General features: G+C 32.5%; 11 protein-coding genes and 4 non-coding genes across 19 annotated transcripts; 4 read left to right on the top strand and 11 right to left on the bottom strand.

Moving 5' to 3' along the window:
• Positions 1-12,782: 12,782 nt before the first annotated feature.
• Positions 12,783-21,374, bottom strand: LOC109813248 (uncharacterized). 4 transcript variants are annotated; one of them, XM_083068921.1, is made up of 6 exons: positions 20,862-21,374; positions 20,598-20,744; positions 19,085-19,180; positions 15,242-15,328; positions 13,104-13,182; positions 12,783-13,003 (listed from the first exon to the last, which is right to left on the bottom strand). In XM_083068921.1, exons 1-6 carry the CDS (start codon positions 21,318-21,320, stop codon positions 12,975-12,977), a joined length of 897 nt encoding a protein of 298 aa, XP_082925047.1. In that variant the 5' UTR covers positions 21,321-21,374; the 3' UTR covers positions 12,783-12,974. The 4 variants fall into 4 exon arrangements, with proteins under 4 accessions (XP_082925047.1, XP_020233001.1, XP_020233000.1 ...); XM_020377412.3 differs by lacking the exon at positions 13,104-13,182 and having other exon boundaries at positions 15,242-15,325; positions 20,862-21,371; XM_020377411.3 differs by lacking the exon at positions 13,104-13,182 and having other exon boundaries at positions 20,862-21,370.
• Positions 21,375-27,643: 6,269 nt separating this feature from the next.
• LOC145955178 (uncharacterized) lies at positions 27,644-33,445 on the top strand. Its single transcript, XM_083069886.1, has 5 exons — positions 27,644-27,887; positions 27,997-28,178; positions 28,329-28,750; positions 33,250-33,307; positions 33,392-33,445. Exons 1-5 carry the CDS (start codon positions 27,644-27,646, stop codon positions 33,443-33,445), a joined length of 960 nt encoding a protein of 319 aa, XP_082926012.1.
• Positions 33,446-34,797: 1,352 nt separating this feature from the next.
• On the bottom strand, positions 34,798-34,870 carry TRNAF-GAA (transfer RNA phenylalanine (anticodon GAA)). The gene has a single exon. It is a non-coding gene; the product is annotated as a tRNA-Phe (tRNA).
• An 850-nt stretch (positions 34,871-35,720) lies between these two features.
• Positions 35,721-38,707, bottom strand: LOC109813244 (cytochrome b561 domain-containing protein At4g18260). The gene is made up of 4 exons (XM_020377405.3): positions 38,352-38,707; positions 37,986-38,150; positions 36,939-37,087; positions 35,721-36,450 (listed from the first exon to the last, which is right to left on the bottom strand). Exons 1-4 carry the CDS (start codon positions 38,487-38,489, stop codon positions 36,105-36,107), a joined length of 798 nt encoding a protein of 265 aa, XP_020232994.1. The 5' UTR covers positions 38,490-38,707; the 3' UTR covers positions 35,721-36,104.
• Positions 38,708-50,168: 11,461 nt separating this feature from the next.
• Positions 50,169-54,835, bottom strand: UREG (urease accessory protein G). Its single transcript, XM_020377403.3, has 6 exons — positions 54,446-54,835; positions 54,309-54,369; positions 54,036-54,237; positions 53,227-53,348; positions 53,013-53,117; positions 50,169-50,429 (listed from the first exon to the last, which is right to left on the bottom strand). The coding sequence occupies exons 1-6, from the start codon at positions 54,724-54,726 to the stop codon at positions 50,346-50,348; spliced, it is 855 nt and encodes a 284-aa protein (XP_020232992.2). The 5' UTR covers positions 54,727-54,835; the 3' UTR covers positions 50,169-50,345.
• A 2,706-nt stretch (positions 54,836-57,541) lies between these two features.
• TRNAF-GAA (transfer RNA phenylalanine (anticodon GAA)) lies at positions 57,542-57,614 on the top strand. The gene has a single exon. It is a non-coding gene; the product is annotated as a tRNA-Phe (tRNA).
• Positions 57,615-60,679: 3,065 nt separating this feature from the next.
• TRNAL-CAA (transfer RNA leucine (anticodon CAA)) lies at positions 60,680-60,763 on the bottom strand. The gene has a single exon. It is a non-coding gene; the product is annotated as a tRNA-Leu (tRNA).
• Positions 60,764-60,951: 188 nt separating this feature from the next.
• Positions 60,952-61,024, bottom strand: TRNAR-ACG (transfer RNA arginine (anticodon ACG)). Its single transcript has one exon. It is a non-coding gene; the product is annotated as a tRNA-Arg (tRNA).
• Positions 61,025-62,979: 1,955 nt separating this feature from the next.
• On the bottom strand, positions 62,980-65,431 carry LOC109813234 (NAD(P)-binding Rossmann-fold superfamily protein). Its single transcript, XM_020377395.3, has 5 exons — positions 65,233-65,431; positions 64,921-65,121; positions 64,662-64,781; positions 63,406-63,678; positions 62,980-63,299 (listed from the first exon to the last, which is right to left on the bottom strand). Exons 1-5 carry the CDS (start codon positions 65,344-65,346, stop codon positions 63,135-63,137), a joined length of 873 nt encoding a protein of 290 aa, XP_020232984.1. The 5' UTR covers positions 65,347-65,431; the 3' UTR covers positions 62,980-63,134.
• A 39-nt stretch (positions 65,432-65,470) lies between these two features.
• On the top strand, positions 65,471-67,609 carry LOC109813235 (krueppel-like factor). Of its 2 annotated transcripts, XM_020377396.3 has the most exons (3): positions 65,471-65,595; positions 65,714-66,073; positions 67,239-67,609. In XM_020377396.3, the coding sequence occupies exons 2-3, from the start codon at positions 65,821-65,823 to the stop codon at positions 67,271-67,273; spliced, it is 288 nt and encodes a 95-aa protein (XP_020232985.1). In that variant the 5' UTR covers positions 65,471-65,595; positions 65,714-65,820; the 3' UTR covers positions 67,274-67,609. The 2 variants fall into 2 exon arrangements, with proteins under 2 accessions (XP_020232985.1, XP_029130192.1); XM_029274359.2 differs by lacking the exon at positions 65,471-65,595 and having other exon boundaries at positions 65,605-66,073.
• Positions 67,610-68,800: 1,191 nt separating this feature from the next.
• Positions 68,801-74,599, bottom strand: MCM3 (Minichromosome maintenance (MCM2/3/5) family protein). The gene is made up of 17 exons (XM_020377344.3): positions 74,441-74,599; positions 74,248-74,357; positions 73,892-74,100; positions 73,075-73,205; positions 72,759-72,997; positions 72,433-72,669; positions 72,144-72,298; positions 71,855-72,063; positions 71,599-71,764; positions 71,317-71,519; positions 71,014-71,073; positions 70,835-70,924; positions 70,125-70,300; positions 69,788-69,859; positions 69,546-69,687; positions 69,359-69,459; positions 68,801-69,117 (listed from the first exon to the last, which is right to left on the bottom strand). The coding sequence occupies exons 1-16, from the start codon at positions 74,504-74,506 to the stop codon at positions 69,400-69,402; spliced, it is 2,325 nt and encodes a 774-aa protein (XP_020232933.1). The 5' UTR covers positions 74,507-74,599; the 3' UTR covers positions 68,801-69,117; positions 69,359-69,399.
• A 1,575-nt stretch (positions 74,600-76,174) lies between these two features.
• KASI (3-ketoacyl-acyl carrier protein synthase I) lies at positions 76,175-87,064 on the bottom strand. The gene is made up of 8 exons (XM_020377369.3): positions 86,928-87,064; positions 86,211-86,685; positions 85,699-86,130; positions 84,943-85,116; positions 77,559-77,672; positions 77,344-77,445; positions 76,721-76,787; positions 76,175-76,624 (listed from the first exon to the last, which is right to left on the bottom strand). Exons 2-8 carry the CDS (start codon positions 86,646-86,648, stop codon positions 76,557-76,559), a joined length of 1,395 nt encoding a protein of 464 aa, XP_020232958.1. The 5' UTR covers positions 86,649-86,685; positions 86,928-87,064; the 3' UTR covers positions 76,175-76,556.
• LOC145954522 (uncharacterized) lies at positions 81,207-84,934 on the bottom strand. The gene is made up of 2 exons (XM_083068923.1): positions 81,566-84,934; positions 81,207-81,377 (listed from the first exon to the last, which is right to left on the bottom strand). Exons 1-2 carry the CDS (start codon positions 82,977-82,979, stop codon positions 81,355-81,357), a joined length of 1,437 nt encoding a protein of 478 aa, XP_082925049.1. The 5' UTR covers positions 82,980-84,934; the 3' UTR covers positions 81,207-81,354.
• A 13,981-nt stretch (positions 87,065-101,045) lies between the features above and the next one.
• LOC109813231 (basic helix-loop-helix (bHLH) DNA-binding superfamily protein) lies at positions 101,046-104,076 on the top strand. The gene is given in 4 exon segments (XM_083068924.1): positions 101,046-101,203; positions 101,757-101,902; positions 102,282-102,477; positions 102,992-104,076. Coding segments are annotated over 2 exon segments (876 nt in total). The 5' UTR covers positions 101,046-101,203; positions 101,757-101,902; positions 102,282-102,369; the 3' UTR covers positions 103,760-104,076.
• Positions 104,077-105,452: 1,376 nt separating this feature from the next.
• On the bottom strand, positions 105,453-114,079 carry CAND3 (tobamovirus multiplication protein). The gene is made up of 13 exons (XM_029274355.2): positions 113,678-114,079; positions 113,169-113,219; positions 112,479-112,512; positions 111,469-111,555; positions 111,329-111,380; positions 109,928-110,102; positions 109,736-109,831; positions 108,821-108,881; positions 107,494-107,558; positions 106,883-106,957; positions 106,706-106,781; positions 106,326-106,492; positions 105,453-105,763 (listed from the first exon to the last, which is right to left on the bottom strand). The coding sequence occupies exons 1-13, from the start codon at positions 113,780-113,782 to the stop codon at positions 105,740-105,742; spliced, it is 1,068 nt and encodes a 355-aa protein (XP_029130188.1). The 5' UTR covers positions 113,783-114,079; the 3' UTR covers positions 105,453-105,739.
• Between the last annotated feature and the right edge of the window lie 7,817 nt (positions 114,080-121,896).

Here is a 121,896-nt window from a genome sequence, read left to right on the forward strand (position 1 = left end):
TGGGAGATGAAACCTCTAGTAGGTACGAGAAACTTGTAATGTTATATTGTATGTAATTTTATGATAAACAATATTTAAACAGTTGTTTTACCATATATTAGGTATGTTATGCTAATAAATTATTAATGATGGAGGCTATCTGATCTTGACTTCTCTGGCCCTCCTCCAAACACCAAGAATGCTAATAATAAATTAGTATTCCGTGGTTTTGCTTCCCCGACATGAATAGGTAGAGATTGATGGTGTTTGTGAATGAAAGTGACACCAAAATGGCCATGCATCACTTCCTAGGTAATGTAATTCAAAGAGATGTAATAGGTCTCAGTTTTGACCTGATATGATAATAATGCTCCATTTGGCTGACAACATAATTTCAGAAGCCTTTCGGCCTAAGTCAAGTTGATCATTTATATAATACAATCGAGCTAGAAATTTTCAAAGACAACGTCTTTCCTGCATTTGTTGTCACTCACTCAATAGCTAGCTAATCACTTCAGTTTCACCAAGAAAGTTTTAAATTGCGGTTACAAAATTCTCAAAAACCTTGATGTTATGACCGTAATTTCATGTTGAAACTGCAATTTAATAAAGAGAATTTTTACCCTAACCATTTTATCAGATTATGTCATGTTATCAATTTTAATTTAAGTCAATTTTTTCATATAAATTATTCATGTCTATCTCTTTATCTATAGTAAAGAAGATATCGTCCCTTTATTCATTATTTTCGTTTATGATATTCATTTTAACATCCGATAATTCCTCTTTTTCTCTCTCTTGGATTTAAGTGGAGAGAATGTTCAATTTGTACTAAGATAAGAAAGGCATCATCACTCATTCATGGTTGCTTCCAATATCCATTTCAACATTTGGGATCTATCTTTTTCTCTCTCTCATGTGAAGAGAATGTTCAATTCATGTCAAAATTATTTACATTATTTGATTTTAATTGTATTCGGCACGTGAGAAAATTATATTAGAAATTCTAAGGTTATTTATGCATAATTTAACTAATCACTCATTTGTTTTTAGATATGCTTATATGACGTTTTTAATCGAGCACTTTGATTGAAAATTGCACCCTCAACAACAAATGACAAGTCTAATAATTATTATTTTTTATTTTAAAAATATTAAATAAGGACTCAAAGATAAATAATATAAAAATTTTAAATATAACTTAAAATTTATTTAAAAGATTGGCTTGACTTCATTAAATAATTTGTATCTATTTTATTGGTATATATCATAGACATTACCAAAATCCCTCAAATTTTGAAGATACAGTATCAACTCCCTTTAATAAAATCCTAGTTCGTGTAAAGACCTAATCATATAAGTTGGTCACTTGATATTAATTAACGAAATTGTTCATTCCTTGTCTGCAATTTTATATACATAACTGATAGCCATGGACCATGGTGATTAGGATAATTTCCGAATCGTTGAAAAATATCATTTTGCTTTTTACATTGTTTGCCATGTTCATTGAACTCACTCCATTCCTATGAGGACAAACAAGCTATCGAGCAATTCAACAGTTTATAATGCAATCGCATATCATTTCACAGACAAAAATGTTATCATCAAATTGCATTCTAAACTTTACAGTAGGGTCATTTTATTTGGATTTGTCGATATATAATTCCTCCTTCCCCAGTCCTCCGCCCCAAAAAGATAAAAGAGCAAATTTAAAAATAAAAAAAAAAGAGATTGAGAGACAGAAATGATTATTTAGAATCCCAAGGCTGGTTAGCTAGATCAATGTCAATTTGCTCAAAGTTATACAAATTATTATTTGACATTTGAATTTCTTAATTAATGTATCACAACAATAAGTATTACATTATTCTTAAAATTAATGACTCGATAGAAAAGAGTTATACTTTATAATTAAATAAAAAATATATTGATATCAATCATATGACAATTTAATTAATATGACTTTTTAATATACTTTACAAGATTTAATAAATGTGTCATAATTAGGATTAGTCCTACTAATAAGTATCTTATACCGGATAAGACAATAAATTCAATGATTTTATTAGAAATTAGGATGAAATTGTATTAATAATAGCACTTTTTTCATAAAAAAAAACAACCTACTTTGATTCCTTGACTGTACTATAAAGACATTAGTTAACATTGTCCTTAGAAAAATAGAAATGTAAAAATATATAAGTAACACACTTGCTTCACGGGGTCCAGCTAGAATGAGAAAAAACGAAATGTATTTTAATGTCTGTCAGTTGACATATTGTTATTGCATTAATTGGAAGTTTACATAACTGAGCATTTATTTAAATCTGACAGAATCAATAATTTCATAAGATTTAGGGTCATTTGGTCCATGAGAAAGTTCTAATTTTTTCTATGGGTCCATTTTGTAGTTAGGTAACCGTCAAAGACGATAATGCTTTTGGTGCAACTCTAATCAAAGTTCTTATGATATTATACAATGAAGTATAGGTTCCGTGAGTGCTAACTGTTCTTTGGTGATCGAGTTATACTTTCATTTGCCGAGTGGACAATCGAGTAGACATTTTATCGGACTATTGCAAGAGCTAGCCATCACAATTACATTGGACAAAATAGGTTTTCTTTCCAACCATATACTTCATGTCCCTTTTTTTCTTAAGATTGAACTAAACGGGACGTAAAGAGAAAAACGGGGGATAATTATTGAAAATTTTATGCATATAGATAATTCATGTGAAAATGAATGGATACAAAAGAATCATTGGCAAGTATTTGTAGCAACCTCGGTCGCGACGGGACGGCGAAAAATAAGTTGAAAAAGAGGAGTCGCCACCAATGTTATTTTTTTACGGAAAAACATTGGAAAAACCATAAAATAGAAAATAGTCTACAAAAACCAAATTTTTGAATTCGGGAGTCGATTACGTGTGAGGAAGGTATTAGCACCTCACAACGTTCGTCCTAAGACGATTACCTTTTAATTAATTAAACTAATTATTCATAATTTATAAAATATTTATCTCACTAAAATTATCAAATATATTTTATTTAATTAATTTAAATTATGCGTTGAAAAAAGGTTAAAATTATTAGTTATATAAAAAGGAGGATAATATATTTTTTAATTTTTTGGCTCGACAAGATTTAGTTCTTGCTCCTACGTATCTTCATGTGTAATGAAGAATCAGAGTCACGTAGTTCTTTGATAGAAAATATTTGTGTGTTGACATTTTTTATTAAATTTTATTTTTGTTAAATATAGGATTCTTGAACTGTCTCAGCTCATTCACCTAAAAATATAATATTGACTAAGGTGTACACCAAAGTCAATTCAATAAAATTTTAATTATAATTATTGCTAGAGATGTTATGATGTTAAAAAATTTCTTGGTTGAACATTTTTGTTTTTGGAGGAAAAATTTAAAGATAAGTTGTCACAACTTGTACTTTAAATTCAAAAGTTAAAAAGATGTCACATCTAATTAACCATTTCTCCAATAAAATTTTTGATACAATAATTTCATATATTTACATTAAATATTGTAAAACTATATTATGATATTTAATCAAATTTTGAATTTAAATAAGGACTAAAAGCAGATATTACTAATATAAAAATAAAAAAATAAAAAAAATGAGTTTAATATACTCACAATTCTTCGCTACAGAAGTGGGTCTCCTTCTCTGGGTTCCCTCTGGTCCAAGGTGGAGATGTGTGTGGGAAGGGTGTGTGTGGGTGTCCTTTGGGAAGGCCAAGGGGGGAGAGATGTGTGTGTGGGAAGGGGAAGGGCGCTATTTATAGACTTTCTGGAGGGACCGGAACGGCCCGTTCTGAATCCGGAACGGGCCGTTCCGAGGTGGCAATTTTACTCACAACGGCCATTTTTGGAACGGGCTGTTCCAATTTCGGAACGGCCCATTCTGGACTAGAATTTATGGGTTTTTTGATAGTTTGAGAACGACCCGTTCTGGACTAAAAAAATTATAGGTCTTTTTGAAGGTTGGAACGGCCCGTTCCAGTTTGGGAACGGGCCGTTCCAGTTTTTGGGAACAGCCCGTTTTGGGCAGGAAATATTAGGCTTTTTGGAAGGCTGGAACGGCCCGTTCTAGTTTTGGAACGGCCCGTTCCGTGCTAGAATTTATAGGTGTTTTTGGAAGGTTGGAACGGCACGTTCTGAATCCAGAACGGCCCGTTCCGAGCTAGAAATTTAGCACTTATTTGGAAGATTGGAACGGCCCGTTCTGAAACCAGAACGACCCGTTCCGGGCTAGAAATTTTAGGACTTTTTTGAAAGGTTGGAACGGCCCGTTCCAGTTTTGGAACGGCACGTTCCGGGATAGAAATTTTAAGGCATTTTGGAAAGTTAGAACGGCCCGTTCCAGATTGGGAACGGCCCGTTCTAGGCTAGGAATTTTATAAAAAAATACTAAATTACCCTCCATAAAAGTATAAACAATGAGGTGTTACATTTGACTTACGTATTTTTGTCTTTTTTATTCTTTTTTGAATATACCTTTTTTCTATTTTTTTTAAACAAAAATTGACATTTCCCGGATGAAATTGGGTTACTACAGTTGCCCCTCTTTACTTAATTTTACTAGATAATATAAACAACTCTTGTTTCCATATTATCGTAGTAAAATATGAGTAAAGAAAACACAAATTTCGTCCCTGAGCTTGAAACATTAAGGAACATGAGCACGAGGGACACGAAACATTAAAAAACATGAGCGCGAAAGCTCGAAACATTAAAAGACATGAGCGCGGGGACTCAAAACATTAAAAGAGTGAGCATGAAGGCGCGAAACATTAAACAACATGGGTGCAGGGGCTCAAAACATTAAAAAGGTGAGCGCAAGAGCTCAAAACATTAAAAAAGTGAGCGTGAGGGCTCGAAAGATTGATAGAGTGAGCATAGAGGCTTGAAAATTAAAAGAATGAGCACGAGACTCAAAAGATTGATAGAGTGAGCATAGAGGTTTGAAAATTAAAAGAGTGAGCACGGGGGCTCGAAAAATTGATATGTGAGCATAGAGGCTTGAAAATTAAAAGAGTGAGCATAGAGGCTTGAAAATTAATAGAGGCATGAAACATTAAAAGAGTGAGCACGGGGGCTCGAAAGATTGATAGAGGCTTGAAAATTAAAAGAGTGAGCGCGGGGGCTCGAAAGATTGATAGAGGCTTGAAGATTAAAAGAGTGAGCACGGGGCTCGAAAGATTGATAGAGGCTTGAAAATTAAAAGAGTGAGCACAGGGGCTCAAAAATTAAAAGAGTGGACATAGAGGCTTGAAAATTAAAAGAGTGGACATACAGGCTTGAAAAGTAAAATAGTGGTCATAGAGGCTTGAAAAATTAAAAGAGTGGACATAGAGGCTTGAAAATTAAAAGAGTGAACATAGAGGCTTGAAAAGTAAAAGAGTGAACATGGAGGCTTGAAAATTAAAAGAGTGAACATAGAGGCTTGAAAATTAATAGAGGCATGAAACATTAAAAGAGTGAGCATAGATGCTTGAAAATTAAAAACATGGGCACGGGGACCCGAAAGATTGATAGAAGCTTGAAAATTGAAAGAGTGAGCACGGGGGCTCGAAAGATTGATAGAGGCTTGAAAATTAAAAACATGGGCGCGGGGACCCGAAAGATTAAAAAAGTGGGCGCGGGGACCCGAAACATTGATAGAGGCTTGAAAATTAAAAACATGGGCGCGAGGACCCGAAAGATTGATAGAAGCTTGAAAATTAAAAGAGTGAGCACGGGGGCTCGAAAGATTGATAGAGACTTGAAAATTAAAAACATGGGCGCGGGGACCCGAAAGGTTGATAGAGGCTTGAAAATTAAAAGAGTGAGCACGGGGGCTCGAAAGATTGATAACATGGGCGCAGGGACCCAAAATATTAAAAACATGGGCGCGAGGACCCGAAACATAAAAGTGTGAATTCTGATGGAAACAATGTTAATGCCAAGTAGATATTAAACTTCAATGAATGTGTTATGCAAGTACATTACTTGATTATATGTGCATGATAAGTACCAAACTTTGGTACAAATGTTGTGGATGCTAAGCATGTATTGTACTTGAATGCATGAGTTAGGGATGGACCAAACTTTTGGTGATGCAAATGAAAAATATGCATTGGGCTTGAATGAATGTGTTAAACAAAGTATTAGACATTAATGTGAACAATGTGGGTGTTGGACAAGTATTGGATTTGAATGGATGTATCAAACTATGATGTAATGAATGTCAAACATGTGTTAAACTCAAACGTAGATGATATAGATGTCAGACAAGTGCGAGACTTTATATGCAAGTGATGAATTTGAATGCATGTATTAGGAAAGTACCAAACTTTGATGCAAACAAAGTGGAGGCCAAGTGAGCATTGGACATGAACGAACACTTCAAACATATTAATACAAATGATGTAATGCTTGATTCGGTGTTAGGATACTTATGAGGTGTTATAGACAAGTTTCATTTTTTTTCTCCTTTTTTTTGTTTTTTTTTTGTTTGTTTTTTTTTTGTTTTTGTTTTTGTTTTTGTTTTTGTTTTTGTTTTTGTTTTTTTTTTAGAAAATCATAAAAATGATTATTTTCTTTAGAGAAAGCAAATCCATGCAAAGCCCTTTTTGTGCCTCAATTATTCACCTTTTTTTTATCATTTTTTCAAATCCATGAAATCCTATTCTTTTCTTCTTTGAAAAATAATCTCACAATTTATCATTTCAAGCTTATCCCACCTAGAATCAAGTGAGACTCATTTGACCTAACTTGTCAATCAAGTGATTATCACCACCTTGTCATTTCTTTTGAAACATCATTTAACCAACATGCATAACAATGACAGATAATTTTTTTTGGAATGCTATTCAAAAGAGATATTTGAACGTGAATTTGTTTTGATGTAGAGAAAATAGAGCAAACGGTCCCAAGATATGACAAAAATTGAGAACCTGATGGAAACAAGAGATTGAGCAATTGTCCCAGTTTGATGTCAAATTAATGGAGTGAAAACTGGAAGAATTTGGACTAACTTGGATTTTGAACAAGTGAGACAAATGATTTACATCACTTTAGACTTGAGTGGATAGAATCAAACAGTGACACATATGGGAAGGATCACCCGTATTTAGAATGGTGGAATATGGATGATACAGACATTGACTTGATTAAACTTAAGACACATGGATCATATGGTTGGAATGAAAATGTGATGATAGTTGACAACTTGTCCCGGTATAAATGGAGTACTTTGAGTTGCCCTAATTTATGAAGAAATAGGGAACAAAGTTGGATTAGACAATTATTCCAATGGCGATGAGATCCCATGCCCTAGTGTGAAGTGGTTGTTCCAATTTAGTCTTAAAAGGCAGGGGTAGAATAGGAGACAATGATGAATGTGGTTGCCTTGTTTTCTGACTCAAGGAAATAATATTGATGTATGAATTGATGGAGGAATGGGACAAAAAACAAATGTCTCATTTAATTGGGTAAGGTGGAATCAAAGGAAGGCATGACTTGTGATTTGTTCCCAATCTATCCTTTTGAATGATTCTCATAATTATTGAGCATAGTAATCAATGAACATTGATGAATAGAAGATTTTGCACTGGATGTTTGTTTCTCTTCATGATATAATGGATGTGCAAGTCTTACGAGCATTTGTATTTTTTTTGGAGCAATCATTTTAACAGTGATAGATGGATTCAATTGTTTTGTCTTAAGGCTAAACTTAAAAAAAAAAAACAACCAATTTTTGATCTGTATGAACTTTATCGGGTTGTAAGACTGGTCGGTGAGATGGACATGAAAGAAAGGATACAAAGGCTCAAATGTGTTTGAAGGTTATTTGGAACAAGGATCTTTGCCATAGTGTATTTGGTTTCTTTTTTCGCCCCTCCTTTTCTTTCACCCTGATTTTTGTCTAGACTTCTCTTTTGGAGTTTGCGGCCTACCAGGTTGCTCTAACTTTTGCCAAGGCCGCCTTTTTGAGGTTTTCAGCCTAGCGAGCTCTTTTATTTGTTTTCATTTTTCTTTTTAGATCTTAACTTTTGCCTAGACTGCCCTTTTCGAGTTTTCAGCCTAGCAGGTCGCTCTAAATTTTGCCTAAGCTGCCTTTTCAGGTTTTCAGCCTAGCGAGCTTTTTATTTTTGTTATTATTTTGCATAGAAGTTCTTGACTGCATCAAGGTTTATTGGGTTCAATAGATCTTCCCGTCCACTTCCCTTTATGATCTTTTTGAGGTGGTAAGATCTTTTTCAATACCAAATCTTTTTCTTGAAACTCTTGTGGGCGGACCTTTTTGGCAAAAGCTCTCTTGATCCTTTTTGATATAATTGACCATGACACAAGGTATTCAATCTCTTCTCTTCAATTAGGTTTAACTGATCATAGCGAGCCTAAACCCATTATGCTTCCTCAAGTTTGGTTTCGGCCATTACTCTTAGAGAAGGTACCTCAACATCAATGGGAATGACTGCTTCCATACCATAAACCAGAGAATACGGAGTTGCCCCAGTAGAGGTGCAAACAAAAATGTGATATCCCTGTAGAGCAAAAAAAGTTTTTCGTGTCAATCCTTATAGGTGACCATCATCTTTTGAATAATCTTTTTAATATTCTTGTTTGCTGCTTCTACTGCCCCATTCATCTTAAGACAACATGGTGAAGAATTATGACGTTGAATCTTGAAATATTCACGCAACTCTTTCATCATCTTGTTGTTCAGGTTGGTCCCATTGTCAGTAATGATGTGAATTGATAGATCATCATAATGACAAATTAAATCTCTTTTGATGAACTTGACCACCACATTGCTTGTCACACTAGCATAAGAAGCTACCTCAAGGATAAAACAATGGCCTTTTTGATGCCTTTTGTTCATTTCTCTTCTTTTTCATCTTCATTGTTTTGATGGTATCATAAACAAGCTGAATTAAATTGTGTTGCCCCTGTTTTGAGGGTGAGCCTTGTTTAAGGTAATTGAAGAAAATTTTCACTTTTAGGCTCAAATTTGGGTGGCAAGTGATATATATATTTTGGAGATAGAGAAACATGGTCAGATATCATTTCAAATCTTGACTGCTTATTTTTTAAAGGTTGATCCTAAGACAAAACTTAATGGACTCCATGTTACTCTTTCTTTCTTTTTTTTTATCCTCTTTTTTTGTTTGTCCTAACTTTTGCTTAGACCGCCCTTTTGGGTTTTCAGTCTAACGGACTTTACATTTTTTCATTTTTTTTTTTTGCTCATAAGACTTGTCTCCATTAAATGTGATAGTTGGTGGGACAAATACTCATAAAATGATAAATTTTCCCCAATAAGAAATCTTCAAATTTCTATTGTCAAACTTTTTAATTGAGAATCATCCAACAGATTTGACTTTTTATGAGGACAAACTCTTTATTTTTGGAAGAATAATGAGGAAACTATGAGATATAATGAGACAAAGACAATTTATGACAATGAAGATGACAATTTTGTTATGCAAATTAATGAAATAATTACTTCAAAGGGTTAACAATGGCTTTCAAACCACGCCAATTGACAAGTTAAATTGTCAAATAGCTCATCTTCTCGATTAAAAATTAAATGTAAGTGAGAATAATAATTTCATGTTATTCCCCATTTTCTCTGTTTCCTGTTTTTTCTTTTTCTTTTGAGACATTGCATAAATTTTTTTTTGCTCGACATTCTCTTTAAAAGAAAATAATCAAATTAGATAGTTATTTTTTAAAAAATGACATGAGTGAGCAATCAGTTAAACCTTTATTTTACTATGAAATGCATCTATTAAGGAAAAATGTTGAAATGAAAGAATTTTTTTTTTTTATAGAAACAAATGCATTTGACTTGCGATGATTAAGTGAGAATAAATGCAATTATGACGAGAAAAGATGATCGATATGCCTAATGGATATACGTAACATGATTACTTAATCTAAATAATGTTTATGCATGAATGTCATGAAAAATTATGAAAATATTGAATGTTATGAGATACATTTTAGACTAAATGCTCAAATGGAATAATGATCTTACTTTGAATTATGCAAGAGAGAACTGTATTCATTTTCTTTAAGAAACAAGTGTCAAAGATGATGACAATTGTAATCTTTTAGAGTTGTATGAATGATTTCATAAAGTATTATTTTTTTTATGCAAAGATGTAAAATGTATATCATGAATGAATTATGAAATGTAGATGAATGCATGCATGCATGAATAATTTTTTTGTGATGAGTGTTATATTGAAGGAGCGTGAGATATGATAAAAGTTAAAAGATAAATGTATGATTATGAAATGGAATAAAAGTTTTTTTTTTTGCGTCATTCGAACATAGAGGTAGAATTTGCTCGCGTGATACTTAATAAGGGTATCCATAAGTTGAAAAACTCTACGGACTACTAATATGTGTTCCTCTCAAAAGGGTGGAACTATAGTTCTAACACAGGTTCCTAGAGCCAATAACCCTTCTTAGGATATTAGTCACAATAATAGGTAAACTATTAGAGGCGATAATACCTTTGAAAGGATCAAACTCTAAGTGAGGCCTTCATAATAACCAAACAAGATGTTCATCAAGAAGGTTACTACTACTCAACCTCTTACTATCCTAAGTTGCACTCAAGTCCGGGCATAGGACCCCACTCATAAACGTGTGTGAAATTGTGCAAGTGAAGTGTGTGAAAGGAGCAATCCTACACTATCCAATCTACAAAACACAGCACATATGTTATAGAAAATAAAATTCTTTTACCCTAAAGTTCACAACACATATTTATATAATTCATGCAAATAAGACAAACAAACAAAAAATAAGAGATATAAACAAAAAATAATAATAATAATAATAATAAAATAAAATAAAAGTGAGATAAACATTTTTAAAAATTATTAATTAGTTTAACTAATTATTATAGGCTTGCCTCTCAAAAATGTCCCCAGTGGAGTCGCCATCTGTAGCAACCTCGGTCGCGACGGGACGGCAAAAAATAAGTTGAAAAAGAGGAGTCGCCACCAATGTTATTTTTTTACGGAAAAACATTGGAAAAACCATAAAATAGAAAATAGTTTACAAAAACCAAATTTTTGAATTCGGGAGTCGATTACGTGTGAGGAAGGTATTAGCACCTCACAACGTTCGTCCTAAGACGATTACCTTTTAATTAATTAAACTAATTATTCATAATTTATAAAATATTTATCTCACTAAAATTATCAAATATATTTTATTTAATTAATTTAAATTATGCGTTGAAAAAAGGTTAAAATTATTAGTTATATAAAAAGGAGGATAATATATTTTTTAATTTTTTGGCTCGACAAGATTTAGTTCTTGCTCCTACGTATCTTCATGTGTAATGAAGAATCAGAGTCACGTAGTTCTTTGATAGAAAATATTTGTGTGTTGACATTTTTTATTAAATTTTATTTTTGTTAAATATAGGATTCTTGAACTGTCTCAGCTCATTCACCTAAAAATATAATATTGACTAAGGTGTACACCAAAGTCAATTCAATAAAATTTTAATTATAATTATTGCTAGAGATGTTATGTTGTTAAAAAATTTCTTGGTTGAACATTTTTGTTTTTGGAGGAAAAATTTAAAGATAAGCTGTCACAACTTGTACTTTAAATTCAAAAGTTAAAAAGATGTCACATCTAATTAACCATTCCTCCAATAAAATTTTTGATACAATAATTTCATATATTTACATTAAATATTGTAAAACTATATTATGATATTTAATCAAATTTTGAATTTAAATAAGGACTAAAAGCAGATATTACTAATATAAAAATAAAAAAATAAAAAAAATGAGTTTAATATACTCACAATTCTTCGCTACAGAAGTGGGTCTCCTTCTCTGGGTTCCCTCTGGTCCAAGGTGGAGATGTGTGTGGGAAAGGTGTGTGTGGGTGTCCTTTGGGAAGGCCAAGGGGGGAGAGATGTGTGTGTGGGAAGGGGAAGGGCGCTATTTATAGACTTTCTGGAGGGACCGGAACGGCCCGTTCCGGGGTGGCAATTTTACTCACAACGGCCATTTTTGGAACGGGCTGTTCCAATTTCGGAACGGCCCGTTCTGGACTAGAATTTATGGGTTTTTTGATAGTTTGAGAACGACCCGTTCTGGACTAAAAAAATTATAGGTCTTTTTAAGGTTGGAACGGCCCGTTCCAGTTTGGGAACGGGCCGTTCCAGTTTTTGGGAACAGCCCGTTTTGGGCAGGAAATATTAGGCTTTTTGGAAGGCTGGAACGGCCCGTTCTATTTTTGGAACGGCCCGTTCCGTGCTAGAATTTATAGGTGTTTTTGGAAGGTTGGAACGGCCCGTTCTGAATCCGGAACGGCCCGTTCCGAGCTAGAAATTTAGCTCTTATTTGGAAGATTGGAACGGCCCGTTCTGAAACCAGAACGGCCCGTTCCGGGCTAGAAATTTTAGGACTTTTTTGGAAGGTTGGAACGGCCCGTTCCAGTTTTGGAACGGCCCGTTCCAGGATAGAAATTTTAAGGCATTTTAGAAAGTTAGAACGGCCCGTTCCAGATTGGGAACGGCCCGTTCTGGGCTAGGAATTTTATGAAAAATACTAAATTACCCTCCATAAAAGTATAAACAATGAGGTGTTACATTTGACTTACGTATTTTTGTCTTTTTTATTCTTTTTTGAATATACCTTTTTTTCTATTTTTTTTAAACAAAAATTGACATTTCCCGGACGAAATTGGGTTACTACAGTATTTATACAATATGATTTCTACAACTAACTAAAAGAAAATATAAGAAGTTACGAATGAATGAAATGGTTCTGTGTTGTATTATTCTCTTAGGTAGCAACATGACCCTCACAAGTCACACCCTAATTATCAATTTTATTGAATGTTGTCCTCCATTCCACTGCTTCCTTTTCTTTCGGCCATGCTTTATTATCCAACATGGATTGTGCAATGGCCTGCACACGGATTTCACCTTTCCTCCAGCCTTTCTTATTTTCCAATGCGGTGTGTACAATGGCCTGCACATGGAGTTCACACCTTAGGGTTTCAAAACCTATTAGCATCACTATAAATGAGAGTTCATAATTTGGGTCTAGATCAATTGGTTAAGCAATATACATGAATATGAATGTTGTGAACTTTCTTGATACTCGTATCCAGTCCCCATAGATAAAAAATTACTTTCCAAAGCATGAAACTGAAATAAAAATTTCTGTCTTTTAAGATCAACGGTTGTTTAAATTAATGTAAATAATAATAAAAATACACTTATAATCATGTTTTGGGACTTTGATTTAGATCAGATAAAATTAATTTTAAAAAATTAATGTTTTAAAAAATTAAATTTGAAGGATAATTTCAATTAGATATTGATGTTTAAGGAAATTAAAAAAAAAAATGCTATTGTAATTGAAAGTGATATTTAAGTGTTAGTTTTGAAAATTTAACTTCAATTAGATAGATAAATTAAATCACTTTTATAAGTATATATTGGTAAATTAAAATATATAATTTACTAATGATTTTTACAATAAAAGACATATTTTTTTTATAAACATGTTTCTCCTTATGAATATGTTTTTGTTTATATATTTGAAACATTTTTTCTATTAATAAAAATTCGAAAAAAATATGTAATAATTTTTCCCCTATCCTACTCAATTTCATTCATTCATTCTATTCGTTAAAATATTCAAGCAAACACTTGACGAATCGAGAAGGATTGGATATAAGAATAAAATTTATAATTTTATTGGAGTATAGCGACAATGTAATAACTTTTTATATTGTTATACAATCATGGATAATTAAATAATTAAAAAATTATTGTCTTTTGTAATATTAATTATTTTAAAAGTCATTTAAAATAATTTGTAATTGATTAGCAATGTAAAAAAAATAGATTATCAATATATCAAAATAAAAAGATAAACTTTAATGTCAAAAAAAATGAATTGAAATGATACTCTAAATGATTAATATTTGAAATGGAAAAAAAAAATTAATGTCAAAATTGAAATTTATAATTTTAAAAGGAAAACACACTCTTAGTGTTACGTCCTCAAATTTAATGTTGTTGTATTTAAAATTATCAGCAATAAAAAAAAATAGTTATAAAAACAAAAATTACTAGTACAGAATACACATTTTACGTCGGTTATTTTAGGAGTTTTACGTCGGTAAAAGCTCCGACGTTGAAGTGGGAGAAGTAAATTTACGTCGGGGTGCAAAAACCGACGTAGATTTACGTCGGACATTACAAGGTCCGACGTAAAAAGTTGTAAAAAAATTTATTAAAAAAAAAAAGGAAAAACAACTTCAATCAGAACGGGCAGTTCTGGTTGGAGAACGGTCTGTTCTCCAAGCAGAACGGCCCGTTCTGCAACCTGGACTTGGCCACTTCCTTCTCCAGCTTCAAAAACTCAGAATACAACGCAAACAGCCACATAAAAAATCCTTAATTACTAAAAGATCTGCCAAAATACTTCCACAAATACACCCGTAATTAAGTGAACCTAGGAACAACTATTTTAAACAGAACCTTTTAATCAAGGGCAATAACTCCATTTCCTATTTCGTAACATGACTACACCAAAAAATTACAAGGTTCAAAATGCAAGAAGAAGTAAAACAACCAAACATCACCAACAACCCTAGAATATCACAAGCAACAAAAACATAGTGCAAATCAAGAAAGAAGCATATGCTATGACGCTGTCGCTATCGCTCCAAAAATCAGTACGAATATAATTTTGCTCCAGTTTTGCTCTGGGTGGATCCCAAGCTTATCCAGGAGCAGCCACGATTTAAGGAAGAGACGCGAGAGATGAGTTTGGGTTTAAATTTTTGAAATCACCATCGCGCGACCCTCCTTTTAATTGATGAACCATGATTATTTACGTCGGTCCTAGTAGGGTCCGACGTAAATTTTATCATCTACGTCAGACACAATGCATAACCGACGGAGATGTTAAAATTTACGGCAGATCCTAGGAGGTCCGACGTAAATAATTTAACTAAAATTACTAACCATGCCACTATATTTTTATTACGTCAGATATTTGTATGTCCGACGTAAAATGGTAGTATCCTAATTTTTCACTAGGGAATCAGCTATGAAACCTTTAGCTTATTAAAAAATTCAATAAAAAATTATGAAGGAAAAAAGCCATGGCACCAAAAGATTTTCTACTTCTTCGTTCATCTTTTCTTGTAAATATTTAATGTTAATATGTGTGATCAGATAGATGACTAACCTTGTAAAGTATCAGTTTAGCTATCCGGACTTTCTCATAACCATTAGGTTCAGCCTCTTCGTAAAGATTCAATAGTATGTCTGACTTCTAAGGGCAAAAATATAAAATCGCATTTAGTCACCTTATCAATCTTCATTGTCATGCTTTTAATTAATTTACAAATTACAACATGAGGCGAGTACAACCATGTATAAATAAATAGTCAATATTATATATATATATATATATATATATATATATATATATATATATATATATATATATATATGTATATTGAGCATTCAACTACAATTTAGTAATTTAATTATATTTATGGTTCTCAATTTTCACACTAATCAATTGTTCTTATTAGAGGGAAATTTTTACGAGGATACGAGGGGTAAATCCATATATAAGTATAAGAAATATTATATACAAAATAAATGAGATATAAAAAGTGTAATTACAAGTATAATATATATATATATATATATATATATATATATATATATATAGAGGTTTATATTTATTTAATATATAATTATATATAATTTTAGTGTTGATTTTAAATGAGATTTAATAATATATTTTGTGTGTTATTATAACTTATATCTATACTTTTTTAATAATATATTAACATATATATTGTGTGAGTAAAGATAATTTTTAATAATAAGTATTATGTCATTATAAAATGTGTGTTATTATATGATAATTTTCTTATTTTATATATATATATATATATATATATATATATATATAGGAGAGATTCGTTTACTTTAGGAGTAAATTTACTTAGACTTACTCCGTTCAATAACTACATCAAATCTCAATGATCTAACAGTTGAATTTAAAGTTCTTAATTCATAAATCAAATATGCAATTTTTTTAAAAATTTGAAAACATTTTGATACTTCGATTCATTAATTTAAATTGACAGATAATCATAAAGATATTTAATACGATGACTTGATTTAATAAAAAGAAGTACCAAATGGTTTTTAATTATTTTTAAAAATTTATAGATTTGATCTATATATTAAAAACTTTAAATTTAACAATTAGATCATTAAAATTTGATATAAAACATGAATTGAATGAAATAAATCTATATAGACTCATTCATGTAATAAACAGATCATTCTTCATACACACACACACACACACATATATATATATATATATATATATATATATATATATATATGATTTACCAGGATTTAATATCATAAGAACACTTAAAGAAGTTATGACTTTTTTTATTAAAAAAAAAACTTAAATGACATTCATACGGATAAAAAAATATGAAAATGAAAAAGAATACATATTATTAGATCATGAATGGTTGATAATTGGCATTTTGACTCACCTTTTATATGCATATTTAAGCAATGTTACTTTTTTCCTGACTTGAGACATTTAATTTGGCCCTTTTACGTGTTTATGTAATTATATATTTAGGATTAGGTACCTTATTACTAGTATATGAGGTTTTTGTTAATTTTATCTTGTTTTGTGTAGGAATTTTGAGGAAGATAAATAATAAAAAAAAATTTAAAAAAAAAACAACCAAATTTTTAAGCCCACTTTAAGGCCCAATTTTGCATGTCATGTTGAGCAAAGTTTGATTAGCACTTAACACCAAGGTTTCAAACAATACAGCTTTTGGTATATCCCGTGCCAATCTTTACCTCCTCCAGTATCGAGTATAAAAATAAAAATTAAAAAATTAAAAAAAAATCTTTACTTATTGGCTTTAAATATAAGTCAAATTAACTTAATTTTATTCTATTTAATATTATCATTACTAAATACTCTCTCATTGAATTAATATTATTTTTTTTAATGTTTTTCTATTTATTTTCAGTATCAGATTTTAAGGAAAGATAATTTAGAAAAATAAATTATTTTTAATTGAAATTAATTAATTAGCACAATTAAATGATGTAAACTAAATTTTTGATTTAGCATATTCAATTTTTTTGTCTATATTCAGAATCGAAGATTATGTTTCTCGCACTTGGTTCGAGATCATTAGAAAACAAATTGTTGATTCATGCATCCACATTTAATTAATGTAACAAAGTTTAAGTGTAGAGATGTTATTGTTCATGATTGGCAAAATAGAATCTGTCTTGATTCTTGTGCCCTAATTAACTTTTGTGCTTAACGCACCTTATCTTTTTTTACATATAAATTAACATTTGATTTTGATTGAAAAATCATTTTTTAAGTCTTAGAATTGAAGTTAATCAATATTTCTTTCATTTTTTATTCATAATTATTTTTTATTATTATTTTCTCTTATTACTATTTTTTTAAAATTAATAATTTTTTTATTAATTATCTTATCTATTTCTTCTTTAATTACCTAAAGGGTATAACAGAAAAATAAGTAATAAATATTTTGAAAAACTAAAATATGAATTATTTTTTTAATTCTTGTACATAACCTTAAACGTCAAATAAAAAAAATCGGAGGAAGTAGAACTTAGTTTTCTAGTCATCTTGCGATAGTTACTCTTGATTCAAGCTCACTAGTTAAGCTATCTAAGGAGTTAAGATTTGAATAAGGAACTTAGATATTTGTTATCAAAGAAATTATGGTTTAAGTAACTTTGTACATTGATGATAATATTTGGACTATAAAAATAAATTAAATGTCTAAGAGTTGCATGAGAATATATAGGATTTAGTAAAGTACAATCTCACCTTCATTCATATTATTGCAATAAACCTATTTTCAAATTTCCAAAATAAAATACAATACACACACAAATATATATATATATATATATATATATATATAATTCAAACAACATCGATATAATTTTTATCAACTATTACACCAATTAATAATTTTTTATAAAATGTAAATTTTGTCAATCCAATCGTTAAATAATGACTTCATATGATCTTGTATATGTATATCAAATTTTGTTAAAATAAAATAACAATTTTAATATAATCAAAATGTTGATATTTTAATAGAGAAGGGTTATAATTACACCGATATAACTTTTACTAAGTATTACACCACTTAATAACTTTATATTTATTATGAATTTTGTAAATTCAACCGTTAGATTGAAAGTTCATATCATTTTATATGTGTATATCAAATTTTGTTAAAATTGAATAACAACTTGAAGGTAATCAAATTGTTCGTATTTTTATATATTTTGAAATGAATATATTACTTTAATTTTGTTTTATAAGAATAAAGTATCAAAATTATCTTGGATTAATATAAAATATTATATATATGATCAAAGAGTAAAAAACTTTCAATCTAATGATTGGACTTACAAAATTCACATTTAATATAAAATTATTAAGCGATATAATACTTAGTAAAAGTTACACCGATAATTATAACCCTCCTCAGTTTAACATATATATGTGTGTGTGTGTTTTTGTTTATTTATTGGAAGTGACTCTTGTGAAAGCATGTTAAAAGAATATAAGAATAATTTATAATAATCATTGGATCAAAATCATTAAAATCAAAACTCAATTATAATTAAACAATTTTTATGAAATCACTAATATTATTATTATCATCACTACTATCATATTTGAATTACCATCACTGTTATCATGTGTTAGTGATATTAATAACAATAACAATAATAATGATAATAACATCATTAATAATGATAAAAATAATAATTAAAAATATAAAAATTGACTTGACTTAATTACTCGAAAATAACAATGACTAGAAATATAAAAAATGACCCGACTTAATGGCTCAACGAGGCAGGACAAGTCGGGTTCCCAAAATATAGACCTAAAAGAATTGGGCCAGGATGAAAACATGAATCTAGCTATACATATCTAATAAGGTTGAAAATCACTAACCTGATTAGTGGTTGACGTTATGTGATCCCTCTTCTCTACTGCGAATAGTTGATCAATTTGCTTATCAAGCAATTTACGGGCTTCCTCATAGTTTTCCTACATAATAAAGCAAGTCTTTAACTTTCACCTAAGTATTAAAAATGTCATATTAATTTGTACAAACAGAGTTCAAAAATTGTTAACACTAAAACATATCCTCACCTTTCTATAACAGGTCTAAATATATTACTAAATGTGCCTGTAGTTGTTTTGTTTTTGATGTAAAATGACACCATTGAAGTTAGAAACTATGACTTAATCTAATTTTTCTACGGCTGCTTTGTGTAGTTATTTTGTTAAAGTTATACTATATTCATCTTTTGCTCAAAAAAGATTATTTTCTTATTCATTACGCTTAGAGTTGGGGATAGATTAGGTTTGAATAAGACTTTACTTAAATAGAGTAGACAAATATTTATAGACCTTACCAAATTCTGTCCATAATTATACTTTTATATACACAAATTATTGAGCTAAGTTTTTCAACAAGATTTTCAATAACAAAAAAATTGACAAATATATTTTAATGTCTTCATGGATTGTCATTTAAAACAAAAAAAAAATCATTTTAGTTACTAATAATAAAAATGGTCTTTCAACTCTTAAATTAAAATAAATATTTTAGATTAAAAATTTTACTTAAAACCAAAAACAGAATTACCATTTTAATTGTTATTATTATTATTGTTGTTGTTACTATCACCATTATCATTGTCACTTTCATCATCATTGCTATCGTCATACCATCAATGTTATGATTGTTATCATTGTTACTATTGTCACTTTCTTCATTATTGTCACTATTTCACACCACTATTATTATCATTATTGTTAATACCATTATTGTTGTGATCACCATTGTTGTACCATTATTATGTAGTATCATTATTGTTGTTATCATTATCACAATCAATGATAATGACATATTAGCAAATGGTGGTGACAACGACAAAAATAATGATGTCAATGGTGGTAGTATAGTATTGATAAAAATTGTAGTAACGGTGGCAACTATGACAACTGTAGTAACAATTACCATAATAATTTTGCTTTTAATTTTAAGTTTTTTTATTTAAACATTATTTTAATTTAAGAGTTGAAATTGATGATAATTTTTATTTTCGTAAAAATTATTAATATCATAATATACCTCCCTAGTCCCTATATATATAATATTGATTGTATAAATATAATTTAATGGTCTGTATATTTAAAATTTCATTTCATACGATAAAAAATGTTTTCTTTAATCCTCTAATTATAGGAGACCAAAAAATATAATTTAGAAGATATGTTATATATTTATAATTTATGGATAGGAACCAAAAAGTTGAACATCAGTAATTTATGTACTGAATCAAAAGTTTATCATTTGGATAATGTTCAAATTTGAACATTATCAAAAATAATTTTTCACGAGACAGTCTCATGAGAAAAAAAAAATAATTAAGGATAGGAAGTGAATCCTATGTACCTGAAACATAAGAAGTTCTACAAGAGCCATTCCCAGACTGTCAAGTGAGTCTGGGCTATTAATCTTCTTGCAGTATTCATATTGTTCTTTCATTAGTTCCAGTGCTTTCGGTACAATCCCGGATTTGCAATGACGGAGAGCAAGCATCTGAAAATGACCAAGAAGCAACACGCGTTGAATGAAAAGAGATTAATAATCATCAAATGCAGCAAGCAACCTTTGATGTATCAGTTCGTTCTCAAAGTAGTGGCAAAAGAAGAAAACCTTGAGGGTGTTAACTTCATCCGGGCTGGGTCCAAAATCTTTACTTGAGGCTCCTGCTTCTCTCATTGTTTGCAACAGTGACTCCAGAACAAACCTTCCTGTGTTCTCCAACATAGATGTATTATATTTAGTACCAGATTCACAAGCATAAGCTATGGTGAGTTTAGGATTCATCTTGCCACTAAAGTTTAACAATCCAAGAACACATGCCAGAACCAGAGAAGCTCCTGTCATTCCTCTCAAAATTTTGTTGCCACCACTTCCCTTGTTATGGGAGGACTCAGAGAATCTTTCAACCATGCAAGTTGCATGGCTCAATGAACGTGTAACTGGGCTTCTGGAGGTGGAAAAGTGAGGGAGACAAAGAGGAGTGGCATGGTTAAACCTGAGGCTAGGCCTTGCACTTTGAAATCCTTTGGAAACATAGGGAAACGGGTGGCAAATAATAGCAGATTCCATATCTGATGGAGACTATGGGGTGACAAATTATGCATAACTATCTCAACAAGTATGGTACTAGTATTTATGAACCAAAATCCAAATGCGTGAGAATAAAAAAATGCATCTTTGTGGAAGGAAAGTTGGAAGTTAGGTATCTATTTTATTTCTTGCAAAAGTTTCACTATAATACAAAAAATATTACATATAATAACATACAAAAAAAATATCACTATAAATATAACATATGTAAAAATAAATTTATTTAATATATAATTACACATAATTTTAATATTTATTTTGAATGAAATTTAATAATATATTATGTATCACTATAATTTATATTTATAATTTTTATCAATATATCAATATATATTATAATTATAATATAGATAAAAATAATTTTTAATAATAAATAATGTATTATTATAGAATATATGTCTTATTTTTATTTTTTTTAAGATAAAGTTGTTGTAATTGGCTGGGCATAGCTGCTTTGCTTCTTTTTACACATTAACCAAGAGAATGAAATATGGTCTCTTTTACTAGCCCCACCTTGTGTTAGTAATCATATGTAGGAATAAATCTTTGCTTAAAACAAGGGAATGAGGAATACCTTAAAGTTACTGAGTTGGGTTCCTGACAAAAGTTTGAATTTCTTTGCCTAACTATCAGGACTAGAATATCAGAATGTTTGTGTCACTTCACAAACTTTATATTATTATGTAGATAATATTGCTTTTAACTTTGATTTTCTTCTGATGATCGCATTGTGTCTATGAACATCATTTAAATAGTTGTTCTTCTTTGTGAGGGAAAAGGAAAAGGCTCGATATGGACGCAACTATTAGAAAAGCTAGCTTCTATATGCACAATTAATTTGATGAAATTGGTAAAAAAAAGCTTGTAGGACTATGGATCTACGTGAAGGTTGTGTAAATGTAAAAGGCCTACTCATACTAGATCCATGTCTCTTAAAAATGTTGGGGTGACAAATCGTATTTCAATGAAATCTTCAACAAATGTTTTTAAATAAAGAGAAAAGTAAATAAATTAAATTTTCCTTAAGTTAAAATCAGTTTATAGAAAATTAGTTGAGAGTTTTTAAAAGTTAACTTATCCAGAAATTTATTTTAACTAACATTAGATGAGGGGTTGTTTTAAAAAAAAAAATTAACTTAATGTGTAAGTTTAGTTCGACTAATAAAAGAAGTTTAATTTGTTTTATTTTTCCAGAAGTGCTTATTAACATGGAGGTTTTTTCAGGTTTTCTATAAATATAAACTAATTACAGCAACACTATATAATGTTGAGATTCTTCTTAAGGCTTAACTTGGATAGGAACATATCTTGATTTAAAAAAATTCAGGCTCTGTGCAAAATGCTAAGAAGCTAAACAATGCTGAGAAGGATTCATGTATATCGAGAGAAAAATCTTGGAATCGAATTCCCACCTTCTTTGCAAAAGAGATCTGTAAAAGAATATATATTAGGTGCAAAAGGATTGGCAATACTATATAGCAAAAGCAACAGCCCTCACGAGAAAATCATGGCAATTTGGTATACAACTTTGTTTTATTAGCAATAATCTTATAATTTTAACCAAAACATGCTCAAACAAAAGACTAAAAACAAAAAGGTTACAAAGACCAATGCACCAATTACAATAGAGATGAAATTCATTAGTTAATCTAAAAACTCTCCAAATCTGGAAGAAAAATACTAAATATCTATATTTGTCATCATATTGCCTAGTAACTTTAATTCTCATTCATGTACTTATAGGGTACCTACATGATTTTACTTATGTGTAAATCAATAAACAATATTATTTTAAAAGTTGTTATAATTAATTGAAAATTTACTCTTAAATTATTCAAACATAATATTAAATTATTCAAATCTAAAATAAAGAACATTCAAATATAACCTTAAATCATTTAAACATATGCCACTAATCTTAACCAAACAACATTGAAAACATATATAACTCGATTAAAACAAGAGTTCTAACAGCAATCATAGTTAGTGGAACCCTTGAATTGATTAAAATCTTTAGCTTTTCATGGTCATCTCCTTTCCGTAAAGATTAAAAAAGAACGTAGTAATGTGTAAAGATAATAGAGGGAGCCAGAGATAGGAAGAGATGGATTGCATAAAATTGTGAGAATCAAAGTATATAATTCGTAGGTTTATTTTTTCCATGTGTATTACAAAATTAATCTTACATAAATCCTATTTCATTTTTGAATAAAATTAAAGCCAATCAAATTATGTTTCAAAAGAGATATGATATGATTGAATCGAGCTTTGAGATAGGAGACTTGTGTTCAAAAATAGTGTGAAACATTCATGATGAGCAGGAATGCTACATTTGAAACTTTAAAGCGAGTTTTTGGTCCTGATACGTCCAAATTGGGACAAAAGAATAAACTTGTGAGATTTGTAAATGTAGGTTTTTTTTTTTTTTTGTGGGGTACCTAGATTGTCTAAATTAAATTGATGTAACTCCAAATATCCTTAAATAAGATAGAAAAGGTTAAACACAAAATCGAATAATTAATAATGATTGAATATCAAGCCCAATAAAATACCACTAAATTAAATATAAATAAAATATTAAAATTAAACACAAAAAAGTTAATTGGACCAAGTATAAAACACAAATAAAAGTTTCAAGATTAATTTATATCATAAAGTCGTAAATAGAAAATTGAGAAAGAGTTGCCAATTTATAATTTTATATTAATATTTATATTATAATATAAAATATTCATTTAAATAATTATATATAATTAAAGTTGTAGGGTGGCGGAGTGTGTGTTGTAGGACTTGTGTCCATATCTATCCCCATTAAATTTTGCTAATAAATCTTTGTCTTGTCTCCAACCCTATCTAAATGAGTTTTTAATCTTGCCATTGAAGATATATATTATGGGTACCCGTAGAATTCGATGCATTCTATCATCCTCACTCATGACTTTAAACAAATGATTGTTTAATTTCAAGCGTGTGGTTCAGCGGTAGGGATTGATCTGCACTTAAGTAAAGTTAAGGGTTCGAATTTTATTTTGTGTATATAACTAGATACTCTAGGAACGAATATTATATATATAAGTTTTTATAGCCAGTCCTATTGTTAGGATAGGATGGTTGAGTGGTTTAAGGGTGCCAAACTCAAGTTTTAGCCTTCGTGAGAAGGCATGGGTTCAAATCCCACTTCTGACAACTTTTATTATTATAAATATATAGTAATCAGAATATTTTACTTTTTCTTTTCATTTTATACTTTATAAAATTCCAACATACAACATCCAAACTCCACTTTTATTAATTAAATATATTTTAGGATTGTATTTGAATATATATAATTTTTATTTTTTATGAACGTATCTCAAAAATATTAATATTAATTTAGGATTTATGGCTTCAATGGTACAATCCATTAATCATTCTTCATACTTAATTTTAACATTTCTTTTCATTCTTATGATATACAAGTAAAAGTGTTTGGTGATTTTGATTAATACATTTTTCTTATTTTCATAAATTTATTGCTAATAATTGGGTTTTTTTTTCTTATTTTGATTAATACATCTCATGAATTTTTATTAAAGGTTCAAAACATATATTCATCCAAGATATTGAGTTCTTTATTGTGAGAACCCTACCTTTCTTTTCTCATTTTACCCTCACCCACTCTAACTCTCATTTCTCTTTACTCACTCTCACCCTCTCAAGACTCTCACTCACTCTAATTTCTCACTCCCGCATTTCTTCTTTGGTGAGCTTAGGTGCTGATCCAGCCTAGACTGAATTAGCTGAGCTGTGCGAAGCTTCTTCTCCTCCGCCATTTCTTCATCTCCGTCCGTTTTCTTCTTCTCCGTTGAGTTTGCCTTTTTCCCGAAGCTCGGAGCCATTGAACCGAGGTAAGGAAAGCTAGAATTTTGTTGTTTTTGGTTGGGAATGAGTCTTAGATACTCATTTGCTGCTTGTTGATGGATGATCTTCGGTTGAGATTGATGAGAAACTTAGTTTCGGGTTTTCGGGTTTTTGAAGAAAATTTGGGTTTTTCTTGATTTGAGGTTGCATGTTGAAAATGAGAGGTTTTTCTTGATGTTTGATGAAAATGGGGACTTTTGGGTGGATTGCATGTTGTTTTTCTGATTGATTTTTGCAGGAGTTGATGAAATTTGCGAACTTGGTGAGTTGCTGCTAAGCTTCGCGCTGGGCGCTGTTCTTCGCGTCGGGCGCGTGGCCACCTGGAGGCTTCATTTAAGCAAGCTCGTCAGGCACAAGGATGTGTGCGTCGGGCGTGTTTGAGAATGAAAGCCTCTGGATGGCCCACGCCGAGCGCGGCTTGGACTGCGTCGGGCGCGATACCAGTAGGTGACAAGATTTTGGGTTTCTGGCATGGCGCCGGGCGCGACCCTGTCGCGCTGGGCGTGAAGACTCCTTGGGAGTCTCTGCCAAGGGGGCGCTGGGCGCAATTCAAATTGCGTCGGGCGCGAGACCTTAGTAGGTATCTGCCTTCTCCACGCTGGGCGCAGGTTAGGCCACGCCGGGCGCGTGAGACTCCTTAGAGTCTCTGCCTGGGCTTGCGCTGGGCGCAATTGTTATTGCGCTAGGCATGAGAGAGCCTTGGGCTCTCTGACTGAGTCACGCCGGACGCAAGCACTCTTGCGCCGGGCGCGCTGGCCCCTGGTACTCTCTAGTTGTGCCACGTCGGGCACAACCTTGAGTGCGCCAGGCGCGTATGCTGAAGATGACTTATATACAGATAGTTGTTAAATTTTGTTGAAATTGTTGATATACGTTATTTTATGCTGAACTAAGCTGTAATTGATGAATATGCTGTGCTTACTAGATGATAGTGCTGAAAAATGTTGTTAAGCTGTAATAAGATGTATATTGTTGTGCTGAGCTGGGCTGTGATTGATGATTTTAAAATGCTGAATTATAGTATTGCTATACTATAGAATGTTAAGTTGAGTTGTGAGTAGTAAGCAGTGTTGAATACTATTTGGCTGTGCTGTATGCTGATTTGTTGTGCTGTGCTGTGAGTTGTGTTAGCTGAGTTGTATGTTGATCATTTGCCACTATTGTGGTGTTGTTCTAGCCGCTATGTCGGTGCTGTTATTAGCCACTATTGTGGTGCTGTTATAGCCACTAAGTTAGTGTTGTTATTTCCGCTACACGGTGCTGTTATAGCCACTTGAGTGGTGTTGTTATTGCTGCTAAGCAGTGCTGATATTGCCGCTTTGCGGTGCTGATATTGTCGAATGATGTGGTGTAGTATAAGCTGTGCTGGTGTGCTGATAGTTGTAGCTGTTTACTATCATATTGTTATATATGTATGTTGAATTCTTTTCACTAGCTTACCCTTTGTTGTCTCCATGATGTTTGGACTGCAATGATCATATTATGTATGAGAGCAGAGCAGGGATAGGTTGGTGGCTGGCGGTAGGTCTGTAGCTGACAAACGGAGCTGATCTTTTAGGATGTTTTGTTGTCTTAGCTATTGGGTGTAGTAGCACTTGATGTATTTTGTACACTTTAACTCTATCCAGACTTGGACCTTGTATATGTATATATTCTAGACCCTATATGTATACACTTGTTCCTTTCTGTGTGGTGTTTCTAGTGTGCTGTGCAGTGTGTAGTGACCAGCTGGATCGTTACACTTTAGTGGTATCAGAGCAGTTCGAGTCTAGTGGACACTCTTTGGGGGTGGTTCCTTTAGGCTTTTATTATGTTGAGCTCTGTGTTGTGCTGTTTTGCTGTGTTGTTTGTTGTGCTGATTGCTGTGATGTTTTGTTGTATTGTTGATTGTTGTTTGGTTTAGTTATTGTATACTAAAGATGTTGTTACTTTTGTAGACAATAACTAGAACCAATGAGCAGATAGCCCGTGCCATGGAGATGATGGTTATGGCTATGCAGTAGCAAAATGCTTATTTTGCTAGGGCGGAGGTTGATAGAGCTGCAGCTAGTGCAACAAGGCCCACAGGGTCACAAGAGAGCCAGGATCTAGCTGAGTTCTGGAAATGCCATCCTCCACAGTTCAAGGGAGATGCAGATCCAGAGGTAGCTGACCACTGGATTTGTGAGCTGGAGAAAATCTTTACAGTGCTGGGATGTTCTCAAGAGAGGAGGCTGGCATATGCTGTGTACATGCTGGTTGGGGAGGCTGAGCATTGGTGGAGAGGTACCCATCACATACTGACCACCAGAGGGGTGGTTGTTGACTAGGAGTGCTTCAGGAGGATGTTCCTGGAGAAGTACTTCCCTGAGAGCGTGAGACACGCCAAGGAGGCTGAGTTTATGCGGTTACACTAGGGAGGGATGACAGTTTCTGAGTATGTGATGGGATTTGAGCACCTGGCTCGTTTTTATTCGCAAGATATAGCTGAGGCTTGGAAATGCAAGAAGTTTGCTGAGCGTTTGAAATATGAGCTAAAGAGGGTGGTGGTGCCTATGACCATCACTGAGTTTCCGGCCTTAGTGGAGAAGGCGAAGGTTGTTGAGCGGTTGGAAGGTGGTAACCGTGTTGTGAAGACTGCTGAGAGACCAGCTAGGTCAAAGAAATGTGGGAATTAGAGGAAGCCATATGATAGGCCCCAACCACAACAAGGGGGTCCTGTCATTAGGCAACCTTCTGGTGCTGCTGGTGGAGGTGCCACTCTGAGATGTTACAGGTGTGTTGGACCCCATTTTGTCAGGGATTGTCCACACACGGAAAACCGGTGCTTCAAGTGCCATCAGATGGGTCATGAGTTGGCTAACTGTCCTACTAGAAGCAGACCAGAGAGGGATGATGCTCAGAGGGGTGGTACCTAGAGAGGTGATGCTTAGAGGGGAGACAGACCCACTACAGCTGGTAGGGTATTCGCTTTGACTAGTGCTGAAGCTTCTACTTCCTCAGATCTTGTAAAGGGGAAGGGTAGAGCTGCTGGTAAGGATGTGACGATCCTTTTTGATTCTGGTGCTTCTCATTCATTTATATCTTATGCTTGTGCTGCTATGCTAGGTGTGCCTGTGTGATTTGGGGTTGAGACTGCTAGTGTCGACGCCCGCTTCTGCTTCGATAGTTGCTTCTGAGCTGTGTGCTGGCTGTCCGATTGTGGTGAATGGGAAGAAGTATAAGGTGAACTTGATTTGTTTACCTTTGGTGGATATAGACATAATCTTAAGGATGGATTGGTTGTCTGCCAATCGCATTCTTATAGATTGTGTCAATAAGAGACTGATCTTTCCTCAAGAAGAAGAAGAGCTGTTGATTTCAGCTGGCCAAGTTGAATCATTACTGAGAGATGGAGCAAATTTTTGTCTTCTGCTTGCTGCTTTGAGTGTGGAGACCGAGAGGGTCATTGCTGAAATAGATGTGGTGAGAGATTTTGCTGAAGTATTTCCTGATGAGGTGTCGGGGTTGCCTCCTTTTAGGGAGATGGAGTTTAGCATTGACTTGGTTCCAGGTGCAAGGCCAGTGTCGGTGGCTCCCTATAGGATGGCTCCTGCTGAGCTGGTTGAGCTGAAAGGTCAGTTGGAGGACCTGTTGGAAAAATAGTTGGTGCGGCCGAGTGTATCGTCATGGGGTGCCCCTGTGTTGTTGGTGAAGAAGAAGGATGGAGGTAGTCGACTGTGTGTTGATTACCGACAGTTGAACAAGTTGACTATTAAGAACAAATAACCACTTCCCAAGATAGATGACTTGATGGATCAACTGAGGGGAGCATCTGTGTTTTCCAAAATTGACTTGAGGTCAGGCTATCACCATATTAGGGTGAAGGAGGGTGACATACCGAAGACTGCTTTCAGGACTAGGTATGGTCACTATGAATATGTTGTGATGTCGTTCGGTGTGACCAACGCCCCTGCAGTGTTCATGGATTGCATGAACAGGATCTTCTGACCGTTCCTGGATAAGTTTGTTGTGGTGTTCATTGATGATATTTTGATCTATTCAAGGGCCCCGGAAGAGCATGGTGAGCACTTGAGGTTAGTGCTAGAGATTTTAAAGGCGAAGTAGCTGTATGCTAAGCTTTCAAAATGTGAGTTCTGGTTGGATGAAGTGAAGTTCTTGGGCCATGTGATTTCAGCTAAGGGGATTGCTGTTGATCCGGCTAAGGTGGAGTCGGTGTTGTAGTGGGAACGTCTAAGGACTGTCACTGATATTCAAAGCTTTGTGGGTTTAGCGGGTTACTATCGAAGGTTCATTGAAGGATTCTCTAAGATAGTAGCGCCTCTGACCCAGCTTACGAGGAAGGAGCAGCCATTCATTTGGACAGATGCCTATGAGCGGAGCTTTGATGAGCTGAAAAGCAGGTTGACTACTTCTCCTGTGCTGGTGTTGCTGGATTCTGGTGAGCCCTTTGATGTGTATTGTGATGCTTCTCACCAGGGTCTGGGGTGTGTGCTGATGCAAAACAGGAAAGTAGTGGCATATGCTTCAAGGCAACTGAAGAATCATGAGAGGAATTATCCCACTCATGACTTGGAGTTGGCAGTTGTGGTGTTTGCCTTGAAGATTTGGAGGCATTACTTGTATGGTGCTCGGTTCAGTGTCTTCAGTGATCACAAGAGTCTGAGGTACTTGTTTGATCAGAAGGAGCTGAACATGAGGCAAAGGCGGTGGATGGAGTTTCTGAAGGATTATGACTTCCAGTTGATGTATCATCCTGGCAAGGCCAATGTTGTGGCAGATGCGTTGAGTAAGAAATTCATCCACATGTCTGGTATGATGGTGAGGGAGCTGGAGCTGGTTGAGGAGTTCAGAGATCTGAATCTCTGTGTGGAGTTAGCTCAGGATCACATTAGTTGTGGGATGATTACCATAACTAATGAGTTCTTGAGGCAGGTTGGACTCAAGCAGTTGCAAGACGTTGAGCTGGTGAAGCTTCTTGGTTTGCTGGGTACCGAGAAGGCTGTCGGTTTTGAGCTGGGAGAAGATGGAATCTTGAGGTTCAAGGGTAGAATTTGCCTACCTTAGGATGCTGAGCTGAAGAGAGCTGTGTTGGAGGAAGGCCACAAGAGCAGGCTTAGCATACATCCTAGTATGACTAAGATGTACCAAGAACTCAAGAAGACTTTCTGGTGGTCTGGTATGAAGAGGGAGATAGCTGAATATGTGGCGGCCTATCTGACCTGTCAGAAGGCGAAGGTTGAGCATCAGAAACCGAGTGGGTTGATGCAGCAGATTGAGATTCCAGAGTGGAAGTGGGATAACATTACTATGGATTTCATTGTGGGGTTACCTAGGTCAGCTAGGAATAGTGATGTTATCTAGGTGATTGTTGATCGGTTGACCAAGTGTGCGCATTTCTTGCCTGTCAACATCAAGTGGTCCTTGGAGAAGCTGACACTGTTGTATGTGAGGGAGATAGTACGGTTTCACGGGGTGCCTTCCAGTATTATTTCTGACAGAGATCCGAGGTTCACTTCCATATTTTGGCAGAGTCTACATCAAGCCTTAGGCACGAAGCTGAAGCTGAGTTCTGCTTATCATCCGCAGACAGATGGTCAGTCAGAGAGGACAATCCAGTCCTTGGAGGATTTGCTGAGGGCTTGTGTGTTAGACCACTTGGGTAGCTGGGAGGAGGTCCTACCGCTGGTGGAGTTTACTTACAATAATAGTTTTCATGCTAGTATTGGGATGGTGTCGTTTGAAGCCTTGTATGGTAGGAGATGTAGGACTCCTCTATGCTGATATCAAGATGGTGAGTCAGTGGTTGTGGGGCCAGAGTTGATCCTACAGACTACTGAGAAGGTGAAGCTGATTCAGGAGAGGATGAAGACTGCTCAGAGTAGGCAGAAGTCGTATGCTGATAAAAGGCGTAAGCCTTTGGAGTTTGTCGAAGGGGAGCATGTGTTTCTGAAGGTGACCCTGACTTCTGGTGTGGGTAGAGCAGTGAAGGCTAGAAAGTTGACACCGAGGTTTGTTGGTCCCTATCAGATAACACAGCGTATGGGTCCGGTTGCTTATCGGTTGGCTTTGCTACCGTCTCTTTCAAACCTACACGATGTATTTCATGTGTCCCAGTTGAGGAAGTATGTTCATGACCCGAGTCATGTGGTGGAGCTGGACGATGTGCAAGTGAAGGAGAACCTGACTTTTGAGAAGTTGCCAGTAGCTGTGGTCGATCATAAGCTTAAGGAGTTGAGGGCAAGTCCATTGCTCTGGTGAAGGTGTTGTGGGATGCAGCTACTAGTGAGGCTACTTGGGAGGTGGAGCAGCAGTGCAAGGAGAGGTACCCGTTTCTTTTCCCAAGTAAGTCTATTTTTGTGGGACAAAAACTCCTGTTGTTGGGGAGGTTGTGAGAACCCTACCTTTCTCTTCCCATTTTACCCTCACCCACTCTAACTCTCATTTCTCTTTACTCACTCTCACCCTCTCAAGACTCTCACTCACTCTAATTTCTCACTCGCAGATTTCTTCTTTGGTGAGCTTAGGTGTTGATCCATCCTAGACTGAATTAGCTGAGTCGTACGAAGCTTCTTCTCCTCCGCCATTTCTTCCTCTCCGTCCATTTTCTTCTTCTCCGTTGAGTTTGCCTTTTTTCCGAAGCTCGGAGCCGTTGAACCGAGGTAAGGGAAGCTAGAATTTTGCTATTTTTGGTTGGGAATGAGTCTTAGATACTCATTTGCTGCTTGTTGATGAATGATCTTCGGCTGAGATTGATGAGAAACTTAGTTTCGGGTTTTCGAGTTTTTGAAGAAAATTTGGGTTTTTCTTGATTTGAGGTTGCATGCTGAAAAAGAGGGGGTTTTCTTGATGTTTGATGAAAATGGGGACTTTTGGGTGGATTGCATGTTGTTTTTTTGATTGATTTTTGCAGGAGTTGATGAAATTTGCGAACTTGGTGAGTTGCTGCTGAGCTTCGCGCTGGGCGCTATTCTTCGCGCCAGGCGCGTGGCCACCTGGAGGCTTCATTTAGGCAAGCTCGTCGGGCGCAAGGATGTGTGCGCCGGGCGTGTTTGAGAATGAAAGCCTCTGGATGGCCCACGCCGAGCGCGGCTTGGACTGCGCCGGGCGCGATACTAGTAGGTGACAAGATTTTGGGTTTCTGGCATGGTGCCAGGCGCGACCCTGTCGCGCTAGGCGTGGAGACTCCTTGAAAGTCTCTGCCAAGGGGGCGCTGGGCGCAATTTGAATTGCACCGAGCGCGAGACCTTAGTAGGTCTCTACCTTCCCCACGCTGGGCACGGGTTAGGCCACGCCGGGCGTGTGAGACTCCTTAGAGTCTCTGCCTGGGCTTGCGCTGGGCGCAATTGTTATTGCGCTAGGCGCGGGAGAGCCTTGGGCTCTCTAGCTGAGTCACGCTAGGCGCGAGCACTCTTGCACCGGGCGCGCTGGCCCCTGGTACTCTCTGGTTGTGCCACGCTGGGCGCAACCATGAGTGCGCCGGGCGCGTATGATGAAGATGACTTATATGCAGATAGCTGTTAAATTTTGCTGAAATTATTGATAGACGTTATTTTATGCTGAACTAAGCTGTAATTGATGAATATGTTGTGCTGACTAGATGATAATGCTGAAAAATGTTGTTAAGCTGTAATAAGATGTATATTGTTGTGCTGAGCTGGGCTGTGATTGATGATTTTAAAATGTTGAATTATAGTATTGTTGTACTATAGAATATTAAGCTGAGTTGTGAGTAGTAAGTTGTGTTGAATACTACTTGGCTGTGTTGTATGCTGATTTGTTGTGCTGTGCTGTGAGTTGTGTTAGCTGAGCTGTATGTTGATCATTTGCCACTATTGTGGTGCTATTCTAGTCGCTATGTCGGTGCTGTTATTAGCCATTATTGTGGTGCTATTATAGCCGCTAAGTGGGTGCTGTTATTGCCACTACGCGGTGCTGTTATAGCCACTTGAGTGGTGTTGTTATTGCTGCTAAGCAATGCTGATATTTCCGCTTTGCGGTGCTGATATTGTTGAATGCTGTGGTGTAGTATAAGCTGTGCTGGTGTGCTGATAGCTGTAGCTGTTTACTATCATATTGCTATATGTGTATGTTGAATTCTTTTCACTAGGTTACCCTTTGTTGTCTCCATGATGTTTGGACTGCAATGATCATACTATGTATGGGAGCAGAGCAGGGATAAGTTGGTGGCTGGTGGTAGGTCTGTAGCTGACAGACGGAGCTGATCTTTTAGGATGTTTTGTTGTCTTAGCTACTGGGTGTAGTAGCACTTGATGTATTTTGTACACTTTAACTCTATCCAGACTTGGACCTTGTATATGTATATATTCTAGACCCTATATGTATACATTTGTTCCTTTTTGTGTGGTGTTTCTAGTGTGTTGTGCAGTGTGTAGTGACCAGCTAGGTCGTTACATTTATCATTATTTAAATGCAGCAATACACTTATTTGTTTCATAAGATTTATTCTCCTTTTCAATTTTATGTTGTTATAATGTTAGTTTTCACATGCATATAAAGTAAATCGTTGATTACATGCATGTTTATGAGAAACTTCAAAATAAATTGCTTTGTGTATATAAAATGATGACAATAAAGTTATAACCAAGATCTTCATACTACTCAATTCTCTCCTATCACTAGTTGATTTTAGAGGTCTCAATTGTTTTAGGTATTACCAATTAGTACTATAGCTTACTTATTTGACATGTTGAACAAATGATTGAATCCTTGTAATTTTATATTTTTTTTCTATGTTAGAAATGATTGACTTTCATTCTTTAGCTTATGGGTATATAGTAAAATGTTAAATGGTCCTTTGAAATGTCATCTACATTGATTAAGTATGCCATAAATTGTACGTAGACATAAATTTGGATTTCACTCATCAAGTTAGACCTTATTAATAAGACTAAATATAATTAATAGTGTTATGTTTGTGACTCATGTTTAGCAATGTAGCTTAATCATGATGACTCACATTAATCAAACCACAATAAAAACAATGGAGGTAAGCCTAATAGAATGATAAACCAAAATCTGAAAATAGTGATCGAAGCATAATGGGCCCATTAGCATGTTAATAAACTAAAACACAGTAACAAGGAGATAAACAAAAGAAGAAGAAAAAGCCCAACAAACAATTGATTGGGGCATAAAATGGGGTGGCAACTCAAGGAAACTTTAAGTATAACATTGTAGGGTATAGACGAGGGGTATTTATTGATTTAGGATTTTCAAATGGTAAATGGCAAGGTACAACAATATTATGGCAAATGCATGGTGGTGGAGGTCCAAAACAGAAATAGACTCGTGTAATGCAACTGATAATGGAGCTTTATAGTTGTTAAATAGATGGTACATGGTATGGTCATGGAGGAGAAGGTTAGATTTGATGTGCTAGCAATGGATATTAACGGATTCACATGTTGTTAGAAGGGTGAATGACAAAGAAGGTGTTGCAATTTTGGTGGTTTCCTTGGAGGATGTAAATATAATCTTTGTTACTCATTTTATTGATAAAAGAAAATACAAAAAACAAACAAAACAAAACAAAAATACTGAAAATGCCAAAATGTGCGGTGAGCGTGGATCGAACACGCGACCTTCAGATCTTCAGTCTGACGCTCTCCCAACTGAGCTATCCCCGCTTGTTGTTTTTTGCTGTTCTGAATATTGTTTATAAAAAAAACAAAAAATAGGAATGAATGATTGAAAGTTGGAAACTTAAAAGGGCAAGTGTAAATGGGGACAATTGTTAGCGGTAACGAAATTGGACGGTGCCTTAGGATATCGTATTATTGAAGATTGGAATTGCAAGCAGAACTCAACTATGCACTGTAACATGGACAATCACTTTAGTGTTTTTCAACATTTTCATAGTTGCTGCTTGTGCCTGCCACTATTTATTTTAGTGTGGCTTTCTAAGGAACGGGTTCAAATGTGTGAATGCTCAAAATAAGTTAACAAAGTGAATGATGAAATATGTACATTAATTGTTATCGCTCAACTTTACATAATAGGTTCTCTTATTTCTACCCGTAACTCCAAAAAAGTAATGACATTGATATACCTTGATTTGTGAAGTTTCAGTACGTAAGACTACCCTTGTGGATTTAACTTTTATTTTCCTTTGTCGTAAAATTCTTTTCATATACTGTAGGGACAAGTTTCAGAGGAAAAATGACATGTTTTGCTTAATAAACTTCATCTTATCTTCCTTGTATGATTGTAGTTTCTTAGCAAAATTACCAATCCTATCTTTCTTGTTCTTAAATACATAAATGAAAAAAGTAGCCCCTCTAATATAAAATTATAGACTGCTTGAGATGAAAGTATTCATGCATGATTGCTAATTCGTGAATATGCGAAGGAAGTAAATCAACAACACCATAGGCTTTTGTTTTAAGTATTGCGATTCTGTCACCCCTTAAGATATGCCTCAATCTCAATATTTGTGTAACAAAATCTAATCAGAAAAAAAGAAAAACTAATCATACATAATATATAAACATACTTATATATACTTATTTATTTATTTGCGGCTAATCATGCATTCCAAAATCATACTTTCAATAAAAATTACAAGTTCAAAGACTGATGCCACAATTGTCTATACATTCTGTGGTCAGTATCCACACGCACACTTATAATATTCGTAATACATGTGAAAGAATATGCATAAAAAAATTAAGGAAAAAAGAAAAGAGATAACATAAACCAATCAAACTTCACCTTTTGATGAATGCACTCTATGAGCCTACCTTTCATAAAATCACCTCCCACTTGCATAAAGTGCAGGCACCAAAAACGAAAGTGAAAACAAGCCAGTACCCTTAACTAACAAAGCTCTAGAAAAATGAAAGCTAAAGAGAGATCCACATATTAGTCAAACAAATTCTCAAGTGCATTTCTCTTTCCACATGCAACTGGCAACAACTCTTTTTGGGTTTGCCTTTGAGGAATATCTTGGTTAGATGACACGATTGAGGACTCGCTTCCTACAATCACTCCTTGCTTTTTCATATATTCCAATTTGTCTTGGAAGAGGTAAACTAATCCAATGAAAGAGACTTCCATAGTGAAAAGGATAGTCCAAAGTGTTGTGCTTTTTAAGGTTCTCTCATGGTAGGCTTTCAAACCGGTGTAAATGTTGATGATCCCCACTAGAGAAACTATAGTCCCAAGTATCCAATGTAGTAAGTACCAATAACTCCTCTCTTTCTTTCCCCTGCAAATTCAATTACAACCTATACTAAGATGAAAACAATATAAGGCATCCATTGAAAATTAAAGTGCATTTAAGGAAGTATATTTAGATAAACTTCTCCAAAAGTACTTCTAGGAGGAAAAAAAATAGGAAGGAAAAAAAATCATAAACTAAAATTAGCTTATAAACAAACTATTTTTTAATTTTTTTGGAAAGTCTATTTGAGAGAGTTTCTACAAATTATTTTAACTAATAAAGAAATTTATTTAATTTTTTCCTCCTAAAAGTATTTTTAAAGAAGTTTATCTAAAATATTCTAAGATATATATAAAGTTTGTTTGAATATAAATTTAGAAATATTTGTTAGAGTTTCTCTACTGAAAAATACTCTTTATTTTCAATAGATAAGCTCTCAAAAACACTCCTATGCTAATAAGTAATAAACAAAGTTTGTTGTTTGGATTTATGAGCAACTTTGTAAAACGAAGTGAAAATATTAATGACTGAACCTGTGTGGTCTGAAAAATCCAATCAAGCCCTGCATCAATATTGCACCATAAAGTGCTAGGCCTAATTTTTGATGGTTGTTATCAAATGAGTTCTCAAATTTTTTCAGGGACATAGCAGCTCCCACTGTGGCAAGAAGCACTGAAAGCATCTGTTAGATGAAATGTCAGATGGTGCACATTGAAAATAGAAAGGCCAAAAATCATATGTATATATACTGCATCCAAAAGAACAGAAATTTCATAGCTATTCTAATGTATATTAATTCCTAACTAGTTCTGTTCAATGATAATCATAGTAGTGTTGTAAATTGAAAGGAACCAAAGCAATACAAAAACATCTGGTCTAAGAAAAAAAATGGCAAGAAGCACGGTGTACAATAAGGATAGAAAGGCATGATATATAGACTCCAAAGTAACTAACCGAAAATACACTGCTACTTTAAATGTATATAACTCCTAATTAGTTCAGTTCAAATGATAATCATGATATTGTGGTTAATCAAAACAAATCAAAAGCATTATAAAACCTGTGGTCGAAAAGAAAATAGATCATCAGAAAGAGCTCTGTACACACCACTACTAAAGTTAAAGTCAGTTATGATTATGTTGTAAAACAAAGATCAAAACTTAATGATGACATGATGTAACTTTCAAGAAACATCTTATACTCTAGACTAGAGTATATAAATTACCAGTACTCCTACTTTTTAAGTTTCTAACAACATAATCAACTGATCAGCATAATGAATGTCAGTATCCATTGACACCAAATGTGAGTATTAACAAACTCATACATTTAACAACTTTTTATAAATGATAAAAGAGATGTATTAACTGTTAATTGGTAACGTGAGAGATGAGAGAAGTGATATCAAATCAATCTTATGGTCAAGATTATATACGAGTAAAACCAATGTTAACTATTCATATAAGATTGAAGGGTCAAGATTAGTTCCACTCATGCTACTGTACGCTCCCTGCATGTATATAATGTGCATGTTAAAGTATGCATAGTATTTACTAGAAAAATTAGAAGAGATGTATGACCTGAAAACAAACATGGAGATAGAAGAGGACTTTACTCCTTCTGGATCCAGGTTCTGCTTTAATGGACCCTCTGATGACAAGTATTCCTAGAGGCATTAGAAACCCCGTTGAAACCCACAGGAGCAATCCATGTACTGCAATATCAGATATCTTCTGTTGATTTACCTGATATATTAAAAGGTAGTAGTTAATCAAACAAATCATGGTTCCTAGTCCTTAATTTGTGATTTAATTAGTTGCTTACATATGAAAATAAAAGAGAGACAAAAATAGGTAGTTAATTAGCGACTAGTGAGGGGCATTGATGAAGAAGATGCAGATGAACACGAAGAAATTATATATGAAACTACCAAGAAATTGGTGTACCTTGTAAGCTTTGTTATTAGTGATTTTGTGAGTACTAGAGTGATTCTCCTCCTTATAGGCCATGCAGTCACTGAATAGAAGAACAGATATATAAAATGAAGCCACAAGAATGTACACTGGTTTGCAAGGGATATGCATTCTCCAAGGCCAACAAGAGGGAAAGTTAAAGTTACAAATGGCTACCCTTAAGCTCTCTCTCTCTCTCTCTGAGTTTTAAAACCAATGATGCTTTAGGATATGATTATTTTTGGGATGGCTAAGGGAGCTTTTAAAGTGTGGTGAAGGACTTCGTCTACTTTTTGTATAAAGAAGCTTTACAAAGGGATGAGATGCAATATGAATATACTAATTAAAGGCCAAAGTGCTGTATAATCCAACATGGGTTAGTTGAATGTAAATGTTGGAAGCATTAAGAAGAAAGTAAAATGGGAAAGTTGGTATTATACACTTTCTCAATATGAAACGTGGGGTTGCTTGACATTTGCGTACATTGTCATAAACGAGTTGAATTGAGAAACAAAGAGGTCAAAATCTTATGAATGCTCTTGACTTGATTATCTGACACAGACAGATTGTAAAGGTAATAAAGTGGATAAAAACAAGACATCATCAATCGTTAGCCATTGCATTCTTTGCTTCAATTTGTTCAGGGCATTTCCTTTAATCCAAACTAACCAAGGTGATTAATTTTCTGATCCATAGTATTAGTTGATTTTAGTTTTGTAAACAGATAGTATTACGTCATTAACAAGTTGACAACGGTTGGGACACAAGACGATCATGTAGTTCACTTTTTCTTTTGCGGATTATGCCATATGTAATTAGACTTCAATAAGAATGCACTCACACAACATAAATATTAGAGTAAGACTATACTGTTTTTATCTTCCTCTTTCCTTGTAACTCTTCTAGTGCCATTATCGGTCACCGCAAGAAAGCCTCCACCTGTGACTTCCTCTCGGTCATCAGTGACGAATTTTAGTATATTGGATAAGTAAGTTTTCAAATTTTGGTCTACGAAGGGGATGGAATATTGGATTCAGATGGGGAGGCATAATAATAAGATTTATAGTATAAATTAACCTAAGGATAATTAATAGTGGTCTATAGTACACCGCATATAATAACAATTCTCCTTAAAGTCCTTGGTAACTTAAGTTATTCTCTCAAATAATATTTTTAAGAATATAACCATGGAAATGACATTTTTTAATATTTTTAAAAATATGTGTTTGATTGATAATGGAAATATTTTTATAAAAGTAAATGTGAAAAAAATTAAAATAAAAAATAATAATTCCCACATCACTGGAATCAACTTATCCACCACCTTTTCTATTGAGAATAAAATCATGGAAGTTATTTTATTTTCGCGAATGTTTAATATTTGATAATAAAATTTGTAACTTTGAAACAAACATAGAAAAACACATTCCTTATTCATGTATTTTCAAAAATATCATAAGATAATTTGAAACAAATGATTCTTATAATTAGTATTTGTGTGATTCACACTATTTTTTCATCTCTAAGTTAGACATTTTTAATGTCTCTCCTCCTCTTCTTCTTTTTTTTTTTATAGATATATTTCATACTCCACTCTTAATTACAACTTATCAAAAAACTTATTTTCTATATCATCTCAAACTACCCTCTATCTTTATTTTTATTTTTAATGTTATAAATTTTAATTATCTAAAAAAAATTAGTATGTAGTATGTACAAACCAAAATACTAATTAAAAATAATAATTGAGTCCACTAAACTGAGCCTTGCTGAGAGAATTAAATAATTTGTATGAAATCTTATGCTCAAATCTTGTCGCTTATTGTACAAAATAAATATTTTAAAATGATAAACATTTCAAGACAAATTAAATCTTATAAATAAATAGTTTTTATATATAAAGTAATAAATAATTTGAGATAGTGAAAGTAATTTCTAAAATGTTAGTTGATGTGAATTTATAATTTAGCTCAATTAAGCATTTTCATAATCTAATACTTTGGCAAATATAACTCGTTGATCCTTATTTCATTCATCAAAACTCCTATAATGAGTATTAACGTCTTTGGTTAAAGTAATAACGAGTTTATTGATTTTTAAATATGTTTGGAAATGAAGTTTTAGGGGGAAAAGAAAGAAGGTAAAATTTAATTTTTTGAATCAAAATTATTTCATAATGTTTATAGAAGAATTAAAACTAGCTCATTAAATTTATTTTAAGTTGTTAAGTTATTTTTAAACATTATCAAATTTAACGAATATTTGTTAAAAGTATAAACTTTTATCTATTACATTTTATACCGTACCATAACTAGATTTTCGTGTTTAAATGTTGCAAATAAACAATATATCTATACAAATAAAAAAAATACTCTAATTAATTGATTTCCCGTGTAAATTCTGAACACTGATCATAAAAGAATAAGCATTCTATTATATGCATAATCAATTTGATAGGGCAATATATCAACTATTCAGAATAAGCATTCTTTTGGAGTTTTATCGCTTTAATTTAATAACAAAATTTCGATACAATTTTCTATATATAATTAGTGTTATTTTTTAATTAAAATTAAAATTTTATTTTAAAAATACATTTTATATTTAATATAAATTTTATTAATATATATTTATATACATATTATCAAAATAAAACTCTAATTTTTAAATACCAACCACACAATAAGTTTCTTTTTTTTTAATTTAATGCATGTAACTTCAAATGTGCGCGCTTTGCGTTTGGCATCGAAAAAATCCATGTTTTATCTTAGCCCTTTCATGACCTAACATTGATTTAATAGCGATATAAAGTTTGGTTATGTGCCATCATTATCCTTTAACCCTTTTTATACATAAAATGGTGAATCATTGACTGACTTATACAATTAACGGAATTTGGTAAATTGGTCTTGATTTTGTGCCTCTTTTACCCTATAAGCTCACAGAGTGAACAATATATGAAGGGTTTTGATACATTAAATAATGTGAATAAATAAATTTTAAAAAATAAATTTAAAATAACATAAATTTTAGATTAAAAATTTGTATAAAATGAATCAATCAAAAAAATTAATTCAAAAAAGAATAATCAAAAGATCAATTTTCATAACAAATTTTGTTTATATATAACAAAATTAAAAGATTAAAAATTAAAAATTATAATAATATTATAAAAACATTAAAATAAAAAAAATAATACAATTAAAAAACTAATTTATACTATAAATTTTAAAAAATTATCACCAAAGAAAAACTAAAATATATTAACAAAAATTAATATTAAACTTTTTAATTATAATAGATGCTACATTAAGATATAAATTAAAAAATATAAAAATAATATAAAGATATAGAAAATTTTATACAAATAAATTATTAAAAATATTAAATAAAAATAAAAATAAAACAAGTAATTACAATAAAAATAAAATAAAATAAAATGATTGTTCCGGTACCCCACAATTATAGTGAGTATCGTAGAATTTCTCTAATCATAATTTCCCCATAAATTATATTGTTTTTTTCAGACTTGCAAGCAAGAATATATAATTATTTAAAAATATAATTTTTAAGATAATATGAGACACCAAATCAGATTAGGATAACATACTTTAAATTTGTTCTCAAAACACATTGAGGTGAATTATAACATTATGTAACAGCCACTTTCAAAACTTTGAAAATTTCTTCCAACACTTGAAAATCAGAAAATTCAACCACATGCAATCCATACAACGTAATACATAGACTTCATACAATCTGAAATTTCTCTCAGATTCAAAATGCACTTACCCGATGCATCAAAATCATCAAAACCTCAATTTTCCCAAAAACTCCCAAAAAATGAGGAATCTTTCACTTCAACCCTTGATTCTCAAAATTTATGCATCAATTGAGTTCCTAAACTTACATGCAACCAAACAAACTATATTATAGCTTCTCTCACCTGAAAATTGGCTCAAAACAGCCAAGAATTTGAGAAGAAGAAATTCCTCCGAAGCTCGACCTGTGGACTTCAATCCTCAAAAAATAAGCTTCCTATCCTGAATTCCAAGAAAAGACAGAAGGAATTAATGATCTAGAGAAGGAGAAGAATCAAACAAAGAAATTTAGGAGAGAAAGGAGCTCACGGACCCATAGTCTTTCTTTCTAAAACCTCTCTCTAGATTTTCTTTGAAAATGAACTTATGAGGCTCCCTTCTCAGAAAAAACCTTATATACTCTTTTCTCTAGCATCCACTAAACTCTAAAACCCACTTACTATGTTACATCAAATACCACAAGAAACCAAAATTCATTTTACGATCCACTAACTCCTATAAATTCAATCAAACCAACCATACATGGATAAATTCAGATAGCAAATTACCAACTACAACACAACAACCATATTAATTACAAATTTCCCTTACCTCTAGTCGATCCAAAAAGAGCATAGGCAAGGAGAAGAAGGTGAATTCCACATGGTTTCGACTTTGAGACTTGTACTCGAGGAGCTCAAATGTCCAACTCAAATACTCTGAATCATAAAGAAGGTTGAAGGAGGAATTCATTAGAAGAAGGTGAAGAAGAATTCTTTGGATTCCAAAAAACCTTATATACTATTTTTTAAGATGATCTAACTTAACTTCGACTCACTATTTCAAAAATAACTTAACTATCAAGGTCATTTAACCCTCAGTAAAAATAAGAAAATAATAATAATAATTAAAATCAAAATTTATTTATTTTGCAAGACAAAAATCATATTTAAATCAATAATTTCTTTAATAATAAAACATGTTTAAAATATTAAAATAATATAATATATAATTCTTTCAAATTGTCATACCTGGAATCGCCATAACGGAGACTGCACACCAACATCCACTTAACGAAGTCTAATGATTATTGAATGTGGCTCAATTTCACCAGATAACGTCCATGAACATTAAAACTTATGATTGGGCAAAATAATATATATAGAGTTATAAAGTATAAACCCCTCTTTTTCATAGGTTGGCTTTTTATAATGTTCATTTCTTTTTATAAGATAAAGAATTAGGCCGGGAGCAACATTTTTAAAAGTTGACACTTAAACTAACTGGAATAACCCGACCAAAAACATATAGTGACTGAGACATTTTGCTTCACTTTTGACCACAACAACAAGTATTGTTTCTTCCCAATCCAATACATTTATCTGTGTCAAGCTTGTTCTTCGGACCACAAGAGATTAATCTCTTTTAATCCATAAAGTTATCGAAATAAATTTTATCTTTTCTAATAAAGTAATTATGCTACTGACGATACCCTCTTTCTTTTCTTTCTCATGCAAAAGAATTTAAACAAAACATTTGGACTATTTCATCGTTAGTCTGTGCTAACCTCACATGTAGTGTTTGCTTGGATCAGTGATATGTCTTAATGACAAGTTTGACCACCCAATGCTTTCAAATTAATTCCAATCCATCGGAAAATATTGCTGTAGTGGCCAGGTTGTATCCAAAACTTTTATTTCTAATAATTTTACTTATATTTGCAATTACTTGGGATATGTGAACCACTAGGATTAGTCAATAATTAGATAGAAAGAGATTGAGATAGTTAAAAATATGAAAATTTAAGTACAATTTTTATTACGATCATTTTTATAATTTTTTCTATCTTTAAAAAAAATTACTTGGTCTATGATAAATTCTAGTTACTTTCAAATTTTTGTTTTTTGCTACTTGGAATTTTTATTTTATTTTGATACATGGTGAGAAGAAAATAAAAAAAAATGATAATCTAAACATATCTGTACTCTTTAAATGAATTTTAAGTTTAAATTTTCTCTTTCTCTCTTGATCTCAAATATTTCTTTTATTTTTTGGTAACCAAATAATATTGGTACTTTCAAATTAATTAATTTTAAATTTATATTTATATATTAAATGTTAAATTATAATATATGATGAAAAATAGGTTATACCATTTAAAGTATTGAAAAATGAAAGAGACTATATGTTTAAAAGAATGCGATAGAAAATGTATTATTAACAATTTTTTTTAATAAAAATATCAAAATTATTATATGGAAAATAGGAATATGTTATTATATTTTTGTATCTGTATATAATAATCTTAAACGAATATTAAAAAAGAACGAATTACTATAAGATTAAAAACGCACATTATACCGTCTAAAGAATAGACTGCACTTTTAGACGAACTCACGAACTCAATCTGTATCTTTGATATTGCTTTTTAAATATAAATAAATAAATTCATACAAGTAATTTTATTTTATTTTATTTTATATTACGAGTAAATTGTGTTAATGTTCACATTTATTGTGATATAACGGAATAAAATTCTAATTTTAATTAAAAATAATAATATTAAAAAAAATGTGATACTATATCTATTTGCCTTTTAAAAACCTGTATTTCTCGTCTTACCCATTTTTAAGAATTGGCATTAAAATTGAGGCAAAGAATTCAAAAACCATATCATATTACTGGTACAAACATGTAAGTTGAATTTCATGACAACTTTATTGTAACTTCATTAATGTTGGGCCATGTTCAAGCTTGATTAAGTATTTGTATTTCTAAAATCGAGGTGGAACAAATACGACTTCTTTAGATGATTATTATTCTTGTGTTGTACTCTATCTATAAAAAAATGGCAAATATAATTTTAAAAAAAAATTAATTGAAATTTTTATAAATAAATTATGTATATTTTTAATTTAAATGTTTGTCGTTAAGTATATATATATATTTTAAAAATAGCCGATGAAATGCTATAAACTTGCTAACATAAATAACGTTGGTCTTGTACTTTAAAACGAAGTCGTTGCTTGTGGCAGACCATTGAACATCTATTATCAATCAATAATTCTACCGAGTCAGACAAAGTTGGAATAATAATTGCAATCATTACAGTGCCTCTATTTTCAAAGATCTGGCATCAAGTCAATATCACCATGAATCATAGTATTATAGAAAGTATCTATCATCTATATTAGGGATAGTAACTAATTTTTGTCAGAAATTTCACATATAAAATGGGTTTTTAATATAATTTATTTCATACTCAAATATAAAATTTAAATTCTAAACATTTTAATTAAAAGACATAAACTATTGCCCCGGTGTCTAACAGTAATTTTTTTTCTCCTATAATAGGGTATAAGGTGTGGGAGATTGGAACGTAAAATATTATCTAAACCTACAATTGTTGTGACCCTGTAATGAATTATCTAAAGTCTTCCAACATGATGCAACTACACCACAAACCTATAGTCTTTTTGGGCTAATTTCAGGACATGTAAGTTTCCGAAAACCACATTGTCCACTTTCTAGCCCAACTTTTCTTGGACCAAAATACAACCTAAGCTTTTCTAAAGCGAAAATTCAACAATGGTATGTACTACGATGATCGAAATTTTAAATAAAATTAAAGTAAACATCCATTAAATACAATGATATCAATTTTGACTCAAAAAGAAATTTGAAATTAGTTTTATCTCCCATTAATAGATATTGAAATTAAAAATGCTTTTTTTTTTTGTAACATATATGAAAACACCTTTGATAGAATTTTTAATTGAAGGATTATAAATGAATGATATTTTCTTTAATCGAAAATTAAACTTATGTTTGGCTTTAAAAAACGATTGAGGTATTAAAGTTTGTGCTCACACATATGATCAATATTTTATTTTTTTACATAATCACCGTGATTTCTTGAAATAACAAGTCGAAAATAAATAGTAAACGTATAAAAACCTATACATTTTTTTGTCTTTAAAAGGTTTTAGTTAAGAAATTGACCCATTATCACTTATAAGTTGTTTTTAATGCTTAATTCAACTTCTTCTTCTTTTAAAACAAAATCCCATGTAAAAGTCTATTTTGCAATATAAATATTATCAAACTTTATTGTTGTCAAAATAAAATTTATCAAACTTAATTCAATCTTCTTCTTTTTTAATGCTTAGATTTAAGTTATCAAATTTTATTGTTGTCAAAAAAAATTATCAAACTTTATTGAGTAAATAATTTCTTTTAATTTTGTTAATGGTTTCCTAACTTTATTTTATAGATTTTTTTTCTTCTAACTCGGTTTTTTTTCTTTTAAAATTAAGTTTTTATGTTTGATTTTTTTTACAGAACTTTATTTTTATTCGTAACTCAATCATAATGCCATTATTAATGCTATTAAGTATTAACATCATAAAGATGTCATCTTAGTAAAAATAATATTAATATCATTAAGATGAAGTAATTATTAGGGAAGTTTGAAAAATAAAAATGAGTCTAAGGGTGAATTGAACACAATATATAAATAATAGAATTGAGAACTTTCCCAAACTTTGAGGATGAAGTAATATTAGGGAAGTTTAAATAGTAAAAAATAAGTCTTGGGATGAATTGAACACTAAATCTACATAGTAGAATTGAGAACTTTACTAAACTTTGAATCTTTATGTTAAATCAAATTTTATATATCCAAACCGAGTAACTCAGTTAAATGAATTGCTATAAACACTTTTAATTTTGACTTCGATTGTCATATTGTTAGGGAAAAACGTAAGGATCACTAGGAAAATATGGCACGAATTCACTCGAAGTTAAAAAGATTGGAAGTATTTCCAAAAGGAATATTAAGGTACAGTGAGCAGGCCTATTCGAGAGTGGATCGAAATATACAAAAGGTAGTTACAAGAGGTTACGAGCAAGTTAGGCGGGAGGTTACGAGCAACGAGGAGTTATATTTTCAGCCCACATAATGGGCGTAGTGGATAGCGGTTACGCGTTTACAATGCATTTACACGAAAATAATTGCTCTCGAGGGTCTCTATAAATAGGAGAGGCATATCTCTTCTCAGGGGTCGGAAACTTCATACTTGAAACTCTCAAACACTCGCTGCCTGCGCATATGACTTTCGTGCAAAGAATGGCTTCTGGGTATGATCATTTCTCGACCACATTTCTTTTCTCTTTTTAGGAGTAAGTTTAGTATAGTTTTCTTGTTCTTCTTTTATTCACGTAACATAATTGCGTACTTTGATCAATATGTTTCAACTTCTTATTGTAACTTGATCAGTAAAACAAAGTGAACCATGATTTGTATTGCTAATGTGTCTATTGTTCATTCTGTTTATATAAGGATTTATGTGAACGAATGTTGTTGCTTGTTAATCATTGATGAATACTTAGAAACAAGTAATTCGTAAATCTTTCTGCTTCATCTCTTATTCTTCAAATACCTAACTTGAAACGTCATTCGTGCTAGTTCGAATAAAAAGAATCCATAAATGAATTTCACTGTAAACACATTGTTGGGGCTACTCGAAAATCAGGGAAATCAAGAGACGTGTTTATGAAGCTAATCGAAAGATGGAGGGAAATAAACACCTATCGAGAACGTATCAGGAGTCTATGTATTCGTGCTAGAAATGTAGTCGAAAATTTGAATCATACATAGAACTTCTCGAAAAATATTAAGATCAACTCCTACCAATAACAACTACTTCGAGATCGAAGACAATTATTTCGAGTTGAACAGTGTTTAAGATTTGGTGAAGAGTATAGGTGCTTAGGATTATACAATGACAGTTAGCGTCCAAGTCGAGAAGTTAGTATACGCGAAGAACGGTTATGAGAAGTTACACTTTAGAAACCTCATAATGAGCATAGTGGGTAGCAGTTATCTCATAGTGGCCTACGTGTACGAGTGTCTGACTAAGTTAACCGTCACCTAATCACTCTATAAATCCCAGAAGCCTGCATTGTCACAAGGTCGGAAAACTCATACTAAAATTATACTCTGAAGTACTCTCTGCCTGCGCACATGGCTTTCGTACACGGAATTGTTTTTGGGTATGATTTCTTCTCGGCCATTTTCCTGTTTTCATATTAGGAGTAGATTTAGTGTAGTTTCTTGTCCTTCTTGTAAGCACGTAGTGGAATTGTAACCTGAACAATATGCTCCAACCTGTACTTTAACTTGATCATTGTATAAAATTGAACCATGTTTTGTATTGCTAATATCATTATTGTTCATTCTGTTCATCTAAGTGTTTACGTGCATGGAAGTAATTATCTATTAATTATTGATGAATGCTTAGAGATCAGCCATTATTGATCGTTCAATTTCATTCCTTTTCATTGTAATCCGAGATCATATACCTAAATTGAAACACTTGCTGTGCTAGTCTAAATAAAAGAACCTGTTAACAAATTCCACCGTAAACACACACATATAGAAAGTAAAATTATATTTTGTCCAAGCATGTATAATAAATACTACACTTGTACATATTTGAGACTATGACCGAATATTTCAAAAAAATTCAAGTGGTTTGAATTTACGTTCTGTTTTTTTTTTTTTTGTCTCGTGTATCAATTATTATGATTTTCTTGGTATTTTTGTTTTGATATTTTTTGTAAGAAGTTGGAGAAGTCACAAACAAAGAAATTGAGAGGAAGTAGTGTACTTAGGTGTAATTGTTTTAATCATAAAAAAGATGAAATTTCGAGTTATTTTCTACTTAAATCCATGTGTGATATATTTATATAAACTTGGCAAGCGCAATCAACATGAAATTGTAAATCGTAGAATTCCCTTGTAATTACTTTTCTTATATTTGCCAGCTTTCTCAAAAAGCAACCCCAGCATTGAGTTTAGGCCTAATTTTCGAGGTCTTGTAATTAACTTGATATTATCATATATTTAATTATACGAAAAAAATTGAGCAGAAAAACTAATAGATGATTGATAATAATCAACCTTCCCCTTTTTTAATTATAGTTCTATATTCTATCATTTTTTTTAAAAATGTGCTGGTACTACATAATAATTAGTAGTTTGCATTTATAGAATATAGTTAACTTGTTTCCAAATAATAAAAACTAAAAGAATATGCACAGAATCTTAATTCAAGCATTATTACCAATAAAATAAAATAAAATAAAAAAAGTCTCGCTTAGCATTTAATATTATTGTGTGGCATTTATTTCTCCTCAATTTTATTAAATCTAAAAAATCTACCTCTTAATATATTTTTTTGGGATTTTTTACCCATTAATGAATTTCTTGATAAGGAACAAAAAAAACAAAGAAAGATTCTACGGTACCCACTGGGTACCGGTACAGCCGTTTAATTTTTTTTTATTGTAATTATTTATTTTATTTTAATTTTAATTTAATATTTTTAATAATTTATCTTTATAAATTTTTGTATATTTTTATATTATTTTTATATTTTTAAATTTTATCTTAATATAGCATTTATTATAATTAAATAGTTTAATATTAATATTTTGTTAAAACGTTTTAGTTTTTTTTTTGTTAATTTTTTGAATTTATAATATAAATTAGTTTTTCAGTTGTATTATTTATTATTTTTCTTTCTTATTTAAATATTTTTATAATTTTATTATACTTTTTGTTTTTAATTTTTTTAATTATATTACATATAAATAAAATTTGTTATAAAAATTAACCTTTTAATTATTTTTTTAATTAGTCTTTTTAATAGATTCATCTTCTATAAATTTTTAATCTAAAATTTATGTTATTTTAAATTTATTTCTTTTAAATTTATTTATTCACATAATTTAAGGTACCAAAACCTTTCAATTATCATGGGTACCATAGCAGTTCCCAAAAACAAATCCAATGTAATATTTTCTTATAGTTCTAGTTTTCTCGGTGTATTTGGTAAATAAATTTTACAGTCTCCTTTCAACCGTATCACCATTTTATTGGACTAATTTTCATAATAAATTTTATCATCCCTAAACAAGTGCATTATCAGGGAATTTGCCACAAGAATAGAGAAAAGGATAAGCATTAAGCAGTAACATGTTTATTAAGTTCTTACAGTAACATGCAGGAATAGACACAACATAAGAGGAGGAGTCCACATTGTGAACATCATGTTTCTAGTGTTATTTTTGAACATACTAAGAAAACATACAACATAAAGGAAACCGTTATTTCAAACAGATTTTAACGACGTTTGTTCCCTGTGGCTGCTTCCCATGCCTGTATGACATGATTCACAATTTCTTCTACTCCAATCTTATGCTTCACCTGCACAGATATGTAAATCAAGTTAAGAAGGAAAGGGGTGAAAAATTAAAGGACTGTAGTTCAAGAACATAATAAAGATATACGGATGCTCAAAAATCAATTCCATTAGGATGCTACAATATGGAAAGCTAAAAAAAGATTTCAATGCAATAAAGAGATGGTGGGTTGAATAAGCCATAGCTCACAAGCTACATGATTACTTCCTTTAAAATGTTAAAAGGAAGTGAAGTGCACAATCTTCTGTGTGCAAGAGCGCACACATTACAAACACACATGTAAGGAATGTATCAAGTAAAAACGTTAGAAGTACAAATCTGAACTAATGTCCTCTGTATCAGGTGAGAGGGTGAAAAGCGTTAATCTACCATTCAATTTTACATGAATGGTCAAATAGTATACTATACTAATATCAGTTTAACTGGCATATAATTTCATTAATTTAACCATCCATTTAAAAATGAATAGTTAAATATTAGTTCTTTTATTTCATTCTCTCACTTCATATACTCCTTCTGTATATATAATTTTCAACTATGCAATAGTTGCGGAGGCAGAAGTTTTGAGTCAGAAAAATTGATTCATACAAACCTAGATGCACTTTGGTAAATTGAATAGAATAAACAGACAGAAAAGTTAAATATGTTGTTGTTATAGTGAAGCACATAGATTCATCTTGTACATCAGTAATGGATTTGATCCAAATATTTTGGGAATTGTATACCGTTTTGAAGTTCAAAATATGTGCAAAATATTGCAAATTGCACACACAAACACATGCCTATGGTATAATACCTAAACTTTTATTACAAATAGTCACTCCCTTGCCTGCTTATAAAACAAATCTAAGATTCACAACGCAAATCATCAATCAATCAATTTTCTCAGAATTTATCTAATGAAATCTCTTATTATGGGGTCAATGTCATTGGTGTATGAACAATTCAGTGCCCGTTGTTTGAAAAATGGGTAGAATTAATTTTAAACCATTGAACATAATTGCAATTCAATTTGTACCCAAACTAATCACAGCCACAGATTTTGCATTAGAACACCTGCATGATATGGAGAACTGATTCTTGGTGTAAAGAAACAGGTCCTCAGTTTGTATAAACAAGGGAAAATGCAATCTAAAAACAAAGTCAGAAAGATACGGAGTTCCTTGGTTTTATCACTTTTATGCCTGCACGTGATTTTAAGGTTAGGCCATTTATTTCTTTCATATTAATGGTTCCTTATTTAATTCTTTCTAATTACAGACAAAAGCAGAGCACTTCTGTTCTCTTTATTTTATCTTTTATTTAATAAAAAAATATTTGCTTTAAGTGTGATAAACCCAGACATTACAAGCAAGCATAGTTACTTAAAACATAACATAGAAAGAGGGCACTCATTGTTCTTGGGAAGATGATACTGTTAGAATTTTCTTTATTTGAACTACTATTAATTGGTATAATTTTAGTTTATTAAAACGGGTTGAATGTATGACCTGATATGTTATCCTATGATCCTATTTTGGGTTTTGAAAATCACCATGTGTACATATAATTATTAGGCTGAGTTCAATATGCGAGTGGATTGAGTAGTATGTGTAGGGCCTAATGAGCCTAATATTCATGATGGATGGAAATTAGGTGATCCATGTTTTTATTTTATTCTTTTATTAAAAGGAGACAGAATCCCCACTTGACTCTTGAGATATATACGCTCTCTGATGGCTCATGGTTCCATCAAGGGGTTAGTCTTTGAAAGAGGGAAAGTTCAAGTGGAAGAGTCTGTTCTTAACGTATACACATGTGTACGTTTTTGTAAGACCAAGGGAGAGTTATAAAAGATGTCAAAAAGAGGTACGTAATTTACCTTAAACATAAATAATATTTGGGTGTTCCAAATTCTGGTATTGATCCTAATAATCTTAAATGATACTTCTCTTTCAAATTTATTACTTGTACCAGTTCTTTTTTACTCAAAGGTTAATACAAAGCAAAACAGTAAAATTAACTCAGACAAAGCTACTATAACCCAACATATACAAACCCAACTAAATCCAACATGATAGTGATTAGTGATTAATGAACAATATGCTAAGGCTGGCTGGTAGGCTATAAGGTGAAAATAAAGCAGCAGCCTATTTTTTTTAATTTTTATTAGACTATTAATGTTTAAAGATTAATATATGAGCTATCTGTATGTACTCTTGCAAGTGGACTTTCGAACACCCCCTTTCACTTCATGTACTTTCTAGATATGTATATTTTCAGCAATCATCAGCTAAAGAGGAAGTTGCTACAGACTCTTCCATACAAATCTAAACCTACAATGGCTCTCAAATCCTCAAACTATTTTGTTTTCTGCAAGTAAAACATGTTGGTTGAGGGTTATAGTTAAGAGAACCAGGCAATATTGTTAAAAGAATGTTAACTGCTGGATATAATGAATTCCACAAAGGGTGCAAGTACAGACAAATTGAGCACAGCAATGTACACAAAAAGTGAAAAACTGAAACCTGAACATACCATGGGGCTTAAGTGTATTGAGCAGGAATTTAAAACACTACTAACCCAATAAATAAAGTACTTAACTAACCTGTGCAAAGACAAATGGCCCTCCATCTCTCATCCTCAGAGCATCCCGCTGCATGACTGCCAAATCAGCTCCAATTGCTGGAGCAAGGTCAGTCTTGTTGATCACCTGGAATGAAGTCCAATCAGTTCCACAATCCTATTCTAAAATCATGCAACAAGGATTGTGTTAATGTATATGAAAACCACAATGCAGGATCTGTGCAAATAGCACCTACAAGGAGATCAGCTTGTGTGATTCCAGGGCCACCTTTCCGTGGAATTTTATCACCACCAGACACATCTATTATGTAAATGATATAGTCAGCCAATTCCCTGCTGAAATTGGCAGCCAGGTTATCTGCAGAAGAAAGAAACTCAAGTGAATATCCCAAGCTTTCGGGGACCTAACATAATTTTTAAAACAATGACACATGTAAGTGCAATAAGATTGATATCATATTTAACTCAATAATTTTAAACATATTTTTCACACACACTTAGCATAAAGATCTTTACACTAGCAAGTGGCAACCAATCAGAAATAGACTTATTTGGATAAACTTCTCCAAAAGCACTAGTTAAAAAGAAAAATAGAAAGGAAAAATGAAATAAACTTCTTCATAAACTAAAATTAGCTTATGCTTATGTTAAAAATAAGTTCTTAAAAAGAGCAATTACACTTGAACAACAACTTGTACAACGTCACATTGTCACTTTTTGTGTCTGTCTCCCTCCATCATTAATAATAAATGTAATAAATAAAGTGATGAAGAGAAATAGACAAAAAAAATGTACAAGTTGTTGTGCATTCATCATTAATCTTTTGGAAAAATTGATAGGAGGGAATTTCTAAAAATTAAGTCATGGAAGAAGCTAATTTTATTTTCTCTCCCTAATTTCTTTCTCCGATAAATGTTTCTTGATAAGTTTATCCTGACTTTTAAATTAGTTATTTTGTGTGATCAAATGAGCATGTAAAAACATCTTAATTTACATTCTAATCCTATTGCAGTAAGTAATTATTAGATAAGATAAATAAGAATACCTCCCCCAGATTCACAGAGAAGTAAATCAGCTTTATAGAGGTTAGAAAGCTCCTCCAAGGGTCCAAGATTAATACTGATATCCTCTCTTATAGCAGCATGTGGGCAACCCCCAGTTTCGACAGCGCGTATCCTTTCCTCTGGAAGTGCTTTGTGCTTCACCAAAAACTCACCATCCTCTTTAGTGAATATATCATTTGTGACCTGAAACAAAGAAGCACGTTTAAGGGTAAAACTGAAAGAGAACAGAATTTGAAGAAGATTGAAAAACTCACAGCTGCAAGACTGTAGTTATCCCGCAGGAATTCACAAAGGGCCAACATGAGAGCTGTTTTTCTGCATTGGCATGAAAATCAAAAAGGGTTAAAGCAAAGGGTTACATAAGATAGATAGAAGAGAAGAGAAGACCCACCCAGTACCAACAGGTCCACCAATTCCAACGGTGAAGGCTCTTTCGTTGAAGTTTCTGTTGTGAAGAGGTGGAGCTCTTCTGCTGAAGTATCCAGGGGAGTATATGGGCTCGTGAGAATGCGGTGCGAGACCATCGTGGCTGTGGTACACCCTCCCATCCTCACCCACCCATGAATTGCTCTTTCCCTCTCCACCCTCATGATGCTCGTGCTCATGGTCATGGTGATGATCGTGATGATCGTGATGATCGTGATGATGGTGATGCCCGCCTGAGGAAGCCATTTACTGTGTGTGACTGAGTGACACTGTTCTACTCTGAAAATGAGAACCAAGAACCCGCAAACTTCGTACTTGCTACTTAGTACTTACAATCAACTCAAATAAGATTTAGTCAAATTTATAGACTTTTTTTTTTTCATTTCAAAACTATTGCCATTTTAGAAATTTATTTTAGGTCTAATTAATGAAATAAAATAAGAGGACAAGAAATTCTAAAATTTCACATCGTTTAATAACTTTTTTATCCACCTGTATCAACTTTTTTTTTAAATAAAAAATTTATAAAAATGATCGCAATTAGGATTAAATTTAGGTTCTCGTATTTTTAACTACTCTAATTTCTCCTTACCTAATTACTAGGCTAACCCTAATGGATATCTATATTAACCTTTAAAATAATAATATTGAAGCAGGTAAAATGTTTATACAATTATTAACAAGTATTTAAAGATGTTATATAAAGAAAAAATATATATATTTTTAAGGGATAATTATATTTTTTTCTTTTGCTATAATTAATGTATCAATTTTTAGAAGAAAAAATAGTATTAAAAGAATGAATTTCGAGAAAAAAAATGATTTTTTTATTGAGGTTTAATTTAAGAAATATATTGAACAAAAATCTAAAATAATTCTGGAATAGAATTTGGTAGTTGATTACATGTAAGAATGGTATTAATATTTTCTCATGTTTGTAATGAAAATAATTATTACTAATTAAATATTTAAAATTAGAATAATTTTAAATTATTTACTTAATTTTCTAAAAGACCAGAAGAAAATATATTTTTTTAGTATTATATTTATTTATTATTATATTGAAAATCTCTATTACTAATAGATTTTAATCTTCTTAGAATAAAGAAAATTTATTATAAAATAAAATAAAATATGTTTAGTTATTCAACAAAAATATTCCGATCTTATACTTTTATGTATCACAGAATACAATCAAAAATTTAAAATCATATAATTATTTTGAAAAAATATTTGGAATTTGGTAAACTTTAATAAATTCCATATCATCAAATAGACATAATTTATGTAAATATACGAGATTTTAGATTCAAATTTTAATGTTATTATTGTAACTTTAGTATATAAAAAAATATAATTTATGAATATTTCAGTAAAACTTTCAAATTCATTGATATCATTCATTATAATCATCACATTTGAGGTATTGTTTACTTTAATGTCTGTCACAATTTTATCCTTAAAAAGATATTTAGATGAATTAAGGGAGAATGGTGTTTATAAATGACTATTGGTGGTGACTCTCAAGTGATATATGACTTTTGAACAAAACTAGAATAAGTACCCAATTGAGGTTAAGGAACAAGAGTCACTTATTTGACTAGGTTCTCCTTCTATTATTAGTATTTCAACCTCAAGTTTTTTGAAATAATTAACATTATTACTGCATTTGAGATATTATTCATTTTAATACTCATTAGGTCTTCATATATTATTCGTTTTGATACTCAAATTTATTTAATTAAAAAAAGTTAAATTTTAAACCATTTTAAAAATTTATTAGACACACGAGATCAACCTATTTAAATAGGTTAAATAATTTTTTTTTATTTTATTAAATTTATTATAATATATTAAAATTGTATATTATTTATTTATTTTTAATTATTAAACATGTTAACTTATATAAAAAGTGAAAACTTATAAGTTAAATTTATGTCATATTTAAAAATTTTATTATAACTTATGACAAACAGACAAGTATATTCAATACACAACCCTAATAAAATCTATTTCAACCTAACCTAATTCACTTGGAAGAAATCAACAAGTCATTTTGAATTCACCCCTAGGCCCTAGCCATACAAACTTGTTAGGAAGAAAAAGGGAAATGATAAAAGAAAAGTAAAAAATATAGGTTGTTGAGAATCACAAAAAATTGTAAACTAAAATATTTAGTTTGTAGTGTTGGTGTTGTCTGCGAGGCCACATTCCGTGGTCCGTGATGAGTTAGAAGTTGGAGGGGTGAACGTGAAGAATCAGATTTGAGATGGCTCATACTAAGAAGACAAACAAATAAAATGTATACATTACTCTGCTTCTGCTTCTGCTTCGTTAATCGAGACTAACATGCCTCATGCCACGATATTAGTAATTCAACAAAATTATGACCACATCGTTACAAACAAAACCTCCCGTTGTCACGCACTCGCATTCATAGTTTTGTTCCGCTTTCGCATAAACATAGTAAAATATCATCAAACTCTACTTAAGGTTCATAACTAATAACCAGAAGTATAAATATAATACTATAAGATTTACATATTTGTAATATCTATATATACATGTCAATATATATATATATATAAGAAATTAACTATGCACCAAAAAAAATAAGGGAATTAACTTAATCTTATAATAATTTTATTTATATTTACTTCATTTAATAACTTATATTCTATATCAAATTTTAACAATATGTCCGTTAAATTAAATTTTCTTATATTTGCAAAATCTTAAAAAATTTGAAATTTATTTTATACTTTATAATCATAAAAGTATTTTATATATTAATTTGAATTAATGAAATAAAATATTAAATAATTTTTAAAATTTTGCAAACTTAATTTATGTGTTAGGAATTTTTAATCTAACGGACGAATTGTTAAAATTTAATGTAAAATATAAATTATTAAGTAGACTAATTTAAGTAAACTTACTCGTATATATAATTTAATGGATGAATTTTTAATCGAACGGACGAATTGTTAAGAATTTGATGCAATCTTAGTAGTGTCTTTTCTGGGGAGAATTGTGGATGTTGTCTGGGGTTTATCAATCAGCGGGGATAGCTCAGTTGGGAGAGCGTCAGACTGAAGATCTGAAGGTCGCGTGTTCGATCCACGCTCACCGCATCTGTGTTATTTAGCCTTTTCACTTTACTTTCTTTTTATACGTTTTGCTTTAGTCTTGCGCAACTACGAAACACTTTCATAAAATAAATTATTCAACTACAAAGTCTTTAAATTATTTATGTAAAAATAAATGCCATTATTAGGATTCTATTGAAATAAATTTAAATAAAACTATCGTTTTTATTTTATTTTTATTGGGAATAATAAAATATTTTCATTTTTAAGTTTAGATTATTAGTATAATTTGAGTCAAGTCAAATGAGAAAGAATGTTTAAAATTTGTCTCCGACTATTAATCGGAAGATGTCCTCAGTGTAAAAACAAAAATATAATATCTTCGTGAAATACAACACCGTGCACTATTGGTGATTGAACACTTCTAAGAAAAGGCAAAAGGTTTCACTAATTTTGAAATTAATCAAAACCAAGATCCAACTTTGTTATATGATATATATCTATAAGTCCAAATACCGAATGGACAAAAAAAAAACTTACAAATAGTGTAATTTGTACTCCCATGTATTCTTCATTTTTTTTCTTAAAACAGTGATATATTATTTGTGGATAAATTTATATAAAATATTTAACAGATTTTTTAATAAAATTTTAATATAAAAAATAATTTTTTAAAATTATAGGACTAAAAAAATTAATTTTAAATTAGAAGAACTAAAAATAAATTTACTTTAATATTGATATAAATTATTCACCAAAGTTTATGGATGGCATTTTTTTAAAGTGAAATGGAAAATTATAACTAAAAAATAAATTACTTAGAAGAAGATAATATATATATATATAAGTATAAAGTAATATAAATAAAATAATTATAGTAGCATTGATCTCATCCCAGGTGCCTTTTATTGTGTTGCTTTTATTGCTTATGCTTCGATGAATGTAACTTTACCTCAACCGCACTAGATGTTCAAATAGTCATCATAAGGATTCATGTTAAACCCCACACCAGAACTCCATTTTTCACTTCAGTGATATTAAAATATAAATAAAGTTTCTCATCATTAAAATAAGAGAAAAAATATAGATTTATAAATACTCAAAATTTCTATTAATTAATATGAGATTTTTTAAGATAATAACAAAAATAAATTTATAACAATTTTTAGATAATAATATACTAATATAAAAACATGTATGTGAATCTGCTGTATTAAAAAAAATGGTATCCAAAATATATACTTTTACGACATATACCACTAGAGGTAGGGGGAATTAATTCTCTATGAAAGTCATCATTATCTTACATCCTTCTAACATCATGTGAACCTTTCAATCTCCACTGCTAACTCATATTTATCATAACATTTTCCTACATGAACATTCTTTTTAACAAAACCCATAAAGCTCAAGCTACACCAAACATGACTTGATCTTTCTTCTAGACCCCATCACTATGTATATGTTATTATATATATTCAACATTTTCATTCACCGCACTAAAATCCGAAACCAGTAAATTCCGAAATGCATGTTTTAGAACGTGAGTTTTAATTTAAATCAACATTATAAAATTAACTTATAAAATAAGAGTTATTTCTCAGTTATATATTTTATTATGATAATCTCACTAATTGATATGAAGTCTTTAATAACGTACACACACCACGTTGCATCAACCTCTAGCCTCGCTGATTTCCACCACCACCATTATGTTTCACATGAGGACTAAATGATGCTAATCTTGGAGTTTTGATAAGTTGCCACCCTATTTTATGCCCCTACTCAATTCTTTCTCGAGCCTTGCTTCCTTTTATTAATAATGTTTTATCTCCCTTTCAATGTGTTTTTAGTTTATTAACATGTTAATGGGTCCATTATGCTTTGGGTTACTATTTTTTGTAAATTTTCCATTATCATGCTAATTGGGCTTATTGTGTTATTATTTTCCTTTTATAAAATTATCACTATTGTTGTAGTTTATTGTGGTTTCACTAATATGAGTGAATCATAATTAGGTCACAATGCTAAACATATGTCTAACAACATATATGATACCATTACTTTTAGGCTAGCTAGGTTTAGGCTTGATGAGAGAGGCCACCATTTATATCATACAACTTAACCAATTTAGTTGATTTGAAGGTACCAACTAACACTTTTATTATGTTGTAATATCCCTACATGTTGAAGAACAGATGTTGATCATCCAACTTTGAGGGTTTGATATAATGGATGAGGATCTACAATTTGGCCAATATGTTTACCAGCTAAATTATAATAGAGGCTAGTGATAAATGAAACAATTGATTTTGAAGTTTCACATTAATATAGTAATTGATCTTAATGTGTTTAGTATGTTTGTATAAGTTAGTATTAATAATAGAGTTAATTATTTATACATTGTCAGTGTAAAATTTTTTTACACTAGCAACTAATTATATCTTTTAATACTGTCATATTAGTTGCTTATTTAATAAAATAATAATAAAATAAGTAACTTTAAAAGATATGATTGGTTGCCAGTGTAAAAATTTTTACACTAACAGTGTATAAATGATTAACTCTTAATAATAATGTGTCAAGTATGACTATCATAATATAACAAGGTGAGAAAGATGAAAAGAGCATAAAGACCATTAAATAATTAAGTGAACCTAAACTAAGTAAATAATAATTGTGAGGACTTGATATTTAACTTTAGAATAAAGAAATAATTTTGATCTCGAGAAGAAGAAAAATTAAAAAAAAAACACAATAATTAGTAATGAATTTATAATAACAAAGATAGATGATCCAATCTTACTCATCAAAAAGTTTTTAATCACATGTTAGAAGAAAGAAATAACGAACGAACGAAGATTAATTATTTTTTTACAATAATTTTGGAATCATAGATTCTAAATTAATATTGTCTCTTTAATTTTTGTGAAATAATTTTGAAATACGTATGTGAAAAATAAGATTTGTATAATCAAATAAAAATTGCAAGATATTCAAATAATAAAAATGGAGTGCAAATAAGGTTTTTTTGGTATTTTACAAACTAAAAATCAGAATGAGGAAAAACATTATTAGCATTAGATATATTTGTAAAAATGAAAAATAACTGTCAGAAGTGGGATTTGAACCCACGCCCTCTCACGAAGACCAGAACTTGAGTCTGGCGCCTTAGACCACTCGGCCATCCTGACTAATTTTGTTAGTAAAAATAACATAACTATATTTATCTTTTGTGTAAAAAAAATAATAATAATAATAAGGCGACAACTAAATTTATGTTTCGTCGTCCTGATTAATTTGCTAATAAAAATTATGCTAAATTATATAACTATTTATCTTTTTGTGTAAAATAAAACAGTAAAAACAAAGGCTAATAAAACGACTCTGCTGGGGATCGAACCCAGAATCTCTGGTTCCGTAGACCAGCGCCTTATCCATTGGGCCACAGAGTCTTGTTGATAGGTACAATACAATATAAAATATATATTTTAGTAAACTATTTATTTCTTTGTGAATGAAATGCTATGAATAGCCCTCAAACAATTAGTATTCCGGAAAATCTTGCAACAATCCATCTTAACAAGTAAGGACTTTTTTGTACATTACAACGAAAATTGTTTTCATTTATTGCGTAAATATTTTTTAAATCCAAAGAATGATTGATTTCCGAATATCACTAGTTCAAAATTTAATGATTTATCTGTAATTAAATTATGATCGGATTAGTAGTAAACGAAGTTATACTTTGAATATTATATAATGTTCTAAGCAACAAAATAATATAAAATTACGAGAAATCAAGATTTTCAGCCTTTAATTGGGTTCTCACTTTGATGGTGGACATAGTTTAGAACTGGACAATATGTCAGATACCACGTTCTTTACACCTTCATATTTTGCCACCAAATTTTTTTTCTTACACGGTATCTTTTTTATTGATAGACAAAAAATTGTCCTACCATATCTTTTATGAATTAAAAAAATTAAAACCCTTATGCCAGTTAAAGGAAAAATTATTCGATAATTCCAAATTACACTTAGTAATCTTGTATTACTTAATAGTTTATTTGGCGTAAACTAACGTGGCGCTTCAAGGCTTAATGTAAAGCCTCATTAATAATTTAACGCGTAGTATGTTTTTTCATACTTTTTTATTTTGTCTAATTTAATTCGCATGCTTAATGCTTACGACACACTACTAAGTGAGCACCGTTATACAGTGCAGAAGCACAAATTGTTTAAGATGAGGGAGACATAACATTATTATTACCCCCAACACTCTCAAATCATTATGTTTACTGCTTAAGCCACATATTACAGCTCAAAATTGCTCACTTGTCTCAAAATCCTAACTATAAAACGAGTTTTAGTGTCCGGTATTTTCATGTAGTTCATTATCAAGTCATAGCTGGTAGAAAAATGGAGAGCTGCAAGGTTGCCATAGTTCTCACTATCTACATTATGGCTATGTTGGTTTTTGTTCACTCTTGTGTGGCTGAGAGTGTTGTAGAAGATGTTGCTGCAATTCCACCTACACCAATGGAAAGTGCAGGAGTGCATCTTTGTGCCCCAGCAGTTTTTGTAGCCATTGCTTCTGTGGTTGCTTGGTTTACCTTAGCAGTGTAATCTGGTGTTGCTGAGAGAGTATAAGATTACATGATTTAATTATTTATTTTCAGTGGGTTGGTGCTTGTGGATACAGAGATGGGATCTGGAACTCATCCATGTAATGTGATTGGATTCAGAAATTAGTGTTTTCACAACATTGTCAAACCATCTATGTAATGTTTCCTTTCACTTCTAATACAACAAATATCATAAACATGACACAAGTGTCTAACCCCGTCAATGGAATCATTTATTATTCATATAATGAAACATCAATTCCGATTAGAGAACATAATCTATGATATTATATCTAAGTTTTGTCCTATAAGTGTAGAATCATAGAACTTAATCTTCTGATATTATATTAGATCACTCAATCTATTTAATCCCCTCAATAAATTTTTGAAAAAAAAAAAATGAGAGAGAAGGGAGGGATCCTGCGTGTCCATGCAGTAGCCTCTACCAAGAGGCAGCCCCGAAAGAGAAGAAAAACCTCCGGTGCAACTTCTTCATGTCTTTCCAGATTCTAATTCTTCCTAATGCATTAACTGGTTAACTACAATCCTGAAGATGATTAAGGAGACAATTGGAAGAGCATATTTCAACTTATGAAAGTGACTTATGGCCTACTTATAAGCTTTGTTTAGCTTGTTTTAATAAACTTAATGGGGAAAAAAAACCTTATCAAAATGAGCTTTTATTAACTTATTTCAACGAGCCTTCAGTAAAGTTTATAACCCAGTTGATAAGAGCTTAAATTAGCTAAGCAAAGGTAGTTTTATCATGTCTAGTGCTTAAATTGAAATATTTGAAATATTTACTATTATTATTCTAGCGTACCCATTGAATGAAGCAACACACATGGAACACAGTAAAGATATTCATTTGCCACCATAAAACAATTAAACAGGAAAACCAATTCACTAATCTGCAGTCAAGTCCTAAACTATGGAATCATCGTTGCCTTATGGAACCAAAAAGGTCATGGTATGAGCGCTTTGGAGCATCAGGGCGAGACACTATTTCCACAACTTTATAAGATGCCTCGGGATAAGCCAATGCCTCCACAGCCACTTCAGCAACTTGATCTCTGGATATGGAACCTTCATAAAGGGTGTCCTGATACACAAAAATAAAATTAAATCTTTCCACAAGTGTTCCTCAAAATATACACTTAAGATTCTACTGTGGAAATGTAATAGAAAGTCAGAAATGTAGGTTCTACCTCTGGCTCCATAACAACATTTCCAGTAGGAGGATCGTTTCTTAACCCTCCAGGTCTTATTATTGTGTAGTTTATACCAGATTTCCTGATATAGTTCTCAGCCTGTAGTTTTGCTACCAAGGTAAGTCCAAAAACATTAAGAAAGATGTAAGCTGGATTGAGTAGCTGTCCCATAGCTGCTCCATTAACTAAAATGGAACTGATAAGAATGAATCTGTTAACATTACGTTTCCTGCATGCTTCAACAAGGTTTACAGTGCCAAAATTGTCAACCTGCGTAATATATCCCTTTATTATAAGAAAGCAGTGAAGGATACAAAGAGACTGAATAATCCACCCACCCAGCAATGATCTTTTGCATTACTGTTGTTTTTCTTTGTAATGTAATTAGTTTCTAATGAACTTAACTTATTTAAAGGGCAGATAATGTTTCAAATTAGTGATACAGACATTTTATCCCTTCACAAATAAAGAATATAAATTTGAAAAGTCTTAAAACTTCCAAAGATGAAAGCACATGGAAACACACAAATTTGCATATCTAAGTAGAATAAAAGGATTCTAATGGCTCTCCTCAATCAACATCCTTAATTCCTACTAATGTCCATAATGATTTCAGTTACTAAAAAGAGCTAAAAAATGAATCAAACCGCAGAATATAGGCATGGAAGAAACAAAGAACCTGGTTAGATTATCTCCACAGTTTCAAGCCCAAAAATCAAGAGGGAAAAGGGGATCAATTTTTTAAAGTTTAGACAATGACACACTACAAATATATATATATATATATATAGTCTATCCCACTATCAAAATTATTCAAATTACTTCTCCATAACTTCTACCATTGTATATGTTGAGCACAAAAATCAACATGTATTATTGGGAAAAGGGCATTAATCAAATTCCTGCTGATATTAAAAGTGAGGAACAACAACATAACAAATGGCTATACATTTAGGATAAGTTAGGATGAACTTCTCCAAAAGTATATGTACGAGAAAAAAATAGGAAAGAAAAATAAAATTAGTTTCTCAAGCTAAAAATAGCATATACATTAGTTAAAAAATAATTTATAGAGAAGTTATTATGAGAGAATTTCTACGAATTAACCTATCCTTAAACTAATTTTAGCTAATAAAAAACTTATTTTATTTTTCTTTCATATTTTATTCTCCATAAGCACTTATAGTAGATGGAACATGTCCTTGATCATTACAATTACATTACCAACAAGAGATCAGAAAAATTTGACAAACCTTCCATGGTGCAAGCAAATCCCACCCTGGGCGAAAGCCAGTGGCACATACTACTGCTTCTGAATCATCACCAATGGCTTGAGCTAGCTTATCAGAGCCCTCTGTGACATCAGCTTTCACCTACACCATACACACCAAATTGCATAATAAATCACTCATCTACACACTAAAAAAACTAAACAGCATAAAAATAAAAAATAAAAAGGATTGGATTGGATTGGCTTATTCATTGAGGCAACAAGAAAGTGAAAAAACTTACAATTTGAAGAGATGGGTCGGCAGAGGAAAGGGTGGTTCTAGCCTTGTCGACGTCTCTAACCCCAGCCTTAACAGCAAAACCCTTTGCCAGTAACTGCTCAACGATTCTCTTCCCAGTGCTACCAGTGGCCCCAGCAACAAAAATTTTCTTCTTTGCTCTCGAATCCTCTCCCACTTGCTCAGTGATCTCACTTCCTTCCATCTAACATCCAAAATAAATAAAGGGCAAGTTTTTGGCATGCACATGATGCTGGAAAAACCAAACATTTACGCGTTTTGTTACAAGACAAGATGTGGAGTAATGTGTTGTTACCTTTGCGAAAGTGAGAAGGGAGATGAAGTGTTCGTTGAGAGAGCGTTGGTGAGTGCGAGATCGTCGTAGGTTGTGGAAAGTGGGGATTCTCACAGTTGTGAGAGTGGCAGCCATTGACGTGACAGTGACTGTGAAACGGAGATTTCTTGTAATTTCCAGACTCCCAAACAAGACGCGCTAACCGTGCCACGTGTCCCAATCACGCGATACGTTACGTTAGCTTCTAGTTTCTTTTCTATAGTATGATTGTTTTATAAAAGCCCCAAAACGACACCAAAAGCCGCGTTTCGAATTAGGTTTTCTTTTCTCTTCTACACGTCCAATTTTTTTTTATTCAATCCAGAAATTGTGTCCTGTAATAAGGTATTTCACCGAACCTCATTCGATTTTCTGACTTGTTATACTTTCTTCATCTCACTGTTCTGTTTCATAAACCAAGCGCTTGTGAGTTTCATATCATAACACGTGATGCCTTTTGCAGTTTGTGTACTCTGCACCTACCATCGCTGATCGATTTTGTTTAGGTTCCTGTAAATTCCGAGGTTTTGCTTTGTCCAATTGTGGCATAATTTGTGAATTTGGGGCATTATGGAAAGTAAAGATACGAAGGATCCGTTGAAAGGGGTGGATTGGAAAGCCGTTGGTGGCGAGATGCAGCAAAATCCGAGCGTTCAACCAACCTTGAAGAAACGGTTACCCAAGAAAATGAGGCAAATTCCTGATTACTATTTCCTTCCTCGATGGCCGCTATCCTCAGCCTTATTATTCTGCAGTGCTTGTGTTGCTGGTGGTGTAGCTGCTGGAATGCTTGTTGAGACCTGGATTCAAAAGAAAGTTAAAGGTAATCGTTTATGTCTTCTTCTCTTTCCGTTCTCATTAAACCCTAAATTTAGCCTCTCACATTTAAATTTTGTTCAAAGTAATTCACCAAAGTAGTACCCATCAACCAACAAGTTGGTAATCTTAATAGAACTGGATTTGGATTCGGTCTCCTTAAATGAAGTCTCGGTTCAAGTCTTGTAGTTGTAGATAAAAAAAACTTAATTGAAATGGGAGATCCTACTAAAGTAGCCATGGCCAGGTCCCCTGATCGATATTAGTTACCAGTGAACTAGGTAGATATTTTGCATGAATAACATAGTTATTAGGAAAAAAAAATTGTACTCATCAATTAAACCATTGAAATTAAAAATTAAAAAAAAATGTCATTTTTAGTGGTTAGAATTACCAAATATCAGTCTCTTATATTAGTCCTGTCCTGATTTTAGTCTTGATAATTTTATGACTTGATCAAATGATGAATGACATTCTTTGTTTTAAGCCCTTTGAGTTTTTTGTCCCAATCATTCATATTTAACACCTTCAAACCTCACTACTACTTGACAGGGCTTGGTATACTTTTTAGACTTGTAATTTAAAATAAACTATGCACCTCGGCTTTTGAAAAAAGTTAGATGAAAGGATTTATATGAAAGTTAAAGTGTGTAAGTTAATTTTAACTTATGGATAAGCTAATTTTATAAGTGTTTATGGAAAAATTTATTTAAACAAGGCATATGAAAAGTTTTTAGTTGCCAAGTTATCAATGTTCATAATTATGTATTTTGTGATGTTCATTGTATCTTCAGCAAGCTTGCTTCGCGTTTATGACTTCTGTTTAAGAGTCTGTATGGATAAATTTCTTCACAAACACCTATAAGATAAGAAAATAGAAAGAAAAAATGAAATAAGTTTTTCCATATGTTAAAATTAGCTTGTGCACAAGTTAAATATAAGCTTTTGGAAAAACTAATATGAAAGAACTTCTACAAATTAACTTGTGTAAACTAATTTTAGCATATGAAGAACTTATTTCATTTATCAAAACAGACGCATGTAAATCAAACGGCTGATATTCTATGTTACATGACAAGATTTTAGTTGTTTGAACACTAATGGCTTTATTCTTATTTGTCCAAATTTCAAATTAGTGATTGTTGCCATGGTCTTTTATTTTGGTATTGCAGAAGATGGAGGGGTTATATGGGAGTTTGACAAATGAACTCTTGGTGTGGGTACAACTAATGTCACACACATTGCTGCCTCAATCATTTCCTCTCTCACACAAAATGGTCTCTGGAGCAACCCTCCCCTCTCCAGAATTATTAGTTTCAGGGATTAGGGTGTTTTAGAAGTTTTAGAGTAATAATTGACTGTTAACACAGGGAGATATCTTGTTTATATTCGGGTAGCAAAAATTTTGAACCTGAAAGGCCAACTGGATGAACAGAGTTTATGGTTTCAGTTCATGCCTGTTCACTTATTCTGTGGTCCTAATTCTTTTTATTGGATTATGATCGTTAAAAAGGTTAGAAATTAAGGCCTCAGAAATTGTTTATATCAGTAGTACTTCATTTCCCCATTTACTTCAATAATAGGATATACTTATGCTATGCTACACCTTAAAAAAGATATATTTATCCTTGATGTTCTATAGATAGGATTGTGGGAGCAACAAAATTGATTTACTCTTCCTCGGTTACCTCCTCATAACCTGCCTACTCTTCTGAGAATGTTAGCTGTTTAGGTTTCAGAAACATAAATATGATTGATATTTAATAGTAAACCATCTCATACTACAGTGAAAGAATATTCAAATCATTTCAAACTCATGTAAAATAAGTGCTGATTAAAATGTTGAGTTATTGTAAAAGAAAATCCCGAGTTATTTCATTACTGTTTTTATAGATTTGCCTTTTGACATGTACCAAAAAAGATTAACCTGTTCATACGTAACAAAAAAGAGGTTCAAATATTGTGTTTCTTTTTGCGTAACCAAACAAGTAATCTGATTAAATATAATAGTTCAGATATCGTTTGAAATTTCAATATCGGTGTATTTAATTTTTTGAACAGCTTAACTAGTTAACTTATATAGCCAGGTAACATTGAGTTCATATGTTGTAATTGTACCGAGGCCAAGACCCATTTTAACGCATTCTCACTACACATTCTTTCAATCAATATCTCAGTTTAAGAAGGAAATTGGAGGGATGCATCTTGTTCTTGAAGTAGACACCTTTGTACAACATCTGTTGGTTTCTTATGAAATATTTCACCTCAATTGTGATATAGGCACACAATTGATTACATTTTTTATTGTGTTAAAAATTTCTAGTACCTAGCATACATAGATTGATGTTGTACGTTTACTTGATAATTGCTTGACTTACTTCTAACTGACTTCGTAGACGGGATGATATTCTTCAACTAGGTGCGGAACAGAATGTTTTTATGCCCCACAATATTTAGAGAGGATAAGAGGTTTCGTTTGAAAGGATGCATTTTGAAATGATAGAATATTTTATGATGTCATCAACAGGGCCAAGCTCCATGTTTATCTTTTTTATTTTTTTTCCTTTCATTTCTATCCACAATATCTAATCATGAGTCGTTTTTATACCATTTTACACTAAACAATTAATTTTACCAAACATTTAACTTTGCCAACCACACCATATCCCAATAGGTGTCAATAAAAACTAGCATCGCAGCAAGTGACGGAAAATAAAGTTATTGACACCCAGAATAAAGAGTTCAATTCTAAAGCCTTGTTTACACGAATAATTAGCAGTTAGCAGTACTGAAATACATAAAGATAAGGCCAGTATCAAATCAAATTATGGACAAAACAAGAAAAACCTTCCAAGAGGGGATCACAAAGTTCATTATAACTTGAAAAGCTCTGGCGAAGAATATGCCAATGCAATCACAGGCTATTTCTTTGAAGTGTTGGCAAAGAACACCCAAATAGCAAGTACATAGACTAACTCCAAATTGTGAATCCTTCTCTAGTCTCACTCCGGTGTAAGATGTGCATACTACCCTGGCAGCAAATTCTGCTCCCTGAAAATCGTCCTCTCTTTGTCAAGATGAAAATTAAGTTTTACAATTGCAAAATTTGTAAATATGCATGTCAAATTAAACAAATGTGCGCTCATCATTCAGTATAACTTTGTTTTCTGATTTGCTGGCTACGAGAATCAGTTGTTTAGAGATGTAACTGAGTCTGTTTAAAAGTGAATTATGAATACAAACATCTCAACCCTTAATGATAATAAAAAAAACATTTTATAAAATCGCATACCTGTCTGAAGCTTCGTCAAGAGATTGGGCAACAATCTAACACTATGATATCATATGCACCATTCCATCAACTATCATCACTCTATTGTCATCTTGCAACCTCTGAAATTTCAGAAAAGACAAAGACACTATTATCAGACTTCATGATAGGAAGGCAGCCCAACCAGAAATTCATCAGAAGATCATACCTCTAATAGTAGTAGTATATCTGCAGCGCTGTAAGGCGAATGTGCCCCTCTGTTGATAACATCTTCTACGTCAGCAATAGATATGAGATCCAGGCGGTTGGCACGCATATGCTGACCAAATAGAGAATTAAATGCTTCAATTCTGCATGTCAATGGAAGATATTTTACGTCAGAAACAGGTACAGAAGAGACTAAAATATAAGAAAACAAAATTGCAAGACAGGAAATGAAAGTTGACCAACCTTTCAGGGGTGAGACTATCAGCAGTTTGTGCTGCTGGAGTATCATCTACTTCCATGGCATCAGATGTTGACCTAGCCAAAAATAAAGACAATATGAGTATATGTAGTTCATTAATGGCCAGACATGTTCAAGAAATCTAGACATCAACCCCCTCAATATTTACATGCCATCAGAGAAGTGTCTTCATTCTTACTATAGTGCAAGGATGCTAATCTAGTGTCTGGTATAGAATATGGTAATAAATGAATTTTCTTGCAAGATAATTATGGTAATTAGAATGAAAAGATGCTTGCTATAATATTTTAGCTTTTCCAACGTGTATAGACTATCACTCACCCTCTTCTATCTTTCGTACCACGGTCAGGACCATCATTTTCATTATGCTCAGCCTTACGCTTCCTGTCCTGCTCTCTCTCCCTCTCATTCTCACGTTCCTCCATTTCTGTCAGTTCTTTGTGATATATTGCGAAATTAAGAACTTTCAAAGCAGCTTCAACATCAGACTTTGAAACCTGACAAGACAAGTGTAGGCTAAATCAGGGAGTGTACTAAACACAACAGTGAAAACACATAAGCTGCTGAAGTACCACCAGTCAAAACTTACAAGCATATAGCAACCATAACAAGAAAAATTGTTGTTAAGGAGAATGCCAAGTGCATGTTTGAGCAAGTGTAAAATTACTTTGTGAAAAATGTATTCTAGAAAAAATAATTTTATATTATAAAATAGTTACATTTGAAAGAATGAATTTTATTTTTTCAAACATTTACCTATAACTAAGTAATATTGGGTACTTTGTGGAGATACTAACACTATATTTGGCTGAAAATGACAACACGTTACTCCTAACACCCACCAGCCAAATAACTCATTTTGAGAATAATAATCAGCTTAGAAAGAGTTATCCAAACATAACCAAAGAAAAACCGAGAGGTTAATTGACATGGCCTCTGGAGTCTGGACTTTTTATCAAAATGGACATGTATCTCACTATATTATAAATAGCGAATAAGAGAGCACTATGAGTAGTCGCCAAGTACAGTACCTGTCTGCTCAACTTCAATTTGGCATGGGCTGTTGAGAGACGTATTATGGTTTCTAAAGTTCTGGCAGTAATGGGGAGGGTTCCTCCAGTCTGCATAAAGCCAGCATGATATCAATAATAAAAAGTACTTTGTAGAATGGCTCGTACGCTTCAAGCCAATTTCAATTCCCAATGCTAACCTTTGCATTTGAGCTTGCACTTCTGAGCTCAGCATAGGCTGTGGCAATGCTCTCAGATGCCTGTCGACAAAGTCAATTGATGTTAAATTAAAGTCAGTAACATGTCTATATAATAATGAATTGGAACAGAAGCATAATAATCGCTGAAAATAATTAGACTTTAAGAAAAACCACTTAGCTATGGCAATTAACATAAAATTAGCAGACCAAAATTCTGTTACCATGGATAAATTGAAAAATATTAAAAGGAATTCATTATAAATCAAGAAAAATGGAATTTCTAACAGTAACCATGCATATCACCTCATCAGTCAGTTCAGGTTGAATCCTATGCTTAGCATAGTGGATATATTTTTTAAGAAACTTAATTGTGAGCGTATCACGTTTGCGACCTCTTTCAACTTTCTTCCCATGTAACATTCTGTTATATTTGACGAAGACAGATGTGTCCGTATCAGCTTCCTCTTCCCTTCCATATCTTGAGCTCCCATCAAGTGCTGCCTCACCTACATTGGCAAGTTAATTTTAATAAAATAATTTTTCCTGTATAAGCACATCTCTAACATTTGAAAACTACTTATCTACCTCCATCAACGGCAGAACGAAATCGATGCATACGTAAGACATGTTCTGTTATTCGACGATCAATATCAGGATCCATTTGATCTAACACAATAAACAGTAGATCAAATCGAGAAAGCAAGGAGTCTGGGAGTCCAATATTTTTTGTTGGAGTCAATGAACGATCATACTGTAGAATTGCACAATAAAAGCCACAAGTTAAAAAGAAATTAAAGGCTCGGTTCAATACACAGCAAATTACTCAAATAATGCCACTTACAGTTCCATATATAGGATTTGCAGCGGCAACAACACTGCATCGAGCATTAAGTGATGCATGGATACCAGCTTTGGCTATAGTAACAGTCTGCTGCTCCATAACTTCATGTATAGCGACACGATCTTGATCATTCATCTTGTCAAATTCATCAATGCAGACAACACCTCTGTCAGCAAGAACCATTGCCCCAGCTTCTAGCCTTCTTTCCCCTGGCAGAAAGAAATTACCAATGTTCTTTAAACAACAAAATAAAAAAATAATAATGAATAGCCCATGACAAATGTTTTACCTGTTTCTTGATCCGAAGTAACTGCAGCTGTCAAACCAACCCCAGAAGAACCCCGGCCAGTAGTTGATATGGCCAAGGGAGCAATGTTCATAATTGCTCGTAAGAGTTGAGACTTGGCAACAGAGGGATCGCCAACCATCATCATGTTAATGTCGCTAAAGTAGCAAGACATAACAGCATTACAATCTTATATTAGGAGAAATAAATGTAAAGTAAGAATGTGTTGAAATTGAACTTCAATAATGCCAACTTCCAGCAACAGAAAAGGAGATCAAGAGAAAATACTAACCCTCGCAAGTGAGTGCCATTCTTTAAATTCTTCTCCACTCCACTAAGCATCAACAAAATCACTGCTTTCTTTATCCAAGAATGCCCATATATAGAAGGTGCAAGTGAATTACTTAGTAGGTCAAATGCATCATCTCTTTCAGCTATCTTTTTAATGTTTTTGAGATCGTCAATACTGTAGCTTGGTGCATTAGCCTCTTTGTTGAGAAGAGAAACATTGTTGGCTATGAGCACAGTCCTGCATGATTATCAGTCAATCAAGTTTTTGTTCAAGAACGCAAGGGAACACAAAGGAATGATGTCAGTAAGTATATTTTCTGGGGCTACCTGAATACTCCATTCACACTGCCTTTGGTTTTCCCAGCAAGAGCTTTATATACCCCCACAACTGCCACTCGATCTCCAGGCTTGCAAGAATCAACAAGGTCATCTTCTACAATGACATCCACTGTTCTAGGGAGTTGGCCAGGAGCAGAATTCTCAGGAACTTCTTGAATGGACAAAGTTTGGTGATCTTTGTATTTGCACAATCCATACTCAGTCACAAGTAAGTTGCCACTTTCATCCTACAACAAATATTTAACCAGTAAATCTCACTGTCTAGTGATTATAAATTATATTAGTGATCAAGTAGCTTGATTACCCTTGTAGGGTAAACAGATCCTGTGGGCAACCCCAAATTGGATGTAATATCTCGATATTCACGACTGGTAAAGTTTCCAGTGGTGGGGCAGAAATGAACACTTTTAACAACCTTCGGCCTGACAAGAGAACCTATAAATGAAAATAACAGTTAAGATCCCAGCACACTTGAACCAGGTTACATGTTCTCAATTTTAAAACTCTGTTCACAAATTTATTCCAAATGTAACAAAAAAAAATGAACCAATGATGAAAAAGAACAGCCTATAGATAAAACCAAACCGTTGCTTGTAAAAGAAAGAGATAACATACTTTTACCAGTAAAAGACCTTCAGATTGCCATTATTATCATATAGCATAACCCATAACATGCTACTCAAGATACACTAAGGGTATCTTAGCAAAAACGATATTAACTATTCATTAAAATAAATGTTACCAAACAAAAACATAAAGTAGCGGTACACCTGCTTACCTAAAAATACAAATAGAAAGAAAAAATGCCCAGATTATTCTAACCAATGACCGTGACAAAAGGTAAATATTAAAATCCTTGAACAAAGTAACCTACTCTGCCTCAAAGCAATAAAGAAAATACAATTGAATTCCCAAAGCAACTAATTAAATCCAGTACAATTTATCAAGAAAAGAAAAAGAGACATTGAGTTTGATTCTATTTACGGTGTTCAAGAGTCATATTAGGAATCAAAATTCAGTCATTTTACCACCTAACTTAAGAGAAACTAGCAACACTCAATCATTTAAACCACAAGCAACAAATAAAAAGGAGCACAAATAAGGAGGAACAGTAGTTTTACATTTGGTGACAATGCCTTCAACACAGACCATAGAACCTATGAATTCAGAGAGAAGATCCCTGGGCGTGACTCGGCGAGAAACAAAAGGACCTTCAAATCCCACAAGCACTTGTTCCCCTTCCTTCAAATAGTTGGGATCAGTAGCTCGAGTTGCATCCGTGACCGCATCGCAGAACGGTTGGATGAACTCACTAGGACTCCTAAGAATCCTGCAAAACACAAAAACATAAAAAATTGAAACACTAACCACTGACCGCATACATTTACTTCGCATACAGTATTTAAAAAAAAAAAAAAAAAAACACACACACACACACATGCGCGGAACTTAATAATTGGTGTGAAGAAGTGTTAACCTGTTACCCAAGTCGCGGAAGTTGTGGAGATCGGAGATGTTGACGATGAGGCGGTGGCGCTTGTGGTTGATTAGGGCTTTGATTTCGTCCATGTAAATGCCCTTTCCGACCTGATGATTCAACACAAAACCATTGGAAATTAGGAATAAGAAAGTTAGAAAAAGGAGAAGAGAGAGTGATTAGGAGGACATACATCTTGATCCAAGAAATCGGCGAATTCTCGCTTGTGAGCAGCCCTAACTTCTTCGCTCAAATCCATTCTGGAAGCTCTGATACGAGAGAGTGAGATGGTATTAGAAGAATGGAAGACAACTACGGTCGAGGCGCTAGGGCTTTATATTTGGCGGGAAGATGACTCTCTTCCTAGCGTTCTGGCGGGAAAATGCTGCCTCAAGTTTGGGCTGCCGCTGTTCATTGTTAGCTTCAAGCTATTCTTGGGCTTTTTTTACTTCCAAGGCCCAAACTTTAGCTTGTAAAACATGGTGGTTGCTTTTTGCACTTTTTCTTTTGTTGCTGTTCCCACTAACTCAATAATCAATATTTTGTACATCAGTTTAATGTATCAATTATTAGCGTATATTATTATGGCTGAGAACACCACATTTATTCTTTTTCTATTATTATTAAAAAAATTATAACATACATGATCATAATAATTAAAATGATTATAACAGATATATATTATAATTAAATCACTAAATCGCATATATTTTAATTAAATAAATCAACTAAATTATTAAATAAATTTATTAAATTTTATAAAATAATTTTTATAACTACCGTAATGAGTTATCAAGTGTTCAAAATAATAAATAAAATAATTTATTTAATTAATAGTGATATATTTAAAATGTTGAAATGATGCAATTAATCACAAGATTAAGATATTAAAAGTATACATGTTACATCAAAATAAAATTAATGAAGTTTATATTTATTTTATTTTGATATTCTTGATAAATGTTATTTATTTTTTTATAATATATATATATATATATTAAAATTGTATCATTTTTAAATAAAATTTGATTATTTTATAAAACCAAATATATGTATTATGACTTAAACGGCGAATTTTTTAATTCATGGAGAATAATAAAATAAAAACATTTTAATAAAGATAACTAAAACACTGTTTTTGGTAAAGAATGCGTATTGCGCGAGAAAAAATGAATAGAATTACTTATTGTTTGTATGTTTAAAAAAATCGTATCTTACTGTGTATACTTACAATTTTATAATCTTTTAATAAATTACAAATAATTTTTTCTTAAAAATATACAATATTATTTTCAATATTAATTATGCATATAATTAATAATTAATAAATTACAAACAGATTTTATTATTATACTTACATATATGATTTAAACAGATTAACTTCACATAATAAATACAAATAAGTATAAATTCAAACCCGCTAATTAAATTTGATCACTTGAGACCACTTATTTTAAATAAAGATAATTAATATGCTTTTAATTGCTAGTAAAAAAAAATTGCATGTCTTAAGAAATCATATTTTACTTTGTACATTTACAATTTTCTAATTATATTTTAAATACAGATGACATCCTACATTTGTAATTTAATTTTAACAAATTACGAACAGATCTTGTCGTTTAAAAAAATGTTTTAATTGTGAATGAAATAGATTTTGACACCGCGTAATACACAATTAAGAAGAAAATCGCTGTATATCTTTAGCAGCTGTACAAATGGCGTAGAGAAATTGATATGCAAGCATCTATTTCTTTATATAATTGTCGTTGACAGCAGTTCTGGCGAATTATATTATTAAAAAACGATTAATCCAGATTCTTTCCACAAAGACGTAATATATATGAATCACATATTTTCAGAAATTACAAATTTATCTTGAAACTCGTGAAAGTGAAACTGCTCTGAAATAATAAGGTATCACCCATGCGCGCAAGAAGCCGAATAACTTGGATTCAAATAAACCCCTGATGCTACAAAGATTCATAGCAATCAGCAAGTTTATCTTGGTTACAATCCTAATAGTAAACATCTTAACAATAAGAATACTGAAGAATATAAGCTCTTTTGACATTCTATCCACCGTATACCTCCAAACTAAAGAAATCTTCGAGCTATATTAAAAAAGTTCTACAACAAAAGTCTTAAAGCTAATTGTCAAGTCACAATTAGCACAAATGAACAACTACAGGCCTACAGCTTTTATATATGAAGGACTCGAATAGAATAGATAGCCTCAAATGATGTAAAAAGAACAAAATTTCAATTAAATTAAACCCGTGTTCTACATAAAAGTGCAGACATGGCAATCAGGGCCTGAAAGCAGAAAATGCCACCACAGAGTTGTGTCCACCGAATCCAAATGAATTTGAAATGGCTGAAATGAAAATTATCATCAATTATTAGCTGTCAAAATTATGGCCTGTATCATGTGTGAAAAAAACCTTTGGTTATTGAATTATTTAGAACTTACCAACATTGACTTCATGCTGCTGTTTGACACTTGCGACGGTATCAAAATCAACTGCAGGTTCTGGATTCTGCACTCAACCAAGTACATATTGTAACTTTAAAATTAAAGACATTCCCGCGAGAAAATCAAAATAAATGATTATGTCTGGTTCAAAAAGGAAAAATACGAGACAATAAAAGGACAATATTTTTCTAACTGTTTGTACAGGTAATCATTATGAATAAAACCACTACTATTTCTACCCTCTCAGTCACCCAGCAACAAAAAACAATACTACTTGACTACTTAATAGTACAATGACAATTAATACTAACTTGATCTACACTATGGTCTGGCTCAAACAACCCATGGACCGAAAACTAACCATTCCTAAATTACCACTCTAATATGTGAAATAATTCTCACGTCCTTATAATGAGTTCTCATATGCATTGATGACGTGCAAATTCCTAGGTACAATCTACAATAATTTCAGAAACAACTTTGCCATACCAGAAATAGAACCCACATGGCTAAAGAAGGGCAAAAAACACTGACATTGATAAATAACAATTTACAATAACAAAAGCTCAGACAGTCAGTCACAATAATCCTAACCCTAAAAAAATATTATGTAAACGTACAAATTGATTGATGGTTGGATGCAGCCATCCTGTTGTTATGGCTTTCACTGTGGCAATGGCTTCCAAACCTCCAGCTGCACCAAGGCAGTGCCCTATCATAGACTGATACAAAATGAAGATATAAATCAGTTCTTGGCCAAGGAATTAATCAACTACAACCTTCTATAGTCAAGAAGAAAACAGAAAGCTTTCACCCGCATATAAAAGCCAAATACCTTGGTGGCATTAATTTTGATGCCAGAAGTGTCCTTGAAAACCTTTTTAATAGCATTAATCTCTGCCAAGTCACCAGCAAGTGTGGAAGTTGCATGTGCATTTATGTAGTTGACCTGAAAAGACAATTGTTATGCTTTCGCTTTGGTAATTCATGGAATACATGAATAAGAATCAAAATATAAACAAAACAATTAACCCAACATAACTTCTAGAGCCGACAAAAAAGCATACACCAATGGCATTACAAATTTCCTTTAGTTCCCTTAGTGGCTTAAGCCCCTCACTTGAAAAGAAAATGCAAAATGGAAGACAAATAGACAACACATAAAAGAGATCTTGTTCTCTCTCTCTCTCTCTCTGATTCTCTCACCATGTAGATCATTACTGCCTTTTCTCTTTTCTCCATTCCTTAAATCATCAAACTCTGCTAACAGAATTATCCCTCCTTCACACACCACATGCCACATGTGCAAGCAGTTATGCCTTTTCTCACAGTCGGTGTCACTTGTGTGCATGGATGTCGAATTCACGAGTTAACTTGTTTCTACACTTGGACATCAAGTTGAATAAAATCTAAACTCATTTTTTATTAAATTCATGTAGACTCAGTTAGACATAGATAAACTTGCAAGTTTAAGGTCGAATTAACAACTTCAACAAAAGTCTGGAATTTTTCACTATGAGAGAGAGAGATATGAGAGAGAGTTTCAGAGAATTCAGTGAATTGTATTATTGATGAATGAAAAGATAAAAGCAAAGATTACAATAAGCGTATATATAAACATAACCAACTTCTAACTAACTATGATAGTTAACTAACTTCAATACAATTAATAAAGGTGTTTATTATTCTATTCTCTAATATACCCCCCACAAGCTCAAGGGGGATGAAAGATAGTGGACGAGTCAGTCACATTGAGCTTGGACCTAAGAAACATAAACCTCTTGGGTGACAGAGCTTTAGTTAAAACGTCTGCATATTGATGTTGAGCAGGTATGTGGGAGACAATAAGAGCTTTGCTTAACACCTTCTCTCGAACAAAAAAGATGTCAAGTTCCATATGCTTAGACCTTGAGTGTAGGACAGGATTGTGAGATAAAGAAACAGTACTTTGATTGTCACAAAGTACTTTGGGAGTATTAAATTTGACGTGCAATTCCTTTAGAAGGGATTGAAGCCATAAAACTTTCGTAACAGCTTGAGCCAAGGCTCTGTATTCAGCTTCAGTACTTGACCGTGCAACAAGTAGTTGCTTCTTTGACCACCAAGATACAAGATTAGGACCAAGATAAATGCATGCAGCTGAGGTAGATCGTCTATCATTAGGATCAGCTGCCCAGTCAGCATCAGTGAATGCAGTGAGATTAAAAGAATTAGTAGATGTAGCAGGTGTGAACAGCAGACCATGACCAAGAGTGCCTTTGAGATATCTAAGTATCCGTTTAACCACTTTCCAATGCTCCTCCATTGGTAAGCACATAAACTGACTTACTTTATTAACACTAAAAGCAATTTCTGGCCTTGTAATTGTGGCATATTGCAGAGCACCAACAATGGATCTGTATAAGGTTGGATCATCAAATAAAGTGCCATCCTTAGGGAGTTGTTGACCACCAATCATAGGAGTAGATATTCCTTTACAATCCTCCATTTTAACTCGAGTGAGAAGATCCGTAATATATTTGTCTTGAGATAACAACAGTCCACCTTGAGGAGTAGCTTTAACTTCAATACCCAAAAAATAGTCCAAGGAACCAAGATCCTTGAGAGAAAAATTGGCATGAAGCTCATTAACCAATTTTTGCAACAAGTCTGACGAAGTACCTGTAAGAATGATATCATCTACATAGACTAGCATGTAGACAGTGGCTGTGGACTGAGAGAGAATAAACAGACTTGGATCACATTTGCTTTTGGTAAAACCCAATTGAAGTAAAACAGAGGTCAGTCTGTCAAACCAAGCACGAGGGGCTTGCTTTAGACCATAAAGTGCCTTTTTCAACTTACAAACAAGGGTTTTGTTTCCAAATGGAACAAAACCAGGAGGCTGAGACATATAAATGTCTTCCTCAAGCACTCCATTGAGGAATGCATTGTTAATGTCCAGTTGCCGAAGAGGCCATCGAAAGGAAACTGCCAAAGAGAGAATAGTCCGAATGGTGACTGGTTTTACAACTGGAGAAAAAGTCTCTGAAAAATCAATACCAGGTTGTTGATGGAAACCTTTTGCAACAAGTCTGGCTTTGTATTTGTTGATAGAACCATCGGGATTTTCCTTAATTCGAAAAACCCATTTGCAACCAATGGGTTTCCTTCCAGGAGGAAGATCAACTAAAGTCCATGTTTGATTGTTATGAAGAGCTTTAATTTCGGCTTTCATGGCATTTAACCAGTTAGGGTCAGTGAGAGCAGCTTTCACTGTCTTTGGTTCTGCGTTAGACAGTAAAAGTGTGGGAGTGATTCGAGGTTGAACAATTCCATTCTTGGAGCGAGTAATCATTGGATGAATATTGAGCTGCCTGGCAGAGGATGAGTTGGAGGGAAGAACAGGAGTAGCAGATGATTGGTGCTGAGAAACTGAAGGTGAAGGTGAGGTAGCAGTACCAGCACTCGAATCAGAATGCAAGGTGTTGAAACTTGAGGAGTCTGAGTTGGGGTTGAATGCAGATTGAGTTGGTGTTGACAAAGAAGGATTGTGAGCACAAATTAAAGAAGGAATTGTTGACATCGAAGCTGCAGGGTTGGTAATTTTGGTCTTGGGAGAAAACAGATCATGATAGGGAAACCGCATTTCATTAAAAGTAACATCCTTGCTGATGTAAATTCGGCCAGACTTACTTAAGCACTTATAACCTTTGTGACTAGGAGAGTATCCCAAAAAGACACACTCCTCGGATCTAGGTTGAATTTTGTATTGATTATAAGGTCTAAGTAGGGTAAAACAAGAGCAGCCAAAGATCTTGAGAAATTGGTAATCAGGATTCTTATGGTAAATCATTTGGTAGGGTGATTGAAAATCAATTGAGGAAGATGGTAACCTATTGATTAGATAGGTAGCAGTCAAGAATGCATGATCCCAAAATTTTAATGGAAGTGAGGCATGATGAATCATAGCTAATCCAAGTTCAACAACATGTTTATGTCTCCTCTCAACCATGCCATTTTGGTGATGAGCATACGGACATGTGAGCCTATGAACAATTCCTTGTTGTTGAAGATAGGAAACCATAGGACGAAATTCACCACCACCATCAGTTTGGACAGATTTCAAAGGATGTTGAAACTGTTTTTCCGCAAGAGCCTTAAAATTCAGAAAATGAGAGAACACATCCGATTTCTTGTGGAGAAGGTAGATCCACATATAACGTGTACACGCATCCACGCATGTTAAAAAATAAGAATAACCACAACTAGATTCTAATCATGCAGGTCCCCAAACATCAAGAAAAACAAGTTCAAGCGGTTTAGAATAGATAGTTGTTGAAGATTGAGATGGAAGTCTATGAGATTTTGCAACACAACATGAATCACAAAAATCAGAATTTTTATTAATAGGAGGAACATGAATATTACAAGATTTTAAAGCTTTAGTTAGTGCATCATGATGAGGATGCCCTAACCGCAAGTGCCATTGTTTGTAAACTGTGGGAACAGCCCCTTTACATGTTTCAGACAGAAAAATACAAGGTTTAGAAACACTGGAAATAGAATTTTCTGGAATATCATCTGTTGGTGATTCACTTTTTGCTAAAGATGGATGAAACCGATAAAGCCCATCTTCACCAAGTTTTCCTTCAAGAAGAGTCTCGTTCAAATCCTGTGATTTGACAACACAATAGTGAGGATAGAATACAAAGTAGACATTATTGTCTTTGGCAAATTTGGAAACACTCATCAGATTTTTGGTTAAATTGGGAACAAGGAGAAGATCTTTTAAGGACAAAAGAGTAGAGGAACGAATAGGGGACCGAAACACATTAGAACCAATTGAGGTAATGGATGTACCTTGGCCATTAGCCATAACAATGTGCTCAGCTCCAGTAAATTGAGCACTTTGAAGTAAATGTTGTGGATCGGGAGTAGCATGGTGTGATGCTCCTGAATCAGGAATCCAAGCTGTGGCTGTGTTCAGGATAGGAACAGGTCGTTGTGAAGAAGAGGCAGAGTTTGAACGAGCTTGCTGAGTGGCAGATGGAGTAGCTTGAAATGCAAAACCAGGTGGTATGAAGCCAGAATTGGGAAAAATCGACCCAAAAGAGCCACCTGATGCATATGTAGGCCACTGTGATGATCCTGGATGTCCAAAAGCATTAGGAGATCCAGAAAAAGGTTGAATTCCAGTATTAGGAAGAAAGCCAAAATTGTGAGAGCCATAGCCGGTTTGAGGTCCAAGACCAAAGCCAAAATTCTGAGGAGCATAACCATTTGGAGATCCAAATCCAAAAGAGGTGTAAGGAGAAACATTGGGACCAAATCGTTGATAGCAAGTTGAAGCTTCATGTCCTCTTTTATGACAAATCTGACACTGAATTGATGATCCACGGTTTCTGCCACCACGTGAACCACCACGACCACGTCCTCCATCACGGATTTGACCAGACAAACCCGTATTGTAGCCACCCTGAGAATCAAAAGCTGGGTTCTGAAACATATTCTGCTGAGCGCTTGGCATTTGGGACTGCTGAAATGCCAGATTCGCACTTGGAATTCCATTGACAGCTGAGGTAGTTTGAGCCAAATTTATTGTCAAAGGTTCTTGAATTACAGATGTTTTGACTTGTTCCAACCGCGCTTCTTGAGCAAGGATCATAGTTTCAATTTCACCAGGGGAGAGGGCATCATCACGACTGACAAACGCTGTGATTGTGGAGATTAACGAATCATAGTCACTTGGAAGACCTCCAAGAATGCATTCAGCATGCTCTCTGGGAGAAACAGGACTTCCAATTGAGGCAAGAATTTCAACTATAGTGCTTATTCGAAGGAGATACTCAGAACAGGTCCTGGTACCTTTCTTGATGGTACGAAGTTCAAGTCGGAGCTGTGTGGCCTTAATTTTGGTGAGAGAGTGAAAATGCTGAAACACCATATCCCAAACCTGGTATGAATGACGACAGGAGACCACTCTTGCTTGAATGGAATCAGACAGGGTAGTCAAAAGCCAAGAGAATAGAAGAGAGTCCTTGCGATCCCACGTGGTGTATTCAGGGTTAACATTATTTGCATCACGGTCTTCACTGGTGAGGAATTTCATCGGAATTTTCGGATTAACAACAAACCGCTCAAGGTCATGAGCACGAATTACAACCGTGACCTGTTGCTGCCAGGTCATGAAATTTTTCTCATCAAGTTTACAGGTGACACTTTGAGAAAAAGTGTGCGAGATAGTTGAGGAAGCCTGAGTAGAAGCGGAAGCCATTTGAACAAACGAAACAGAGATGGAGACAATCGCGCAAGAATCTTCAAGAATCAACAAAGAACAGAGACAACGAGAGAGCAAAAGAGACGCTACAAACCAGAAAATATCACAATAGAAGTTTGCGAAACTGAGCAAAAACAGCGAACACTAAACCAGCCAAACGCGACACGATCAAGCAAGAACGGCACAATCAGAACAAGGAATCAGCCAAACACGACGAAAGAGCGTCAAAGAAACGATTCCGAACACAGAAAAAGAAGACGACACAAACGCCCAAGGTTTGCCGTCAGAAACGATGAACTAACAAAAACTTTGCAATCAATTGCAGTCGTAGCGCGATGCGGAAGCAGGTACGAAGAACATCAAATCGTCGTATGTAAGAAGACTATACAGTAGAGTCGAGGACAAAGAAGAAGAAGAAAAATACTTCCCGGACCCTAGCTCACGATGATACCATATGAGAGAGAGAGATATGAGAGAGAGTTTCAGAGAATTCAGTGAATTGTATTATTGATGAATGAAAAGATAAAAGCAAAGATTACAATAAGCGTATATATAAACATAACCAACTTCTAACTAACTATGACAGTTAACTAACTTCAATACAATTAATAAAGGTGTTTATTATTCTATTCTCTAATATTCACATAAAGGCCCAAAAAGAGTAAATCCCGTTTTGTCTTAAATCTGAATCTGTTTAACTCTATGTTCTGTCTGAATTACAAATTTTGTTTACCTTACAAACTCTGATTTGGACATTTATATACAATTTTAACTTGTACTATCATGCTTTGTTATTATGAAGTTGGAATGTTGGGTATTGATTTGGACATTTACATTTACATACAATTTAAACATGTACTATCATAGTTTGTTATTATGGTTTGTTTTATTATGAAGTTGGAATGTTTGATATTTGTTACTTTATAGTATAATATTTTGTTCAGATACTATAATTAAGTCTTTTAACATTATTTTTGTATTTGGCAGTTCGTGAGTTGAGTCTACAAGTCAAATTTATGTAGCTATATGATTTTAATCACGTAGCCTCCAGGGACTTATGTAAACTCTCAAGTTTGACAATGTTGCACACGTCAGGTACAAATTATCTGCCCCCTATCACTTTCACCTTATGGTACGCTTATGTTATGCGTACCCATGCAGCTTCACCTTGTTCGCAAGAAAATCAGGAAGAACCTGCCACTTCATCAGAACATCAATAGTGCCATCTATGTTAATTTGATATTTAAGACCATAATTGGCTGGTACTTGTGTTCCCATTCATCCTATTGTATGCTAGGCAGTGGCTGACTGATTACAGAACAGAAAATTATTTCTATAATAGTGTACAATACAGGTTAATGTGGTTGTCCTCTGAAATTTTCAGCTTATAAGCTACCAGTCCCACCCTGTTGAGCACCTTATATGGGCCAAAATACCGAGGACTGCGTTTCTTTCTGACCCTTTTAGCTAATTTTATGCCCTCTTTCCCTTTCTTCCTGTGGTAAACCTGTTTTATGGATGGTTTTCTAACACACCGTCAACCATGCGGCACCCATTACTGGTTAACTAGGAAGATACATATTTAATAAACATGATGAGCATCTGAATTGGGTACTAATAATTATCTAACTTCTCTGCCATCATTTACCCTAATCTCAATGCTAGAAAAGAAAATCTTGGAGACCTACTCCAAATTATACTGCACAGAAGCAACTTTATAAAAAAAATGTTTATCACTTCTATACACACGCCATGCCATCCCCTACCGCATTTACGTACTTAAACGATATTGATAACACATGGAATATACATGCAAGGTTACGGAAAAGTAAAATCAACTGCAGAGACAACCTTGAGGACAAATACAATTACAAAACGTGAGAAGAGAAACAACAAAAAAATCCTTTTGACAGATAAAATAAGCTACAAAGAAAGCATGGTACTGGGAACAAAATAGTACCTCCTCAGGTGACACGCCAGCATCTTCAAGACTGCTCTGAATGCATGAAGACACACCAAGTCCATCAGACCTTGGATCAGTCATGTGATAAGCATCACAGTTAACAGCACCTCCCAAGTATTCGGCAATTATAGGAGCCCCACGCTTCATGGCATGTTCCAAGCTCTCCATCACCTGTCAAGTCATAACACCCTTTTTAAGATTCATTAATCACCTTTCACAGGACAAAACAATAAACCAGACACCAATTTCTTCAAACAGTCACAGGAATAGAGGAATTAATGGGAGAAAAGGGAAGGAATATACTGAAAAAAGGTGATGTCACTTCCCAAGCAGTTTACCACTTTAGTAAGTTCACAAATATCTTACAATTATTTTTTGGTTACCACTTTAATTGGGGCCTTTGGCTCCTGGTGAGATCCCGTGATATCCCTACAAGCTTCAATTCTTTGTACCAACTATGGAACTAATCATGGTCTGAGGCTTACACATACTTAAACTCCTCCTTGCCCCCCCTCAAATATGAAAATATTACAATTCCGGTCTATTTGGATAAACTTCTCAGCACATATAAATACGAAATTAACTTCTCCATAAGCTAAGCTACAAATCTTTTTTTAAGATATGCATAAGCTAATTTTAGCTAATGGGAAAGCTAATTTCCGTTTCCTTCCTATTTTCATATAGTATTAAGCACTTATCCTGAGAAAAACTTATATACCGACTCAGAAGCACACAAGGTGAATGGAGGCTTACCAAAACTCCAGCACCTTCACCCATAACAAAGCCATCACGATCCTTATCCCAAGGCCTGGAAGCAGTTTTGGGGTCATCATTCCTCTGCGAGAGCGCCCTGCAAGCAACGAAACCCCCCAATCCAATGGGGATAATGGCAGCCTCAGTCCCACCGGCGATCATCAAATCAGCCTCCCCTCTCCGAATATGGTTGGCCGCAGCATAGAAGCAGTAGTTGGAAGTAGCACAAGCCGTGGAAATAGAATAATTGGGACCCATGAAGCCAAGGTCAATCCCAAGCAAAGCCGAACCCATGTTAGTAATGGCATAGGGAATGAAAAACGGCGTTATCTTACGGTGCCCCTTCTCAATCAGAGCCTGAACGCCGTCCGAGAAAACCGTTAAACCACCCATTCCGGACCCAACCAGAACACCAGCACGCTCCTTATCAATCTGCAAAGAATCACAAATGAAATGAAACTCGAGTTAAACGAGAAACGCCACGAGACGTTAGATCTGAGAGATGGAGGAACCTTGGAGCGGTTCTCGGCGGCGAGGTCGGCGCTTTCGAGGGCCTTCTTGCCGGCGACAATGCAGTAGCGGAGGCAGTCGTCGAGGCGGCGGTCGTTCTTCCCGTCGATGTAGCCCTCGGCGGAGAAGCCGCGGATCTGGCCGCCGAAGCGGGTGGGGAACTTGGAGGCGTCGAAGCGGTCGATGGGGGTGATGCCGCTCTGCCCGGAGAGGAGCTTCTCGTAGTAGCCGTCCACGTCGTTGCCGAAGACGGAGGCCAGGCCCATTCCAGTGATCACCACGCGCTTCTTCGGGTCCTTCTGGCGCTGCGGCGCGGAGACCTTGGGCGCCGCCGTCGCTGACACGAAGAAGACGCGCTTGGCGGCGGTGGACCTCCTCTTGTGGTCACGAAGCGGGTCCAACGGAGAAGCGCGGAGAGTGGGGGATTGAAGCGCTTGCATTATGGCGGAGACTACGAAGCACACAACTCAACCCTCTCTGCTCAAATGCTACACTGTTAGTACAACCAATTCACTACTTCTGCTCTTATTTATTTTCAGCTACTCTTCACTCTTTTTTTATTAAAAAATTTAAAATAAAAATGTCTCATTTTAATTAATTAAATTAATTTAATCTCACATTTTTTAAATATATCGTGATATTTAATTTGTCCTTTCCTTCATCTAAATACTTAACACGAGTCATAATTACTTTAACCAAATCAATCTTACGAGCCTTACCAGTTTGTGATGAAATTGATAAAGGTGGTGTAGGGTTTACATAGGCCAGGGTGATAAATATAATGATGAGAGGAGGAAGATGCATGTGGTGGCTTAAGGTGGCTTGAAAGCCCTTTGGGACGTTGTTTGGTCTCCCAAAGAGTGTTAATTTAGTTTTGATGATGTGTACGAATTGGCATTTATGGTATTTTAATAAGCCATTTTTGGACCCAGGTGGTTGTGGTGATAAGGAGTTGCCTAAGTTAGAGAAATATAGGCCTAGAGTAATTTGTTTGTAGCTCTTGAATTAATTTGGAGATTGGGCAATGGTGATTCAATTAATTTCTCAAGACTTTTGGAAAGCAAGCCACGAAGGTCAAGAGGAGATAGTTGGGATCGACTCAATCTCATGTGTGTGCAATAAATGTGATAATCATTTGAAAAATCTTATAATGCTAGCATTATTTTGTAACTTTTTTCATGGTTATATTATATGTGAGTTTCTATAGATTTTTTCAAATTTTTAGTTAGCTCTTCGTAATTAAAAATATTTTAATTAAATCCTCCATTCAATAACGCTGTTACAATTCTGTTTGTTTATATTAACCGAATAACCTTTTAATATGTTAATTATTTTAAAAAAATGTTTGTTTTAAATGTTTATAACTAAATCTCTAATATTAACATGCTAATTGCATATAAAAAAGAGAGACTTATAAATTCTTTTACATTCAGATTTAAACTATATTTTAGCATTTAAATTCTTTGATATTTTTTAATTTATATCTATTCATAAAAATAAGAAAATAAATAAAAGACTGGACTTTTTATTTACATAATTTAAGTTTAAATTTAATATATAAAATGAATGTCTGATTTATATAATTAAAATTTATAATCAATAAATATTTTTAAATATATTAAGTATGTATAAATAACTATATGAAAAATAATCTCATTTTAAGATAATTATTTTAATTTATATGTAAAGAAGACATAATACTGAAAATTAATTAGTATAAGACGTAAATATTACTTTAACATAAAGTCAAATAGTAATAATGTGAGTAATTTAATTTAACATTAAACACAATTAGGCTCATTAATTTATTTACATTTGATATTATAAAGTAGAACTATAGTTAATGTTTAATGTTTGTCAAAGTCTCATTTACATATATTTTATATAATTCCCTGTAGGATGTCCCTAAGTGCAAGATTAGTATTAAAAGTTCCCTACATAATGGGTTATAGGGTGCAAGGTCAGGATCAATAGTTTCTATATTGTTCTTCCTTCTTGGATTTAGATGGTCCCCTTGATTCTTGGTAGTCTTGCCACCATTGTCACCCTCCAATCTTTCTACCGTCTTTGTCTTTCTAACTAAGGTTGAAAACTTAGCGATGAACATGGGGATCATCATTCTCTTCGACTTGTATTTTAATCTTTCCACAAACTTCTTATGTCTCTAAACCTCAGATATGGCCTGAAAATATAAACGAGTCAAATGTTTAATCTTAATTACATACTTGGACATTGTCATGTTCTCCTAATACAATCTCATAAACTCCACCTCTTTAGCATATATCACGCTATCTGAAAAATATTTATCAAGATACATCCTTTTAAAGCATTCTTAGTCAACCGTCACTCCTTTGGTCTTCATCATTTGATGGGTACCTTTTCAATACATTGTCTCTCCAACTAGCATGAACATGGCATAAGCCGACTTCCTCACATTCGTGCAACCCAATACCTCGAGATTTTTCTCCATTTTGCACATTTAATGATCCGCCACATCTAGGTCTGCATCCCCCTTAATTTAGGGAGGGTGACACTTTTGAAACTTTGTCAAATCCTTTTATTCCTCTGACACCACAAGTATAGTTGTCTCGATCATAACCCTATTCGCCTCCATCTAAGCGAAGTGTGCATTCTGATGTTGCATAGCAATAGACATAATCTTTATGGCTATAGCCATCTGATCATATTGTGACCTAACCATCCTATACTAAAATTAATAAACCATTTAATAACATTGTACAACAACCACACAACAACGATATCACACTACAACATAAAGTAAAGACTCACAGAAGAAATCTAATGGGATCAACCTCTATAGAGTGCCCAAAAGACTTGACGAGCTCTGATACCATAAAAATTTAACAATCATTTATGGTCTCTACACTTAACAGTTCCTACTAGCAGTGGAAAAAATAACATCTAATTACCAAGGATTTATATATAAGCAATACCTATACATATATATATATAGGTGTGTGTGTGTGCAATAATATATACACGTAAAATTTAAAACAATAGCTAAAGATGTAAAATAACTACACAAGTATATAAACTATGTACAATAATCCAATACTGTATTAATCATAATTTGTTTGTCAAACAACTCTACCAAAAGCAACTACATCAGAGTAGCCTCAACAAATTAGCCTTACCATCACCAACATGGCCACACAAAACTACATCCTACCTCCAACTAACCCTTCCCTACTCTTGTGAAAACATGATTATTGTAATCCAACCGCTAGGAAAACACGCAAGGGTAAGTTAGGTTTCAAAAGAATCAACGTATAACAAGTATAGATGAAATACAATTATACTACCAACAAGTAAACAATAACATGTAAACCACCCAACATGCACCTCATGGTTCACATCATACAATACTCAACATGGCATCAACAAGTTTGAGAAGCAAACAACTTAAGCAAATCAAACTCACACCATAAACCATGTCATACAACCATGTAATCACCAAACCATATGAACAACACCAAGTAACATCACATCATATGCATACACCTCAACCAATGTGTTGTCATGCATTCACATATAGAGATCTCCTACACCAAGATGAGCAGTCTAAATTGTTTGACCCTACCGAACTAATCGATTTTTTTCACGCATTACATGTTTGTTATATCAACAACAATTGGGATATCAATCCCTACACATGATTTCTTGAATGTCACCACTTAAACTAAAAAAAATGAGTGCCACTATCAAGTATAACATAGTTTGAGTGTGGGCCTACCACAACATTGACATGCATTAACCAAATCACTCATGGAACTAACCCGCTAATTATCATCGTGATACAACACATCTCTCCGATAATAAGTTAAAGGTTGTAGCTCTTGACTTCATAACTTACTCCAACATTGACTAGGGATCTCGAGGAGACTCAACAGTCTACTCTAAGAGTTATCGCCTACTTAAGGAGGGTCTTTTAACAATTGGCCTCCTAAAACAGCACACCAATATCCACATTATTAGACATCCAACTTTTGGAAAAACTCTCTCCTCTAGTCCTAAGTCAATCAACATGCTTTAATGCCTATAGTATTCTTAGCATCAATACCTCAACAACATACGTCTATATGCATTATCCCAGGCCAATGGATATAAATTTAAGAGTTAATCACCTATATACTGCCAATGTAAAGTTTTTTTATACTAGCAATCAATCAGAGTCGTTAATAGTGTTTTTTCATCTGCTCATTTAATTAAATAAAAAAGGTACTATTAATGGCTCTGATTGACTGCCAGTGTAAAAAACTTTACACTAGCAGTGTATAGGTGATTAACTCTAAATCTAATAACATAAATCAATTTACAACATACCATTGCATCTCAACAATATTCAATTATACGACCATGTATATATATATGTGTGTGTGTGTGTGTGTATATATATATATATATATATATATATATATATATACTATCCTAGATCAATATACATAGAACAAATAACATTGTTTAGTATAGAACATGCAATAGATTCACTTAACATATTTATGTTCACCATTTAATCATACAAATAATAGGAATTTTCGAAGCAACCTATATTTGGCGCCTCACACCTTGCGCTCGACGCCATTAAGGCAAGGAGCCTTTTGCCTCGCCAATGTTCGATGCCATACAACCCACACTGATGTGGATTAGGTAGAAACCCCTAGGCTCTCACATCTAGTCTCACACTCGACCCTAAGCTAGGCAGAGACAAGTCTCTCTCCTCACACCAATGCCACTCCTTTGGAACCTAACGTCAATCTAAGCAGAATTAATTCTCTCACCTCACACACGACATCATTCAAATCACAACTGACGTAACCAAGTTAAAGGTTATTCTCTCTCCTCACACCCGATACCACCAATCATGCATCTGACGTGAGTAAGACATAAGCCCCTTATCCGAGTCATGCCTAGTGCCATGAAGGCGCGCTCGATGCGATCACAAGTTTTGCGCTTAGCAGACCACAAATTTGGCTCGAAACTCCTAAAAATCAGCAAATCCCAAGCACGCAATAATATATATATATATATATATATATATATATATATATATATGTGTGTGTGTGTGTGTGTGTGTGTGTGTGTGCGCGCGCGCATCATCTTCATCTCATTTACATAGGGATGACAAATAAACATGTACCTATGATGGCAAAAACTAGGAGAAGTGGTAGGTGTTCTTCTCCTCGGATTCACCAAAGCTTGGACCTCTTCAATGGAGCTTGGAACTGAATGAAATGACACTTGAATGGATGATGTTCACGGATGGAAATAGCCTAAACTATGGATGGAAGCATCCAAGCTTAAGCAACAAGAGATTGCTCACTTCAAAAGGTAGGAAACTAGGTGAGTTTCTAGGGTTTTGAAGGCACTCTCTCTCAAGGTGACTCTTGAAGAATTTAGCTGAATAATGGTTCAGAAAATTCAATATATCAAAAGTGTTTACAAAGAGTGAAGGAACAAGCACTTATAGGTCCTAGAAGCAAGCTAGATGGCGCCAAATTCACTAGCCAATATTGGAGCCAAAAATTCAAATTTCAAATGGAAATTTGAATTCAAATTCAAGGCTCCATGTGCTTAGTCCATGAATATAGGGCTGCCATGCATCTAAATGTCATTTAGGGGACATTTGAAGTGTATTTGGAGCTGCACATGTTCAGCCATGCTTGGCAAGAAACATGTGATCCAAATGCATCTCAAATGACTACTAAATGAAACCTAGATTTTAGCTTCTTGGTCTATTTTAGTATTCCTTCAATATTCCTGTGCTAATGGCCTAAATACAATGGCCAAACATATACAAACATTAGGAAATAATAAAAGAAACAAAATGAGTCCAATATTGGGTACCAAAAGCCCAAAGGCCCATGAAGCCCAAAACTAGGCCCAATAAGCCTATGGCCCAAAAATGTTACTCTATGTGGTCCAAAATACAAGACCAAAATATGTGAAACCTATACTAATATAATATGTAAAAAATATAAGAAAAATGGATTTATCAAGAGATGGCCCATGTGAAGCTCAAATTGGGCCTTCCAGGCCCATCGGGCCCATCGGGCCCATTGGGCCTTAACTGGCCCAAACCTTCATGTCTAGCCAACTCCTCTTGGATCTTTTAGGTTGTCACCTCTTGCCTTCCTTAGCATGATTCCATCAGATGACAAATAAACATGTACCTATGGATAATATCCGAACCTATCTCGACTTTGTAGTCGTTTAATTATTAAGAAGTCTTTTGATTAAAATACGAAACAGACAAACAACCCAATTACAATTGTAATATAATGGAAAGATAAGCTAAATTTTTTTTTTTTTTGCAAAAAAAAAATTAATTTTTTTTATGGATACGGGTATGAGTATACTCGATACCTGACGGGGATGTGGATGGAATGAAAATTACATATCCCACGGGTACGGGGATGGGGACGGGGATAGGTTTGAACCACGGGAACAGGGATGAGTATCATGAAACTCATACCCAACCTATCTCATTGTCATGCCTAAATTTATACTAAAACTACAACATGTAGCAACCCAGTGACATTTGATGGGATTTAAACACATGTAACTTGTACAACTCATCAAGAATAAGTTTTTAGCTTCCCCAGCCTTCAAGAATCTCTAAATTTGAGAAGAAGGAAAAGAAGGGAAAAAAATGGTTTCTAGCTTTACCGGGAGCTTCGCATGACTCAAATATATTGATTCACAGTTCTATCGACTTGAATCAACAAACACAACCAAAAATCAAGACATTGAGGAAGAATCATCCTTTCGAGAGAAGGCTTAGAGAATAAGATATCTCACAAACTCAAAGTGTTTCTCTTTAACTTATCTTTCTAGGATTATGAAAAATTGGATTTATAAGGTTCAATTCTTAACAGGAACCTTATAATCTCTCAGAGTCAAACTGGACCTTTGGTTATAGAAATCCTCTAAAACACTTAAAGAATTTTCAAGAATTCCTTAACTGTCAAAACCCATGAACAACACCTCAAAACACTATATACCACATGATTATTGATAAAAATTACAATAATTAATGAAAACTTACAACGTTCCAAACATGGTATACGTTTTTAAAATTTAAACACAAGTTTATAAAGTCGTTAATTTTTTTTACTATTATTTGTATAAAAAAATTTGCATAGTAACTAATTTTAAAAAAACTGAACATAAGTCATAATATAATATGTAATGACGGTGTAAAAAAAATTAATGTATTACTTAATATCAAAATTAATATTAATAATAAATAGTTTGCTACTTCATAATAACTAAATTGTATAATAAATAGCATTACTGTGATTGTCATTAAATACTTCCTATTCTTTGTATAACTATAAATCAAAATGACATATTATAAATCCAACTACATGTTTATAAAATCATTATTTTTAATTGTTATTGTTCTCGTGAAATATGTTTTAAAGTAATTACCTTTTTAAAAAATGTACAAACAGTGATATAATATTTAATGTTAATGCTTATTATCAAAATTAAGTATTATTACTTAATAAATAACTTGTTAATTAATATTAAAATTATCAATTGATCAAAAAATATATAAAAAATTTATCAAAATTGATTTTTAGTTATCAAAATTGTATAATAAATAGTTTTAATGTGATCAATTTAATTTGTTATTAAATACAGTTAGGTCTGTTAAAATTAATTACATCCGATCAAGGACTATTGTAAAAATAAAGTTTCAATCAACTACTAAATTTAAAGTCCATAAAGTTTAAATTTCCTTTTCATGTTTTTAAATAACCAAACAAAAAATACTGATATATATATTAATATATATATAGAGAGAGAGAGTGGGAGAGAGAGAGATAATAATTTATTAATTTATATCTTTGTATAATTATTAATTAAATAACATATTATGGATTTTTTAGAATTAAAATACATATTTATAAAATCATTATTTTAAATTACTATTGTTCGTGAAATGTATTTAAAAATAAATAATTTTAAAAAAAATGAACAAAAATAGTAATATAATATTTAATTTTATTGATTAATAAACAAAATAATACTATAATACCTTATCCAAATCCTACTCTTTTCATTCCTTATGTATTTATAATATGATAATTTGTTAAACCTTTTAGGTATTCTGGTTCAAAATCTGACATAATATTTTGTGATAATTGAAAAACAAAATAGATAACAACGTTTTATTTTATATGTAGGAATCAAACTTAATAATTATTAAGAAGATTACAACAATTCACATATACAAATTAATTAACCAAGTGTATGTCGGAAACGTCTGTAATAATGTGGGTCTATCTTCTCTTTCACATCTAAATGGCAAAATTAAGTGTACTAAATTTTATATTTTTAATAATTTATTATATAATATAAATTTGATCAATTTAATCATTGAATCATATGATATTATATTCAATATTATGTATATCAAGTTATACATGATTTGAGCTTTTTTTAGATATATTATCCAAAAATAAATATTTATAAATTTTTTATTTAAATATTATATTTATACTTTAAAATAAAGTAATGTAAAAAATTATTAAATAATTTTGGAATCATATGAAATTTGATATACATAATCTTAAGTATAATATCAAATAATTCAAATGATTAAATGGATTAAGATGTAAAATTTTGTGTAAATGTTTAAGTGTACACTTTGTGTTAGGGGTGAGCATGCGAGACCCGAACCGAACTCGAAAAATTCGATAAAAAAATATTATTTTTGGGTGGATTTGGGTGAGTCTTATGGGTAAATCTGATTAAAATTTTGATTCTATACAGGTTATATTGGGCGATTTGGTTTTAAATTTTTAAACCTGCTAAAAATCGAACCCAACCGAAAATGAGATAAGTTTAGATTTTTATTATTTTTGTATAACTAAACAACAATGACCCAAACTAAAAAATCTTTGTTTCAAGTATAATACAACCATCAATTTGTAACTTTTTTTTTCCTTTTTCTCATAACCTAGATCTTTATTTTATCTTCTCCTTCCTCATTCAAATTCTCAACATACTAGTCCATTTTTAGAGTTTTCTTTTTGTTTCTTTATTTGTCTTTATTTTCCATTTTCTTATCTCTATTTTAAGTACAACTTGTGTGGTTGTGGTTTTTTATGGGTTTTATAATCTAACTTTAGATTTTTTTTGCATGTAACAACTATGAATTTTGTTATCTTTTGTTTTTGCTTCTTTAGTTTGTGAATGTTTCATCTACGAATCTACTTACACCATGTATTGTCACCTTCATTCTATTTTTGTACACTATTTTATTTGTTTATTTTTATCATTTTAAGCTTCACTTTCGTTAAGATAACTTGGTCTACAAAAAACCTCAAATCCGATTGTACCCACCCGCTCAAATCTGAATCCGTTTCAATCCAAACCGCCTCAAATCGAAAGCTTAATCGATCAGATATGGGTCATATTTTTCCAAAGTCGGTTTACAATGGATTGAACATTTTTCACCCAAACCCGACCGAACTCGCCCGTTGCCCACCCCTACTTTATGTCACATTCTTTATATATATATATATATATATATATATATATATATATATATATATATATACGAGGAGGGTTCAAATGATATTAGTGTAACTTTTACTAAGTATTACACTGCTCAATAACTTTATATTGAATGTGAATTTTGTAAATCTAACTGTTGAATTATAACTTCATATCACTTTATATGTTTATATCAAATTTTGTTAAAATTAAACAACAACTTGAAAGTAATCAAAGTATTCATATTTTATTATATTTTAAAATGTATATATTACAATAATTTTATTTTATAAGAATGAAGTATCAAATCATCTTAGATTAATATAAAATTTTGTATATATAAAACATTTTAATCTAATGATTAAATTTATAAAATTTATATTTAATATAAATCTAAGTATCTTTTAAATAAAATAAATAAATTAGTTCAAATCCTACAAAAGTATTTTATTGTCTTTAAATGCACCAACTTTATCTTTTATAAAGTTATCTTTTCTCCTTTTACATGTCGTCTTCATGTTAGACGTCATTTCAAACAAGGTTTTTCATGTTTTTACAATTTTATTTTTACCCAGATAGACTACAATTATCTTCAACAAGGAAAAAAAAATGTAAGATTCACTCATTTGTTGGAGGTATTTTAAAATTAGTCTTTTAAGCAAAATATTTCAATTTGAGTATTTACAGAAGAAATTTATGATTAAGAAAAGAAATTTTACTAACTCAAATCCAACAAAAATTAATTATCAATAAAATAAGTAAATATTTTTTATCAATAATATAATTATTCCATCTTATGAAAATTAATCATTACCAAGATAAATAAATATTTCATATTAATATTATAAATAAAAAACTACTAAAAATAAATAAAATTATTATTTCTCATAACATAACTACATATCCAACACTAACTCAATACAATTAACTATGTTGAAATATCTTCATTTTAGTTTATACAAGCCTCGTCAGTCAATAAAATATTATAAAACCAAATTCGAATTCCCCAATGTGTTCTTTACACCCTTTTTCTTTTCCATTGAGCTACTTAAATTAAAACACATTAAACTGATACCTCCCTTTTTTTTTCAACTTTATTAATTATTTATTTTATAAGATTTTCAATTTCTTTTTTTTGAATACTCTTAATCAATAAATAATTTTTAAACAAAAACAATAATAATTACTAAAGACTAATGAGATGATTTCTTTTTATTTCTTATAATCAAAGAAAATGAATAAACAGAATTGACAAATATTAAATAATTAAGTAAAAGATAATTAAATAAAAATAGGATGATTACTTTAAAAATATTAAAAATAATTTTATAAACCAGTTTAAAATATTATCAAATTTAATGTCATTAGCTAAATTCACCAACATTCTTAAAAATGTAAATTAGTTGGAAAGTATTGTATATAGAGACAAAAGTAATACTATATATATATATATTAATATACTAATACTAATGCTTAAATTTTAGTAATATTTTGGTGTTTATAGAGTTTTCATGGACATAGGTCTAGTTTGACTTTAAGGGAAAGATATATAAGGCTTATTTTAAGATAAAATTTCATAAATTCAATTCTTAAGAAATGTTATAGAAAAACTAGAGACAAATATTATAAAGCTCTAATTTTCCCATCCTTCTTTCTAGGCTCCCTGAAGATGTAGGAGGTCATTATTGATTCGTTATTGGATTGTTGATTTGAAATTTGAAAGTTGAGATTCAAGATTATGACTGGTGTGAAGCTTTGATGATAGCTTAAAGATGCTCATTTTTTTCTTTTCCTTTCTCAATTCACTTCAACTCTAAGGTAAGGGAAGTTAGGACCTTGGTGTTGTTTAATTGTTTGAGTTGCATGCTATTAGATTTTAGTAGATGTAGATGAGTTGTTGGATTCTTGGATTTGTATGGTGAATATATGAGTTTTGTAGTTCTTAAAATTTATGAAGAGTGTAGAGTTGAAATATGATGATTTGGTCATATTTGTGTTGCATGTTGATATTCTGTTGTAGAATGAAATGTTAATGATGTACTTGAATGCTATGTTGCAATGCATGTTTGGAATTTTTTGAATTTAAGGTATTTTGATTCAAATTTGTGAGTCTACAATGCAGAACTCACTATTGCACTGGCTGCACTTTCATGGCGTCAGACATTGTTGCAATCAAAGGTTTTCTTCTTGCTCACATTAGGCGCATGATTGGTGGTGTTAGAAGTGAGGAGAGAGAATTGCCTCAAGTTAAAATGACATCGACGCGTGAGATGAGAAAATTGACTCTATCTATATTGGTGTTGGATGCAAAAGGAGAGATAATCATCTCTGCCTGGATTGGGATTGGGTGTGGGATTTTACCATGTCGGATGTGAGATTTTACCACACCAGGTGTGAGGGCCCATGGGGCATTACCTTATCCATGACGAATGTGGGTTGACTGCACTGGGCATGGATAGCACCTAGCATAAGATGCCTTATAATAACTTGTTGTTCACATGATTAATTGGAGAGCCTGGATGAATTGGATGAATATGTTGTATGTTGTACGTTGCTAGGCATGTGTGGGGTCTATATATATTGATTTAGGATAATATACGTAGATAATTCTATGGTTGAATTATTGAGATGTATTTGCGTTGTAAATTAATTAATATTGTTTGATCTATATCCATTAATTTAGGGTGATGCATATAGATGTATATCATTAAGGTGTGATGTTGAGATTGTTTTAGGCACTTAAGCATGATTTGTTGAATATTGTTGACCAATTGAGGTATTGTTGCTAAGAATGTTACAGACCTTTAAGCATGTTTATTGACTTAGTTCTATAGGAGAAGTGCTTTCGAAAGTTGGATATCCCATTGTGAGAGTATTACTATGATGCTATATGAGCCCAATTGTTAAAAAAACATTCCTTAAGTAGGTGTTATCTCTGAAGTGGATTGTTGAGTCTCCTCTAAGAATTTAGTTGATGTGGTATGTGGGTCAGGTTGAGACATACCGACTATAAGTGACTACAATATAGGAGTCAGGTCGAGTTATACCGACTATAAGTGACTACAATATATGAGTCTCCTCACTCGGGTTTACTCGGATGATGTCACTTACACAATTGGAAGTCCAGATCCACCGTACACAATTGGAAGTCCAGATCCACCGTCAGGTATAGCACAGCTGGGTACAGGCTTACCACGACCTTGGCATGCATAACCAAGTCAATTGTGGAGTTCGCCCACCGACTATCCGCAAGGATCCACACACCTTCCCGAGTACTTGGTTAAGGGAATAACCCTCGACCTCATACCCCGCTCCAACACTAGCTAAGGACTTAGAGGAGACTCACGCAACCTAGTGGCCTATCTGAGCACCACTCTCCCAAATCTAGTGGCCTCCCTGAGCACCACTCTCATATATCAGTGACCTATCCAAGCATCACTCTCAAGAGACTCTATGTGAGCTCTTCTAGTTCGAAAATATTTTTCCTCTCCTCAAGTCCTAGGCTAGACTCATGCCATAGGCATCACATGCAATCATGCATCATACATCATAATGGTCTGCCCACCATCATGATCAACAATCATACACATGTCATAAGACATCACATGCAATAATGCATCATACATCATAAATGGTCTACCTACCATTATGATCAATAAACATACTCATATGAACATATACACATGTCATATCATATTCAAACATTCATACATATCATCACAAAGCATACATATGAATCACACCTCACCATACATCATATATCATACATACATGATCTAAAAATTCAACTTAAATCAATTATTTATAAATATAATCACGCACAGCGCAGTCAGCTCGCGCCTAGCCTAACACTAACCCAAGAGTTCTAAGCTCTTCCACGCCTGGCGCGCTCAACCTGCGCCCGGCCTAAACCCAGTCAGAGAGTTTCAAAACTCTCATTCAAACCAACACATCCAGCCACATGCAAACACAAAACACAATGCATTCAACCTATGCCTCAAAATCATCAAAATCCTCATTTTTTCTCAAAACCTCAAAAATAAGATTTTCTTCAATCCATCTATGGATTCTCAGCATTCATGCATCAATTGAGTTTCTAAACTCACATGCAACCTAAATAACAAACAGTCTAACTTCCCTTACCTGAAGATTGGCTCAGATAGCCAAAAACTGAACAAAAGTAGAAATTTCCTTCGTAGCTCAACCCAAAACTTCAATCTACCCAAAGCAAGCTTTCTAATCTGAATTTCAAGAAAAGACAGAAGACATTAGTGGTCTAGAGGAAAAAAGGAATCTTATAGAGAAATTTGAGGGAGAAAGGAGCTCACAGACCCAGAGACCTTCTCTCTAAAACTTCTCTCTAAAAACTCGCATTCTCCTCAAGGCCCTCAACTCCTATTTATAGACTTTCTGGAACGGCCCGTTCTGAACTGCTTCATCAAGTGAAAAAAACTCATGCAGAACGACCCGTTCTGAAATCAGAACGACCCATACTCCCTTCCAGAACGACCCGTTCTCCATTCAGAACGGCCCGTTTTCCAACCAGAACGGCCCGTTCTCCAACCAGAACTGCCCGTTCTCCAACCAGAATGGCCCGTTTTCAACCACGAATTACAGGCCAATTTAATAGCTTGGAACGGCCCGTTCTGGGCTATTAAATCACCTATATTAAGCTTTTTAAAACAACTTGCTACATTACAACCCACACATAATTGTATAATGTTTTTGGTTGGTGATGCAACCTTTATTGCATGTATGTATATGTTGTTATTGTGATCCTAGGACCTATCTACGTGTTAATCTTGTAATGATAATTGTTAATCTTACGTGTCAATTTTGTAAAGTGTAGAAATTAAGGTGAGTTGTTACATATTTAATGAGTTTATATTGATTTAATGGTATGATCAACAAAATTTTTGTTTTGTTTATAAATATTAATCAATTACAAAAAAAAGAAAAAGAATATGTTAATAAAGTATGATTAGTCGTGTAAGATTTCTCTTAATTTAGTATACCAAGTTATTACATAATTAACTAATCTCACATTTAGCATCAAACGGGTGTAATAATCCTACGTAATAATTTCATCTATCTACATTTCTCAAACAATAATAATAATAGTAAAAAAAAAACTAATCCACACTTGGTGAACATGGAAACTAGTGACTAGTGTGAGTCCATTATGTATGCATTGTCAAACCTCGCGGGCCCCACTTCCTCTTCACGCGCGCTCTGATCCAACGGTCGCAATCACACCCGCAATAAACGGAAGTGCATTTCCAAGAACCATGCTCATCCCATCCAACGGCTCACATTTCTCTCTTTCTCTCTCCTTCAAATCTCCATAGAAAAAGAAAAATGCTCCCAACCAAACTTCAAACACATCCTTGCTAAAATTCTCTGCGTTTTCATCACAACCCTTCTCTGATTCCTCTTCAATTTTGTTTCTCTTCTTGCAAAACTTTAGGTCTTGTTCTGTCTCTGGTATTTTCCCCCAATTTGGGCCATTTAACGTTGTCGCCAATTTTGCTAAAATTAGTTGTTTTTGTATTTGATTTATGCTGATGTGGTTCTACTTTGAAGATCTATATCTTAAATTGTCTTTCTTAGAAAAAAAAAGAAAGATTATATATATACACGTGCTGAGTTTTGCTTTAATGGTAGCTAGGGTTTTATTTTTGAATTTGATTTGCTGGTTTGGTGGGGGGGAGGGGGGGTCATCTTTTGATGCAAAGTTTGGAACTTTACCGTCTAGTTGGCTGCAAAATCTCATTTAAGTTAATGGGTATGAAAGTTGAATGATGGGTATGAAAGTTGAATGATGGGTTCTGTGCCTCAGGCTAGATTTAGGATTTTTATTAGGATAATCTGAACTGTGATAATAATTAATAACTTTCCTTTTTTATTTTTATAAATATTTTGGAGCTAGATTGGAGTTAGTTATTCTTCATTCCTGACGTGTTTCTATTATGGGCGGTTGATTTTGCGTTTCAATTGAAGCCTTACTTTGACACTTTCAGGTCAGATTTTTGGGTTTGTCTTTTTCTGATAAACTGGAGTGGAGCTAAGTCAAGATGGCGTGGGTTTCCTTGTTTGTAGATCACAAAAGAAATTGTGTTCGCTTGGTGGTGTTTTTTCGCGTGATTCTGTAATTTAATTAGCTCAGGTGAGGAATTTTGTCCTGTCTATCTGCTTCTATAGTTTGTAGAATTATTCATGTCGTATATTTTGGTTTTTAATGAAAATTTAATTAGAATGTGATTTGTAATTTTTTTGAATGTCTATTGCTTGCTGTGGAATGAAAATAATTGTGAAGTGAGCTTTGAGTGTTACTTTTGTTACTGTTGTAACTCTTTGCTGCGTTTTGTAGATTTTTTTTTTCAATGTCTATTGTTTTGATTCATGGAGAACACCTTATGGCTCCTATAAATATATGTGAAAGAATACATGATTACAGCTTCTATAGACTATAGTTTCATATTTTATGGAATTTTATGACTTGCTACTTTCGAATTACCTCTTGTGATCTTATATGTTTCTTGTAGCTGCAGGTGTAGTCCCATTAGGTTTGTGAAGGAACGTTTTCCATTAGTTTTTCCTTTCATTTCCAAAGCTGTTGGGAGGATTGATAATATGTACTTTGCGATAACGATAAAGAGATACCGAGCTGTGAAGGAAGTTGGACAAATTAAAATGTGTGTTGGAGTCATTGCGTACAACCAATTGATGCTTGTTTGCCAGGTGAATTTTTCTTATCCCCTACTTCTTGGTTGCCATGGAGGATGTAAGATTTGAACATTAGATGGCATTTTGTATCTTTCCTCTGATGTTGTCTGGAACATACCTTTTGAATGGGTGGAATTTTTCTCTAATTGTATATTTGACAGTATTGAACATCATCGTCAAATTCACTAATTGTCAATATAACAACAAAATCTTTTTTAGTTTTTTCCCTTTACTATTACTGCTGTTTTACCACACCATTTTGTTTTGCAGGCTGAGTATTTCCGTCAGTTGCTTAAACCTGTTACGTAGTCTAGCACTGAGGGACATTGGTTTAGGGGGGGGATTGCCTTATAGTACTTCATCATTATAAAGCTGCAGAGAGATGAAGATTTAATTTGGAAAAGTTGTCACCACTTCTTAGATGGAAATTGGAATCACCTTAGCACCTTCTGTTTAGTTTTAACATTCCTTTAGGAAGTTCCTTCCAGCTTTAGTACAGAATAATTGCCAGTTGCAAAGGCTAAATCAGCATTGACTCGAACGTCGGTCAGAGTGAATAGGTAACATAATGCAGACTCAAGAATATTTTCTCCCGGAGAAGATGGTACTTCCTTTGGAAGATGAGGCCATTGATGCTCATATGCATGTTCCATTTGCTTCTTCCTTCGATGCATTTTTACCTGATGCATTTTTACCTCCAGGCGTGAGGCAGATGACACCCTTTGAAAGATTTAATTTGCAACCATCTGAGGCTTGCCCTAAGAATTTCATTATCTTTGATCAAACAGATCAACAAAGCAGGATTATGTTCCATCCTGCAATGACCTACAATTTTAGTGGTCCTGGCTTAAATGTTCATGCTACTTGTCAAGATTTTGAGAAGAATAAAGTCATTCAAATGGAAAGAGAATTGTCAACTCCTTTTGAAGAAGATCCTAATGACATTGATGCATTGTTGAGCATAGGAGCAGACGAACTAGAAGACTTTGATGAGGAAGAGGTAAGCACAGCAAGGACTCATGAAAATTATGAAAGTATATCAGATACTTGCTCAAGTTATTGCTCAAAATCAAGGAAAAAAAGGTCGTCATCGTCTTCTGTGCAAAAGTCTTCTGGAGAAGGGGGTTACGGCCACAATGAAGGGAAACACCGGGAGATGAAGAGGATGGTGAGGATGTTGAGAAGGATTGTGCCTGGTGGAGGTAATCAAATGGATAGTGTTGCTGTTTTAGATGAAGCTGTTAAATACCTCAAGTCTCTCAAAGTTGAGATGGAACAATTCGGAGTTGGACCATGAAAATGTAAGTTGGTCATATGCTGCGGCAAATAATTGACTATTTCTCCAACTTTGCCATCATCCTCTATGAATTAGCATCCTTCTAGCCTCGCTCACCATCCTAGTTCCGTTTTAGTTCCGTTTTATAAGAAGAGGCCTTTGCTAAGTAATAAATTATGACTGACATTTTACTCTTTCTGGTCATGTAAGAAATTACTATCGTAATTGTACTTTTCGGTTGTGCTTGATTGTGTTGTTGGCTTATTTCTTTTACCCTAAAACTCGGTTTATTATTCATGTTATGCTATGAATGTACCATAATTTTTTATGGTTGATAACTCCCTTGCCTCATTCTCGTTCTCAGAATACTTCTCGTACCCTTGTTCACATTTTAAGTTTTATATGATGCTGTTGTGCTCAACTATTTCATTTTGGCATTGGATTTTATTTCACGGTGCGGTCAGTTTGAAGCATGTTTCTCGTAATTGTTGACCGTATGAAAGCTAAAGGCCTTTTCCATGAACAACGCTGATTTTTTGATTCCTTGTGTAACATGGTTGCTGAATTTTTCGTTGACTTTTTATTTTTTATTTTCCTGTTATATTTTGTTAAAGTGTAGATTTCAAGCAACACATTATCGTTATGCATGCATGTTATCGTCCACTTGTCCCCCAATTAATCTTTCGATGTTAGTGGCGCACCGATGAAAAGCCCTTTTTCAGTGGCCTTCTAGCTTTTATGACGTTTTAGGGCACATGGTGATTCAAAAATCCATTTAGTTGCCTAACCGTTGACGCTCGGAAATTCTCAACTTTGCAAGTATATTGTTTTTAACTTTATTTACCTGATTATTACTTTAAAGATAAAGATTAAGAATTAAGAAATAAAGATTAAATTTTTTATTAGAAACATAATATATATATTTTTGTAGTATCCCGAAAATACATTACTATGTGAGATTTTTTTATTATTAAAAAATACTATTTAAATGTTTAACCAAAACTGTTGATATGCTTATGATCCTTTCCTCTCTATTTTTTTTGTGTTTTTATCAGGATGAAAGCTTAAACATACCAGCAGTCGATTCAATAGAAAAAGAAATTAAAAGGTTGACAAAATGATTATGGATCCCGAAACTGTTCCAACCAAATATGATGTTTACTACTACGAACAATATCATTCAAATCACGGATATTATGCATCCTAGGGTAAGTAGGCTAATAAGCTTCAATTGAGTCGAGCAGAATGATTGAAGAGCATATTGCCTAAAAACTGTAAAAATCGTGATAAAAATATTCAGGGGTTCATGATAGGAATCACATACTTTCCCAGGCAGACATGGTATTTTTCAAAAAGTGTGACGTGTAATTATAACTATAGTCAAGTCAGAGCATCACCAGCGGGGGTTGCTTATAAGCAACTCCCTATGCCACATCATGCCACATCATGCCACATCAGCTCTTTTGCACTTTATGAGTTGCTTAAATTTTAGTACTGGAGTTTCTACAAGCAACTTTACTAAAATTTAAACAACCCATAAAGTGAAAAAGAACTGACGTGACACAAGAGGTTGTTTATAAGCAACCCCACTGCAGATGCTCTCAGAAAGAAAAATATATTTGTCGAGATTAATTAATTCAGCTTGCAAGCGGGCTAGAAGAACATGCTCTCACTCTGCAACAGTCATATTCAAACCAGACGGGAGTTATTCAAATTCTGAAAAATACCCAACTAGCATTGAAAATTGAAACAGTTGCGTCCCAAAATTTGTATAGAAGGAAAATAATTTTTCATATATCAAATTGCTGCTATATACATTTAGATTTAGATTGTAAATACAGTGGGAAGAGGAAAACCTCAAGGCCATTGAGCACTTGCATCCATCATCATCATCATCATTTTTTCTCATCTGCGCTCATGTTAAACATATGCTGAAGAAATTCCAACAAGCTGTCCAAACTCCAGCAGCACAAGAAGATATTTGCAAAGGTTAATCTATAATTATATAGGACTCGCTCTGGATGTCTGCAATAATAAGAGTTTGTGTCACTAACTATTTTTTATGCGAGTTTTCAAAGTAACAGATGCCATAAACACAAATTGAAGATAATAAATAATATGCATAGAAAATAATTTAGCTACCAAGATTAACACAATGGGAGCTAGCTCGAAAAGGGAGTACATGCACGTGCCATAGAGATAAAGAATGACAACATTAAAAAACAGTGAACTATGACAAGCATAACTACTATAGGATTGATAAAAGAACCATGCTTGCAGGTTGACTAAACAAGGTTTTTTTGCTCAACTTATTTAAACATCATAATATTCCGCATAGATGTATTATTGTATTATGCTGAACCATCATTTACGTCGCAATGACATTTGTAGGAAACAAGCTTGAGCAATCCATGTCCATATGAAAAAAAAAATCTATGAAGGAAAAGAAGAGGAAAAAGAATTGACCAAATGACACGAAAGAGTTTGAACATTATGGAATACTCGAAGGCTTCAATATATGTGTAGTCAGAATAGTTGAATACTGCATAGATAATTTAACCTAAGGAAGAGATGTGTGATATAGGACCTGATTCTGCATGCTTGTTGCTGTAGTCCAGCGTTGAGGATGATGAATTGCAATTGAACTATCAGCTACAAAAGCTATTGTACTTGATTCTTCTGGTATGCCAGCAGCTTCTGCAGATGGTAATTCTCTCATTACCCACAGTACTACTGCTGAAGGTATTGATGAACCTGGAAGAAGTGTCGGATTTAGAGATTTAAAGGAGATGAAATGAAACCACTTCAGGAAGCAATTAACAATTGTACATTATGTGAAAGTTGAATGGAGAACATAAACCAAGCATTAGACAGATGGCCGTGTAAAACTATTTCAAATACTGTTTATGGAATGAATAGAAGATTCTTGCAACTGAATTAAGATAACTGGTAGCTAACAGCACATACCCACAAAATAATACAAAATGAGTAAAAGAGAGGTTGAAACATCATTCAGACGTCGCTGATGCCAGTCATACTGCATCTGCAATAATAACATAATAACATGACGGGTAAGTTCAGGAAACCTTTAAATCTTGTATCAAGAAAGAGTAGAATTATTGCACCTAGTTAACTTATACATACAGGGATGTCGGTTAAAAGTTCTACACAGGAACTTGATGTGAAGCATATTACAGAGACAATTGTTAAACCTGCAACCTGAGAAAACAGAATACTTCAACAATTTATTTAATTTAAATTTAATAACACATAAGCACGACAGAAGAAGTCTGCATATTTCTCTCTATATATGTATATATTTAATATTAAAATAAGCATCAGATGAAAAGGTAGATCAGCCATGGGTGGGTACCCAGTGGCTGGCAGACCAAGTCCTTGAAAAAAAGGTTCAATAAGAAATGCTACATATATATATATATATGTGTGTGTGTGTATATATATATATATATATATATATATATATATATATGAGTTAATCACCTATACACTGCCAGTGTAAAGTTTTTTTACACTGGAAACCAATTATATCTTTTAATTGTGTTATGTTACTGTTAAAAGTAAATGTGTTTATGGTGACATGACACAATTAAAAGATATAATTGGTTGTCAATGCAAAAATTTTTACACTGGCAGTGTATAGGTGATTAACTCTCTCTCTTTCTCTCTCTCTCTCTCTCTATATATATATATATATAATATTGTCGAATACTCCAGTGGAAACAGAAATGCAGTACCTTCCACATTTCAGATGAAGGCTTCTCGGCTCTCACTTTGCTCATTTTCAAGCATAATAGGATTCCTGTTAAAAAAACACTACACATTATAATAAAGACTCAGTCTACAATAAGAGGCATATCACAACTCCCTAGCCATCAACAATTACCCCCGCCCCCCTGGCCCCCAACAAAAAAAGTGACTTGCACCTTTTCAGATTATAAATCTAACATGGTATCAGTGAATCAAAGCCTCTATATGACCAAGGGGTGTAGTGTTCGGTTCTTATCAATCCCGTTCTTCTAATCAAAAGTAGAATTTAGTGCTACATCTAGAGAGACAATTGTATCTAGCTTACAACAACAATTTGAGAGTACTGCTCCAGAAATAAGTTTTTAATATCAATAATATAACGAAAATCAGAGCATAATGCTAGGATGGTATGGGAATTAGGAAAGACAATAGTATCTAACTTATACCAACTAGAGTACTGCTCCAAAATAACAACTTTTAATATCACTAATATAACAAAAATCAAAGCATAATGCTAGGATGGTATGATAATTGGGAAAGACAGATAGTTATGTAGGAATGTAGTCATCTACATGTTATGATTTTATTTACAATCAACTTTCCACAGAAATCTGACCCATAATGTAGTGTCAAGAAAGACATGAATTATGAGGATATAGTGATATACAGACAAACAAAGCAGTATATCCACTTGAGCAAAAGAAATTGATCAATGTTTTAAATCCAAGATAGCAGTGCATAGTGTCAGTTCCCAAAAACGATATAGCAAGAGAACATATAGTTGGATAGTAGCTAGCTTGCTATTTTGAAAATTTCCGTATATATAATATGTATACTATATACATATAAATTCACAAAAATGGTAAAAACTACTCAAAGTTAATGACATTTTTTATTAATAATAAAAAGTCATAGGTGTCTTAAATAAAAAATACAAGTAAATACCAACAAAAGTCAAATACAAGTTTCCTAGAAAGGAATCATCAATCATCTTCTAATCCAAGTTGTCTTTATCATTTTCACTATTATTACATCTATAGAATTTATTTTTGGAAATTAAAATCCCAAAAATAGCCCCTAGAAAAAGCCCTAATGTCTGTTCAGAGGGAATTTTTTGAAATTAACAGTGTCAGTCAGTGTAGTGCCTGCTAGGGCTGCAACACTAAACCACTCCACTATGACAGGCCCTGTAGCGGGCAAGGGCCGCTCCACACTGGTGTATAGTGGTGGTATAGCGCGCATTTAAAACCCATAAATTAATTAAATTAAAATTCACTGGAACTTATATGGAAAAATAGAACAGCAGTCGCTCACCATAACATGCTAATGCTCCTCCCAACAAAAGCATTCCTGTAGCAGAAAGATATAAATATACCTGCATGATAATTTTGGTCGACAAACCATGCTTTAGAAACATCTTTGAAAGACAGGAAACAAGCATGATTCATGCACAATATTTAAAAACACACTCATCACTAATGAGCTCAACTTAGAGTTCCCTGTAGGCTAATTTTACTGACAATACTGATAAGTACCCAGTGCCAATATTAGCATAATTAGTAAATAGTATACAGTATAAACCATCCCCGTATTATAAAATTTTCATTTCATCCAAACAAAATATGCCAAAGTCTTCCTACACTAAATTGTTTTTCTTTCCTAAAAGAAAATTAGAATAAACTTCAAGATTTCTATCTAAAGCTTGTTATACATTAGAAAGAAACAACAGTCAGTTACATGGGGCACACAAGCATATTAGAAGGGTTCTCTTATAGATATGTTGGGATATTGGGTAGCTTTAAATCTTTGATTCTTAGAAGAATTTAACTTTGAATGAGCCTAGGCCACTTTCTTTTACCAAGGAAAAATATATTGAATTAGGTGAAAAGGGTCCTTCATATGTTTAGAATTCTATCTCAAACCAAAATGAAATAGAAGCCTTTTTATATTATAAGCGTTAGCTTATATTTTCAAATTAAAAATAACCATTTATTCCTTGATTAGTCAATTACAACTATTATACCACCAAAAAGTTGAAGAGCGGCACATGGGCATCACAGATTATAAATAACAACAGCAACCAAAGCCTTTTTTAGGCAAGATTGGCTAAATGGATAAAAGCATAACATTGCATTTTTTCATTAACTAAATCCTCAGGAAATCCATCTAAGATCTAAGTCCTTTTTAATGGATAGATTATAAACCAAAGCTAAAATTACTGTGCCATACCCGAGCTGCCACTTCAGAATCAATGGGGTTTTTTCCTAGCCCAATCCAAACTATTACAGCAAATGCCATCGCGATGATGAAAACTAGCAATGTGACCTGGAAAATCATTAGACAACTATCAAAAGTCAAAACAAAGGAAAAAAATGATACTACAAAAATAAGAACATAAGAAACCTTAATTGTTTCCCATACCAAAATCACAATCTTTTGCCGATTTCCAACACGAGAAAACCGAAGTGGAAAGCATTTTCTATGGCTATCTATGCTTGCTAAATTTAATTCATTTGAAGCCTTTTCCAGCAAAGGTTCTTCAGAAAAACTTCCTTCATAGTCATCATCATCATCTGGCTGATGGCAAAGGTCAACCCTGAAAAAGAAAACCCAAGTGCAATGTGGAAACTAGTTCATATTTAGCAATAGAAGGGCCTAAAATTTGATGATATAGACAAACATCAGCAAAGGTACTTGCAGGGCTACGTGATTAAATATTTATGCAAGAGGGGTGAAATGTGGTCCAACATCCAATACACCAGCACCCTCCAACCCAAAGCACACACCTTGAATTTTCAGAGTTTTCAACATCTGCAGAAAACTTTCATGTGTTCTTCTCACATATTCACTCATTGCCATACCACCTCAAATTTGTTCTTATCTACCAATTCATATTATGGAAGAAAAAAAATTAATGTCACTATAAAAATTCATTATAAAGCTTTTGATTCATTACTGTCACTGTTAGTAATCCTGTGGTTGTGACTTATTTTGTAGCCAAGGAATATTATCCCAATTCCCAACAAGACCATGCGAACAGAAAAGGAAGCAATAAAAAAATGAAAATTTCAACATCAATGATTTTGCAATATCAACTTGATGTAATAAATGATTGAAAATTTTGCTTGTGCAATATTTATTTGGTGGATTCTAACATACAACTTATACTTTTGGCTAACCTGACTCGAGAGTTCAGTTCAACCACTTGATATAAATAGTTAAAAACTTAAAAAAATAATTGAAGTGGTTTGAAACACAATGCCTGCAACAGATAATAATACCGCCTCAAAAGTCTAAATATGCCAAAACAAAATAATGTTTGAATTCTTGACAACTCTCAGAAAATCAAACATAACCAACAGTCTGTAACATCTAAGTGGCAAAGTAGCTCACACAAAAATATGCACACGTCTTCCAGAAAAAGGCAAGCTTGTTTGTAGATATATTTTGAACTGAGTTCAATGTTGCACTTTTAATTAATTCTGTTTTTAGCTTTCTTCGTTTAACATTAGTATAATAGCATGCTTATTTACTAGTTCACAAATAAATTTAAAAGGGGGCCATATTCCAGTAAATGGTCTACATATATAGGTGCTCATTTGTAAGGGTAATGTCATTAAAGTTGCTACCTATGAAAGCATGGGTCTTTATTCTTAAATGTGGGTATTGGCACAAATACTCTAGTATCTTACTTAGATTCTACACATTGCCATCCCTACTAAAGACAGTTTGTAAGTAATTGCCACAAGTAATTTTTTCTAGCAAACACTGCTAGTTTACAAAACAAATTTAAATATCTTAATAATAAGCAAGACTACATACCAGAAGGATAAAAGAAGAAGAAATGCTGCAAAAAAAAGTATTTTCGGGAAAGCTGCAAAACAATTTTCAACAGGTCAAACTTTTTAACCAAGGATAAAAGTATATCGCAGGTGTCTAGTCAGTAATGAATGGGGGCTTACCCATAAATATGAAACCACAAGAGTGTGACCAACAGGTCCATCCCTTGCAAGTGGCAATGAGTGTCAATGTCAAATAAATGACATAACCTGAAATTTTAAATTGAGTAGTTCAGATGGGATAAAGAGAGAGACAGATGTAGATATGAAGTATTGACAAGTCACACACATGCATGAAGAGAGAGAGGGGATGGGGGTGGGGAGGGGGTGTTGAATTGAGTTGAGACTGTACTGTCTTAAGGTTGTGTTTGTAACGAGCTAAATTTTAATATTGTGTTTGTATTAGCTTCATGGTGATAAGTAATTAATTAAAACAACAAATAGTTGCTTCTACTTTGTCATGGTATTGCCATGATTTTGCGGGTAGAATTGATTCTTGGGTGTTATACAAACACACTATAAGTCTACCAACAAGCTAAAGAATGCTAACCAAGGCCCAGGCAATGTTAAGTTCCTTTGGGCCAGACTCATCCCCATCTTGGTACCCATACTTATGAAGAATGGAAAAGAAAATGCTCAGGAGTCAGGAATACAAAGCATTTTTTCCTTGGTAATATACAAATTCTCAGTACCTAAAGTATAATAGCCTGACATTTCAGAACTGGGAAGTGTTTCACAGATGTAGATATTTATTTCCTGTTTCACATGAATAAAAAATCTGGGATTTTGGTGACACTTCTAAAGTTGTAAAGGAAAACAAAAGTCAAGTATCAAGCCTTTCTGTTATCACTCCTAGCTTTCAAAATTTATTTAAGTACATAAGATGTGATAAAACTACAATAGATGTCTAGTAGAGTAACACTAACACTAGAGCTATAGCCATCTTAGACAAGGCATTAATAGTCATGTACCAAATCTATCTAATAAACCCAATCATTTATCAATTATAACAAGCAATAGATAAAATATCAGAATGGGCTCATATATTGTAGCAAACTATGAAAAGCTGAAAGGCTTAAATTAACCATAAAAGTAAGAATATAGTTGATCGTCTAAAGTAAAATGCAACTAACCCAAATTAGAAGAGCCAATCAATACATGGAACACCTGCAATCCATCATATTTACATTTCATTAGAAGCTAATACACTAAAACCCTTAAAAAATTTATATGTTTGTAAAATTCAAAGATAGAAGTAGCATATTCTTATGTGCAATGTTATACAAATGCTAACTGCATACCAATATCCCTCTCCAAATGCTAACTACATAGTACATAGCATTATACATTCATCTTTAAGATTCTCACACACACACACACACCACCACCACCACCCCCCCCCCCCCCCCCCGAAAAAAAAAAAAACCACCAGAAAAATTTAGAAAGGCAAAATGAGAAAATAAAGTAGTCTTTGAACTCTGACGTAAAGGGGAGACATATTTTAATCTAGAAATTACTAAGAGACAGTTATTTTAAGTAGTTAAAAAGGCATATTCTTCTAACCTTATACACACATTTGACCAATGACTCATATCCTAATGCTCTAATGAATGTTGCATTGGGAACCCTCTCAAATCTTGATACTTGGTATACTAAAGACATAATTCCAGCAGAAGTTATTCACAGTGAGGCTACCACTAACCATTAAGCGGAGGTCATTCACTTTTTACATTTCACAACACAAAGAGGCTCAGGCTCATCCATTCAGAAAAGATCTAATGACAGTAGCAAGTTCAGACAAGGAGCTTGGAAGATACACTTACTTTTTGGCGAGTCCAACCAAGCTGCGAATTCCTCGTGTGAATCCTCAACAACTGGAGCACCCAAATAAACAACAAAAAACTGACAATAAGTAAACGCAAATAACTTCAGACTTCAGCACTTCCCACCAGCACAAGGAGCTCAATATCTCAAATCAACGTTACGAAAATTTCATCCCAAACTAAGTGCAACCACAAAAGTCAACTTCAAGAGTAACGATAGTTAAGAAAACTAACCACAAAAACACACTACTTCCTACGCAGATTATTCCTCAGTGTACATAGAGGCAGTCAATTGAATATTAAAAAACAACAGTTTCAACAAAACCCCCAGAAAATAAAAATAAAAATCCGATAACATTAAATAATCGCGCAGATTTTAAAAATGCACATTGAATTTTCCCCCAAATTCAACAGACTCTAAGTGTACCATTCCGCGCGTTCCTTGTCCGAATTGGAGAGAAAACCTAAATTGGTTAGCGAAAGTGAAAAGAGAAAGGAAAATGCGGAACCTGAAAGGAGGCGAGGAACGCAACAAGGGCGTGAAGAAGAGCTAGAGCGAGATTGACAGCGAGGATTGGACGCGGAAAACAGTGAGCATCTGTGAAACCTGACATGGCCTCGTTCCAAACACCGCCTTGCGTTATTCTCTCTCTTCTACTCTTCTTCTTCTCCAGATCTACGCGTACATACGCATATGCATGTGCGTGCGTGCGCGTATCGTATCACAGATTCACAGCACCAACAAAACGTGATACAGTTTCGCTGATTTAGTGGAGGGACATCGATGCAAAATAAATAAATTAATAATAATTAATAATAAACTGAATAATCTGTTTCCTGCGATAAGAATTATGGTCGTGGATGGAGAAAGAAAAGACACCTTCCCCTGTCACATAAACAACATTGTCGATTTTTTTAGGTCTTTTTTTCAAAAAATATAAATTAAATAAAATCCCTCTTCGCTCTTCTCTTTGACTTGCTGGTTTGACTCTCCTATCAATATCATAATCTCACCTCACCTTTTGTTTATTTTAGCTCTTCCTTTCTTTCATTAATTCATTAACTCTGTTTTATATCGCACATTTTCATTTTATTTTTTATTTTATATAACTAAATTTATAATAAATATTTTTTTATGATATATTATATAATAATTAAATTTATGACAAATAAATAATTTAAATATAAATTATGCTGATAAATAATTTATATTTTAATTATTGATAAGTTTTTTTTATAAAAAAAATATTAAAAATAATATATTCAAGATTGAAAAAATATTAAAATAAATATACAAATTATGTAGAGAGATAATATCTTCATTTATAGAATAAATGTGTATTTCAATTTGATAATCAATTATCACTATACAAGATACTTGCACATTAATAGAGAGAATAAAGTGGAATCAATATCTTCATGAGGAAAGAATATCCGGATGAGAATCAGAACAACGAAGAAGAGGGAAAATGAAGTGTTTACAAAGCAAAAAAAGTTGTTTTTAATATATATATATACATATATAAGTACAAGTCCCATGCAACCTTTGTGTTTGTTGGTCCAACAAAAAAAAAGAAGAGGTAAAGAATAAAAATGGAAGAGGAATATAGCGAGAATCAGCTAGAGATTCTTTAATCAGGAAAGCATCAACTATTTACCTAACCGGCTTTTCACTCCTCCCCCACTTCTTACCGACTCTCTCTCTCTCTAAGATTCCATGAAATAGCATACAACAGAATCTTATATCTTATATATGTATATATAGAGAGGGAGTAAGATAAACAACATTAATCTCACGCGTAAGTCTAAAAATTTATATTGAATAATATAAAAATAATTAGATTAATTATTAATTTATATGGTATTATATTTTAGATCATATATATTAAATCTCACATGATTTTAATTTTTTTAAACATATTATCTAAAAATTGATATTTACACATTTTAATTATCATATACGTTAAAACAAAATATTGTGATGAATTATTAAATAATTTTAGAATCATGTTAAATTTTTATATATATGATTTTGAATATAATATCGCATATTCAATTGTTGGAATAGTTAAATTTACATTATACAAAAAATTATTGAAGATATAAGATTTAGTGTAAAAATTTAGACTTATATCTAATATCAATGAATCTTAACACACACACATATCTGTAATTTTTTATATAATGCAAGTTTAATCGATCTAATTATTTGGGATTTATATATTTAATAGAGTTAATCACTTATACACTGTCGGTGTAAAGTTTTTTACACTGGCAACCGATTATATCTTTTAATTGTGTCATGTCACTATAGACACATTTACTTTTAACAGTGAGATGACACAATTAAAAGTTATAATTGGTTGCCAGTGTAAAAAAACTTTACACTAACAGTGTATAGGTGATTAACTCTATTTAATATACATGATCTTGAGTATGATATCACATAATTTAATGATCAGATCCTTTAAATTTACATTATATAAAATTGAAAAATAAAATTTTGTGTAAGTTTTTAGACTAACATCAACGAATCATCGTGTGTGTACATATATATATATATATATATATATATATATATATATATATATATATATATATATATATATGTTTGTTTCTGTGTGTGTCACTGTGTGTGTGAAGAGAGATTTATTTATCCTAGAAATAAGTAAATCTAAATTTACTTCATTCGATAACTCCTGTTTTATAGTACTGAAAAATAAATTGTTACAATAAAAGATAAGATTTGGTTAACGAATTAGCTAATCAATAAGATTTGATTAGCTAATTAACTAATCATGCCAATAATTTCATTAATTCAAATTGACAGATAATCATAAAATTATTTTATACGTGGATTTAAATTAATGAAACGAAGTATCAAATGATTTTAAAAAATTAAAAAATTTGTAAACTTAATCTATGTATTAAAAGTTTTAAATTCAATGATTAGATCATTGAAATTTGATGTAAAACATTAGTTATTAAACGAAGTAAGTTTATCATAGAGTAAACAAAATTGTCCTCTCTCTATATATATTGATTTATAATAAATTAATATTTATAATTATATATATTATATCATGACTAAAATTTTGTTAAATAGTTGAGTGTATAAATTATATTTTTAATTAAGATAAATAATTTATATCTTAATGCAAATATATTTTTAAGGCTAAAAGCCTAATTTGGTCCCTCATAATAATTGAAAATTTCAATTTGGTCTCACTTTATTTTTTTTGTTTCAATTTAGTCTTCAATAATTTTAAAAAAATCAATGTGAGACTTCCATCCAAATTATACAAACGATGTTAAATGTGGACGACGTGGATGTCACGTAGATGCATAGGTGACAAGGTTTCCTCCTCCTTCTTTAATGCATCTGGAACAGACTGTTCTGAAATCAGAACGGTCCGTTCTAATTGCACTTGTGTGTTAATTTTGCATCTGGAATGACCCGTTCTTAAACCATCTGGCCCATTCCAAATGCACAATTAACACACAACGAGTTCAAGCAGAACGAGTCGTTCTAGTTTCAGAACGAGTTGTTACAGATGCAAAATTAACACATGACATACGTATGGGACCCTTGCCACGTGAAAAATTATCACATTTTTATTTTTTTCCATGTGGAAAATGCCAAACGGCGTTAAAGAAATTTAGACGGAAGTCTGACATTGCAGTAATTTAAATTATTAGCGACCAAATGGAAACAAAAAATTAAAGTAGAACTAAATTGAAACTTTAAAATATTATAAGGGACCAAATTAAATTTTTAACCTATTTTTAACTATTGATAATCTTAAAAAAAAAAAAGAACAAATATGAAAACCATATATTCAAATAGATAAAAAAATATTAAAATATTAAAATGAATATGAAAACAATATTCAAATAGATAAAAGGTTAAAGAAATATTAAAATAAATGTAAAAAATAATATATTTAAATAGATAAAAGGTTAAAAAAATATTATATAAATATAAAAATGATACAAGTACAATAGTGTGATATTTGAATCTTGAAGATGATATGTGTATAATGAAACATCTATGGAGCTCTTGATTTAGACTCAGTTTGATAAGTTGACTTGATCGACTAATATTTAAGATCAAGTTAGACCTTAAAAAAAATCTATATAAAATTATACTATTTTAATTCAATTTGTTTAACCTACATGTCAAATAAACTTAAATTAAGTTGACAAATTAACTTTTGGACCAATTCAATAAAAAAATATAAAATGAAATATTTTTTTAATATACCTTATCATCAAATGGTGAGAAGGTTTCTTTTAACTGAAAACTTTTTAGATGGTAAAAATATGTATATATGAAATTTTAACCTACAAAATTATAACTAGCTACCTATCTTGTGATGTAATGAGATGTTTTCTATTACCACCAATCATATTAATATTCTATACTTTTGTTTTTCCTTTCTATTCTAATTGATAAATGAGAATAAGAAATACACTCAATGGTAAACTTCTTGCTATTTAACACGTGACTTTCATAAACAAAGAAAATTATACAATTTAATGCACTACAAAAAAAAAAGTTGATATATTGTAACACACTTTATAATAATATAATATTTGTTACTAAAAACTAATTTTATCTATATTATAAATGTAATATATATTGATATATTGTTAAAAAGTGTAGGCATATGTTATAGTGACACATTATAATGTGATATTTTAAGTTGTTTTGTGATTGAATGATGATGATTAAGTTGTATGATGAAGATGGTATGATGACATTCATTATGTTTTGAGTTGATAGACTATTTAATGATGTTTATGCTACTAATATTGTAAGTTAATAGATGATTAAGTTATAAAGCTATATGATGTTATAGTTGATTAAGTTAAGCTGTTAGACAAGTGGTATAAATACATTGTTAAGATGTATAAAAACTATAAGAAAGTAAAAGATATTTTAGAAATAAAAGTATCTCATTGTATGAATATAAATTGTGGTGCTTTGCGAGTTCAATTGAGAATCCTTTAATAAGTAAGTTAGCTTCTAAATGAATATTTGTTTCAAGTTATTTCTTATAGGTTTTATATATGTGGAATTCGTATGTGGGCAAGTCAACACATACGTGTATAAAGTAATCAACCAAGTAAAGTACAAGGTTAGAAATTTAGTCCTTAACTGAGTATTGAAGGACGCAGTATTTGAAGGATAGTCGATAGACTAATTCCATACGAAGCTTAGTGTTACAAGCTAATGTTGTGGTAGGTTAATATTCAAACTATTATACTTTGACAATAGTATTAAACTTCTTAATTTAAGTAGCAAAACCTGAAAATTCAAATTTAAATTATAAACCTGATACTTTTTAAGGTCTAAGATTGTCTATACTTGACATGGTTACAATAAGTTAGACACTATGGTTCAATAGAATCTAATCACGTAAACCCTTCACCCTTATTGTAGGAGATCTCCATAGTTGATATATGTGATAACATATTAATTGTTTAAGGTTATTATGATGACATTGTTGTGGTGTTATAAGTTGTTGAAATGTTGGTAAGGTGATGTGGTTTATAAGTTGAAGTTGATATGTAGAGCTAGATTAAATGTTATTTAAGTTGTTTATGTTGTATTATTGTAAATTGATGTTGTGAATGTATATTGATCTCATTTCACAAGCTTATCCTTCTTTTCCTTGTGATTAGAATTACAATGATCATATTTTGTACGAAAGTATAATAAGATTAGCAAGTTTGCTTGGATGGGTGGTGGTGAGTCATATTGGTGATGACTCTTTTGTTTTAAGTTACTTTGATGTAGCATGGTCAATGTATAAATGCTTTACCAACAATTAGGAGTTATTTTTTGTTCAATTATGTATTCGTTGTGGATCATATATGTATACAAGGTATATATATAACCCTATAAAGGGATTTGTTGATTTCAATTATATATTTTATTTTCTACTATATACATATATAGATTGTATGAATGATCAAGTAACTATTGCATAAAAATTCTAGGTTAATTGATTTGAGTTGGTATCTTTACTGGGTAGTAGTTGAACTATATAAAATATAGAGACTTATCAAGTCGTTATAGATTTAAGTCATTTATTTATATTATTATTTGATTTTCCTTAATAAAATAATTTTTAATGTGTTAGAAAAGAAGTTTTTTTTAAAAAAAAGAATAATGATAAATTTATTTATGTTATTCTTTTCAAATAATTATAATTTAGTTTAGGTAAAAAGGAAGATAAATTTTAAATAGTTTAAGAAATCAAAGTTATAACAAATATAAAAAAGAACACAAAGTTGATTTTTTTTTTAAAGCAAGAAGGCATTTCCATTATTCTTTTTGTCTCAAAATTGTTTAAATATGAAAAACTTTCACAAAAGTAGATGACAAGGTCAAACGACGAATAAGATTCATCATTCTCAAATAAGAAAATTATTATCATATAATATACTCTTATATATTATATTTAAAAGTTTCTCCTTGTGATCAAACACTAATCATATTCGACATCGACATAAAATATAGAAATATGACACTCATAAATTCTTTTACAACTTATATATTTTTAACTTATACAATATAAACTTTAATCACTAGTGTAAAAATTTTACTAACAGATTTCTTTTATGTTAAATATTATTCACAAAATATAGAAAATGACATGATGATATATTTATAATTATAATAAAACTTTTTATAACAAATGTTGAATTTTCTATTATAAAATATTTTTTCTATGATGAATAAATCAAGACTCACTATATAATGATGATTTATTCTCTTTAGTTTGTTGATAACCGAAGATTCATCATAACTAAATATTTTTTCTGTTGAATTTGCTAGTAAATTATTGGCCAATATTTATTTATCTAGAGATTGACATTGCATGTGTTTAGAAAATTTAGGTTTCATTTAATGACAACATAATAATAATTCATAATATATCTTAAAGCAAATGTTACAAGGTACAACGAAAAAAAAAGAAGACAAACTATCCATAATGGGTACAAATATATTACAAGTCAAACATGATAAAAACTAAAAGAGACGACTAGACAAATAAAATATTAAAGCTTAAGATAATTGTAATGATGCGAATGACAAATTTCAAAAGTAGCTTTGACCATAACCATTGAATGGATGCCTAGAAAAATTACCAATCTGCTTACTTTCAATGTATATAGATGAATTAGCCTCTTGGTGTTGATTCAACTGGAGTGAGGCAAAAGGAGCATCACTACCACTTTCACTAGAAATCTCATTATCTGCATCGCACAAAAATGTATCATTATCTAAATGTTGATTTGAAGAAGGAAAAGGAAAAGGAAATGTCATAACTAACTTGTTTACCCGTAGTCTTATTATTTCCATCGGGTAGAAATGGATTATCTTCTTCGGATTGATTTGAAGAGAAGACAAGGGTATGATTGCTACTTCCATTTGAATCATCAACAAAAAAGTTGTCTCCACGAACTTGTTTTTTAGGAGGATAAACAATATCAAATAGATCTTCCCTACGTTCACCATATGGAAAAAAGTTGAATTTTTGCTCTTCATTTGTGGGACTAATTAAAGAAATAGCAGGCAAAATACTTTCACTTGCACCAATTCCACAAGCTTCATTTCTAACACCAAAGACAACTTCAGATATGTCACTCCCACTTGTGCAACTGAGGCATGAACTGATTCCATTCACTTGATATGGGGACAAAGAAAAAAAATATATCACTTTCACTCAAAATTAAATTAAAAAGAATAAAATGAAATCATTGATCAAACCTAAGTCAATGAATAATAATAATAATAATAATAACCTATAATTTATAATCTATAATCTAGGACAACGATAGCTTGATGTGCATAATTTTTTTTGGAAAATTTTATTTTTATATAAACTTTTTAACTATTTTCTCCTACTATATCTCTTCCACTATTTTTTGTTTATTTTTTTTTTTTTGTAAATTTGTATCGAATCAATAATATGTTTTTTTTAAATAATAGAGACACGTAAGGAGAAGAAAGAGGAGGGCCTCACCTTGAGAAGCATTATTTTCTTTCTCTCTATGCTTGATAGAAAGTTCATTTTCCAATTTCTTTTTGAATTCCACAAAAGATGCCTCCGTCTCCATGGCTTGTTCACGACTAAGATCTTGTATTTTGGGTTCCCACCAACCACGTGGATTTTTTGTCTTCAAAATCGCATCAAGTTCATCCTCTCGTTTTTTCTCATAGTATATTTGACTCATAAGTGCATTATTTTTGGCATTGAGTTCATTAATCTCTGATTTGGTGTGAACCTCCACGAGTTCTATGGGACTTTCTTCATCACTAGACCTTGCCATTGCTTGGTGAGAAGGTTCCCCGTAACTAAACCAATTTCCAGATGAAGTAAACATGAGTATATCAACTTTTGCCCCACAAAGTGTTGATAACTCACTAGCTTTCTTATGAATACCATATTTTCTCTTTGAAAAAGTAATGAGAAGATCTCTGTTACTCTTAACCTTCTTATTCTCTCGCTTTTGTTTTCCTTTCATCTCTCTCCCATCCATTTAATTAACACACAAGAGAGTAAGGAAGCTACTCAACTTTTTGTTATTTGGCCTGTGGTTGTGATGTTAATATAGATAAAAGATAACTTAGCAAATTTAATGCAATAATGCAAATTATAATTAAATTTGTTAATATTGTCATTACATTTTGATTTGTTGTTTTAATTGGTAT

Source organism: Cajanus cajan, chromosome 2 (genome assembly GCF_000230855.2).
Source record: "Cajanus cajan strain Asha chromosome 2, NIPB_CcT2T_4, whole genome shotgun sequence".
NCBI lineage: Eukaryota > Viridiplantae > Streptophyta > Magnoliopsida > Fabales > Fabaceae > Cajanus > Cajanus cajan.

Excerpts from the sequence above, each read along its gene's own strand:
- LOC109813248 (XM_020377411.3), bottom strand. The coding sequence starts at position 21,320 with ATGGAATCTGCTATTATTTGCCACCCGTTTCCCTATGTTTCCAAAGGA. Across the intron at positions 15,329-19,084 it reads TAACGTCAACCACTAATCAG|AAGTCAGACATACTATTGAA; the intron begins GTTAGTGATTTT and ends TTTTGCCCTTAG. Across the intron at positions 13,004-15,241 it reads CTAAACTGATACTTTACAAG|GCCATTGTACACACCGCATT; the intron begins GTTAGTCATCTA and ends CTCCATGTGCAG.
- LOC145955178 (XM_083069886.1), top strand. The coding sequence starts at position 27,644 with ATGACAGTTTCTGAGTATGTGATGGGATTTGAGCACCTGGCTCGTTTT. Across the intron at positions 27,888-27,996 it reads ACCAGCTAGGTCAAAGAAAT|GTGTGTTGGACCCCATTTTG; the intron begins GTGGGAATTAGA and ends GAGATGTTACAG. Across the intron at positions 33,308-33,391 it reads ACTATCATATTGCTATATGT|AGCAGGGATAAGTTGGTGGC; the intron begins GTATGTTGAATT and ends GTATGGGAGCAG.
- LOC109813244 (XM_020377405.3), bottom strand. The coding sequence starts at position 38,489 with ATGCATATCCCTTGCAAACCAGTGTACATTCTTGTGGCTTCATTTTAT. Across the intron at positions 38,151-38,351 it reads CTAATAACAAAGCTTACAAG|GTAAATCAACAGAAGATATC; the intron begins GTACACCAATTT and ends TTAATATATCAG. Across the intron at positions 37,088-37,985 it reads ATCTCCATGTTTGTTTTCAG|ATGCTTTCAGTGCTTCTTGC; the intron begins GTCATACATCTC and ends TTCATCTAACAG.
- UREG (XM_020377403.3), bottom strand. The coding sequence starts at position 54,726 with ATGGCTTCCTCAGGCGGGCATCACCATCATCACGATCATCACGATCAT. Across the intron at positions 54,238-54,308 it reads ATAACTACAGTCTTGCAGCT|GTCACAAATGATATATTCAC; the intron begins GTGAGTTTTTCA and ends TCTTTGTTTCAG. Across the intron at positions 53,349-54,035 it reads TCTCTGTGAATCTGGGGGAG|ATAACCTGGCTGCCAATTTC; the intron begins GTATTCTTATTT and ends TTTCTTCTGCAG.
- LOC109813234 (XM_020377395.3), bottom strand. The coding sequence starts at position 65,346 with ATGGCTGCCACTCTCACAACTGTGAGAATCCCCACTTTCCACAACCTA. Across the intron at positions 65,122-65,232 it reads CCCTTCTCACTTTCGCAAAG|ATGGAAGGAAGTGAGATCAC; the intron begins GTAACAACACAT and ends TTTGGATGTTAG. Across the intron at positions 63,300-63,405 it reads ATGTTGTTATGGAGCCAGAG|GACACCCTTTATGAAGGTTC; the intron begins GTAGAACCTACA and ends TTTGTGTATCAG.
- LOC109813235 (XM_020377396.3), top strand. The coding sequence starts at position 65,821 with ATGGAAAGTAAAGATACGAAGGATCCGTTGAAAGGGGTGGATTGGAAA. Across the intron at positions 66,074-67,238 it reads GATTCAAAAGAAAGTTAAAG|AAGATGGAGGGGTTATATGG; the intron begins GTAATCGTTTAT and ends TTGGTATTGCAG.
- MCM3 (XM_020377344.3), bottom strand. The coding sequence starts at position 74,506 with ATGGATTTGAGCGAAGAAGTTAGGGCTGCTCACAAGCGAGAATTCGCC. Across the intron at positions 72,299-72,432 it reads AATGGCACTCACTTGCGAGG|CGACATTAACATGATGATGG; the intron begins GTTAGTATTTTC and ends TTGCTACTTTAG. Across the intron at positions 72,064-72,143 it reads TACTTCGGATCAAGAAACAG|GGGAAAGAAGGCTAGAAGCT; the intron begins GTAAAACATTTG and ends TCTTTCTGCCAG.
- LOC145954522 (XM_083068923.1), bottom strand. The coding sequence starts at position 82,979 with ATGGCTTCCGCTTCTACTCAGGCTTCCTCAACTATCTCGCACACTTTT. Across the intron at positions 81,378-81,565 it reads TGTTATGGCTAATGGCCAAG|GATTTGAACGAGACTCTTCT; the intron begins GTACATCCATTA and ends GTCAAATCACAG.
- KASI (XM_020377369.3), bottom strand. The coding sequence starts at position 86,648 with ATGCAAGCGCTTCAATCCCCCACTCTCCGCGCTTCTCCGTTGGACCCG. Across the intron at positions 85,117-85,698 it reads GTGAAGGTGCTGGAGTTTTG|GTGATGGAGAGCTTGGAACA; the intron begins GTAAGCCTCCAT and ends ATGACTTGACAG. Across the intron at positions 77,673-84,942 it reads CTGGCGTGTCACCTGAGGAG|GTCAACTACATAAATGCACA; the intron begins GTACTATTTTGT and ends TTGTCTTTTCAG.
- CAND3 (XM_029274355.2), bottom strand. The coding sequence starts at position 113,782 with ATGTCAGGTTTCACAGATGCTCACTGTTTTCCGCGTCCAATCCTCGCT. Across the intron at positions 107,559-108,820 it reads AGGAGCATTAGCATGTTATG|GAATCCTATTATGCTTGAAA; the intron begins GTGAGCGACTGC and ends TTTTTTTAACAG. Across the intron at positions 106,782-106,882 it reads AACTTTTAACCGACATCCCT|ATGCAGTATGACTGGCATCA; the intron begins GTATGTATAAGT and ends TTATTATTGCAG.